Source organism: Argentina anserina, chromosome 7, assembly GCF_933775445.1.
Source record: "Argentina anserina chromosome 7, drPotAnse1.1, whole genome shotgun sequence".
Lineage (NCBI taxonomy): Eukaryota > Viridiplantae > Streptophyta > Magnoliopsida > Rosales > Rosaceae > Argentina > Argentina anserina.
In genome coordinates, this window is record NC_065878.1 from 2,699,948 (window position 1) to 2,824,963 (window position 125,016).

Genomic DNA, 125,016 nt, shown 5'->3' on the forward strand with positions numbered 1-125,016 from the left:
GGTATGTATGGCCGTTGTAGCGCCTCGCGCGAAGCTCGACTTTCCGGCGCATTCGTCCCGATACGCTGCCCTCCAAGAACGTCCGCGACCCCGCCAAGACCTGAGTGTGGCCTTTTCAACACTTGAGCATAAGTGTATGTCTGAACTCTAGCTTTCTTGGGGTTCTTCCTCTCGGAAAGATTTTTCGGCGAGCCAGGCCTCCGATGCCTTCGCGACTCCTCGCGTCTGTCAGTATTATCACAGTTTGTGGAACACTCTTTCTTGCATCGATTGCAAAGGACATAAGTTTTGGCCTCTGCGACATTCTGTTCCTTGTTCTGGATAACGCTCTTTTGTTTACCCGGGTCAGATTGCTTGGCTCTCACAACCTCCTTCGCCACGGGCACTCCTTTCGTTGTTGCCTTCCCACCCATATCAGGGTCTGATGCAAAGGACAACACTCCCTCATCTAACCACTGTTGTACCTGGTCTTTGAGCTGTATGCAAATACGAGTATCATGAGTCCAAATGTTATGAAACTTACAATACCGTTTACCTTTAACTTCTTCCATGGTCGGGAACTCAGTCCATGGTACAATGGTTATTTGACAGGGTATTATTTTAGGCCCAAACAATATGTTTTTGGTATTGGGTCTTCGAGCAACCTCAGGAGAAATCGCCTAAAAACCTCAGGCAAAAAATCAAACTTCAACTCAAAATACTGTACTCTTGATACCCAATCAGTTCCAATCCATAGCCTATAATCATGTTCGCTCCCACTAAACTCACAGGCTTCAAGCTCCCCACCACACCCATTTGTAAGCTTTGCTATTCTTGTATAAAGGAAATATTTGTTATTACAATCAAGCAAATCGTTGTTGTTATTGTCAAACCGACATAAAAATTTCATTCTTGGGACTCACCCTCGATCAATTTTGGGCGAGGTCTCTGTCACGCCCTGGTCCTAAAGGACGCCGATCCCGACGCGAGACTTAGTATTATAGTGCAAAATGTACATAAAAACAAAACAACTTCATTCTAAGCTCTTCACGCTAAACTAGTCAAATTCCTTCATGGCTCGACAAAATCTACACTTTTTACAAAATAGTGTATAAATGGATAGGTGAGTAAAACCACACGCTCAGTGAGTATGTAATATAATATGCAAGCAAACCCATGTCATTTTACTCACGCTATAAAAATAGTATATCATATACAAACAGTTCATAACAATGCGTCATATCACACAATCCATTCTTATAGGTTATCCTTCAATTTAGTGATCCTTATAGGACACCTAATGGCCTTCTTGCCATATGCATCCATATGCCACATCCTTAATTCGGCATAACCCAAACAAGAAGTTCATATATTCCATAACTAGTCAAACAATAACTCCAACAACATATTATATATAAACCCAGCACAATTCACAAATCGACATGTTCACTTGAAAATAGATAGATATTTCGCAAATAGATCCAAAACATGCTTTTCAACTATTTTAAAAAACATATAAGAATATTTGAAACACATTACGAAAACCACTCACCTTGAGAATACAAATCAACACCTAGATTGTAAACCGAATCTCCTAGAATAAGCCTTCTATAAGCCACCGTTGGATCTAGCCCAAACCACTAGGATAGAAAGAAGGTTTTGATACAGATTCGTAGCCACTCGCGGATTACGAACAAGAGTTACGGATAAAAAGTTGTGATCAGTGGAAGTTTCGTCACAAACTAATTAAATAATATAAAATAAAGAGGAAAGTGAAGAGAACAAAGAGAGAATGAAGTGCGGTTGAAATCAGCTCCCTCTCCCCTTGTCACTCAGCCATTGGTGGCTTTATTGTCAACACAACAAGCCCAAATCACATTCTTCCTCCTTATGACATGTGTCCCATGACAAGGGAGGTACAAATATGACACAAGGTAGCCAAACATAGTCACTAAGAAATGGAAGCTACCACGTCACTAAGAGATGAAATTTCGACAAAACTTCATAAATCATTAAAAATAGCTTGGGACTCCGAAACATTGACCGAAAAATACGGCGAACTCGTGAAGACCTTTACTTTCAATTTCTCAAATGAAAAATAGAATTTGACCTACTTAAAAAATCGGGATGTTATATTCTCGCTCAATTAGGACGGATTAATTTAATTTCTTAAGATCCACAAACACAAAGCACAAAACACCCCCAACATTTTGGCGACTTCGCTAAGGGCCAGGTTGTGATTAGAGTAACAACAACATGTTAATTCAAGCAGTTGGTCATGTTTCTTGACCTATAGACCAACTTGAACACGAGCCCAAGCAAAGCAAGCTTCTGTGAAAGTTCTATTGAACGAACCAGAGTCATTTGGTCCCTAGTGTTAATTAGCTGCTGGTATGGAAACAAAGGGGGCATAAGACTAAGCAAATCAATCTATCAACCAAGGAAAAAAGTTGTGCTTAAGTTGTGTAGTCGGGCTAAGAGGCTCGGTGTCAGCGACTGGGATTTTGAGAATGGAGAACAAAGAGTATGTCTTATTGAAGAATACGACTGAGAGTGGTATGGAAAAAACTTGCGTACAACCTAGTATATACGTGCGCGTCCAAATTCTCTCTCATTTGCCTGCTTTTCATAATATAAATAAAAAATTGAAACTGTCCAAAAGTTAAATAATAAATCATCTTTGCAAAAAATTGATCTAAACAAAAGTTTTTTTATAGTCGATTGCATCAAACAAATTGACAATTGATCATGAGACTACTAACTTCTATCATGACTGTTCATTTTTTTGGTGTTATCGACTGAATAAACGATTTTTGTTTAATTTTTTTTACAGAAACGATCTTTATTGATAAACTAAATTTTTGAACGCTTAAAATCATGTATTTGTATTCCCAAAGTGTGAAAAAATGAGAGAGAAGTTGGACACATACATACATACTAAGTTGTACTCAAGTTTTTTCCGAGGGGTATTATGACAGATGCAGAGCAACTCCTCCTTTGTTCATAAGCTGAGCGCATCTCTTTTTTCTTTTTGTTTTTTGGTTGCAATATGTCCAATGTTTTGGGCTTAAGACTAATAACAAATTACTCAAAAATATCAGACAACAATTTAGTTTACAAATAACTCACTACTTAATTTGATAAAGCAAATAAGGACCAAAATTTACAAATAAAGACCAAATGATGGCAAGTTGCCACATGTCATAAAATATTTTACTTTTTTACCCGTCTTTGACCCATAGTGTTTGCTACTATTAATGGAGAGGTTATCTCCTACTGTCGATTATAAAACTTGCTGCTACTGTCGACTTGGAAGACACCTGCTACTGTCGACTTGGAAGACACATGTTACTGTCGACTGAGAAATTAACTGCTACTATGGTTTTTGGTGAGCAAAATTCAAAATTTCTCAAAACATATGCAATATGATACTTAAATGAAAGCCCATGACATAAGGAACAACTTTATATATTGACACACCTCCAAATTACCGGTGGTTTGCCAACTGCTAGATCCGCCTTTGACTTCAAGCTTCAATGCTTCATCACGTAAAACTCCTTAAATACTTGACTCATAAAAAGTTACTCTGAGAACAATCTCCAGCTTAATCTATAAAAAAATAAGACTTACATTCTATTTACAGTAGTGAAGTAAAAAAGGATGATGACTAGATCCCTTGCAAGGTAATTAGGATCGAGAGCATCATTCCAGGTTGGCAGTGGCGGATCCTGGATAGTTACCTTGGGGATGCTTGAAGTTCTAATTTATAAACCGAACAAGAAGCAGATAGTGAGAATCTCGACGGTGTTTGAAAATCATGAAGTAATTTTTTTTCGAACGCTCCGTTTGGACTGAAGTTCTGATATTATATGATCTTAGTCTAATAACCTATAATTATTAAAAAATAATACTTATATCTACTAACAGTGTGACATTACATCATAGCTACCAAAATTGATAAATGCACATATATAACCAAGCAATTCGATATAATAGTAGAACACAAAAGTCACAGAACAATTCGGGAATCTATAATTCTATTCAATGAATTCATATATCAAGAAACTTGAATAAAATGAATAAAGCTTGAACCGATGGAGTGGATGGACAAAAAACGTACTTCTTCTTTGTTCTCTTCCTTGACTCTTCTAGAAAGTAACAAACAAAAATCAACTCAATCCAAACTCAAAATTAGAAGAATCAAAATAATTAAACGAAGTAAAACTAAACTCAAATTCCAATTTTATCACTTCATTCACTTGAGATTGCCAAATAGAGAAACATAAACCACAAATCCCCAATTTGATCTAGGGAGCAAGCCCAGTAGCGTTGCACATCCACACTTGAATTGTCGACAAACGACGGTGGTATTGTAGTGGAGCGTGGAGCTAAGGCCAAGACCCCAAGTAGAATTAGTTAATCTCATTTCGAGATTTGGTTTAGGAATTAGGGCTAGTTTTTGAGGTCGGGGAAGAAGACGAAGAGAAAATAGAATTTAATTAATGTATATTGTGTGCACGTGTGAAAGGATTAAGTGCAGGTGATGGAATTGAGTGTGGGTGGGTGTAAAAGATTCTTCAACTTAAAAAAAATATGTATATTACTTGCAATTTTTGTTTTGTTTTTGTGGTTAGCTTGTTATAAAGAGGATCCGCCAGTGCAGGTTGGTATTCTGATTCGTTCAGTTAGGAATGCATGCATGTCTATTGATTTGATCTTCATATGTTTACGTTATTATGCAAATGACCTGTTGTTGAATGATGGTTTCGGTACCTGCTTTACATGTATATTTAAGTCTAACATATGGAAGCAACAATTAACAATTATGGTCACATACTACCATCACGTATGGAAGTCATCGATGTCCTTTGTGTTGGTAATATGTTTATAGTAAAGTAATTAGTAACTTATTCAATCATATTCTTGACCATCCTTGATCAAAATTCCAGCTACGACATGCTCTTAAGGACGGGTCGATCCTTCATCAAGATTCTAAGTACTTGTAATACAAATGGGAGAGAAATCAAAATTCACACTTTTTATTTTAGTAAGAACTTGAACCAAAAAAGAAGTAACTACAAATTAGGTCGCCGAATGCCCAAATTTCATTCCAAGCTTCACGATAAAATACTCAAATAATAGTGTCTCTATAAATCCAATGCATTCTTACACACACTGATGACTGATCAGCAAAATAAACACAAGTTTTGTAGATGATTAATCAATACAAGCAATTATTTCGCGACTTTCACCCGCATACATATTAAATTAAGTAATTTTGATAAGATCAATACAAAATTTATATTGGATCTCGTTATATTTAACCTTGTCAAGTCAAATCACCTTTGCTCATTGGAATTGTAATTAACCAATTGCTAAAATATAGTTAGTTTGACATTGGCTTAATTTATTCCCATATTAATTATTAATTACTAGAAGGTGGAAGAAGAAAGCTAAGCAGTTGACCATTCCAGAGATTAACGTACACCTGAACAAAAGACCAAACTACACCTGGTGCAGAGTTTCGTCAGACCTAGCTACTTACGTGAAGAAACAAGTCTCTCAGAAAGTCGTGTCATGTTAGCTCAAACTGAAACGCCGGCCAGAAACAAAAGCGGTAGCTCAAATCCATATTAATTAAATTTTATTTTCCAAAACTGTCAAAGAATAAGGTGGTCACATTCAAACTCTGTAGCGGAGTTGTTATCTAAGCTTGGAGACTATAAAAGCAAAGAATATAAAGAAGAAATGGAGACTTGACACCACAACATCAGAAAATGGCGGCAACTTTGTTCCGGACGGTCGCCGTCTTATTCTTACTGTTGCAGTTTCTGACGTTGGTTGTAAGCAGTTTTCCGGCGACTATGAATCTGGAGAGAGCTTTTCCGACGAGTCATAGAGTGAAACTGAGTCATCTCAGAGCCCGAGATCGTGTCAGGCATGGTAGGATGTTGAGTGGTGTTGTTGAGTTCCCTGTAGGAGGCACCTTCAATCCATACTTAGTCGGGTATTCATTCCTTTCCTCTCCGGCCTTCTTCTTCTTCAAATTTTTGTTTCATTTTTTCTTTTTGGGTGTTTGCTTTTCTTGCAAGTGTCGCACAAAGATTATGGTTACGAATGGTTGAGCAGTCCACGTCTTTAGGAACCAATACTCGTATAATACATATAAAATAAAATATATAGATGAACTGATGAACAACTTTTTCTAATTTAAGCTTAAGTTGTTGAATTGTAGCAATTCATCAGATAAACGTGCAAAGTCAGATGCTTCTGAAATATGTTTTCTTTATCTTCTGGCCTTCTGGGTTTACATGCCCTTTCAAAGTGCCCCCTTGTGTATATATTTTTGCTTTGGAAAAATTATTGGGGTATTTCACTACACACCCAATTTTTTAAAGCTCTTTTAAAAGAAATCCACATAGTTTTTTCTTCATTATACACTGAATTATTGACATTCTCTTAAATTTAAATTACAAAATGTCACTATTAAAAACTGATTAATCAATCAACAAATTATGCTCTCATTTACTACCTTAATTATAGATTTTCATAGTCCCTTAAATAATTGAAAATTTTCTCTTACTCATCATAAATTTAGAAAATAATGGAACATTACTTAATTACATATCTAGATTTCAGAAGTTTTTCAAATTTAAATCAATTCAATATCGAAATCACTTAACGGTGACACAAACTTTCCATTTTTTTGAATAATTTAAATATTCTATTTCATAAGTAGATTTCATATGAACAACAATGCAACCTACGTTTGAGGTATATATATAAGTTTTTTCCCTATCTAGTAGGTTTTTTATTTATAATTACAACTTAATGATTAGGTATGTATCTATATAGATGTTTACATATTTTCTTGGAATTTTTATATCAACCTGTTTGTTAGGTATCTATCATTCCAAAGATCTCTTTCATATGTTGAATTTGCAATTTATACTGATATGCATGCTTCTATCTATTAGGAAACAGTAAAGAGTGAAAAAAAATGAAAGTTGAAACCTAGAACAAAGGTTTATTACCATACAAAGTTAATGTACAATGATACGAAAAGAAAATATTTGAGAAAACATATATACATACATATTGCATGGATAACGGCATACATACCTTATTGGTAAATTCTCTCATAGGATTTATAAAAGTTGGACTAGTGTTTGTGTTCTGAAACTTTGATATTAGCTATATAAAGAAGTTTTGCTCAAAGCAAATTTGAAATTAAATCTTTCAGCAATTTAATGTAATGAAAAATTATTGGAGAGTTTGAATGGACATGTAAAATGAAAATTTATAAATAGATACTAAGATTAAACAAATTAAAATGATCAAAAGGGAAAAATTGACTTATATAAAAAAATTTGCGTGTAGATTGAAAAAACATTTGGGTGTGAGTTTAATTTCAAAGGGGAACTCCAATATTGGGTTTTATCTCTAATTTTCTCAAAATTATTTATCTGGAGTCATGCTGATTAAGATGGATCATATTTTTCTGGCTGCATAAGCTGATAATAGTTGTTGCAGACTTGCAGCTAGTGGTTAATTAACAAAATGTGTTCATAATTAGTGTGACAAGTAAACACTGGCGGAATTTCATTGCAGAGGTTGATTAGTATTTGCAACTTGGTGATCTGTTTTAGTTCTGTATTGATACTGGCTAATGTCTTTGAATAATGCCATTCATTTTGTCAAATTGTTATGATTCTCATTTTCGATTTTGGCCTCCTCGTTTTCTTGGAACTCATGGTCCACGATCATACATAGGCTATACTTTACAAGCGTCAAATTGGGTACTCCTGCAACAGAATTCTATGTGCAGATTGATACTGGAAGTGATGTTTTGTGGGTTGGTTGCAGTTCCTGCTCCGGTTGCCCCAAATCCTCTGGACTAAAAGTAAACACACGTCTCTTTGTATACTAGATGACTTCCTTTTAAAAAAAAAATTTACTGGATAACTCGGATGTTAGAATTGATATTTTGTCCAGCTTTAATGTCTTATCACCTGGTTTGCATACAGATACAGCTCCAATCTTTTGATCCTCAGAGCTCATCAACTTCTTCAGTGGTCTCTTGTTCTGATAAAATGTGTACCATTGGACTTGATACACAAGATTCTACCTGTGATTCACAAAATAAGCAGTGTACTTATGCATTCCAATATGGAGATGGGAGTGGGACATCGGGTTATTATGTGTCAGACCTATTACATTTTGATACAGCATCCGGTAATCAGTCCGTGTCATCGAATTCTTCAGCTTCCGTCGTCTTTGGGTGAGACAAATGTGCTTTTCACTACTAATCTTAGAGCAACTCCAACAACAATAATAGCTCTAGAATTTAGTTGGCAGTTTTTAAGATATACTCCAGGACTACAACCCATGTAGCTAGCTTCCTAGAATATGATGCATCTCTCACTGGCGTTAAGTACGTACAATGGTGAATTAAACAACGCCTTGACTGGTGAATTATGAAACTGCAGGTGCAGCACATCAGCAAGCGGGGTGCTGCAGAAAACAGATAGAGCAGTTGATGGGATTTTTGGATTTGGGCAGCAGGAAATGTCTGTCATCTCACAGCTTTCTTCAAAGGGAATAACTCCAAAAGCATTTTCTCATTGCTTGAAAGGAGATGACACTGGCGGGGGCGTACTGGTTCTCGGTGAGATCGTTGAACCTAACATTGTTTATAGCCCACTTGTTCAAAATCAGTAAGTATAGCAAACTCCTCAAGTTTAAAGTGATCTACTACTCATCTTGCCAAAACACTATTGTTTGAATTAAATAGTGGAGCTAAATCAAATAGTCTCCTCTTCGGAAACTTACTTGCATTGCAAAATTCAGGGCTCATTATAACTTAAATCTGGAGAGCATTAGCGTTGGTGGTCAAACATTACCAATTGATCAATCAGTCTTTGAAACGTCAAGCAACAAAGGAACAATAGTGGATTCTGGAACAACTTTGGCATACCTTGCAGAAGATGCATATGATCCTTTTGTCAATGCAGTAATTTTCTGTCAAAAGTGTTAAATTTGATCATTGGAACTCTTGCATTTCTTGAGTTCTGCTTATAGTGACCATATTCTAGTACGTTAAGCTGCTATTCATTTTCGTCTCTCTGCAGATTACAAGTGCTGTTTCACAGTCTGTGACTCCTGTTACTTCCCAGGGAGAACAATGTTACATAGTCACCTCCAGGTTCAGATTATAAACATTCTTTCTCAGATTTATCCATCTTTGAGTTCAGCTTTCAACTGAACTGTATACTTCCTTTGCAGCATCACTGATGCATTTCCCCAAGTTAGTTTGAACTTCGCCGGTAACGCATCCATGATATTAAGACCTGAGGACTACCTGTTGGAGCAGAACTCTGTCGTGAGTGTCTTGATATTTTTCTTTTTACTGATAAAGACTTAGCCAGTTAGAACCTTCTATATATGTACAGTACGCTTCTATGTAATATTTTATATATCTGTTTCTTGACTCTTTTGCTTTAGTCCTAGCTCTCCTCTTGTCCTTTCTTTGGTTACTGGCTTCTATTGTAAAGTGTCTCCTCTAAATCTGTTTAATAGATCTAACTTTCTTTAAAAAAAGATTAGGACTTCTTCTGAACTTGTGCAATATATATAGTTGAATTTCCAAATCTTGGATCCTAAACTGAAAATAGATATTCTTTATTTTCATTGCATTACAGAACGGTGCTCAAGCATGGTGTATTGGCATTCAGAAAAGTGAGGGTCAAGATATAACTGTCTTGGGAGGTATGCAAAATGATCATAACTTCTGCTCTTTTAAGTATGTTGAAACACCATACAATGACAGTTGCAGCTTGATGACCAATAAACTATGAAATTGCTTATGCAGATCCTATTAATGCTTACACTTATAGTTCAGAAACAATCGAACATGCTTTCACTTTGATCATAGCCTCATATAATTAACTAAATTAAGTTTAAAAACTAACATTCCAGGTTTTTATGTGGCATCTTCATCTGCTTATATATTAATGTTATGCTAGTTTTTGTTTCTCATACTTCCATTGAGATAACATCCATCTTATCATTTCACTTCTCTACAGACCTCGTCCTAAAAGACAAGATCATTGTCTATGACTTGGCTAATCAACGTATTGGTTGGGTTCAATATGACTGTAAGTTGCGAATATTTTGCATGAATTTCAATTCATATTTCCCCCAGAATTATACATTTACAAATCCTTTTTTGATATATATATATATGGCTACTTATTTTTGAACTTCCAGTAGTCTAACTGATTGAGAATTGAGTAGGGTGAAACTTTTTGGGCTGCACAGTGCACAAATTAAATGCTAGAATGAAAAAACGCTATGTCTGGAGATATTTTTCTGATTCTATCTGTATGTATATTCATCTAAATACACAACACCCGAAACATGAAATTTACATGCTGGAACTATAGATCGTAAGAAGCAAAAATCAATTAATGATATTCTACTTGTTTCTAAACTTGCATTAGTCTAACTTGGGAATTGAGTAGCGTTAGCATTTGTGTATTTCTCAATTTAAATGCTACTGTGAAAAAAATGCTATGCCTTTTCCTGAAGCTCGCTGTCTGAATATACCTGATTGTATATATGTATATAATTTCATCAGGTTCAATGTCAGTCAGCGTCTCTTCGAATACTAGCACCGGAACTGCATCAGTAAATGGAGGGTCCATAGACGTCAACGTTAACAACAGAAGTTCATTGAGGAATGACCCTCTCAAATTGATTCCCATATGCATGATGATAGCTTTCCTTGTTCACATATCGATCAATCGTTGACATTTTGCTATTCTTGAAGCACATATAGTCATTGTACGTTCGAAATGCATGATTATACTGCAATAAGCCTCAGATCAATACTCCTTCTGCAATACTTCGATTGTATACCTTCTCCCGAGATCTCACATTAGAACATTCACTGCAGCTGGAAATCTCTAGGTGCACATGCTCACTGTGTAGCAGAATTTGTTGTTTGATCTGCCATTCAGATTAGGATTGTTATTCTTTCATCGATATCAGGTACATAGAATTACAAATTTCATTGGGTTTTTTTGTTTTTGGCACCACTGTAAATGACATTCATAATGGTATTTTACTCCATATACTGTCGATTTAAAATTATAAAAGCATATGGTACATTACAGTATACACTGGTGTTTTGAGCGACTGAAACTTCAGAAAAGTATTTTCTTTTGTTCGTTTTCCTGAGGAAAAATTGGGTTCTAGTCTTCTAGATCATTTCTTTGTTTGGGACTGATCAGTAACGCCAGTCTCATTATACACCTAAATACAAAAGATTAACATATCAAGAATAAGCCGGATCTTAGATTAAGCAGCCTCCAGGTACGTAGAAGAAGCGACATTTAATTAGTGCATATATAGATACAATAATGAAACCCAGAGAAGTCTTCAAACATGACAATATGAAGACAAGTGTGAAAGTCAGGGAGCTGAACTGCTAGCAATGAAAATCAAATTTGAAAATAACATAAGGTGACGTTATTCCTATTATCCCTACATAAACGAAACGATAGTGGCAGCTTTTGGGGTGTGGCCGCCGTAGTAAACTTACTAGTAATGCCTTGATGCAGCGTTTCTATGCAGCTTTACATTGACTCCGTCTCTAGAGAGAGAGAGCTTTTCCATCAATTCACAAAGTCCTACTGGTTCAGCTCAGAGCTTACGATCGATAAGAGTCTTTCTGGATCCTTTCTTTAATTACTTACGTACCTTTCCTGACAACACAAGGAAAGATATCCCAACTCTATCAGTTCCGAACGTTTAAGGGAATCGGAACCACACGCGTTAAGTAGGACTTGTCCCAGATCTATCTCTCTCTCTCTCTCTCTCTCTCTCTCTCTCTCTCTCTCTCTCTCTCTCTCTCTCTCTCTCTCTCTCTCTCTCTCTCTCTCTCTCTCATGGATAAATCTGAAAGATACAATTGCAGCGAGTCAAATATAACGAGGTTTTAGAGAATGAATTTTCTGATATGTTATTCATCTCACAGTGGAGGCTATATATAGAGATACAATACGTACAAACTCTAACCCTACATGTACTACACATGTACTACACATCTAGACTAGGAAAGTAATAACAATTTAATTTACATTCCTAAACTATATACATGACTCACGCTAACACTCCCCCTCAAGTTGGCGCATACACATCCACCATGCCCAACTTGTCAAGTGAGTCATAGAAGGCCTTCTTACAAACTCCTTTTGTGAGTATATCTGCAAGTTGCTCTTCTGTAGGGACAAAATGAAAGCTAATAATTTTAGCATCTAGTTTCTCCTTTATAAAGTGACGATCAACCTCCACATGCTTAGTACGATCATGTTGCACAGGATTCTGTGAGATATCAATGGCTGCCTTGTTGTCACAGTATAACTGCATGGCGCACTTGGGTTTAACCCTCAAATCTCGTAATACATTCTTCAGCCATAACAACTCACACACTCCATGAGCCATACCTCTATATTCTGCTTCAGCACTAGACCGAGCCACCACCTTTTGCTTCTTACTCTTCCAAGTAACAAGATTACCTCCCACAAAGGTAAAATATCCTGATGTAGACCTTCTATCTGTAATATTTCCAGCCCAGTCTGCATCTGTTAAACCACAAACGTCAAGAACATTGTTGTGTTTAGAAAACATTACTCCTCTCCCAAGAGCGGACTTCAAGTATCTCAGAATCCTCACAACAGCATCCATGTGATCCACACTGGGATTATGCATGAACTGGCTCACCACACTTACTGCATATGCAACATCAGGTCTGGTGTGTGTCAAATAAATCAGCCGTCCAACTAACCTCTGATAACGAGGCTTGTCAGTAGGTACCTGGTCAGGATACTCTGCTAATCGGTGATTTTGCTCAATAGGAGTGTCAATTGGAGTACAATCCAACATACCTGTCTCTGCTAATAGGTCAAGTATATACTTCCTCTGACACAGATAGATGCCTTCACTCCCCCTGGCTACCTCAATGCCCAAGAAGTACTTGAGTGCACCTAGGTCCTTCATCTCAAACTTTGTGGCTAACTGGTTTTGCAAGCTATCCATCTCAACAGTATCATTACCAGTAACAACCATATCATCAACATATATGATCAGAGCTGTTACCTTCCCTTGTTGGTGTCGGAGAAATAACGTGTGGTCTGAGTTACTCTGCTTATAACCAATCTTTCTCATGAACTGAGAAAATCTTCCAAACCAAGCACGAGGTGATTGTTTGAGACCATACAAAGATTTTCTCAATCTGCACACAAAGGTACCTGAAGGAGTAGTTTTATATCCAGGGGGAAGATCCATATACACTTCCTCCATAAGTTCTCCATGAAGAAAAGCATTCTTGACATCAAACTGTTTAAGAGGCCAGTTTAAGTTAGCAGCAAGAGAGAGCAATACCCGGATAGTATTCATCTTTGCAACTGGTGCAAATGTCTCATCATAATCAATGCCGTATGTCTGAGTGAATCCCTTAGCCACCAAGCGTGCTTTATACCGACTCACTGACCCATCTGGGTTATGCTTCACTGTAAACACCCAACGACATCCTACTGCCTTCTTTCCATGTGGTGGGGATACAAGCTCCCAAGTATTATTCTTCTGTAATGCTTCCATCTCCTCATCCATTGCTTTCATCCACTTAGGATCTCCCAACGCATCCTGCACTTTGTTAGGTACTGACACAGCAGATATTTGATTCACAAATGATTCATATGACTTAGACAACCTTAGGGTAGACACAAAATTTGCCACAGGATACTTAGCTTTGGCTTGGAGGGTAGGTTCATACTTTTTTGCTGGTTTACCCCTAGTAGACCTGTTTGGTAACACATATTGCCTACTATTAACATCACTAGTATTACCCCCAATGGAATTACTAACCTCAGATGGAAGATCTTCTATACCAGGGAGACATGAGTCAGGGGTATTAGTAACCGCAGGTGAAGCAGGAGGGGCAGGAACACTTTCAGCTTCTGGTACCTGGATCTCTGAAGCAATCACACCAGAATCATCTGGTGGTGCTTGTCTGTCATCTTCCGGTCCCTGAACCTCTGGAGTGGCTGGTGCATGTGAAACTAGTGCATCAGTAACCTCAACTGAATGACTTGTCTCCCCCTCTCCATGATACAGCTCTTCAAAATATGAATGCTCCCCCTGAAGAGCAGTATCAGAAGAGGTATAATAGCTCATGTCCTCAAAGAAAGTAACATCCATAGTGACATAATACTTCCCAGTAGGGGGGTGATAGCACTTGTATCCTTTCTGATGTCCCTCATAGCCAACAAACACACATTTCAGCGCTCGGGCATCCAACTTACTTGACCTTTGACTCTTTGGGATATGGACAAATGTAACACAACCAAATACACGAGCAGGAAGATTATAAAAGGAAGACAAAGAGACATAAGAAGCTAAGACCTCAAATGGTACTTTTCCTTGGAGGACACTAGAGGGAAGACGATTAATGAGATGGGTAGATGCGATGATAGCATCACCCCATAGATCCTTAGGACAATGGGCACTAAAGAGAATACAACGAGCCATATCAAGTAAATGTCGATTTTTCCTTTCGGATACCCCATTCTGTTCAGGTGTATAAGGACACGTTTTCTGGTGGATAATCCCATGTGTTTTGAAGAAAGACTGAAAGACACGGTTGACATACTCCCCCCCATTATCAGAGCGAAGAACTTTAATTTTGGCATTGTACTGTGTTTGAACTTCGGAAAGGAAGGCTTCAAAAGCCGGAAAAACCTCATCCTTAGTTTTAAGAAGAACAACCCAAGTAAGACGTGTACAATCATCAATAAAGGACACATAATATCGCATACCAGACACTGTGGGTTCTTTTGAAGGTCCCCAAACATCAGAATGAATTAATTCAAAAGGAACGACACTTTTATTTGAAATACTAGGCAGATAGGTTGAGCGATGACTCTTGCCAAAAACACATGTTTCACAATGTAAGACTGACTCATCCACACCAATAAACAAAGAAGGCATGGATTTTTTCATAACACTAAAAGATGGATGCCCCAAGCGTCGGTGCCATAACCAAACTTCACTTAGCCTGTCAGAAGTTGACATTAAAGCGGTTCGTGGCTGTGCTCCTGGTTTCTCCCCTGCGTATGTCTGGTCCAGACGAAACAGCCTGCCCCTCAAGTACCCCCGACCTAGTAACTCCCCAGTGAGAAGATCTTGAAAAATCATATACATGGGAAAAAAGGTCACAGAACATTTGGATTCAACATTCAACTGTGGGACAGATATCAAATGATGGGATAAAGCAGGTACATATAGCACATTTTGTAGGACAATAGTGGAAGTGACACGAACTGACCCCTTTCCTAACACAGGGAAGGCCTCACCATTAGCATTAGTAACATATGGTACTGGTGGAGATGATAACTCAGCAAAATAAGATTTGTCATAAGTCATATGATCTGAAGCACCTGAATCAATAATCCATGTATCACCACCAACAAAGTTAGAAATATTTAAGGCCATACCTATCTTACCACGACCAGCTACTGATGCTGTGGGTGTGGCGCCTTCTGCTGTGTCATGATCGTGTCCGACCACACCATAGACATCTGGTTCCTGGATCAACTGGACAGCTGCCTTTGCCTTGGGACGAAAGGTTGGCCTCTTAGGCCTTAAGATGCGGGTACAACTTCCAACAAGAGTCACGAGCATGGTCACCCTTGCAATAAGAGCAAGGACGAGACTGGTCTCCAAAGCCTGGTGGTGGCCCTTGCTTGTGGAGTGGAACTGAACTGGATTGCTGAAGGAGTGGAGCTGGTGCTTTTGCCTGAACAGTGAGACTAGAGACTTCAAGTTGTGCTTGAGTAAGGCTTTCCTGCTGAGACTCATCCTTACGAACATATGTAAAAGCTTTAGTCAAGCTAGGAGGCTCCGTCATCCTGAGTAGCTCTCCTTTGGCACTATTATGTTTTGCATCAAGACCCCTCAAAAAATGATGAACTCGCTCAAGCTCCTTTTCCTTCAAGTACCAAACAAGATCCTCCTGGTTCTTGATCTTGCAGGGACGTTTCGCATCAATTTCAGCCCAAATATTCTTCAGCTTAGTGAAATATTGCGCCACTGGCTGCCCATCCTGCTGCATTGCTGAAGCAGTGCACATCAACTCATGAACCTGTATGAAATCAGACTCATTGTTATACAAGTCTTCCAATGTGTTCCAGATTGCCTGAGCTGTGTCACATTGTTCCACCAGATCACTTATGTCTTCATTCATGGCCTTGTATAAAACTGACATCACAAGACCATCATCATCTTCCCACTTAGTGTAGGCAACAACATCACTTTCACTAGGAGCCGTAATAACCCCAGTTACATGCCCCATCTTGTGCATCCCTCGGAGATGAGCCGTCATGATTTTCTTCCATTTCCGAAAATTGGTTCCATTGAGTTTGGGCCCCCCAAAGGAACCACTTTCAGAATTCTTGACAGATACTTCAAATGTCTGAACATCATTCACCTTAGAACTCTCTGTTCCAGAACCCATTGCAACACAAATACCAAAAACAGTAGTTATGTAGCAATATAATAAAATCACAAAACCTGCGTCAGGTGTCGGAACCAAGCACGGCAGTCGTCGGTCTTGAGCACGGCGGCGTCTTCTGGGCACGACGGTGATTTCTAGGCTGGGCACGGCTGGATTTCGGTTTGGGCACGGCTGGAAACAAACCAACTCCGTGAACAGTAACCCGGGAGCGAGAAACACCGATCGGAAAAACTTCGATCAGAGAATAGAATAGAATCGTTGGGAAAACTTCAACGAAAAAGTGCAGCGGAAAAACAAAGAGACAAAGTCCTTTTGGATCTTTGCTCTGATACCAAGTCAAATATAACGAGGTTTTAGAGAATGAATTTTCTGATATGTTATTCATCTCACAGTGAGGCTATATATAGAGATACAATACGTACAAACCCTAACCCTACATGTACTACACATGTACTACACATCTAGACTAGGAAAGTAATAACAATTTAATTTACATTCCTAAACTATATACATGACTCACGCTAACACAGCGCACGGCTACAACTTCTTAGGCTTGATGAACAAGAGGAAAAAATGCTCATCAGATAGCATATGGATAAATATCAAAGTTAGGATTAGAGATTTGAGGTTTGAGGATGAAGGCTAGCTCAAACTTGACTTATCCATGCTTAAGCAGATGCTTCAAGACCATTCATGGCGGGTTCCCTTATATGACATGCTCTCCGAGATGAGTGTCCCAGCAGATATTCAATCATCTGTGGCACATGACATTTTGATTCAATTATCATTCCTCGTCATAGCACCCGAAATTGTAATTGTTGGGGCCGACAAGGGCCTGCATATGGCGGTCTCCATCGATATCTTTCATTACAATGAGCCTGAGTTTGGGGCAGTAAGCATACTGCTGATTGCCTCTTTGGAGAAGGCAAAGGTGGAAGTATCAACAATGTGTTCTATTTGTTCGGGAGGAGATGATGGTTGGTTCTGAAGCAACAGGTATGCGATGTTCACATCTTTACCATGGAGAATGCATCTTGGACTGGTTGCAGAAATTAAGGTGAATGATAGAAAGATTAACATTTGTGTTTAGTACGTGGAGATAGAACATTAGTATTTCGTTATTAAACCGGACATATACTTCTCGAAAAATCTATCATTTTCAAAATGCATGATGGAGATTATAAGAGTCTGAGATATCCATGGAAGTTTGATTCGTGCTCTTAGCACATACAAAGCTTAATTACTTGGGTTGCAATTTCATTTAACAAGGTTGTTTTGCTTCATTTCGTTGCCTACTGTTGTGCCACTTGTGCGTAAGTGCGTTTATATTTATATAGTGACCATGTCAAGAATACAGAAACTATCTCCACCATCTCTTTAAGTAGTTGACAAATATCTGCAATACCTACCTTTCTATAAGTTCATCATAGCAAGAAAAGTAATGTTATACTACATAGTGGGCAGTCCTAAAAGTGACTGTAGAGTGGTACCACGGCAAAGGGTTGCCTTGAGAAAATTTATACAAGGGAAGCTGGGTCTAAGAGTTTCTCAGGTTCCATTTGCAATGACTCCATCCGTCAAGCCTTCTATGATAAACATTCAGTTGCTACCATTTTAAATCAACGGCCAGGTTTAGTATAGTTTCTACCAGTCGTATGGCCCGTTGCTTCTCCTGCTGCTTCAATCTACTTGCAATGGATTCAGGATCTAGCCCTTGTGAAATTTGTTTTTCGCTTTGTTCAGCTCGAACCTCTTGTAGCAGCATATCAACCTCTCTTACAAAGTCTACCCTCAATAGAGCATCATCCACTTCAAGAGGTACCCGGAGAGGTCCCTCATGCTGATGGAGGAAAAGAATTTAAAAAAAATAAGCAAGTAAACATAAACAATGTCAATAACAGGGATAATAGTAATAACAATAACAGCTACAGAAATTCGTTAACAACATCAGGCATCAGCCATATGAGAATTGTAAATTGTATGTCGATGTCCATTTGCTGCCAAGCGTTACTAACAAGTATAATAACTTCAATTTTGTCTCATTCATTTTCCTTCCCTATAAAGACATGATCATGAATATGACATTTTGACCCAAAACATGAAGATAAACAAGACTCAGTCATCTGATGTTCTTCAGATCTACTTTAAACCAACAACTGCAACCCCCACCGTTTTGAAAAAGAAAAAAAGAATAACCCCAGAGTTTGTCATGATTTAATATTAAAACCCAAGGCAGAGACTCACTGCTGCAGAAAAGTAGAAATCTGAAAACATAATTATAAACCTGGAATCAACAAAATTACAGCATACCTTATCAAGGTCAAATCCATCTGGAACTAAAATGCTAAATGGATCCTCGCGTGGGAATATATCAATCATGCGCTTTTTACATTCCTTCTGCCACACCTCATCATCAAAACCATCATGCATATTTAAAAGTTCGTTGAGCAATCGCATGGCAGGTGAGGCCTCCTGTTTCAGAATCTCAGCCTAAAAAGTTGAAAATATTAGAAAAGAGTATGAAAGTTGATCAACTGATTCTGCAAGATGTTCAGGCTGCAACTAATTATAAAGCTAGTAACCACAACAGCTTTAACTTGCCCAACTGCTGGTTCTAAAATGATGAAAGCATCAAGTGCTAGGTTGGAACAAGGAAGAGAGCGACTTGTACCTCAATCCTTCTGTATAGCAAATCAAGACTTCTAATTACATCCTTTTCCTCCTGCAAGAATGTCACCAATAGCCAAAATCATTATTCTGTAGAGAAAGAGCAATAGTTAATTGACTTTTAGTATTAGATTCCTACATATCTCAAACTATAAGAAAAAGATTACTACTTTATTAACTTATAGGCCGGTTATAAAAGAAGCAATTTTTTTCAAAGCACTTTCAAGTAACTTTCTAAAGGAAAATATTGAATTTCATTATCAAATTTCTTACATTACATATTACTACTGCATATTTTAGTATCAATATCTCACTTAAAATAAGTTGTTATAACCAGTGTCTTAAGAGTTATATTAGGTACAATAGTTGGGAAATCTAATGCCATCTCACCACCAACTTACATCCCGTCGAGCGAGGTCAAGGCGATTCCATATGACCATCAACACAAGTTCAGTCAGTTCCCCTTTCTCACCAGCTTCCTCAATTTTCTGCAGGCACATATAAACATCCATGAACTGAGACTCACAAGGAACTAGAGGTGGCATGTCTTCATAAAGAATAACCCACTAGCCAATTACTGCATAATGGATATCCAATATTACCTCTTCCACTTCTTCAGCCGCTCTAATAAAGCTGGAAATCAATTTCCGAGCATTCCGAACATCTTCTTCTGGATAATCTTTCAATCTCATGCCAATCTCACGGTACTCTTCAACCTTTCTCTCCTCCTCTTCATCTTCCTCTTGACGTCTACGATGCAGCTCCTTAGTTTTCTCCCTTTGTTGCGCTTGCCATTCCTGATATTGGAAAAAAACTTCACTTCCAGCTTCCACAACTAGTATAACTTTGTATAAATGACAATTCACTTACATCATCGTAGTACTCTTTGGGAAGACCTTCTAATAGTGGCTCTTCCTTTTTCAAGCTCCTCCTTAAAACTGCCATTACAGGACCGGGAAAGCATATTTTAGGCAAAACACAAGAAGTTCAAAACCAAGTGATATGAGCACTGAAAGGTTGAAAGGTAATTGTACCTGTGCCAGGTGCATATGTGGGTCTTAAGGACGAGGGCCAAAGAGTTGGATGGGTTGCCGACGATGGCATATGTGAAAATGGAAGCAATGTGCAAGTAAGCGGGAAAAGCCTCGCTTCCATTTTTGTTGTTTTTTTTATCACTCGGGCTAAAGTTTATAAGAAGACACACAAACTTCAGCTACTTATTCACTTATTATATCTACAACAAGAAAAGAAGCATAAGTATAGTTGTTTAAACAGACTAGTTACGCATTCTCAAAGAAGGAATTGATATCTTTAGGAGAAATCTGAAGAAAAAAAAATGTAGATGAACTGAGATAAACCAATAGAGAGATGAAAGAAAAGGACACTCTTTTCCGTCAGACAAACAGTCCCTAAATCATTACAAACACACAGATCATACTTGAATCTTTCACTGATATGTACACACTTGAATCTATGAATTTACACTCAGTAGTATAAACCAAAACACAAATTCAAGCAGCTTAAATTATCAGGCATATAAATTCAGAACACATACTAAAGTAAAGAAACAACCAACAAACAAAGCAGGCATAATTCCCAACATAAGCATCAAGACAGAAACCCAAAACATGTTTGACATCGAAACAAAACTTCCAACTGAGTTGCGCTAATGGTTTCAGCACTCTTTCAAATTAAAACACAAGTCCCAGACCAAAAGCAACACTAAAGCTTCAAGCTTTTTACCATAACAAGAATAAAAACCGATACTTTTAAAGTAGACTGATAGATAGATTTACCTTCAAAGTTTCTGAGACCACTGTTGCTACTTGCTTCCGCTTCCGCTTCTGCTTCTGCTTCTGCTGTCAGTTAAAAGAGGAAAGAGAAGGATAAAACCATGAAAGGACCTTCTTGGATGTAAATATCAAACAAATGAAAGGACAATATTGGGAACTTTGGATAATTAATAATATCATTATAAAGCTCTTCCGCGCCTTCAAACTCTCTCCTTTAATCTCTTCTTCTATTATCAGCTCAGTCTCTGATCAATCTATATTGTAAGTACCTGTTTAAATTCACGTTCAGTTTTGTTATTTTGAGATTCATATTGGGTTTAAATTGGGTTTTATTTTTGGGCTTATCCGGGTTTATTAAGTTCTTCATCCTGGTGAAAAGTGGAATTACTGTTTTGATGCCTATAATACTACTGTGCTTTTACTGGGTTCCTTGTCCATTTCTCTCTATTTGGTTTTCCCTTAATGAATTCAGTTCCCTTATGTAACTGTTAAAGAAATTGAAGTAAGACTATAACTTAATTAAAGTAGGACTTTAAATGTGGCTGATTTTGGGTTTTACCTAGGTATTTTAATCTTCAAGAGGGTTAGGTTCTAAAATGTTTCAAGGTTTTTGTTTGTATTAGGGATTTCTGGGATAGGTTTCATGTAAAGTTTTGATCCTGATTCGAAAATGTTTACTATGTTGGAATTGCTATTCAAGTCTACATTTAAAAAAAAAGAAAAAAAGAAAGAGCAATGAATTTTGATTTGACTGTTTCTCTAGCGAAAGCATCGGAATCAGACATAGGTTTGATATTAGATGAAGATCGGCTATGCAATTTCTGATTGTGTATTAGCAGTTGTTTACTTTGTATATCAATTTCTTTAACAGTTCATTAACATCTTTATGTGGCGTGGTGTCAAACACAGGACGTCAAACACAGGACGCTTAATCAATGTCTAATAGAAGAGAATTCAGTTAATTGCAGACTCTGCAGTACTATGTAGAATACTGTCCCGCTTACCAAACTCGGACACTGTGTTTTCTAGATGACTACGAAGTTTGTTAGTTTCTTTCTCAATATTCATCCAAACCAGCACAAATCTTCCGTATGTGTGTGTAACATGTTTTCCATTGGATTGCTTTTATTTTGTTATGATATTGTGTGTATCTATTTTGCAGACATGTTTGAGCACAGGTGGTGGTTACCATTTCCCACCCTGTCACATACTTGATATAGGTGGTTTTAGGGTTATATTGGATTGCCCATTAGACCTTTCTGCTCTTTCAATCTTCTCACCTATTCCTTCTGCTTCAAAAGCTAGTTCCGTAGAGAAAGAGAATCCCAGATGCTCAAACCATAGTGGTTCTTTAGATTTGGAAGAACCCTTGGTTCATAAGAGACAAAAAGTCGAAAGGCCTCTTGAAGCTGATGATTTAATATATGCAGAGCCCTGGTACAAAACTGTCAGGAACTTGCACCTATGGAACAACTCCTTTATTGATGTGGTATTGATAACAAGTCCAATGGGTATGCTAGGGTTACCATTTCTTACTCAAATAAAGGGTTTCTTTGCCAAGGTATGGTGCGACATTTATAAACATTATAAGACAGTGTTGTACTCTTTATTTGGTGTTCTAGTGACCTAGTTCATAACTTCAAATCTAGCATCTTTCAAGGATTTTAATTTGATTTTCTTAATTTTTTTTTTTTTGTAAAATGCTCAGTTATATGCTATGTTGCACCGATACGTCAGTTAGAGGCTTGTCGCTGTATCCGACACGTCCCGACGCGCCGATACGACCCGATACGCCTTTTCGCCGTATGGGACACGCCACGTGGCGTATCGTAGAATGTTGACTTTTCGATACGTTGACGACACGCCACGTCATTATCTAACAATTAAAAAAAACATAAAAACCTAAAATCGAACCCAAGTCGCGTCTCGCCGTTCCTCTCCTCCCTCCTTGCGACTTGCCGACTCCTCTTCTGGTCGGCAACGGAGACGTGTCTCTGGTCGTGGTCCGTGACTCTTTTTCTGGTCACGGCGGTGGGGTAGTCACGGCAACACTGCAACAACTTCTCCCTCTCCTTGTGACTTCTCTTCTGGTCGGCACTCGGCAACGAAGCTTCTGTCTCTGGTTGGCAACGGAGCAGTGGAAGCTTCTGTCTCTGGTCGGCGACTCCTCTTCTGGTCACGGCAGCAACTTCTCCCTTTCCCTCTCCCTCTGCCAATGCCCAACAGCTCTAGCCTCTAGATCTCCCTCTTGGCCTCTCCGTAAGGTAAATAGGTAATTCAATTTTTTTTAAAGTTTAGATTAAAATTGGTTTACGTTTGATCTGGTTGATCATTGAATGGGTGTTGAACTGTTGATATGATTTTAATAGGTAGTTGGGTAGTGTTTGATAGCTCAATGTTTGATCTGAACTGAAGAAGAAAGAGGCGTCGGCGGTGGAGGAGGAGCTGAAGAAGAAGAAGAGTGGGAGGAGAGTTGGTGTTTGCTTGAAGAAGAAGAGGAAGACGACTGTGGCTTCCAAATGTGGATCGTCTTCCGATTCCAAAGGTTGATTTCTAGCTTGTGTTTTTGATCTTGATTTGACCGATGTTTAAAGTTTATAAGGAATTATGATCGATGTTCTTGTTTTATGGAATTTATTGGTTTCCGATTCGATATTGCTTTTCTGTTTGATCATCTACTAGTTGAGATTCTTGATTAGATAGTGTCAACTATGTGGATCTTGGATTTAATCATTTTAATTAGATGAATTAGTATACTCAATTGAATTTTAAACAAGTAGGGTCTTGAGGAGGAAAAGGTTTCTTTTGGAGAAGAGTTTTTTGTTGTTGTTGTTGGTAATATGTTGAAAAGAAAATACTTTGATTCACATGTCATGAGACCATGACTTACTAATCTTGGAAGAATCTTATTTAGAATATTATCATTTTGGTTAATTAGATTTCTGGGGCCAAGCTTATTACAAGGGAGTTAGATTTTCATTTGACATGATTAAATTTCCTTTTGCTGAAGGCTTTAGTGGACCCTGAAACTATAAAAAAAAATTTAAGCTATCGATGCATTTTTATGACTTTTTGATAAATTTAATTTAACTAGATTATGAAACCTCTGTAGTATGATGTTAAACTATGCACTTTGTCACTTGTATTGTTTAACTATTTGATGTTATTTTTTTAAACATTGTTATACAATTGATAGATTTTACAACTTTATAATAGTATTGTTAATTTATTTATAAATATTTTTTATTTGCCGTGTCGGAGCTGTGTCGAAATAGGAGTTTTTGAGATTTGCCGTGTCGCGCCGTGTCGTGTCGCCGTATCCATGTCCGTGTCCGTGCAACATAGGTTATATGTGACCGAAGCCACAGCGAAACTTGGACAGCTTATGATGGAGGATCTTGTTCAATGCACGTGGAAATCAGACAGCTTTTGGGTCCTCAAGATTGTCTTTTCCTCAGTGGATTAAGTGGGAAGAGCTTAAGCTTCTACCATCTTCCCATCTTCCTTAGGAGATGTAGCTTTAGGAAAATATGGAGGAGATCTGGGTAGTTGGATGCCCTTATACAGGTACTTAATGTTGCACCACATAGTTAATGCTGTTTTTTTTATGAATACTTGGTTGGGAAAACTGTTGGACATGTTTATGTCCTCACAATGATTTTCTGTTATGGAGTCGATATATATATATATGTGTGTGTGTTTTTGCTATGGTTCACGTTCCACTGGCAGTACATAATTACAATTTCCCAGCACTGAAACTTTATGGATTTTTAGCTTAGGACTCATAATCGCAATAAGTATATTCTTTCTATATAATATGCCTTGTTATTATTTTCATATCACTTCCCTATTCTGGGGCATGACCTATGTTATACTAAAAACAAGAGCAATGCTCCCTGAACTACTGACCTTTTTTTTTCTTTAAAGCATAAACAAAAAAGTTTCAGCCTTTCATAGTTTTGTGACTCTTAACGTTTTGAATTGTAACGGTTTCACCCATCCAACTCTAAAAATTTATGGTTAAACTATATAAGTTGTGTCATGCATAATGATTCTCATTTGTAGCATTGTTTTCCATCTCTTCCCTTGTTTTCCGTGTTTGCATTTCTTTCTTGTCTCTCGTCTTGAATATCTGAATATGCCCTCATAGGGCCTTCGATCCTAAAATCTAAGGTTCAAACTCCAAAATGTAACTCGGTCAATAATTCAGGTGGCTTTGGTAAAGTTTTCCATAAAACCAATATAACTTAGATAGATGTATGATATAAACACTTGGAATTTCTGCTTAAGCTTTTCACTTCAATAAATTTGTTTCATATATAATTTCTGACATTCCTAGATAGTAGACTTCTGTATTTCAAATGTTAATGAAGAGTACTTCTCAGTGCCAAGAAGTACTCTTCATTATTTCAAATGTTAATGGAGTTAAAATAATTTGGATATTAAATTATTAACACGTACCTTTTGGAGTCCTTCCAGCGCCAAATTTGTGGTATTTGTGAGAGCTGTTTGCATTTTGAAAATTGGTACCTTGGATTTGGTGGTATTTATCTGTCGTTGCCCTCGCAGAAGGCACATCCATTGCCATCTTTTTATTTCTTACATGTTTTTTTATAGATTTGAAACTTGTGTTTTCCACTTCTGAACCCTATTGGAACCTTTATCTCCTTGCTATAGGTTCCAGAAAGTTCAACCACCGCTGAACATATTGCAACCAAAAGTTCTCCTGGTAGTTCCTTTTTCCTTCTCTTGATGTGCTTTTCTTTGAATTATAAGAATCTTCTTTTTTCTTTTTAGTCAAATGATGTATACAATTTTGACAAAATAATGAGTCCTTCATTTTCTCCTCAAATAGTTCTCCAAGAATTTGAAGCTGATTATCCTTAAAATCAACTGCATCCTCAATCTTTCGGTACCGCCCTAATGAAACATTATGTAAACCAAGCAGGAAGGAGGACAAGTCAACACTGGAGATTGCAACAGACTTGACTTTCGGTTTTGATTGGAGAAACTTAAAAAAGGGGAGTATTAGTATCATAGTATGGCAAGGTTGAAGGGAGAGCTTTTCAGAGAGTATGGCAAACTACGGTTGATCTCGGGCAATGTGCAGGAGTCCTCAGAGATCAGACCAGTGGTACACTGGGGTAATCCTGATTTAGAGAGGGCTTTTGACAGTGTTGTCAAGCAGGGGCATCAAGAGTACTCTCCATAAGGCGAGTAGTGGTTCTGAATCAGAAGTTGCTGCTTATGCCGTGCTTGTAAGTGATCCTAGCCAAGCACTTATAGAAGTGAAAGAAACTAGCACAGTGATTACTGCTACTTGTGAAGGCTTAGCTTCCATTATTTTTGAAGCTATATACGAATTTCTCTTTGTTTCATACAATATCTATTAGACTACGCATAAGACCCACCTCAAATTAAGCTACTGGGTTTCCTTATGCCCTCAATCTACCCGAAAAGAAAAAGGAAAAAGCAGAAACAGTATAAAAGCAATTCAAAATTATCTACGTATGGCAAACAAGGTCACAAGCAAATCACCAGTTTAGGTACTCTAATGTAATCATGTACCATCAGCATTCTCAAATTCAACAGAGATGAAAAGGGCGCTTATGGGAAGAATTAATCAGAATCTTGCTCCCAGCAGGGTAAGTAAAAAGTCTCTGTAGTCTCCTGATGTGTCATCTTTAACATCATCTTCAAGGCTATTTTTGGACAGTGTGGAGTACTCCTCTCTGATTTTGATCATGTCAATCTCAGCTCGGCTCACAATGGCTCTATTCAAAGAATCCTCATCCGTCCCGAGCCCAACAACAGAATCCTTGATAACCTGGTAAATGTTCAAGTAACAAGGAAACTCATATCAGACCATTTGCTAAAAATGACACATAAATTCTCTACATATCTGCTACGTTATTGCTGGACCACAATATGGAATACGAAACAATATTCTTCCCTACACAGGTTTTAAACCTGATGGACAAAGGGGAAAATATGCAACAATCTAAAGGAAATTCAAAGTCTATTCGAATTGAGGTTGAATATACTGGAGAACAAAATGGCCACAGACTTGTTCCCCTACACTGCCCATTGTCTTACCACCAATAATTCTTAAAGAAACTGATCCACGTCATCCCTTTTCCCATCCTTTTCATAGAATCACTATTCATTTCCATCCAATCCAAATTCCTAATGTTAAAACATTGAAAACTGAACTGGATTATATGCATTTCACCAATGCATGGGCTAGGTTGTAAAACTAGAACTATTCCAAAGAACAATGAATCTCATTTATTCTTTACACAAAGCAAAAAAGAGCAAGCAACATTGTTCCACATTACAGCTATAGCCAATTACATTGAAAGGTTACCACAGAAAAGAAAAGGAGTGAGGGAGAAGATCAGAAATCAGTTACAGATAATTCCATTATTTTGATCAAATTAATAAGTATGATTTCAATATACACGTATATCTACATAATAAACAGGCCATTAGTCCAACCAAACCACTACCTTTTGTTTCTTGGGTCTTATAAAGGCCACTCCAGTTTCAACTTTGAAGCTATGTCAAATTAACAAAAATAAACAATATAAAATATCGGCTCATAGGGAATGATATTACCTGTGCAAAATGTTTCTCTGGTGTATCTATGCAAGTGATAACCAAGGTCAAGAGAGATTCCGAATCACCATCACCACAACTTTTAATGTCCTGTCAGCAAAACATAGGAACTCTAGTGTTTTGTTATAGTCCTTTTCCCCCATTGAAAAAAATATTAAAAAATACCAAAATAAAAATCATATAATTATGAACTATAGAATACCAGGGCCAATACCTGTTGAATGGGAGATCCATAGTTTTGCTTGTAACACTCAAAGGTTTCTCTGAGCTGAAATATATTCCTTGTGCTGAGTATGGAAACAACGTGATTGTGATCTAATTGCTTTGTCTTGATGGCTTCATGTAGCTTCAGTGCCTCTGAACTGGCAACGCCTGAATCGACTAGCTGTTTGTCATACCTGTATGAGCTCACTAAACCCACTAGAAGCTGTTGGCAACCCGCATTACGAGTCAGTACGTATAATGCAACAATATAATTGCGCAAGAGATGAGCAGTATAAATCCCCAATTATATGGTTCTAGTGAAAGACGGAAACTTATATATGGAGTTGAAAAGTGGTAATAGAAGTGCATTTGATTTATGCCAAGACCAAACTTTCCATTATTTTCCTTACCTTGAATACCTTCCAAGGATAAACACTCCCTTTAATTTCATTAATTATTGGTTAAAATACTTTTCTCTAACTAGCTCGCAAAAGAATCATGACTTTAGGAATCCCATAATGGGAGTTCCTCAGACCACAAAGAACCACTTTCATGCCATTTTTGTTAGCTCTAGTAATTACTTGGGTGTCAACTGCCAAGCAGGAACAGACACCATAGGTTTTAGCAAATGACATGGGAGTGATTCGTGCATGATTCTGAGTATATGAATCTAATATTTTCTAGCTAGTCAACATGCTTTCACCTTTCTAAGGGGGAGGGAAAGATTGGATGCAATGTCCTCCTCAAGTGAGCATTCAAAAAGTGAACCATAGACCTGCCTCACTGCCATCAAGTGGTGAGAAGATGATGCACATGCTATCTCAACTAGCACTTTCAGGTGTTCTATGCCTTTCGTCTTCTTCTTCTTCTTCAGAGCATCTCTTGCCAGTTTAGCATCCCTTTCAGGGGGATCATATGTCCACAAAATTACTGCATCCTGTTACACATCATTACTTCTGTTGTTACATATATAACATGAAATAAGTACCACTTTCATGCATATCAGTTTCCACTGGAGATAGTGAGATCTAATTGTTTTCATTTTGTAAACGTGGGAAAGTTCAAAACCTTGTTTAGCCTTTACCCAATTTCATCTTTAAAATTCTATGCATTCCATAGAAGAATGCATGTTGTCATAATATATTAAAATTTTGGACCCAAACTCATTTTAGTGAATGGATAATACCATCCACTCCTTCAGTACTTCTAGGGTTCTGAAACATTTCTTTCATTTTATAATTCAAGGCTACTGATGATAGTGATATGATCGAAGTAAACCGTGCAAGGGTCTGTAGCATTACCTGTATTATTCAAAAAAAAAATGCATCACTGGAACTAATGGAATGGGAACATGTCGATGTAGTCTATAGTTTGACTGATCGAACAACACAAAGGTGATGAAGGATAACAATAATTTAGAACTTTAACTCTGAATTTTATCTATACTGAGACTGTCAGCCATGCAATTATTTCGTGAGCAATCAACAATGCTGGTCGAACATGTGACAAAGTTCTGACCAATTTCAGCAAAGCTGTAGTAAGGTAGAGAATGAAACCTCTTGATGCTTGAATTCATTATAATATATAAGATGGAAAAAAAAAATCTCGATGCTTATGCAAGAGATTTAGCATAAGCAATTATTTCACATGATAAGATAACAACTGCACCAAAATGACATAGAAAGTTTGGAGTTCTTCATCCCCTCTTATGAATTATAAGCAATTGTGAGCGTAATGAGTTGTAGAAAATTACCCTGAAATCTCCTGAGAGTTCAGAACGGAGATCATCAATGAGGGACTTATTGTAAAGCTCTTGATAAGTGTCTATAATTTCTCTCCTTTGATTTGCATTCCTATGTCCCAGTACCCATATCACAGCTTCCTCATCCGTTCCAAATCCTACGCTCATAAGTCATAACCACAAACACTTAAATTTGAAAGAAGAAAACAGGAGGGCAGAAGCTAGCAAAATCAATAAAACACCATTGATTCATGAACATAATTTCAAGATAAAATGTCAGAATTCAGAGACAGTAAGAAAGTATCATATGTGATTCAGCCCCATCCCGTATTTTGCAATATGAAAATCAGATAAGAAATATGACGATAAGCATATATAAACCCATGCAATATGAGAAAACCAAACCAAGGCAGATTGAAATTCATAAAGACAATACTGGAACTCTTAGACCAAAACCCAGAAAGCTAAAAAATTCAATGAGTTCACCCATTAACAGACATTGCATGAAAAAACTAAAGACACAATCATTACGATCAGAAGAAGAAGGACCTGCAAAGGCTTTGTGGAGTCTCTCACAGTCTTGTTCCGGAGAAGGAACAGTCTCCGGTACTCTGAGACTGGCCATTTGGAAGGTGTTTCTCCTCTGAAAATGCAAGGGGGACAAGAATGGCGAGGGTGATGTAATCAAGAGAGTGGCAGTCAGTTTTCTCCCTCCTTAATTTTTGTCACCCTCAAACTTCGCTCCAGTCAAACTTTTGTAAATCACCATCTTTTCAAATTCACAAACTTTACCCCCTCACTTGCTCGTATTTTATTTTGTACCCCTTCTTTTCAATTTGTTTTTCTATTTCTACCTCATTGCTCAAGTCCTTGGTGTCTGCAGAAATACAAATCTGGCCTCTTATTTTATTGTGATGCCGACACACTGACCCTTTTTTGAAAGTTTGTTTGTTTTTTTTTTCCTTCTGTTACTCATAGCTGAAGACGGTACCTCATATGGCGATAGCATTTGAACTTCGTTACAATTCATGAAATTAAGCATCAGTTTTGAGCGCATTAACTTATTTGGAAATAAAGGCAAGTAATGAGAGCGGTTACAAAAGAAATGACTAGAAGAATTAAGTTTCATCATAAGCTGAAAACATTGACTACTAAAATCAAGATATGAATGACAAAGCCTCAATCTAGAGTGAAAAATATTGAGTGGGGTGGTACGTCTAACCGACTAATTAATAACATTTTTATCACCAAAATCGTCATGTCAAGCTATGCAAAAACTTTAGAACTTTTCTCTTTTTCATTATAGCTAGCATGACCCTAGATATATTTTTATACTTGAACAAATTAATAAGATTGATATGAAATGGGAAGGCAACTACGTACATGAATGACACGGGACACGGCCATGACATGCAGCCAAGCCATGCCTACCAAATCGACTAAACTAATCAAGGATCGAGTTCTCTGACAAACATATGATCGAGGCAAATCTGATTCCATCTGCCGAATTAAATAAAAAAATGTTCTAATTATTAATGTGCTCGTATGGCAGTCCCTTGATCGGCTGGTTACTTGGTGATATTTCATGCCAAGTAACCAGCCGATCAAGGGACTGCCATAATAAGTCTTAACATTACTTGGTGCAGTTTATAAGTTAAGAATATTGACATATTATATAGTTTATCGTGTGTTTGATAACATTATATCTTGCCAAATGTTTATGTCAATATTTTCCAAGTAGCAGAATCGATCTCTCATCTCTCTGTGATTCAAGAGGCACGTACACCACACCAGGGGCGGATCCTTATACATAAGAGGGGATGCTCAAGTATCCCCTAGCTATTTAGAAAACAAATTACTAGTACTAATTTCCTTCATCCACACCCACCAAATCCCCTCACCTACACCCCTCTAATCCATAGGCGTAGGGAGGGTAGGGCGAGAATGGTCAATTGACCCATCTCAATTTCTATAGCTAGGCATCCATTGGTTGATTATTATGGTAAATTACATACATATATTATATATAAGGCCAAGAAATGACTCTCCTCACTTAAAATATTGAAAATGAAAGGAAGTTAAGGTCCATTCATCTGTAAAGTGCATCGCTTGTGTAATTTTTTTACAACATGTCAGCATTTATTTAATAATCAATAACAATTTTGCCCCATAAATCCCATAATCCATATATAATTTGCTTGATTTATACACTTCATTTTTCTACACATTTTTTTTTCTTGTTTTGCATGGTCATTATTTGATATATATATTCTAGATGGTATTTCTGACTAAGCCACTGCTCCAATCTCACATACGACAATATTTTATTTCTCTTCGTCTTATTTCTCTTCGTCTTCTTTCCTCTTCTTCTTCCCCAAAATGAAAGCCCTGACCCCAAAAACTAAACCCCTAATTCCTAAATTAGAGTGATTGATAGTATTTGGACCTTAGGTTTGAGCTCTACACTCCACCAACCAGTTATGTGCGGTCTCCAGTCTCCAAGGAGCACTGGATCGAATTTGGGATTTCGCCATTTGGGATTTATGTGTTTGTTTTTCATCCACTAATTCCACTTCATTGGTTACATATGCTTGGAGCTAATCATTAATTTATTATGATTTCTTCATCTAATGAACTTAATTAATTGTTTGTTGATATATGAATTGATGGAATATAAATATAGATTTTTTAATTGTTATGTGACTTTTGTGCTGAACCATTCTATTGATCGAATTGTTTGGTTATGTATGTTTGTAGTTGTTTAATATAGGTTTGTTTTTGAATGATTATAGGTTATTAGATTAAGATCATATAATATCAGTTGCAATACATAAGCGTCAAAATAGGACCAATGCAACGTCTAGAAAAATTACTGACGATTGTATGGTCTTTCATATTGGGAAAGAATATGCTGAATCTATAGAAAATGAAGAAGTTATAAAAGAGTTTGAGGAACTATCGACTCGTAGAGTTAAATTTAGTTAGTTTAACATTTTTCCATTATATGCATTTGAGTGGTTAGACTTATTATGTTTCCCCTAATTAGGTGTATCCATTTTAGTTTTGATAAATAAATATTTCTCTGACCGTCAAGATTCTCTTTTTTTTTCGTTCTTTTTAAGTCTAGAACTTCAAGCATTCCCTAAACAACCATCTAGGATCCGCCACTGCACCACACCTCAAGATGGAAAAACAAGAGTTTAATTCAACTAGTGAGCTAAGTACTTCTTTACCAAGAAAAAATAATTTCCACATGAGGGAATGAAGCAAATAATAATTTCTTTATTCTTTTGTAAAAAAAATTATCGTTCATTCTGAATGATTGTTCTTGACGCAATAATGTGTGGATTTTTCCCTAATTTTTATCATGAAAATATACACCTTTTAGAATATAACTAACCACATGTTGCATGCATGATTATTTTAAACAGTGTAATTCTAAAGATAAAGAAAATGGGGAACGTATTATTCCCAGATTGAATAAGTTCACAGTTGTATCAAGAATCTCACCAATTCCCAAATTCACTTGAAATCCAGTGATCCAAATTCCCAAATGGTCTCTAATTACCCCACCTGCACCAATTTTGCCTGAGACTGTAGCTCTAGTGCCATCAGTGTTGAGCTTGAAAAAATTTTCAGGGGGCATTTTCCAAGATAGCATAGTATAGCTGAACATAGAACTAGAGCTAGCTCTATTTTGAGCATTTTTCCATTCAATTGCATACTCCCAGATGATCTTCTCAAAACAGATAGGCATAACAAAATTGCTCTCAAAAATTTGCTTATTTCTCCACTTCCATATGAACCAGCAAATAAAAATAAAGAGAATACACCACTGAATATTATCTCTAACCAAAGAGTGGCAGTGCAGTTGAGCATAAATCCATCCATTCCAGTCCAAGGTGAAAGAGTTCAACAAGTTACCAGGTTTTAAAAAGGATTTCCAAATCAACATAGCTCTAGGACAATCCCTTAAGAGATGAAGCAAAGTTTCATCACCAGAATGACAAATGGGACATGTTTTATCATGAGTGAAGCCCCTAGTAGCTCTCTGAACATTAGTAAGAAGCTTTTTATGCAACACAGTCCAAAAGAAAGTTTTCAATTTAGGAGGAATACTGAGAGACCAAATAGTTTTCCATTGAGGGTTCACAGGTTCAGTCAAGTCAAATAAAGAATTATAAGCAGACTTGACAGAAAAAGTACCATTAGAAGTAGAGCCCCAGATTCTAGAGTCAGGAATGGAATCATCAAACGCAGCAGGGACATTCATGATTAAACCCACAATATCAGTAGGCAAAGCAACACTAAGGAGAGAGAAGCTCCATCCCTCATCATCCCAAAAATCACTAATACAAGTATAATCATTGACAACAGCATCAGAAATAGAAAACTTTCTCAACCCTTGAGAAAAAAGCCAAAAGTCATACCAAAATTTGATGCATTTGCCATTACTAATACGCCATTTAAGATTCTTATTGATCAGAATAGCTCCAGCCATGACACTCCTCCACGAACTAGAACGGTTAGAAGGAGGTTTATAGTCACTTTCAAACAAACTACCATGAACAAGATATTTAGAAGAGAACATATTGGCCCACAGACCACTATCTTTCAAAAACAATCTCCAACCAATTTTAGCAAGTATAGCTTGATTCATTTCTGCAGTTTTTTTAATTCCTAATCCACCAAGCTGCTTGGGCCTGCAAATAGTGTCCCAATTCATCAAGTGCACTCTCCTTTTGTTTTCAATATCACCCCATATAAAATCTCTGTTCAACTTATCAATTTTTTCACAAAGACTAATAGGCAGCTTTGCAGTTTGCATTGCATAAAAAGGAATGTCAAAAGTGACCGATTGGACCAAGGTCAATCTACCTGCCATAGTAACCACTTTACTTTTCCAACTTGAAAGCCTATTTTGAACCTTATCCACAATCCCAATATAGGTGAATTTGTTGGTTCTAGAGTGAATTAAAGGCATTCCCAAGTATTTTCCAAGGTCTTCAGTAATAGGAGAACCACATGTCTTACTGATGGTATAAGCAATGTTCCTACAAGTGTTAGGAGAACAATAAATCATAGACTTTTCATAGCTTACCGTTTACCTAGAGAGAGCACATAAAGTATCCAGATATTTTTTCAAAATGAAGGCTTGGAATGGAGTGGCCTCAGCAAACAACATGAGATCATCAACAAAGAATAAGTGTGAAATCTTTGGCCCAGATTGAGAAGCAGAAACAGGTTTCCACTTATGATAATCAACTACAGACTGAATCAAATGAGATAATTTCTCCATGCAAATGACAAAAATGTAGGGTGAGAGAGGATCACCTTGTCGAATACCTCTTTGAGCTTTAAAAGATTCGGTTAATTCACCATTAAAAGAAATCTGGAAGCTAGTAGAGGTAACACATTATATAATCAGCTTGATCAAAGATTTAGGAAAGTGAGCTTCATGAAGCACCATCTCAATGAAATTCCAATTCAATCTATCATAAGCCTTCGATAGATTAACTTTCCAAGCAAAGAAACCAAGTTTACCAGAAGATTTCTTGAACTTGAAGAGAACCTCATGAGCAATCATAATATTATCTGAAATTTGTCTCCTTGGCACATAGCTGACCTGATTTGGACTGATTAAATCCTGCATAAGAGGTCTGATTCTTGCCACAATGATTTTGGAAATGATCTTGTAGACAGTAGTACATAAGCTTATTGGTCTGAAATTGACCATATGTTGAGGACCATCAGTCTTTGGGATTAGAGCAAGAATGGTGTGATTCAATCCGACAAGAATGGAACTGGACTGAAAAGTATCATTAACAATTTTGAACAATTCAGAAGAATAATTGTGCCAATGGTGTTGGTAGAAGGCAGCAGGAAAACCATCATGGCCAGGGGCTTTTAAAGCACTAATACCAAACAAAGCATTTTAAACCTCAATAAGAGTGACATGTTTAGCAGTCTGAAGCAATGACTCATTCTCAATCTCATAAAATAACCAAGGAATGGTTATTCTACTATCTTCTAAATCAGGCTGGGAGAAAAGATCACTAAAAAAGCCCACGGCAATTTTTGTCATAGAATCAGCATCAACAAACCAGTTACCATGGCAATCAAATAAGCCTTCAATTTTATTTTTTCGTCTTCTAACAAGAGTGGTTAAATGAAAATATTTGGTGTTTCGGTCACCCCCTTGAATCCAATTGTCTCTAGATTTTTGCTTCCAAAATATGCACTCTTGATCTCTGATTTTCTCATACTCATGAATAAGTTCAGCTTCAAGATTAATGAGAAAGGGATTCTCATACCTATCTCTTGCTCTTTGAATCCCACCAATTCTAGCAAGAAGCTTCTTTTTCTTCTGAAACAAGTGACCAAACACCTCCTTATTCCAATTAGAGAGAGCAGCTGCCATCTTCTTGATCTTTGAGGAAAAAGGACCCGAGAGAGAGTTCCAAGTGTTCACAACAAACTCAGCATATGAATCATGTGAAAACCACATTGCCTGAAACCTGAAAGGAACTGCATTTCTATTAATATAATTATTGGATTGCAATTGCATAAGAATAGGGCAATGATCAAATCTAGTTCTAGGGAGATGAGAAATAAAAGCCTCAGGAACAGAGCTTCTCCAAGAACAGCTACAAAGACCCCTATCAAGCCTTTCTTTAACTCTTTTATTTGACCAAGTATAGCAGGAGCCAAAAAATCCCATGTCAATCATAGCACTTCTGTTAATCCACTCTCTCATACCCCCAAATCTCCCAGAAAGAGACCCATAACTCTTCTCAGAAGTAGCAACAAGCTCATTGAAATCTCCAATAAGCATATTAGGAAGGTTGACACGTGCAAAAAGATCTTCAAAATAGGACCAAAGATTGGCTCTAATAGTGTGAGTAGGACTACCATAAACAACAGTCAATAACCAGTCAGGTTTACCAAGAAGAGAGATTTTAACAGAGATGGATTGAGAGTTATGATCGACATAATCAACCAAAACCTTATTTTTATTCCACAGAAGCCAAAGACCCCCAGAAAAACCATTAGCTTCAGCAATTTTAAAATCAGTGAAACCTAGCTGAAGAAGAGCAGTCTTAGATTTTAAAAATTGAACTCTAGGTTCACAAATGGCAAGGATATCCACAGAATTTAACTTTACTAAATATGTAACAGCAGATTTGAAAGTCTCACTTCCTGCACCTCTAGCATTCCAAAAAAGGACTTTAAACATCATAAACAAAGGAAGGAGAAGGCAAAAAGCCTAAATTAATCATCAACCATACCTTCTCCATCAAAAGAAGGCAGGTTTTTATCACAGGTCATCATGCTATTTACAATAAAGGTCTCTTCGACAAATTTTGCAGAGGAATCACAAGAAATGTGAGTAGGTTCATTCTGTAAAATAAGGGGATCAACCATCTGCTCCTTCGGCGGACGATGACCAAAAGTAGCAGAAAAACCAACCCCAAGCACATTAGTGATAGGAGCACTTTGTGCTACGTTCTTAATATGTTTTTACCTCCATTTGTACTTTGTTTAACCCTTATTGTTGTAATATCGAGTCATTGAGTCACAATAGGAGTCTTGGACGGTTATGGATGTGTATTTGTGCTTAAACGAGTTAAAAACGAAGAATTGGTCTAGAATCATAGTTTGAGTAGGAATCCTTATAGGACTAGGAAACCTAGTTGGATTAGGAGTCTTCATCTTTCTTTGTTTTAGTCGCATTGGCGATATCTTGAGAGTCCTGTTTGCATTAGGAATCCTTGTTAGACTAGGAAACGTACCATTTTGGAAAGTCCTACTTGAACTCAAACTCTTATTACGAAATTTTCATAAATGAACTTTCTTGTTCTAGTAACTTACTTATTCTAGTAAGTTTCCTTTTTGCAAATTAGAAACTTTCATAATCTAGTTGAGCTCATCTATTACATGTGTCTTTTTAAGACAACAAATGTCTAGATTAAGACATAATTTTCGAAAGAATTATCTCTTACTTATGTTTTTCTTTTCTTATTTTCAGATTTGAAGAGATAATTCAAGGAATTTAAAGAGAAGCCGTGCAAGGGAAAAGGAGTCCAATCCGTGATTAATTCTTGAGCTTGTGAAAGAAGTCTTTGCCGTGCCTAGCAATCAGCCATGAGAAGGAGAGCCCAGCCCATGCCGTGTAACCCTAGAGAAATAAGGAGATAAGAGCTTGTTCTACAAGGAAAAGAGGGGCAGCCATTCGATCCAATTAAAGAGAAAAGATCCTAGCCGTGCATACATGGATCAGCCCATTCAAAACCCTAGCAGCCCCTCCTCTCCTCCTTCCTCTATAAAAGGCATGGCCTCCCTTCATATTTGGCATCTCTATTCTCTCACAAACAAAGCCGAATTACTGCCTAAATACATCCAGAAAATTCAAGCCAAAAACCTTCATCCATAATCACCAAGCCGTGCTCATCTTCCTCCTCCACCAATTCGAATTCATCCTTGCTTCATCCTAGAAGGTTTCTAATGTGTGATTCATCCATAGCTTGTAATTTTTCTTTTTATTTTCTGAAATTTTCGAATTCATTGTATGATTACTTGGATGTTATTTTCGGTTTTATATATGAAGAGCATAAATTTAGACTTATTTGGTTTTATGTTTTGATTGTATAAACTCATGAGATTTGTATGTATGCCGTGTATAATGAATTAGGACAGTAGGTTTTTGAAATTGATTTAGGTTTTATTTCAAGTTATTCCTTGAATTTGTGCATCTAAATCAATGCTTGAGGAAGCCAAGGCCATGGTTCTCCTAAGGTTGCGATTTAATTCACCAAAGTGTTCTTTGATTGAATATGTGCTTCGTGTTTCAATTATTGATACTTGTTTAGGGTTGTGATAGTTCTAGGAATTTGCATGTTTAATCAAGATGAGTGACGCTATGCTTGCTTACATGTTTTTAATTCGACTTATTGTGCTTATGTGCTTCTTTGTTGTTTAACTAGAACGCTTCGTTATGTTGAACTCTCTTTAGCATATGTTTAAGATTGAACGCTTCGTTAATTCTAAATAACTAAGAAGTCTTAACGATTAGATGAACCGTTTCGGAATCTAATTAGAATTGGAATTGAAATGAATTTAAGAAGAATCGAAAATACTTGCTGCCTATATGTTGTTCTATGCGTGTCATACATGTTTCTTGAGTAGAATTCGTGTTTATGTGATGAATGGTTGATCAATTGTATATAAGTAATTTAGGATTTTATTTTAAGTTGTAGTTTTAGAATCCAAATCAAATCCCCCAATAACACCATCTATCACCACCACAAACCGTGTTCATCCCTTCCATCCTCCATAATCAAATTCATCATCCTTACCAAATCTTTCAAGGTTTCTAAAGTGTGATTCATCCATGGCTTGTATTTTACTCTTTGGTTTTATAAGTTTTACGATTTCTATGTATGGATTATTGAATGTATTTTTCAGTTTTATATATGAAGAACATAATTTCAGACTTGTTTGGTTTTATGTTCTGATTGTATAAACTCATGTTTATGTATGGATGCCGTGTATAATGATTAGGGACAGTAGGGTTTTTGATTTATATTTAGATTTTATTTTGATTAATTCCTTGAACTTGTGCATCTAAATCAATACTTGAGGAAGCCACAACCATGGCTCTTCTTGGGTTGCAATTTCATTCTACCAAAGTAGTATTTGATCGAGTTATGCGCTTCGTGTCTCAATTATTGCTACTTATATAGGGCTGTGATAGTTCTAGAAATTTGCATGCTTAAACATGATGAGTGACGCCATGCATGTTTATATGTCTCCTATTCGACTTGATGTGTTTATGTGCTACTTTGTGGTTAACTAATACGTTTCGTAAAGTTAGACTCTTTTTAGCATATGTTTAGGATTGAACACTTCGTTGATTCTAAATAATTATGTAGTCTTAACGATTAGATGAACCGCTTCGGGCTCTAATTAGAATTAGAATTAAGATGAACTTGGATTGATTCGAAATATACTTGCTGCCTCTTAGTTGTTTTGTGCGTGTCTTACATGTTCATGAGTAGATTTCGTGTTTGGTAATGTGATGAGTGGTAGATCAATTGTATATAAGTAATTTAGGATTTATTTTCAGTAGTAGTTTTATAATCAATCTCAAAACCCCCAATAACATGATAAGTTTTGAGTCCCATTTGATTCCCCGGACTGAACGATCTCTGCTTATTCTATACTAACGATGATGTTTTACAGGGTTATTATAGACGTTCTAACCAAAAGTCTATCAATTAGAACTCACATTATCGAAGGAAAGCTTTTTAGAAATCTGAGATTGAAGCTTGGAAGTTGAAGAGCTAACACCCTTACTCTTCTTATGATAGTGGATAGTGGCTTTAGGTCCGCTAGAGCTTGTTACCTTGGAAATATCTTTCAAGGAGTCTCTACAGTGGTGCCAGGTATGAACACAGGTTTTATATTCATAGAACTAGACAGAAAAGATGAGATTGATTCTGTTTTGGTTTGAAGGCTGCTATTAACTTGAATATCAAGAATTTGGAGATTGAGATTGATTCTGCAGTGTTGGTTCACTTGTTACAAAACTCCAACCTATCCAACCATCCTTTGGGATCTTTGTTTAAAAGTTGCAATAATCTGATGGCGTCTATGGACAATGTGAAGTTGGTGCATATTTTTAGAGAGTGTAATATGACTGTTGATGCTTTGGCCAAGTTTAGCACTAGTCATGAGATTGGTCTGGTGAAATTTGACAGTCCTCCTGTGTGTGCCTCTCAAGCATACCTTGATGATCTTGGTTCTGTCTCTAGAGCCAGGAGATATAGTGCTTGTTTTAGCACTTAATTGTCTGTTTTTGTTTTTCTGTTAGTCTTTTAGGTCACGTTTGTAACAAAAAAAGAAGTTCACAGTTGTATTACTAATCATCATGTCGACCTTGGTTTATAAATACGAAATGCTTCGCTAGAAATGAAATCAAAGCATGTGAGTGACTGAGATCTTGTTCCAGAATACAGACAACTGAGAGATGGAGCTTTTCTTTCTTGATTTCTGATCAGAATATTTTTGGTTGTTGTTGATAAAGGAGATGGTATATAATAGAAAGTCACATTGATCATCACACTATGCAATTTTAAAATACACCGGCCTCACCACATTATAATAAATTGCCCCCAAAAGCGCAAAACAATATTCCTCCTCATCGAAATCTTCATATATACGTTAAGAGTCTTAAGACTAATTTCATCATTTGATGGTCGATCTAGCTATTTGTTTCCAACAGTTAACCTGCATGTTTTCGCAATAACTAAAGATAGATAAATGACGTTATATATTACTGTATCTCCTCATACTAAAGTTTGATCTGTCAAATTAAAATTTTGTCATGTAGACACTAGAGCTTTAATATGGAACCACTAATGTTTTTTTTGTTGTTGGTTGATATCAGAGTTGGTGATCGGATGCTGCAGCATATAATGATACAACAAGTACAAAATAATTGAATCCAGCCTAGCCAGTTTGCTACCCATGCCAAGAAGATAAGGCAAACCTGTTCCAACACATCACTCGATCACTATCAATCAATCTGTATCATAATTATAATGTGATCATGATATCTGATAGATCTTCACCCACATGAAAAACGAAGATGATAATCAACTAAGAATTATTTGTATGCATTTTACCTTGAATATATGGACAGAAACACATGTTCCATACTTACTTTGTATATACATATGTTACAAGACATCGTCCTACATATCATTTCACATGCTTTGCCCGCAGCATTATGACTTTGTCCAGGAATTCACATCTCTCACTCTATATCTTCTTCTCGAGATTACTTCGAATGAATATAAATTTAAAGCAAAGAAGAATATTACTCGATCATAATTAAAATATTAAAATGGGCACATGCGATTTTCACATATATGCAAAAAGTTTGCGAAAATCATCCCTACGTACTATCTACTTTATATATACTTTGGTTTTAAAACGATCAACAATCAGTAAATTGCTAAAAATTAATGGACCCAATTCAAATACGTTATACCTCATTTTTTTGAAATACATCATACACAACTTTACAGGACCGGCCCTGTGTGCAAGGCAAAAAGAATTTAAGGTCCCAAAGTAAATGCTCGAAGAACAAAAACAACTTAATTGTTAATTGTTGAAAGTTGAAATATAGACAATTCTAAAATCTAAACAAAGACGAAGTAAATTCGTTATGCTAAGCATATAAATGACTATAAAGTCCTACATTTTTAACAAAATATGATTTTATTACATTATCTTAACTAAAATATATAAAGAAAATTACCAAAAATAAATATTGAAAATACAAAATAAAGAATTTCACAAATCTTACATTCTATGTCTTGGATTGAGAAAGAAAAAACTTGAAGTGAGAAGACTTTTATGCCTTAAGTTGATGGAAGAAAAAAAATATAATAAGAAAGAGATAGATATGATCAATGAATATTACATAATTCATGCATATTAATTTAATTTTATTTATCCTTAACTTAGAAAAAAAAAAGGCATACAAAAACAGGCCCCCAAAAAATTGGGGCTCTAATGTCCAATCTGTCTTGCCCCAGGGCCGGCAGGGCTTTACAACTATGTGTTTGAAGAGTATTGTTAATTTATTACTCATATCAGATGAGGTACGGTTACACACTTTACAATGTATATGCTTTATTTTAGTTTTGCATAGGAGTGACACTCATTATATGTAGCTTTGTTTTAAGTAATGTCTTAATGTTATGACTTTTAACTTTTATTTTTTTTTCTTTTTGAGAATAATAAGCTTTTTTATTGAAAAAAATAATATCAGGAGTTCTTTTTACACCTCCAAAAAACTATGTATACCTCTAATACTTTTTACACCTCTATTTGACTTTTCAACTATTATAAATTCTAAATATACCTCATCTTGTTTACCACAATACCCTTCATCATCTATTCAATTTATTTTTTGTAATTGGTCAATTCTCTTCGTACAATTGAATTTTGATACAAGCCTACATGTATATTGATTTGATTATGAAATACCCGATTTCAATCTATTTTTTTATTAATCACTCCCTAGTTCTATTACACAATCGCTTTTTTTGACTTCATTATATATGTCTTACTTGTAGATCTATTCATTCTCAAATACAGTTCAATTCGGTTCTTATTTATACATATCAAAATTCATCTAATATATTGATAAACATATTTTAGATGACTTGTGTAGAACTATAAGACTCATTGGTATACAATCTTAATTGTAACGTACCACTCTATGTCTCCATACTATTGTAGTGTTCATGTGAAAAAAAAAGTGATTATTAGATTCTTATGATTATACGTGTGCATATAATAATTTTGAACAATATTTTCAATCATTAATTATGAAAGTGAAAAGAAAAAGAGAGACAATCTAATGAAATATATAGTATAGAAGAACATTATTTTTATATTTATTAATTTGTCCTTATATGTCTTTTTATATAAGTTGATAAAATCAAATACAAATAGAAAAATGTTGAAGATATACGTAGCATTTTAAAGGTACAAATAGAACCTCAAATAATATAATGCATGGTAGTCAGTAGTCACTAAGAAAAACAAAATTTGGGGTGGCGAACGTTAGAATTTGCAAAAGAATCACTGCAAATTGCAATAATGTGTGGACTGGTTTGCAAGAAACGATGAAATTGAATAAATTAATTAACACAAGTCAAAATCCATAAATATTGTAATGAAATCTTTGCCGTTCTCCAGATAAGTTACTGGTTAAACTTTGGACTAGCAATATATAATCAGCATGGGGGAGAAGATCTCTCTACAATCTACACGTTGACACACAGGAAATCAAGAAACAAATCGTACAATGGCTCTCACCGATGATTTTAAGACTCTCACCAATGCTTTCTCAGGTTCCCCATTTCATATCTTCAATCTTTGTGACATGTTCTTCAATTACATTCCTTTTTTAGCTACTGCCCGGCCAGTTTGATCAATTTCTTTTCTTGGGGCAGTGAAAAAATTTCTGAAACACTTGCTTATCTGATTTGGATTTCGGTCATAATATAGTTGAGTTAATTGGTGTTGATGAATTGATGCAGGGCTTGGAGTTGATGAGAAGTCATTGATATCAATACTGGGAAACTCGCAACTTGAGGAGAGGAAATGTTTCAGGAAAGGAACTCCCCATTTGTTCAAAGAGGACGAACGCCTCTTTGAGAGGTGGAATGATGACCGTGTCAGGCTTCTCAAGCATGAATTCATGCGCTTTAAGGTGCCTTTTATCATCCCATATATGTTTCATATTCATCCATTTATCCTACTCTTCAAGACTCATTTTTACTTTGATTTTTGAATGCTTGCTCATATTGATGTTCAACTGACACCCTTATAATCTGGGATCGATGCGACATTGTCAAATCAAATGACCATCTGTCTTCAAATTACTATGTGGAGTTTGATAAACAAGGTGATGATTAATTCCATTACATATGATTTTTGTTAGAATGCTGTGGTGTTGTGGGCAATGCATCCATGGGAAAGAGATGCTCGCCTGGTGAAGGAGGCCTTGAAGAAAGGCCCTGAGGTCCATGGTGTCATTGTAGAGATTGCATGCACTAGATCCTCAGAAGAGCTATTAGGAGCTAGAAAGGCATACCATTCCCTCTTTGATCACTCCATTGAGGAGGATGTTTCCTACCACATTGATGGCCCTGAAAGCAAGGTAATGAACTATTGGAAACATACTTGATTAGGACCCATTTTGCAGTTCTGATTCGCTGTGGTAGATTATAAAATATTTAGGAATCAACTTCATCTTTCATAGAGACAAGATTTCAAAAACTCATTACTAACACTTTTGCTTCTACCATATATATGTAAAGACTTAGATGATGTAATAAGTACTAGTAGACTCATAAGCATATGTTACCCTCTACCTCCGTAGTTTCCACACCTATTACAGAAATAGCATGCTATTTCTACTCCCCCTTTCATAATTATGTTGCATTTAAAATAGTAAAATTGGATTTTTGAAGTGAAAAATGACAAACTGATTGTGAGAATAGCAATTTTCATGTTAGAAAAAAAACATTTTCCAACTGGATAGTATTGGAATTGCATTATTTGAACTCCTTGAGCAGATATCCGTGGGAATGTAAAATGAAAGCCTTGTGGCGCTTCCCTTTCCAAACTCTGCTTCATATGATATGTGACATGTAAATATGAAGAATTTTGACCAGTGTTTTCCTTTTCCTTGTGCCTTTTTTTCTTTGTTTTACAGCTCTTGGTTGCCCTTGTGAGTGCCTATAGGTATGAAGGACCAAAGGTTAACAAAGACACTGCAAAATCTGAGGCCCAAACACTTTCGCATGCCATTAAGAATGCAGACAGCTCAAACCCCATTGAAGATGATGAGGTGATTCGGATACTATCAACAAGGAGCAGGGCTCATCTCCAAGAAGTATATAAACACTACAAGGAGATTTTTGGCCACAACATTGATGAGGTATGTACGAGAACACAAGATGAGTGGCAAAACATTTCAAACTGGACTTCTAGTTTTTACAGCTGCTTGCATTTTAAAGTGAGAATCTTGAGCCTATGGGCTTTGAATTCTAATGAGTGCTTTGTACGTTTAGGATGTTGATGCTAATTTGAGGTTGAAAGAGACAATGCTATGCCTGTGTACTCCCCAGACATATTTCAGCAATGTAAGTAAGGCAAAACTTAGATGAATCTACGTAGCATAGCATATAATCCTCTCCTGGAATATTTTCATTACATGTCACATGTTGTCAGCCATTTATTAGCAAAATCATCCCCGATTTTCTAGCTGAGATACATTTTCGACTTCGCATGCATAATATCTGGCCACTATGGATGAATATCTTCAACCCGTTTCCTCAGGTGTTGGAAGTGTCATTGAGGAATGATGTGGATAAGAACACCAAGAAGGGTTTGACTAGAGTAATTGTGACCCGAGCTGACACAGATATGAACCTGATCAAAGAGCAATACCATAACCAATATGGAGTTTCTCTATCCAGCAAAATCGGAGACACAGCTAATGGGAACTATAAGGATTTCTTGCTTACCTTGGTTGCAAGGACTTAGAATTTGGGATTTGTTGGGATTATTTGAAATGGTCATTTATGCCTGCTAGCGTTCTTGGTTTTTGTTTGTTTGTTTTTTGAACTGGGATGGAACTCAAACCAGTTGGTTCCATTCATTATAATAATATCAAAACTTTGCAGGGGGACATTGAACCTACACCCCGAGCTACATCAGATGATTCTTGTTTTGTATCATTATTACTTGTTTTAGCATCAAGACAAACTTCAATAATTCAATACATAAGTGAGTGATTTTACCATTTCCGACCAATTCCTCCTATAGTGATTTGTTTCAGTGGGAGTTATATATGGTACTCTTCCTTTCATTTTGGAAGGTTTAAAGTCTAGGGCTTTTGACCAAATGAACAAAAACAGGCCAATCTGTGCCCATTTCAATTTCATGTTTCTGTTTCAATGATTGTCAAGACAATTACATTAATACCCTGCTATTTTCTTTTCAACTTCTCTCTCTCTCTCTCTCCTCCTCCTCCTCCTCCGCTGATCCTCTCGGCCTCCTCAACAACACCAATGAGATCCGCCTCCATCTCTGCCTCAATGGACGACAACGACGTTAGAGCCATTCTCTCTCACTGAGTCGCACTCCAAGGTCCGATCTCCACACTCTCTATGCTTCTTCTCCTCTCTCTTTGTTTGGATCTTCAAGCTTTTGGTGGCTTCTCTGAGAGATGGCAAATCGGCGTCACTCGGGGAGAAGCACTGATCTCTAATATGTAAATATTTGAGGATTCTGTGGCCGAGTTGTGAAACAAGAAATCGATCGGGGCATAGTGTGATCTCTCCCTTGTTTTGAATCATCTTCCTGAGCAGGATTACTCCCTTGTTTTTTACCTGCATAATGTGATCGACATCACTTGGGTACTGTTAACTAATCAGCCATAATTGTTTTCAATTATTCTAATAAGTTTTGATTAGTTAGTATGTTGCCAGCTGTTCACTATTGAGTGGTGTCCTTGTTTTTATCTCTTTCTGGTGTAATAAGTCTGAGAGAATTCCTCTAAGTACAAATACTCTCTGCTTCTTTGGTTTGTACGCTTTGCTCATTTTCGTCAATAGTGAATATCAGAAAATTGCTTCAGGTTCTCTTCTTCCTTCTCTTTCAATATTCTGTGAGATTCAGTTATGGATATGTTAGCATGGTACCAGAGCCATGGCTCTTAGCTTCTATGGCTTGAAATGACCGGTTCTTATGCTTTACTGCTTCCGCTCTACTTGTTTAGCTTTTGAATGTTGAATCTGAGAATCTAGGGTTTCGATTTGTGTGTTTCTGATGATCTAAGCTTCATCGAAGATCAGTTTTTGATTCTGAGTATAGTGATGGTTTCAGATCTGGAAAATTCATATTGAAAGTATTAAATCTCTATTTGAGCTTAATTTTTGCTTCAATAGTGTTGATCTTGTTCTTCGAAGCTTTGGTTTCATGAGATCTACTGTGCTATATTGTTGATAGCTTGAAGTATTATTGAGTCTTCATTATTCTAGAGTTGTTTCATCGTTGTGTGGAGGTGTGCTATGCTTCAGTGCTTAATAGTGTACAATATAGTGAAAACTAGTGTAGTGAAGTATTGAAAAATAGTGTGATGCAGCTGTGTGGATTTTTTGCTTTAGTGCAGTGTTATCTTGGTGCAGTGATCTATTAGTGCAGTGCAGTGATATCTAGTGCAGTAAAGTGTTGACTCAATGCATTTCAGTAGTGTTGTGGTGCCAAATCTGAGTGCAGTAAACTATTATTGAAGTAGTGTGACTCAGTGGAGTGTGAAGTAGTAGTTGAAATTTGCTTAATGAATTGGTTTTCACTTGAGAATTTCTACATACAGTGCTTGCTTGATCAGTGAATCATGTCTCCAAATCAGTCTAACTCATCATCCTCTAGTCATTCTGAGGGGAATGTTGCTCCAATTTCTCAATCTGATATCTCTGCCTTGTTGAGTATGATTACTGTGAAACTCAATGAGACAAATTTCATTAAGTGGAGCTTTCAGTTTCAGTCAGTGCTTGAAGGGAATGATCTCTTCTCCTACTTTGATGGCACATATCCTTGTCCTTCTAGGTATGTTCTTTCTGACCAAGGTGTTGTGACAAATGAGGTTACTCAAGCCTATAGGCAGTGGAAGCTTGTTGATAAGGCATTGATTAGCCTTCTAATGGCCACTTTGGATGATGATACTATGGACATCATTGTTGGTTGCAAGTCCTCAAGAGAGGCATGGACAGCTTTGCAAGAGAGATTCTCTTCTGTGTCAAGGGCATGTATTATGCAGTTGAAGACTGATCTGCAAACAATGAAGAAAGGTGCTGATACAATTGATAAGTTCCTGCAACGTGTCAAGCATGCTAGAGATCAATTGAGTGCTGTGGGAGTGACTATGTTAGATGAGGACATTGTTGTAGTGATTTTGAATGGTCTACCTGATGAATTTGCTATGATTAAAACTGTGATCAGGGCAAGAGATAATTCTATTAGTCTAAAGGATTTGAGGGCTCAATTGCTAGCTGTTGAAAGAGATAGTGACATGTTACTTTCTGCACATAACTATATGTCTGCTATGGTTGCAAGGAGTGGAAATGTCAACTATAGGGGCAACTCTAGTGCATATGGAAATGACAAGGATAAAGGCAACTGGACTAATAATAACACTAAGCAGTCTACTAATTGGAATGGGAACAAGCAACAGTCAACTCCAAAGGAGTGTCAGGAGTGTGGTAAAAGAGGACACATTGCTCATGAGTGTTATAGCAACTCTGTATGCAGCTTTTGTAACAGAAAGGGACACATTGCTAGTGTTTGTTACAACAACCCAGACTCTCCAAATTACAGACAACCTCTTTCTGAAAATAGGTCCAATATTGTTGTTGCTCCTGAGTGTCAACTTTGCTCTAAGAAAGGTCACACTGCTCTCAATTGCAATTCCAATACTAGTGCAAGCTCTTCTCTTGTGTGTCAGATTTGTGGGGTCAGAGGTCATGCTGCATTAGATTGCCAACACAGGAACAACTATGCTTATCAGGGAGCTCAGCCACCTGCTACTTTGACTGCAATGTCTGCACAAGGTGCTTCTAGTTCTCATAGCAATGATGTGTGGATTGGTGACACAGGAGCAACACACCACATGACTTCAGATATAAGGAACCTTGCTATTGCTCAGCCATATGACTCTGCTAACTCCATAACCATTGGTAATGGAGAGGGTTTAAGTATTAAAAATATTGGCACTGCTTCTCTTACTCCTGCCAATCATACTTTTAAACTCAATAATGTGCTCCATGTTCCTAGTCTTGCAGTGAACTTGTTATCTTTTCATAAGTTATGTAAAGATAATAAGTGCTTTGTTGTCATGGATGACATGACATATGTGTGCAGGACAAAATGTCAAAGGCAGTGCTGTACCAAGGAAAGAGTAATGTTGATGGTCTGTTCCTGTTTAATTCCCCAAAAATAAGGAGTGATGCTACTTCAACCCATATTGCTCTCATTGGTGCTAGAGTGAAGTCTTCCATTTGGCATCAAAGATTGGGGCATCCATCTGCTGAAGTTGTGTCTAGGATGCTTTCTTTGTCAATATAGAGTGTGATGTAGACTCTTCTAGTTCTATGTGTATTGCTTGTCTTTCTGGCAAGATGCATAGATTACCCTTTTCTAGTTCTGAGTCCAAGTGTGGTTCTCCATTTCAGAAAGTCCATTCAGATGTCTGGGGTCCTGCTCCCTGTGTGAGCATTGAAGGTTACAAGTACTATGTCACTTTCATTGATGACTGTACAAGATTTATATGGCTTTACCCACTTGTTAATAAATCAGATGTTTTTCCAACATTTGTGAAGTTTTGCAATTTTGTGCAAACTCAATTTCATCTTTCTATTCAGTGTTTGCAAACAGATGGTGGTGGTGAGTATAGAGGAACTGGTTTTGTCAACTTTTTGAACAATAATGGTATTTTACATCAGATTACTTGCCCCCACACTCCTCAGCAAAATGGTGTTGCTGAGAGGAAAAACAGACATTTAGTTGAAACATGTGTTACATTGTTGATTGCAGCTAAATTGTCTAAACCATTTTGGTTTCATGCTGTTGCTCATGCTGTTTTTTTTATTAATAGAATGCCAAGCAAAGTTCTAGCTATGCAGTCTCCCTACTATGCCTTCTTTGGTTCAGTTCCTGATATTCAGTTTCTTAAAGTGTTTGGTACTGCTTGCTATCCCTACATTAGGCCTTATGCTGAGGATAAACTTGATCCTAAATCTGTTCAATGTGTATTTCTTGGCTTTGCTCTTGGATACAAGGGAGTTTTCTGCTATAATATATCCCAAAATAAGTTGTGGATGTGCAGACATGTTGTGCATGATGAAAGTGTGTTTCATTTTCATCATCTTCCCTCACAGCCATCCCAAACTCTTAGAGTTAGACGTTTCTCTCCCTCCATCTCTACTTTCGTTCAGCCTGCTAGTGTTGATACTGTTTTGGCTGATAGGGGAGGTAATGACAGTGGTGATATTCATAATGATGATAGGGGAGTTGGTATTAGGTATGATGGTGATGTTGTGACTGATGATGGTGCATGTAGTGATAAAAATGGAGAACATGGTACTACTGAAGTCCAAGCTATTATTAATTCAGATATTGTTGAAGTGGGTGATACTACTACTGTTACAAGTACAGAAGGTGATCTTAATATTGGTGCTACTGGTGATGGTACTGTTGTTTTTGATGCAGAACATGAGCAAGTGCAAGTGGGTGTTAACTGTACTGAAAATGCTAAAAGTGATGTGGCAGGTGATGTTGGTCAGCATGGGAATAATGGTCATGGTGATATGCATAATGACATTGCTGGTATTTTGAATACTTTTAATCATGAAGTACTGAATTATGGTATGAATAATGATGATAGTCTCCCTCTGCCTCAAGAGTTGATGTTTGTTCAAGATGAAGCTCAAGCATATAATAATCATTCTATGTTGACTCGAGCTAAAAATGGAATTGTGAAGCCAAAATTGTTTGAAGATTACTGTGCGTATTCTTGTATTGCTCATCAAAAGATTTATGATGAACTTGCATTTTTCAGTGGTTTTTCTGCTCATGTAGATGTTCATGATCCAGTAGAGCCAAAATATTTTAGACAAGCTGCAGGTAAGCCTGAATGGGACAGTGCAATGAAAGAAGAAATTGATGCTCTTCAGAAGCAAGGCACCTGGAAGCTTGTTCCTTTACCTCTCAACAAGAACATTGTAGGTAGTAAATGGATTTTCAAGATCAAGAAGAATCTAGATGGTTCAATTTCCAGATATAAAGCTAGACTTGTAGCACAAGGATACAGTCAGGAGAAAGGGCTAGATTATGATGAAACATTTAGTCCAGTTGTTAGACACAGTACAGTCAGGATTATTTTGGCTCTTGCCGCAATGAATGGTTGGCAGCTCAGACAACTTGATGTCAAGAATGCTTTTTTGCATGGTGATTTAAAGGAAGAAGTTTATATGGCTCAACCTCAGGGTTTTGTTGACTCATTTTGTCCAGATTATGTTTGCTTACTCAAGAAGTCTCTCTATGGTTTGAAGCAAGCTCCAAGGGCTTGGAATGAGAAATTTACTTGTTTTCTTCCTGCCTTGGGGTTTGTGTTCTCTCACTCAGATCCAAGTTTATTCGTTAAGAAGACAGATAGAGGTATTGTTGCTCTTCTACTATATGTAGATGACATTATAATCACAGGGTCTGACAATGTTGCAGTTGAAGAAGTTATTTTAGAATTAAGCACTGTTTTTGATATGAAAGATCTTGGTTCACTTTCTTATTTCTTGGGAATCAATGTTCAGTATAAGGAAAAAGGTATTTTTCTGTCACAAGAAAAATATGTAAAAGAATTAATTGCTAGGGCTGGACTTGAGAGCTGTAAAGTATGCAAATCTCCTTGTATTCCTCATGTTCAATTACTTAAGAGTGAAGGTACTCCACTTGTTGATCCCTCACATTACAGAAGTATAGTTGGTGCCTTGCAGTATTTAACTTTTACAAGACCAGATATTGCATATGTTGTCAACACAGTTTGCCAATTCATGTCAGCTCCTACAGATATTCATTATGCTTCTGTTAAAAGAATTCTGAGATATCTACAGGGTACTTTATCTAAAGGATTGTACTACAAGTTTGGAAACAATGTGCACTACATTAATGCATTTTGTGATGCAGATTGGGCTGGTGAGGTTAATCACAGGAGGTCAACAACAGGCTTTGTTGTGTATCTTGGCTCTTGTCCAGTGTCTTGGCAATCTAAGAAACAAGGTTCAGTGTCCAGGAGCTCTACAGAAGCTGAGTATAGGGCTTTAGCCAACACTGCTGCAGAAATTTCATGGATTAGACATGTCTTGTGTGATTTGCGTATTAAAGTTCCTGCTCCTCCTCTTTTGAAATGTGACAATCTCTCTGCCCTTGCATTATGTTCTAATCCTATCTTCCACTCCAAGATCAAACATCTTGATAATGATTTCCATTTTGTGAGGGAAAGGGTTCAGAAGCATGATCTTGTCCTCCAGTATGTTCCAACTGAATATCAAACAGCAGATATCTTCACCAAAGGATTGCACAGCCCTGTCTTCTCTGCTCACTGCATCAATCTCAGCTTGGCTACCCCTGCTGCGATTGAGGGGAGGTGTTAACTAATCAGCCATAATTGTTTTCAATTATTCTAATAAGTTTTGATTAGTTAGTATGTTGCCAGCTGTTCACTATTGAGTGGTGTCCTTGTTTTTATCTCTTTCTGGTGTAATAAATCTGAGAGAATTCCTCTAAGTACAAATACTCTCTCTGCTTCTTTGGTTTGTACGCTTTGCTCATTTTCGTCAATAGTGAATATCAGAAAATTGCTTCAAGTTCTCTTCTTCCTTCTCTTTCAATATTCTGTGAGATTCAGTTATGGATATGTTAGCAGGTACTGCATAGTATTCATGCTGCAGAAGAGTCCATCCATTCTCATTTGCATTTATATAGATCATGGATTGAATATTTAGTTAGGAATTTTATTACTTCATACATAAACTTCTTTTCATAATAGGAACCATCTTAGTTGATCTCTACTGCTTAAGCTATGCGTCGGTTGCGTATATATACGTATATCTAGTCACTCGTCGTATTCACTATCGACTCTCTCTCATCCCTTTGTCTTCCTCCCTTCTCTAATCTCCTCTCTCTGGTTTTGCCCTAACAAGAATTTCAGAGCACAACAATGGAACCCACTTCTCACCTCGCGAATACTTCCTGAGATCATATCTGAATTGAACTACCGCCCCGGAATTCGGGTTCCCTGGGGCCACAAGAAGAAGAGATCTGCCCTCGCTGTACGACAACAAAAAATGAAACTCAACTCGTCATCATCGACGCTGGGATTACGGACTTTACTGTTTCTGTCTCACTCTTCCTTGGTATATAAAAAATGTTGGACTGGTGTCTGATCGAAGTGAATCTCATTTTCACTTGAATCTTGTGTTTTTGTTGTGTATATGCTGCCAACAGTTGCCTATTTAGATAACCCGTCTATGCCTTCGCTGCAAAGTCCGTAATCCCAGTAATTGGTTTTGGTAAGTTCAGTACAATCAAGTTTGGTTAAAGTCATATTCAACCATGGTTCATTGGGCATTTGATATTATCTATTACAAGCATGATGTTATCCTGGTTTGGTGCTTATAAGTCGAATTAAACTCATGTTCTTCCTTTTTTTCTCCTGTAAAAGAAAAAAGTAATTTGACTCGCACTTGTGTTCTTCCTTTCTTGTTTTTCTAATATAGCTTCTATTTTTCCTCCTCATTTTTCCCTTTTTTCCTGGTAAACTATCATGGCATCAGAGAGCCAGGTTCTTTGGTGACGTTCGGATCGGAGCCTAGCTGCTTGAGTTCATGAAGCCTATGCATCTTTCTACCTTCTTCTTCATTTCAGAGTTTGATTTCAGCTTCAATCAGATAAGTTCTTCATATTTGTAGATTTGAAATTTTGGAATTTTAATCAATGTTAGTGAATTATGATTGTGGCTTTGAAACCTTGGTTTTGTGATGTGATCATTTGAATATACTTCTTACACATTCACTAAAAGATTCATATCACAAATACTTATATATTAGAATTGTAAACCCCTGTTGTGTTGAAAGAACCTTGAGATATCAGTCTGCCTTGTGCATTCTCACATAAGATCAGTCAATTTCTTTGTTCGATTGTGTTCAGTTTATTTATTTACAAGTTTTCGTTAAAAAATCAGAAGATTGTGACTCAGAAATGACACCTTTTACTTCTAGTGCTGCATCTGCTAGTAAGTTTGCAGAGCTTGATTTTCTTCATCCAATACTATTTGTAGTTTATCAATGGTCTAATGGTGCCTATAATTATGAATATCGTTTTCACTTTTGGGCAATTATCTTATCTCTAATATTTACAAGTGGATTCCAATTTCCTTAGATGGTTCCAACTATGTCAATGGGAAGTTTATGCTAGAGATGGTGTGGCTTATGAAGTATTTCAATGGTTCATTCTCTTAGGTCTTCAGACTTTGGTGATCTTGAGCTAATTATGAAAAATGATTTCTTATTTAGTGAATAACATTCATGTCAAACAAATTCTTTGAATAGAGGATATGAATCCACTCAGCCCTTTTATTCTTTTGGCAGATGAGTTCCCAAGTATCAAGAGCTGAGCTGATGCTAAGGATAGGGTGGCTGCTATTAAGCTATTACCGCTATCTTGGACCCTTGAAGCAGTACAGATAAAAAAAAAAAAATTATGGATAGCAACAACAAGGGACTACAGACAGAATAGTCCTTCCTGATAGTTGCCATATGGCGGTGCTTCGATACAAATTTTCTTAAGTGACTATGAACTTCAATCCTAGTTATCAAAGATAGGTTAGAAGGATGATTCTGTAGGCAAGTTATTTTCTTTTGTAAGTGAGCACAATTGTTCATTTGAACACTATAGGCAAGTTAGCAATTTTATGATTCACTTTTTGATCTGAAATTTTGTGATTCTGTTGAACATTCACAGATAATTCTTAGTTTGCACTTTGCAGTTAGCAATTGTGCATGTGCCTTGTTTAATTCGCTATCCTTCAATTCATTTTCATTTTCTTTTACCTTTGTCATAGTTATAAAGGTTCTTACAGATTCTCATGTCGTGTTTTTGTTTGCATATTCTGAAATCTGAATATGCTTCAAAGGAGCATCAAGCCACTGTGTCACCTATCATGTTTTTGTTGATTTCTGCCCCTTATATATTGAATGTTATGAACCATTTTCGATATGAGTTTTTCATGAAATTACAACAATGAAGCTTGGTAAATTGCACTCTGAATTCCATTTTTAACACACATTTCATATAAACACTTCCTCTCCAGGAACATTAATACAGATGGTCGCAGAGCACCAAAGCATATTGATCGATCGAGTATAGAATATACACACATAAAACGCAAATGGATATAGCAGCTTCAAACATAGCTCAGGAGCTTGATTTAAATTTGTTCAAAGGATCTCAGTCCTCCTTTCCCAACAGAGCAAGGAGAAAGGTCTTGTAGTCCCCTGAAGTGTCTTGGGCCACAGCCTGTTCCAGAGGAACACTGTTCTTCTTGTAATAAACTTCCATGATGTCCTTCAAGTCCTTCTCTGCCCTTGTAATGATCACACGAGTGAGAGCATCCTCGTCGGTCCCTATCCCTATGATTGCTTTGCGAAGTAACTTTACACAGAATACCAAAGGTTATATATTAGTTTGAGAGGGATTTATTTCTAGAAAAGAAAGAATTACACATGAAATTTCGGTTACCTTCTCAAAGTACTTCTTGTGGTCATTGAGGCATCGAACGGCAGTATGCAATGCCTTATGGAAATCATTAGCCCCATCCTCCAAGAAACTCTAAGAGAAAAGTAAACATAAATGCACAAAAAATACTTCAGCTACTGTTAGTTACTGATCAATTTACTTTTGGGAGACATAGAAAATGTGGATTCAGAATCGAGTTTTCTGAACACTTAGATTGTAATAACCCTAGATTTTTAAAACAATATGTGAATTGATTTGAATTCTATTAAGTTTTGGAATTTCAAATAAAATGAAACTTATTGTTTACGATGCTTTGAAACGAAAAACGGAAACGCTTTCGGAACATTTATTAAGAAAAACGCGCCGTGGTTAGCCTCGGCGCGTGGGCCCCACGCGCGGCCCGCCGGAGGTGGCGCGTGTGGCACACGCGCCGCCACGTGCGGCGGTGGGAACAGATTTGACAGAAGGGTATTTTGGTAATTTACTGTGTACGGTAAATGTAAATGTAATTTTTATTTACTACGGTAAATGTAATTAAATTTTACCTTCGGTAAATGTAAATATAAATTACTTTCAGTAAATGTAAAAAAAGTAATTTGTAAAAGGTAAATAGTAAATTTTATTTACTGAGATTGTATTTACATTTAAATCGTACGTATACGTACAGAAATACGTATTAATATTTATACGTACAGAAATACGTATTAATATTTATACGTACAGAAATACATAATAATATTTATACGTACAGAAATACGTATATAATATTTATACGTACAGAAATACGTATATATTATTTATACGTACAGAAATATGTATATAGTATTTATACGTACAGAAATACGTATATAGTACTTATACGTACAGAAATACGTATTATTTGAGTATTGTACAGTAACCGTGAATAGTGAACAGTGAACAGTAACTTCGTATAAACCAAAATTGCTGAACAGTAACCGTTTATTACTGTTTTGGCATTTAAAGGTTTAACGAAACGATCATAAATTCCTTTCTTATCTTTTCAAGGTGATCTATAATCGAGGAAAGGAATTAGCATCGGGAATTGTGGATTCACGCTCAAGTCAATAAGGTGAGTAAAATCTCACTGAATTACGAATCTACCCTCGTGGTGATTCAACATTTTTGCAAGTGTGTTTATTAAATGAAATTACATCATGTATATAATTTAGTGGACTACGTATATACAGTATAATGGTAATAAATACATATATATATATAGTTCATTAAATTACATACTGTTATTAATTCATTAAAAACAGTCATTTCGGTGACAGAAAAATTGTGCATGTGTGATTTTAATGGTACGATATGATGTGAGATTATCGTACGTAATTTTTCAGGTGTTTATGAAATATGACATGTATATGATATAGTGGACTATGTATATATTGTATAAATGGTAAATAAATACGAATATATATAGTTTGCTATATAATATACTGTTATGATTTTTATTATGGATATATTGTGAAAGTTTTAAAACGTACAATATGATGAGTGATTATTGTACATGATTTTATCACGGAAAATGTGAAATATTGTGATTTGTCTTCGGACGTGATGTGTGGTACAATATGATGTGAGATTATTGTACATGTGATTTTATCACGGAAAATGTGAAATATTGTGATTTGTCTTCGGACGTGATGTGTGGTACAATATGATGTGAGATTATTGTACATGTGAGGCAAGTCGGAACCTAACCTTTGGCCGGGCGAAAGTTACGATACAGTTAGAGCTCTAGTCTGTCTGCCATAGTACTGCATGAAGGTAACGGGTGGTTATCTGCTCATGGGTACTCAACTTGTTGTGGATGTTGGGTGGCGGGTGGTTACCCAACATCAGCGGTATACTAAGTGAGGGGTAACAGATGTGTACCAGCGCTCATTAGTTACCATTTTGTGAAAGTATTAGAGTAACCAGATGGGTTGCTCGTTTTCTCATGATTTTCATTATACTGTGTTGATGTGGAGTTGTGTCTTTTATGAGACGAGAGTTATTTTAATATTTTACTCATACGAGCTGTAAAGCTTACCGGGTTTGTGTTGCAATCCCGGTGCACCAATTTCAATGGTGTAGGGGATACTAGTAGTGGTAATTGAGTGACGACTCCGAAGACTCGAAGTCGATCGCATCCAGTCGTGGTGAAGTTCCAGCGTGGATTGTGTGTGAGATTTGGTGTGATTTTATTTGTGAGGTTGTTGTGAGGATTATACAATTCCATTTGTTATATGTTGACTTATCATTTGAGTTTGTAATAATCGGCTTGACTGAGTTATATTTTAAACTCAGATGTGATCCGCTGCGACATTAAAATGATTTCGATTTCATTGAGATTATTTTGTGTTTAACGATTTTAAGATTTTGAGTTTTTAAGCTCGAAACTTTAGGGTCGTTACATAGATTCATGATGTTCTTATCTTACCTTGCTAACAGAGGTGCCATGGTCATCTCTGTATTTGTTAAATATTGCCATGAGCTGTGTCTTGCTCCTTGTACTCAGGATTCTATTAATTTCTTCATGATTAAAACACTTATCTTTGATAGCATCCTGAAGAATATTTGCTTCTGTATCTGCCAACTTTACATTGATCTCGTTACCCTCATAGCGGTAAGCAGTCACCAAAGCAACCAGAAGCTGCAACATTCATTATAGGCCATAAGCAACTATAGCAGTTCTATTGGTCTAATTTAACAGGCACTCAAAGTTGGCAACCCATTCTTGTTTGAAGGTGTAATTAAAAAGCTATAACATGTCAAATAATCCAACTGCATGTACCTTGCGGATATCACCAGTAGTATGTTGAGCTAGATCTTCTTCCAAGGAGCACTTGTAGCGAAGCTGGTAAGCTCTTCTTACAGCTAGAAGCTCTTCAGGGCACCGAATGCAAGAGATTTCGATGATGACATTGTAGTCGCACTCGGCTTTCTTGATGGCCAGATTAGCCAAAACAGCATCACGATCAGCTGGATCCAATGTCCAACGATACACTGCTCTCTATATATGTCATCCCAACATGTTCTTTAGTATCATATAATATAAACTTGTGACATAAGAATGGTGTCCTTTGCAATAATCTGATGATATGAAGTAAAATGTTGTTTAGTAATGATACCTCAAAATCGCCAGAGAGCTCAGATTCAAGGCGCTTAATAAGATCTTCTTGATAGAGTTGCTCATACACTACCCTGATTTCTTTTCTTTGAGCTGCATTTCTATGACCCAGTAAGCAGATGATGGCCTTCTCATCAGTCCCCCATCCTATTGAGTAACCAACAAAAATTAAACCCACCAAATGAACATAAATTCATGCAGATATATGAATATTATGAAAGAAGGAATCTAAACAACACCTTTGACATAATGTCATCAGATAAGTTCACAAGAATATTGTATTGTGATAGAAACTTTGAATGTATCCTCGATCATGTACTAGCACTGGAAAAATTAATTACAGTCAATTCAACTACTATGACTTTTGCTAGTTACAATAACTTGACACGCCTTTTGAAGAGCCTCGGCATCTTGGTTAGCAGAGAACTGATCTGGAATAATGAGGGATGCCATTGAAGATTACTACAGATGCTCTAGTATACAGCCTACTTTTGTTCTGAGAACAAGAATGTGAGAGACCAGTCACATATGCGGGTCTTTATATAGGACCAAATGTCGTAAAATACTCAGTATTGTATACAGTATTTGTAGGTGAAACCACCTCACGTTCAGGTTTTCAGCTTACCTCAGGCTTAATATGAACTATGAAGGCAAGAATATATATTCATTATATTGTTAATTTTTTACGTCATTCACACACAGTTGAAACTTGAAACAGTCGCACACTGATATTTTATGGAATTTTCTGTTTTTTTTTTCGAAAGAGATATTTTACGGAGTTAGGTGTACGTCCTTCTTTATTTTATTGAATTTTTGGTATATGATATTTCAATCTTGAGTAGGAAACCTATTGGGTTTTAGTCATTTTTTTCTAAAGTCTATTTTGGCATCGTGATCATTGTTAACGAGTTGGCCAGTTAGGATCGAGTCTTCTTTTTCTTAGTCATCATGATCTTTTTTTTCAAGTCTTTAAAAAATAATTAGTTTCTGGTTGTTAGTTTCTGCTTGCTGGTTCAGAATATTATAGGCTAATTCTTGTAATCTTCTTGTTGGTTTCTACTGCATATTGTCAAATTCTCTTGGGTTTTGACCTAGTAAATTATTAAAAATCTTGTTTTTTTATTACTTTGGGAGCTTAGTTTGCAGAACCATACTAATTTAAAAAATGTGCAGCATGTTGAGGCTTGAACCATAGTTACTGTCAATCCCCTCTTATTCTTTGCCAGATGAGTTCCCAAGTCTCCAGTGCTCAGCTAATTTTAGCAATGTGACTGCTATGAAGCTTAATGTCACGATCCCAAAATTTCGAGTATGAAACTCAAATTTCAAAGTCATGAAAAACTCTAAAACAATCTCAATAAAATCGAAATCATTTTAATGTCACAGCGGATCATTACTGAGTTCAAAGTACAACTCAGTCAAATTGATTATTACAAACCAAATTTATAATTCAACATTATATCAAATGGAAATGTAAAAATCCTTTCAAATCCTCACCACAAGATAGAATAAAACAACTTCAAGTCTTTAGAGTTGTCCGTCGATTTCCGCTAATCCACACCTGCGGAATTATCCCCTACACCATCGAATAGGTGCACCGGGATTGTAAACACAAACCCGGTAAGGTTTGCAGCTTATATGAGTAAAACAACAATATAACTCGCATAAAAATATATACGAAAATCCACAAACATCAATCATAAATACACTCATGAGTCATTAGACGACCCATCTGGTTGTCTAATAATGTGAAAATATATGTGCTCATGAGAAATTGGGCAACCCTTTTGTTTACCCCAAATGCATTTATAATACGGGTACTCATGAGCGTTGGTACACCTCTGTTACCCCTCATGATAGTACGCCGCCGACATTGGGCAACCACCTGCTACCCAATATCTAAAATATGGGTACTCATAAGCTGATAACTCATCTGTTACCTCTCATGCAGTACACCGGCAGACAGACTAGAGCTCTAACTGTATCGTAACTGTCGCCCAGCCAATGTTAGGTTTCGACATGCCAACACGTCCGAAGACTGGTTCGAAGATAGAAAAACACGTCCGAAGACATAACACACGTCCAAAGACATAACATACGTCCGAAGACAGAAAAACACGTCCGAAGACAGAAAACGTTTTAACAAAACTCAATGTTAAAACCACGTACAATAATCATCACATGATATTGTATAAATCAAATCGACATGCTCAAATAAATAAATATCAACGCTAAAATGAACTCATTCGCAAACGGAAATTATGACAGTATATAATATAGCAAACTATATATATGTACCTATTTTACCAATTATACACATACACAATCCACTATATCTTATACATATCATAGTTCATTCTTTTTTATTAAGCGAAATCATGAATCTCCGCAAGGGTAGATTCGACACTGTAAGTTTTTACTCACCTTATCTTGAGCGTAATTTTCATGATTCCGAATGTGAATCCTTTACTTGAAGTATCGATCACCTAGAATATATAAGAAGTGAATTTAGAATCGTTACGTAAAACCTTAAATGCCGAAACAGTAATAATGTTTTATTGTTCATCAATTTCTGGTTTTTACAAATTATTGTTCACGTAGTTATTATTCACATATTAATGTACAAATACATATTAATTACGTATTTATGTACGAGTACATACTATTTACATATTTCTGTACGAGTACATAGTATTTACGTATTTATGTACGTCCATGTACTATTCAATCGTATATACTGACTCAGTAAATAATAATTACCGATTTTGTAACGACCCCAAAATTACAAGCTTAAAAACTCAAAATTTCAAAGTCGTTAAACACTAAACAATTTTAATGAAATCGAAATCATTTAAAATGCCACAGCGGATCATCTCTGAGTTCAAAATACAACTCAGTCAAACCGATTATTACAAACCAAAAGATAATTCAACATATAACAAATGGAATTGTATAATCCTCACAACAACCTCACAAGATAGTCACACAAAATCCTCACACAAGCTGGAGATAAATAACTTCAAGTCCTCTGAGCGGTCCGTCAATTCCCGCTAATCCACACCTGCGGAGTTATCCACTACACCATCGAATTGGTGCACCGGGATTGTAAACACAAACCCGGTAAGCTTTACAGCTCGTATGAGTAAAATGAAAATATAACTCGCATATCAATATATACGAAAATCCACAAATCAAACAAATATAAATGCACTCATGAGTCAATGGACGGCCCATCTGGTTGTCCCAAAGAAATATGAAAAGAAGCGCTCATGAGAAATTAAGTAACCCTTCTGGTTACCTAAATGCATTTATAATACGAGTACTAAAGAACGCTGGTACACATCTGTTACCCCTCTCGTAGTACACCGCCGATATTGGGCAACCACCCGCTACCCAATATCAAAAAATATGAGTACTCATGAGCAGATAACCACCTGTTACCTCAGATGCAGGACTCCGGCAGACATACTAGAGCTCTAACTGTATCGTAACTTTCGCCCGGCCAAAGGCTAGGTTCCGACTTGCCAAACACGTACAATAATCTCACATCATATTGTACAAAATCAAGTCCGAAGACAAATCAACATTTTAACAATCTCCATGTTAAAATCACGTACAATAATCTCACATCATATTGTACAAATCAAAATCACATGCTCGATATATAAATCTTGTCATCAAAATGACATAATCACGATAAAGTCATAGCAGTATATTATATAGCAAACTATATATATATATATGTACATATTTACCATTTATACAATATATATATAATCCACTATATCATATACATGTCTTATTCCATAAACACGTCCGAAGACAAAAACTCATTTGAAGACAAAACTCGTCCGAAGACAAAACTCATTCGAAAACAAAACTCGTCCGAAGACAAAACGTTTTAACAAACTCCATGTTAAAATCACGTACAATAATCACACCTCATATTGTACAAATTAAATCACATGCTCGTCATTCTCGTCATCGAAATGACAAATTCCAATGAATTCATAACAGTATATAATATAGCAAACTATATATATATGTACTTATTACCATTTATACAATATATATGTAATCCACTATATCGTATACATGTCGTATTTCAATATTTAAAACTCTTGCAAAAATCTTGAAATCACCGCAAGGGTAGATTCGTAAATATGTGAGATTTTACTCACCTTCTTTCCAGCGTGCAACTTCCACGACCCTAAAAGTAATTTCTTCACTCGTTTCGTCAGTCACCTAATAGCGCGATAAATTCTTAGAAAATGATACTTAAAATATCAGGTGACGATTTCAGCACAGCTAAATGTTGTTCATAAAACATTGTTCATGTTTACTAATCAATGTTTTTACTAAACCACTGTTCACAGTACTATTTTTGCAAAACATTGTTTACAGTTACTGTTTTACCATACACTGTTCACATTTACTGTTACATATCACTATTCACATGCATTATTCATGCGGCGTCACTGTTCACAGTTACTGTTACAGACCACTATTCACAATACTATTCAAGCGGAGTTACTGTTCACTGACCGCCACCAATCATCACCAAATTTCACCACCACAACCTAAACAACATTTCCAACAACTTTCTAGTTGACACCAAGGTCTAAATCCTAGCCTAAACAGTCCAAACAACGAAGAACATAAATTCGGCACTATTCAGAAACCCTAGAAAATTGAAATTTTGATTCGGGTACTTACACTTCGATTTGGCTCGATTCCTTTTGTGGGAATGTTGCTGGGACTGAGACAAGCAAAACCCCCCAAGAATCTCGAGCTATGGTGGCCGGAGGAGGCGGCGCCGACACAGCAGCAACTTCCGGCGATTACTGCACCGTGTGTGGTTGTCACCAGAGTGCAAGGCGTAGCCCAAAAGATGGAGTTCGTCGAGCCCGTCATTTTGATAGGTGGCACGACACGAGGCGACGTCGGATGGTGGAGAAATCAGCCGGAGAAGATTTTTGGGTCAGGTGAACAGTACTCGAGCTGATTTTTGGAAAAAAAAAACTGATTTTCTGATTTTTAATCTCCTCTCCTTCCTTTTAAACTATTTCCAAAATCGGAAACCAAACTTTTGTTACTAACAACTTCCACATACGACATCCGATTAAAGCGTGCTGAGCGTCTACGAATTCGTATTGATGAACTCTACGACTTTCATTAATGAAGTTTCCTGAAAAGAGTGACGGATTAAAAGTCAACTCTTGGGTCAAATAAACTTAATCAAATAACACACCTTTGGCTCTCGAAACCAATTTCTATTTCGAACGACAAAATAAAAGGCGTAAAATGTGAATTAAATCAAATTACCATTACCTTAATTTCTGATAAATTAAAAGAAATGGTATTGAAAATTTGGGTTATTACAGATTTACCCTTCAGAAATTATTTTTATAATTAATGTAAGTAATTTACATTTACATTTATTGTACGTAAAATAAATTCACATTTATTGTATGTAAATTACTTTTTACATTCACCGTACATAAAAATAAGTGTACAAAAATTATTGTTTCAAAAACACTATTCACGCGCCACTCATGTGACAACACGTGGGGCCCACGCGCCGACTCTAAAACCGGCGCGTATCTCGCCACCGCCGCCCCCAAACCCCTCCATTTTCCCTCTTCTTCTCCTGCACGGCCTCCTGCCGCCTCCTACCCTCCTCACGCACCCACACGCGTCGCCTAAGGCGGCGGTATCCTCCCCTCCTCCGATCCACCACCAAATCGATCCAATCAACCCAAAATCACACCAACAAACATCACAACAATTCAAATCGACCAACGCTTACCTAATTCAAGTCGTGGAACCGCCAGAAGGGCTTGAGTTGCCGGCAGAGTCGAGTTTGAGCAACGGCGAGCTCGAGACACGATTCCGACTGTCGATCTCGTCGCAGGTGGCACCGGGGTGAGGAGAGGTGCTGGCGAGCTGGTCTCCGAGCCCTAGTCTCGCCGTGAACGACGCAGACGGCGGAGAGGATCGCAGGAACCACAGGAGGTCGGGGTGGCTTCTTGGCGGCGAGGAACGTCGCGCCTTGTTCAGGGGAGGGAGGAGTCGAGTCGGGGAGGGTCTAGGCGTCGGCGGTGAGGGCCATGTCGCCCGGAGCGGGGAGATCGGTGGCGGCGCTGAGGGGGATCGATCGGGGAGAGAGAGAGAAAAGAGAGAAGGAGGGAGGCGGATGAAGTGAGAGAGAAAGGGTTTCCGAAAATGGAAACTCTACTCCTAAAAAATTTCCTTTTATACTCACTTCCAAAATCGGAAACTAACTTCCGTCGTTAGTAACTTTCACGTACGACGTCCGATTAAAACGCGTGACATGTCCACGAACTCGTAACGACGAGCTCTACAACTTTCGTGAAGGAAGCTTTCATGAACGAACGACGGAGTAAAAGTCGATTCTCACGTCGCGGAAACGTAACGTTTTTCTAATTAAAAGTTCCGATAACGTTTCCGTTTCCAATTTACAACGTCAAAAAGCGAAACAAACGCGTTTTATTAATCGAACAAAGTTTACAACAATTCTACCAATTCAAATAATCGATCCCGAAAAATCGGGTCATTACACTTAACCTCCATCTTGGTTCTTGGATTCATGGATATCCAAGAGTTCAGTGTTATTCCCATAAAAAAATAAATTAAAGAAACAAGAAACCTGAACTACAAGGAGCTACACTACTACAGAAAAGAATGATACTCCCAGGTAGTCACCATTTGCAGTCGAAAATTATAATTAACTTACTGAGCTGAAACCTATGTTGCATTGTGCATACACTCAGATAACTGTTAAAATTTAACATTCCCTTGTTGTGCATAACTGTGCATTCAAATGACTATTTTTGCTAGGAAGCCTTCATTTACATTGTGCGAGTATGAGATAGTCTTTGGCATCATTGTTGGAAAAATAACAGTAGTGATGGTAGGTGAAATGCACATTAAATTCCTTAATTAGAAACTCTTCATATAAATATTTTTGCCAAGTTCAGAAATAGATAAAGATAGATAGTCACACCGCAAGAAAATCAATGACACCAACAGAAATGACCGACACACATACTTCATAGCTGCAGTAGCTAGATTATTCTAAATGGCTCACAAAAGGAACTCAGTCTTTCTTTCCCAACAGAGTAAGGAGGAACGCCTTGTAGTCCCCTGAAGTGTCTTTGGCCACAGCCTGTTCAAGCGGAACACTATTTTTCTTGTAGTAAACCTCCTTAATGTCCCTCAAGTCCTTCTCTGCCCTTGTAACAATCACACGAGTGAGCGCATCCTCATCGGTGCCAACCCTTTTGATTGAATTGCGAAGTACCTTCAATCACCGGTGAATATGTATAAGTTTCAGAATAATATATCAGCTGCAAATCAGAGAATGACAAAGGAAATTTTGGCTACCTTCTCAAAGTACTTCTTGGGGTCATTCAGGCATCGAATGACAGTATGCAATGACTTCTGGAAATCATTAGCTGCTTCATCCAGCAAATTCTGAGAAAAGAGATAAAATACTAATCAGTTGAAAAACTGAAGTGCTGTTAAACAGATATTAATTACTTTTAAGGTATTGACACTGTAAATTCGCAATTTGGTGTTTTAAGCCGTAAATCTTTGTGCTGTTCTTACCTTGCTGATAGAAATGCCTTGATCATCTCTGTATTTGTTGAATGTGGCCATGAGCTGTGTCTTGCTTCTTGTACTCAGGATTCTGATAATTTCTTCATGGTTGAAAGCCTTTTCTTTGATAGCATCATGAAGAATATCAGCTTCAGAATTTGCCAACTTTGCATTGATCTCATGACCGTCATAACGGTAAGCAGTCACCAAAGCAAGTAAAAGCTGCAACATTCACCATAAGCCAAAAGTACCATTAACAATTATTATTGTCTAGTTTAAATATCCTAGCCACAAGTTTTCTATTTAGATAGGATCTTTATTGGCCAATTATTCCTTATTTAAAGATGCAGTAAAATCAAATCAAGCAGCATAATGTGTCATATGGCTAAAGCATGTACCTTGCGGATATCACCGGTGGTATGTTGAGCTAGATCTTCTTCCAGAGAGTGCTTGTAGCGAAGCTGGTAAGCTCTTCTTACAGCTAGAAGCTCTTCCGGAGAATGAATGCAGGAAATTTCGATGATGGCATTGTAGTCAGTGGGTTTCTTGATGGCCACATTAGCCAAAACTGCATCACGATCTGCTGGATCCAATATCCAACGGTACATCGCTTTCTATACATGCATATAATCCCAAAATAATGAAAAATATGAACATAAGCTTCTTTACTCAATTAAATTGCCATAGAAAAGGATCGGGATATCTTTTCTTTTAACTCAAAAAACGAAAACTAAACGAAATGGGTGAATGCAACTGATAATCTGTCGTAAAATGTTACAGTCAAACATAGCTTTTAACATTGTCAAAATATGATCTGATAGTCAGAAAACTGATACATAGGTTAGACCAATTAAACATAAATTTCATCCAAATCATTATCACATTAAAACAAAATTATCTGTTTGCTGCTAGATCATTTAAAAAATATAGTTTCTAGATATTCTCTTTTCCACCGGTTCCTCTTTTTCTGTATTAAAAGGACAAAACCGTTCGGAGATTTCTACGTCTTTTGGATACACTAAGATACAAACCTTAATATAAATTTTTAGTGATATCCTTACCTCAAAATCACCAGAGAGCTCAGACTCGAGGCGCTTGAGAAGATCTTCTTGATAGAGTTGTTCATAAGCTGCTCTGATCTCTTTTCTTTGACCTGCATTTCTATGACCCAGGATTGAGATGATAGCCTTCTCATTAGTCCCCCATCCTACATGTTAATACAGTTACCAACAAAAACAAATCAGTTAAAAAAAACAGAAACAAATCAGTCGACATGATTTTAAAGTATAAAACGTACAAGATCTATTGCAGATGCACATATATGAACTATGAAAGAAATTATCTTTGTAAACACCTTTCACAGAATTTCGAAGAGCTTCTGCATCTTCATTGGCACAAAAATTTGGAGGAGTAACAAGGGTTGCCATTCTTGAAGTTTTTGTTTATCTCTCTCTCCGACAAACACCAAGAAGGTTATATATGTTGGAGTCTTTCACTAGTGTGTTCTGGCTCTTACAATGCCCAAATTTATAGCAAATGCCATTAAGGAGCCCAAATGGGTGCTTTATTCTCTTTGAGCCTTTTGATTTGTTTTAAATTTTGAATTAAATTTGTGCAATTTCTTCTTTCTTCCCCAAATGGGATTGTGTTAGGTGTGTTTTGGTTGGCTTTGTAAAAGAATGAGACAAATGACATATCATGTACACACAATAGGGTCTTCTTGAAATGGCTCTTGAAACGCTTAGATTCTTTCTCAACTCTATCAAATTTTCCTTACGCGTACTACAATTCCTCTCTACACACAAAAATGCTGATCCTGTTAGTTCCATATGTGCAAGGAAATTAATTAATGTACCATATCATGATGAATAATACACCTATAGCCAACTCATAATGACCGTATCAAGAATGTTGACATATATTGAGTTTCGGAATCATTTACCTTAGGCTTTCAAATTCATTTTCTAAATATAAATGATCATATATATATATAGTATCACATTGCCATCATATTTGCCACAAAGTTCACATATATTTTACTGCACATCACAATTTGTTCACATACCTTTACATGCCTTGTAGAGAGCCTCTGCATCTTCGTTAGCAGAAAATTGATCTGGAGTAATGAGGGAAGCCATTGAAGATTGTTGTAGAAGCTCTAGTAACTAGTAGTTCTGTTTTTCAGAACAATAATGTGAGAGACCAGTCCATGTATGTGAGCGTTTATATACGACTCAAATTCTTGTAATACTCAACATTGTAACTCACGGCCGGCCACCTCACAATTGACAAAACCCATTTGTTTGGTTTTCAGCTTAACTGATCAAGCTACATGTGAAAGAAAGAATATATATCTTGCTTTGTTCATCTAATTTATGCACCCTTAGTCGTACCGATTGTTAAAACAAACTAGGAAAAACTAAATAAAACATGAATGGTGCTGCTGATCTGTGGCTTCTTTAATTTGCTTTATATCTTGGTTAATTAAATGATATTCTTAATTGGGTTCATCTCTTTAACGTATGATGGTTGACACATGGTTCTTATTGCTTTTTCTCTCCATCTCGATCGAGAAGAAGAGAAAAAGCGTGATGAAATTTTCTTAATTTTTTGTTTGATTTCATTCCAATATGGATTCAGCCTTCTTATAACTTGGACAATATTCGAAACCAGCTAGTACAGGACTAACAGGAAATTAAGTGCATCAAACCTCTCTTGAGTCTGTTCTGGCATGGGATTTATTCAGCTAGGGTACCTTCTAATCGCCAGGCAATCGATGACTCGATACTGCAGCATTAATCTAAAACTTGGACATTAAAAACTGCAAATTTTGAAGGATAGAGCTCGATCATTATCAATATATATATATATATATGTTCCGGGAGAATTACTATTCTACCTTTGTGTGTGTCTTAGCCTAATAGGTTTCCTGTTAGGAGATAGATTAGCATCTCCGTAATAGATTAGGACTCTGAATCCTACGGGATTGTGGTTTTGTAATGCCTATATATAGGCCCCCATATCATTCAATAATACACAATTATTTCATCTTGAAACAATATAGTAATTAATGAACTTGAGCAGAAATTTCGAATCCTCTACTAGAAAGTAGAATGTTTACTTTTGGAAAGAAAAAAAAAAGAGTATTACCCTTAACATCAACTGTGAAGTTCGAATTAGCAGGAGCAGGCACTCTAACTACCGGCCGGTTCTATATATTGCTCTTAATGTTCGCCTGTAAGCCTTCAGTGTATGCTTGTTATTTACTCTTTGGGAACATCCATTCTTCTTTCTAATTTTTACATGGAGATGGTTGTAATCACACACATGTAACACTAATCGGATGCACGTCGAATTTGTATTTATGTGAATGTTTTATTTTAGGTAATAGATAATAGTCCGATCCTTGAAAGGAAAAAAAAAGGGAATGAAATACAATCAAATGCATATTAACAAAGAATCAAGCTAGTGATCGATCATAAGTCGGAATAATACTTATCAAACGCAAGATCACTTTAAGTGAAACAAATCCTCAATAGTAATCTTGTCAACTCAACAGAAAATTGCGAGGACTTTGAGAAGGATACTTGCAGGTCTATTTCCTCCTGAGAAATACTATTTTTTATAAAACTACTTCTGATGTTGCCTTCACTAGGGGTTACAGGATCTTATATCAGTCTTGTCACATTTAACTTTCAGAAGGAGATTACATGGTGTCCTGAAATGCTTGCTTGAAGAAAACTTGATTGGTCTTCGATCAACTGCGATGAAGTAAAAGTCCAGGTTCAGTTTATTGATCAGCTCCACTTCTCCAATATATATAGACGTTTAGAATAGCATCCCAAAACTTCGAATAAGAAAAGGATTATATATCATCATCATTTAACGGTTGCCAAGCTTATTAGGATATCTAATCTTCATCCCCTTCTCTATTCCCTAGTTCGAATGGGTAACCAATGCTCTTGCTATTTTACGCGTATTTATTCAGAATATGAATCTAATATTGTCAAACATTTGCTGAAATATTGTGTTATATTTTTCAAACTTACACTACAAATTTTTTTTGCACTAGGGACGTATCTTTTTCGTGGGCATTGGCCAATTACCCACGAATTTCTGTGCAGAAACGGGTTACCCACGCTGCAGCGACATTAATTGAGATCGTCCCCTTTACTCCTGTGGCCATTGCGCGTTTATATCACAATTGCTCTACATTGGTGGGTTAGGAGCCCACCCATTCAAAACTCCAAGGTCTCCCACGAATACAATCTATCGTGCTTTGAGTCAATTGGTTAAAGATATAAAGTTTGAATACAGATTACATTAATAACCATATAGCTATCATCACCGTACATTTCGGAGCCGAATTAATTCATTTTTGATTTGTAATTATTTATTTTATTTATTAGCTCACTTTTGATTTCTTTTTATGGATAATTATAACCAATTATGAATTGAGAAAATATAAACAAATTTTATAGAACAGGTAATAACCATGAATCATTGATAAAAATTCAATGTCTACAATTTCAAGCACATTTCCTTTGAGACAATTGCATAAAACATAATCAGCTTTCTTCTTGTATGGAAAGATGCCTAATTAACCACCTAGTCTCTCAAGCTCTCAAGTCTCAACATCTTCGCAACTGCCCTCAACTTCTATGCGGCAACATGTGTACCTGTAATATGTATCACTTTACAAATATAATAATTTTCTACATATAGACCCAGAAAAATTCAATTAACATCAAAATTGAATCATGAGAAAGTCCAATGGAATGACAATATGACATGAAGTAATTGAGGTTGTTGGTTACTCTGGTTCCATTGGAATTCAAAACACATCTGCAAAGAATTATTACATGTACACAGTATGTATCCTAGATTCCTAGTGTACAAGTATTACACCAATCAAATAATTTCTAAGATATGAATCCCTGATGTATGCTTAACTGTAAGGGCATCCAAACATTTCCCCAACTTTTTCATTCATTTTTAGTCCTAACTTCTTCCAAATGAATGCAAACATAAGGTACTACCAGACCTTTTATAGGGATAGAGAGATTGACAACAAATATGAGAGTTAAAACGAGAATTACCAATAGTAAAGCAGCTAAGCATCTTTTCCAAAGATAATGATAGATCCACATAGCTGTCGTAGGTTTTGAGATCGACTTTCCTCAGGTATGGTGCACCATCCATGCTAACCTTGACATAAAGACACCCTGCTCCCATGTTGCCTTCTACATCATCATTCTTTTTGTAGGAATGGATGCCATTGAATTCTTCCGGAATGAATGGATTGGTGGCCATCCAACAAGCTGAGCCCTAACACACATGACATAAGATTAGAAATTGCTATCAATTTCTCAGTAAAGTCACTATTGCTACAGCCCTACAATCTATGACTAATCCATACAAGCTTACAATTTCATTCTAAAAATCTAGAGTCAGCTTTACACATGCTAAAGTCATACTGGTGTGCAAGTGCAACAGATCTGGAAACATGCATGCAAGGAGAAGGGATTTACAATTTAAAGGTGGTATCCTGACATAAATAACCCAATAATTTCAAACATGGAAAATAAGTGAATTTGGAAGGAAATATATGTAAAATTGTAAATTGAATTTCATAACAACCAATCTGTCAAAAAAGATAGAGCATCCAAAGCCATAAATTTTTGTTCATTCAACAACCCAATTATTAGATGAAAGGCTTCTTTAGATAACAATAAATGACAACCTACTCTGAGATAACATGAACAAAAATAGAAAACACATCAAGAATTCAGTGTCAAAGACCTCAGAAACAGAAGCAACACCCAAAAGACATTAAATCATGTAGAGAGAGAAGAATCTGGTGTTAACAAGAAAGTAGTTAGGAGGTGAGGGAAATAATTTGGACTGTTTAATTCTTGTCATCTTGGTTAATTTATAGCAATGTGGTTTGCTAGAATTGAAATGCTAATAAAGCTAACTTATGTGGATCTTTAACCTCTTCAAGCTTTCTAATATTACACTATAGCTTACAAATTTTCCATAGTTTAAACAGTCATCAAAGAGTTATGGGTTCACCGCTTGGGCTCTAAATCTTGAGTTGATAATCCTCTTCATGATGGTATGTTCTTTGATTCCATGATCTAGATTACACTCACATTTGTTTTTTGTTTCTTTTTGTGTTGTGGCTTCTCTTGAAATTTGCAATTTTCGACTTGCACAGATTTGCATTTGGTTTTCTATTCCAGGGTGCAACAACTCCGTTGAGTAATATCACAATTCATCTAGTATATCAATGTAGACTTCTCCAGCTGCATCGTTTACAAATATCTTGTTTTAGCCTCTTATGATTTATGAAGCTACAATTTCCATTTTTATCAAATCTCAATACTACGAATATAGATTACTGAGTTAGTTATCCATTTCTTGAATATAAGCATTATCCCTTCACGCTTATATCCTCAGCTTTCCAAGCTTGGTAAATGGATCCGTAACAATGTGATTATCATTTTAAGTCACTGTAATATAAATTTGTAGACTAATTTAAATGTGCTTGATAATGTTGACTTGTATATCTTTTCAGATATTGATTTTATTTTTAATTTTCACAGATCTACATAGTCAGGACTTGCACTCTAACCTAGTTTTAGTTTAAGTTTTACTTTATTCAAGAATTTGAAAAAGAAAAGAAAGCTATGTAATTGACATGAAAAATTATATGAGCTGTTCCATGCCTATTGTGATTTTTGTTGTCAAAAACATTATGTTTTATTGGACAAGGGGCTCAAGCGGTTCTTCTGTGTATAACTATTTTCATACGGAGATTTTCTTTAAATTTGGGGAGAGCTCTATTGTTGAAACCAATAGTCCTGACCTACAATGTGTTCTTTGTATTGAACTGTGTGCAAGACTGTTTCTGAGCGTAAATGTTTTTGAATTCTGATGTATTTAAACTTTCAGTTATTGGTACATTCCTTGGACCCATTATTGCTTGAGAGGGAAAGTAAGGATGAAATGGAAGTTTTATCTTATGAAATGAGGATATAATTGTGCTTGATTCTTGATTTGTTTATGTTTTATAATGACTTGCGATTGTGTTATCTGATTTTCGAAAACCATTTTTTGTTGCCTATCTTTATTATTCCAAATTAATTAGATGGAAGTATTACCAGAACACACAAAGAGTTGGGGTTCTTTTGTTGAATTCATGATGTCATGTTATTCGTTTATTTTCAACTTTTAACTAATTTTCTGTTTTGTTCTCCAAATTACAAACTATCTATACTTGCCTGCATCAACATATAATGCTCATCAGTTGGATATCTTGTCAATGCAACTCAACTAAGAACTCTTTGCAATGAGCTTTCTTTGGGTTAGATTTTTTTGTTTTGTGACAAATGGCCAACTCTTTTATATCTCACATGCCTTTTTTTTTTCAGATACCAAAATATGGAATTTTTTAGAACATTCATTCACTAACTGGGCTTACACAAATGTCTCAATGGGGTATAGAGGAACCTCTGAGAGTTTCTTTCGGCTTCAACTATGTTGCATGATGAAGCACTTTGATCATCCCTTGTGTTGACGCATTAGCAGAAACCATTAACATGATATAAACATCAAAAATGTGTTGTCTAACAAAACAAAATATGAATTATGGATAATAAAAGCTTGCTTAATTAATAGCAAAATAAAATGGTGATCACCTTCTTGTTTTGTAATCTGTCAAACTCAAATATCAAGTGACAAATCCATCGGATGCCATAAGCCAATTCATCACCCCTTTCTAGCTAGGACCATCACAACTGGGCTAAACAATAGTGGAGCACCATCAGACAAGAAAAGGATCGCATAAGCTAGTGCCGGTTTTTTAGGGGCATCTTCGTAATCTAAGTTTGTTGTTCTTATCAGTTGAGTCCTTTTGGCCGTGTAAGTACTGAACTCATGTATGAGGAAATTGCTCAATTACAAAACAATAACAATTAGCTCGACATATAAAACCAAATTTAAATACAATAATACATGTATTTATACGTTTTTTTTCAGTGTCATCTTACATGCTTAAAGTATCAGTATTTTAACGTGTTGGCGATATAAATACCGTCAACTCTCATTAAGTAAAATCTAACAAATTTACTAACATGACCCAATATCAAAACTATGTGCAGTTCTTTCTTTTCGTTTAGTATTAATTTATGCATCAAAACCCGGATGTGGCCGCACTTGGTACTAGACCTGGCATTAGGGCGGGTTATTCCGGGTTCGCGGGCCTAACGGGTTTAACCCGTTACAACCCGTTAAGCTTAGCGGGTTATAATGGGCTCAACCCGTTGAGTTTGCGGGTTGCCCGTTGGAACCCGTTAAGCCCGTTAAGGTCTTTTTTTACAATATTATTTTATTATAATTTCTCTGTTTTTTTTTCAATTCTGTAAATTTGTTTTTTTCTCATTTAGGTTTTCTTTTTTAAACAAGTACCTTAAACTCTATTATTATTTGCTTTCTAAAAAAAAAAACTCATATTCTTTGGTCTTATTTTTGACAAAAGCAATAAGAATTTGTTAAATTTAATTAAAAAGTGCAAAGATCTTCAACTTGTTTGGCTTTGTTGCTCCATTGTTAAGTCCAACACATTTTCAGTGAGTTCATCTGCATCAACTTGGTCTTCATCTAAAATAAATATAAAAAAAGAAAGAAAAAATTAATTAATATAAATAAGTATTAACATAGAAATTAAGACATGCTAGAAAGTGATAGAGAATTTACTTTTCTTACCAAACAACCAATCTCTAGTACATAGCAAGGCTTGGACGGTTTCAGGCAATAATGAGCTACGATATTGATCCAGTACTCTACCGGCAATACTGAATGCAGATTCAGATGCAACAGTAGACACATGAATCGTGTGTACATCACTAGCTAAGCGGGAAAGTATGGGATACCGAAATTGCTCCATCCTCCACCAAGAAAGAACATCTAACTCCATTCTTCTATCCAACCTTTCATCATCAACATACTTGTCAAGTTCAGTTTTCATACTCGAACTTGACCGGTTCTTGTAAGAGGCATCAAAATCCTTCACAATATAAACCAAACATGCAAATTAGTCATAATGTATCAATACAAGAAAATTCATAATGTCCAAGACTATTAATTGTGTTTTCCTGCAAAATATTCTCTTCATCTTCAGTTTGAGAGCAACTCTCACTCCTTAAAGTATCATCAGGATTAGACCACCTCTCCATGTATACATCAAATAAGGAAACTAATGTGTCCTTGAATTCCTTGAATTCCTCAAACTCTTCGCCATAAAGCTTCTTGTAGGCCCATTGTACAAAATCCAATTTATACCGAGGATCTAGCACAATTGCAATACCAAGGATCAAGCCGTAATCTGACCAATATTTTTCAAACTTTAAATTCATCTCAGCTCCCATTCGCCTCATGAAATCATCTCTGTGTTTCATTGCTAGTTGGATGTTATGTTGGATGACAAACACTTTGGGAAAAAACAAGTTTGATGTAGGATACTTGGTTCCCGAAAACAAGCAAGTGACCTCATAAAAATATCCAAGAAACTTAGAAATTGTCTGTATTCTGTCCCATTCATCAGGAGATGGACAACACTTGAAATCAGAATCAATTAATGCAAAGTTGATCAAAGCACGACGGTAATGAATTGCACTATCCAACATAATATAAGTCGAGTTCCACCTCGTAGGGAGATCTTGTCTCAATGCTCTTTTACTCCCCCTCATTCCTACTTGTGCAATACATTCTATAAAATCTATGCTTCCTTGCCATTGAACCTTTTATGTACTTGAGACAATCTCGCACTTTCACAATTGAATCATCAATTGCTTTCAATCCATCTTGAACAATTAAGTTCAAGATATGAGCAAACATCTAACATGGAAAAATTTCCCATTTAGCAAAAGTAGCCCCCTAAAGTTCAACTGAGTTCTCAACTTCTCAACAAAAGAATCATTTGCAGATGCATTATCTAATGTAATTGAGAACAAATTCTTATCAATTTCCCATTCACATATCAATGAATTGATTTTTTCAGCCAAAGCACTACCATTATGAGGTGGAGGCATGTAAGAAAAACTAAGAATCCTCTTGTGCAATTTCCATTCAGTATCTAGAAAATGTGCTGTGAGTGTCAAATACCCATCAGTTGTTTGAGAACTCCATAAATCAGAAGTCAAACAAATCCTCCCTCTAGTACAACTCAACATATTCTGAACCTTAGACTTCTCACTTTCATAAAGTTTCGAAACATGGGCCTTAACAGTATTTCTACAAGGCAACCTAAGTGAAGGACACACATAATCAAAGACAGCCCTAATTCCTTCATACTCCACAAAACTAAATGGCAAATCATGCTTAATAATGGCCTCAATCAACAATTCTGTAAACTTTTCAGGGTGAAACTTTGAAGAACGTGTAGCAGAGCGAGGAGAAGCCACATTACCTGAAGTGTAACAAATGTCATGATGACGTAACATACTAGTAGTCCCCATAAGAGGATCACACTAATAGTCGACTCCACACTTATTGCACACTGCACGTTGTTCTCCATCCACACCCACATCCAATCTTGTGAAGGATAGCCAACAACGAGATTTTCTCTTTCGCTCTTTTCTTGAACTTGAACTAGATACTTGTGCACTTCCAACAATATCTTCTTCTTGTTCCCGGTCATTATTCATCTACAAAACAAATCAGCAATAAAATAAATATAACTAGAACATCACATAAGGAGAATTAACCTAAACAGTAATATTATGAGTAATTTCTTGAACATATCATAATGCAGACCCAGCTTTCCTACCTGCCTTTAACTGTGTTTTTTTTGTGTGTGTGTAAATCTCAGTGGCCTGCGAAGTGGTTGTTTTGGTATTGCCAACATTTTATTGGTTAGTCATTCACCGAGTCTATAAGTTCCTTTAGAATATGATTGTTAGATATAAACATGATGCTATTTGTTAAGAATCTACAGGTGAACATGAATTGCTTAGTCTTTATTTTTATTCAACATGAATCTGTTTAATCTGTTTTGATGTATCTAACTTTTTCTACCTGATCAATATAACAATAACAAATCAACAGAAATGATATTTGATCTATCTTGAAACATATTTACATTCATATCAAGAGAACCCCATAAACTTCAAATCACGATATTAAACTCGTAATGAACCGACTATCTAAAACACCCAAAAGAATATACACATTACATGAATGAGATTAAAAGCAGTGAATCGAAGACTGATCAGTCACAGAAATTTGGAGGTAGTTCACCATATAAACCATTTAGAGAAGCTGAGAACCTATAAAAGCTCTTGACTAACCCAAGACCGTGCGGAATTTTGCTAGTGAAACTATTGTTATCTATTTGAACTTGCTCCAATTGACCAGCGCTCGACACTGAGTCAGGTATTTCTCCAGAAAATCCATTATTTTCAGCTCTTAGGAGCTTGATTTTGGGTAGTGACCATAACTCAACTGGGAATTCACCAGAAAACAAATTGTTCTGAACTTCAAAAATCTCAAGAGTTAAGCATTCACTAATAGAACTAGGTACAGAACCATTGAACTCATTGGTATGAAGGATGAGGTTTATAAGGCCTTTCCCACTACATATACCATTTGGGAATGACCCAGAAAGCCTATTAGCTGAAACATCAAAAGAAACCAAGTTCTTAAGAGAAGTCCCTAGTGTCTGAGGAATCCTACCAGTTAAGTTGTTCAGGGAAAGGTCTAAAACAGTCAAAGATTGCATACCCACCAAAGAATCAGGACTTTCACCATGGAAACTTGAGCTTTGCAAGAATAACTTCTCAAGCTTAACAAGCTTCCCAATATTAGCTGGAATCTCACTCAGCAAGTATGAATTCTGAGACATATCAAGCACAACTAACTCACTCAAATTTCCAAATATAGAAGGCACATTACCTGATATCAAGTTGCTTCCCAAGTTGAGAACTTGGAGATTGCTGAGTGAGGCTAAGCCTTCTGGGATGTTTCCCTCAACATGGTTTTTGCTCAAGTCGAGAACTCTCAAGGAACCAAACTGGGATATCTGACTTGGGATAGATCCCCAGATGAGATTGTTGCTGAGATTCAAAGTCTCCAGAGAAGTGCACTGCGAGAGATGGAGAGGAATGGGCTGGTTGAAGAGATTCTGACCAAGGTTCAGCAGGGACATATTGAGAAGCTCGCACACTAAAGATGAGATTTCACCAGAAAGGTTGAAGCTTTGGAGGTTTATAGAGGTTACAGAGAGTGCTGAAGATATGGTGGTGCAAGTAATGCCAGGTCTCTGTAGAGAACTTCAAAGAGGAGAACTTCAAACATGAAGAGAAGTCTCTGTAGAGTGTAGAGCGGCTGCTAATGAAATGATAGGTTATACTTGGGTTTTATTTTTTTAACGGGTTGACGGGTTCCATTGGGCTGTCCGTTTCCGCCCGTTGGTTAGCGGGTTATTAACGGGTTGTTAGCCCGTCAACCGAGAAAGCTTATCGGGCGGGTTTGGACGGGTTTTTAATGGGCGGGTATTGGGCGGTTAACGGTTTCACGGGCTGAAATGCCAGGTCTACTTGGTACTAATTAGAAGTTGATAATTATTAGTATTTCCCACTAATCCAAGATAACACCAGAAAAGGACGTTTAAAGCAAGCTTCACCACGCACCTCATCCTCCAACCTCAGTCCTCACCGTCCAAATGAAACCCAAATGCAAATGAAATTCAAATCCCCGGAGGCTTCCGCCCAATCACGTCGCACCATTAGATCGGCTGCTTTCCTAACCACGACTTTAGATACGCTCACACGTGTCGCCCATATCCACCAATATTTCCAATTGAACGTGACGTCAGCCCCACGGGTGGGTCCCCCAATACTCTCCTCCGCAAACCCAACCTCTCTGTTTTCTCTCTCTCACACTGAAAAACTCTGAGCACTTTCTCTCTCTTCTTTCTGTCTCTCCGAGTGAGCGACTCGTATTCTGACTGCGGCGTCGGCTTACCCGCCGGTGGAAGCTTGATGTGGAGTTTGTTGGGGGATTCCGGCGATGTGTGGACCAAGCTCTGCGCGCTTATTTGAATTCGTCTTTGGTTTTGAGATTTTCTGGTGTGGAATCTTTAGAGATGTTTGATTGGAACGACCAGGAGGTATGCTTCTTCTTCTTTCTCTCTGTTTTTTTTTTCTTCTTTTCATATTAAATTGATTTATTTGTTTGGCTTCTGTGAGTGAAATGATGAACACTTGTTGTATGAGCTGAAGATATGAATCTAGCCTGTGGATGATATGATTTATTATTGTTTGTTTTTTAATTACTATTTTTAATGAATTTGTATGCTTCTTGTTGATGAATTGGACCTATAAAACGCATTTCAGTTGGTAATATTTAGCGGCATGATTCGTAACAAGTCCAAGCTCCCAGATGCTTTGGATGGTTAAAGATTGCAACTGTCTAATCTTGATCTAAAGAGGCAACAAGCAAGTATAGGTCTCTATGTCTCTTACTACAAGCCTGCAGCCCTTGTGTGATGAATAGGTGCATTCACATATATGGATCCTCATTGATTACAATTTTGGGTCCCATCACTTGAACCTTTGGCTTTCTCATTAATTTTTCTCGTGAAAGTAAACATCTTCATTATTTTTTACACATACCTAATATATGCATGTATTTTACGCCTTTGGTTCTTTCAAATAATTTTATGTTTGATACTTGTTTCCCATTCAGAATTAAATACTAGAGCCTACCAAATTGAATTGAAGTCAGTTAGTTATAGGCTGGAGATGGCCTTGCTCTTGATTTTTTGTTGATTGGCTGCAGCTTACTCTCCAACCAACCAAACCCACATTCCTTTACTTCCAAAATCCAAATACACTGTCAATCTTCATCTGGAAGTATCCAGATCTATGTTAATCAACTCCCTTGTTAATGAAATGGACAAAATTGTCAGCCCAAACCAAGCTAATCAATAGCCTAGCAGAGATTTTGGTAAAACAATTTGTTTATTCTAGTTATTTGTAGCGCTACAATCGTTGAACTCCGATGGGCTGTGTGAGATATGAGGATTTAAGACAATAACAAAATATACAACTGGAAAGATTCGGTATAAAAATTCATGATTTTCTACCCTGCCCTGCCCTTACTTGAACTCCATTGTTTTGGTTATTTCTTTTTAATACATTTTCCATGTGCATATTATTTTACACTTGTGAGTTATCAGTTCAAACTTTTAGTTTTTTTTTTTAGTCCAAAATTCTTCAAAAAAAAAATTTAAAATGTTACAAGAGGTTTTAGGATCCTCAATGTTCTTTTTCTCGTGGTGGCTACATGGAGTAAAAATTCAATATTTCAATGGGAAACTTGCGTTCATCAAATCCAAGTTAACAATGAAATTTTGGGTTTTTATGCTAGTCTGGAAAATGGCCAAGTGTTAGAAGCAGAGTCTTGGGGTCTTTTCTTTGGCCAAGTTACAGATGGCTGCCACCAGAATCAGGAACGGAATTGTGATTGAATGCGATTCTAGTGATGCTTGTGCAGAGATGTGTTGATGACCATCATCCTTTCACATAAGTAATTATCAGCTGATGGTTACATAATTTATTTCCAGGAAGCTACCATGTGTCACATCTATAGGAACTCAAACATCGGTTGCTGATGGTTTATCTAAACTTAAATTGGGCCATGAGTTTGGATTGACTACTTGGAGTAACTTCCGCGAATTATGGGAGCAGTTTTACATAATTTGTGTACATCCTTTGGGAGTAGGCTGTTTATAAGACCCTTTTAGGCTGGGCTGCTGTGCCTTTTCCTTTCTTCTTGTTTTTATTTGTTCCTCAGCATTTTAGGTCTCATTTAGGGAGATTAATTATTGGCATTGAACCAGATAGAAATTAAATATTAAGGTTACCTAACACTAAATTTCCTCCTGTTTGTTATTACCTTATTCCATGGGCCTTTGAGAATAGATCATCTCTCTCGCACATTCTACTGTATTTGGGTATCTCACTAGATACAGTTATGCTACTCGTAAAATGCAGCTTGATTAGTTGGACTCCCAATCTTCATCAGGATCTCTGTAACTTAATGTGAAACAACCACAACATAAACTTAGGTCCGTGGGATAAGAAGTCACAATCAAATCATTCCGTTATAACCTTTAATTTTTATCTTGTCATTTGTCCTTATGCAACTTCTGATTTTCTCTATTCTGGAGTCTTAGCAATAGAAAAGTTACCTATGTAGTTTTACTCTGAATGCTTTTTTCAATGACCTTTTATCAACTGATCTAGGACAATTCTTTGAATATATTTATCATTATGTCCCATAGTAATGATCGATAATGTTTTGTCCTTACAGCTTGCAAATATAATATGGGGCGAGGCATGCGAGAGTGATGACCATATTGTGCCTTATCCTGAGGCAACTGATGAATACCTAGACAAAAAGGTAAATAACCAAGAATCTGATACCATCAAGTCTACTGAGCATAAGGCGCTTGGGTCCAAAGTTGATTTGCATGGGACAGAGCTGGAAACCAGTTCCAACTTCAAGACCAGTGAAGGAATTTCTACTTCTGGATTTGGAACAGACTCATGGCCTGACTTATCCTTATCTAGTTTGGATAAAAGTGAACAACATTGCATGGGTACGGAAACCCCTGAAACATAACTGTAGATAATAATTTTAATTAGTCAAGAGTGGTAACAAATGCACCCCTCATATGATATGGAGTTTGATTAGTCAAGAGTGGTCAAAAATCACCCCTCGTATGAAATAGAGTTTATTCTGTATTAGATGGTAGATAGAGCACATATACGCAGACACACAAACTCAACTGAGAGAAATAATATTTACAGACAAACTCACTGAGGGAAATGGTGGCCTCGTGCAATTAGCCTGTACCAGCCTTTTAGTCTATTATTTCTTGTTCTTTGTTTTACCTTTTTACCCTTTTCCTGTAGGATATCATTTTCTTCTCAAAAGTAGAATCCGATTCTTGGCGTGATAGATGTGAAATTAATTTACTGATGAATTCTTTATGATCTTTTGTATTTGATTGGAGATTGACTTTTACATCTCACCTCCATATTCTTACCTGTCATCAATTGTATTTTGGTGTACTATTTTTTTCAAAAAAAAAAAAAAAAAGATCCTGGAGACAGGGACATGAACAGTTTTGTAAGGTTGTCATTTTATTATGTTCTTTCAACTCCTGCAATTAAAAAGATTGGGCTTTGTATGATAAAAATACACTTGTTTTCATTAAAAAGAATTTTTTCTGTCTACTATTGAATGGCAAGGAAGTGAAATAACAGTAATTTGGCTTTGTGATTAGCTGATGACCGAAATTGTGCCTGCAATTTTAGAAACACACCCATGCATTTTGTAGGCTATGCGATGAACATGTATTATTGACCATTTGTTAATATTTTTATGCACCTGACTTTTTGACAGCCGAGGCAAATCAACTTGACAAAGGTGCTGAACTTTTTCAAAATACCGATGAAGCTAAAGAACAATTTGTTGATTATGGGTGGGCTAATATAGGAAGCTTCGATGATCTTGATCAAATTTTCAGGTAATTTACAATAACGGTTATTGACATCTGATAGAGGGTCATATCATTCTTTTTCAAGATAGTATGATCTGGGGGCAGTATCCTAATTAAAGACAAGTTTCCTAACAATCATTTCCACACAAGTTTCTGATTTAAGTAATATGATGTGTGATCTATTATACTCTGAAGTAAGCTTTTGGTATATGGACAGAAGATGGTCTCCTGCTGTAATAAATGTAGCAAGTGCTAAATTATTTCTGAAATTTAAGACCACAAAGAATATAATTTTTTTTATCTGGCTATGGTATCTGTTTCCATAGCTTCCATAGCTATTTAGCTTTCCATCTTTCAGGAGTATACAGTTGTACTATTTTTGACCCCCCCCCCCCCCCCCAAAAAAAAAAAAACCCCACTTTTAATGTACAAGTTGCCCCTTAGTTTGCTTCCCTTGAAAAAAAGAAGAAAAAAATTTTACAATTGTATATGACCCCTCTCACATTTGATGATTTTACAGCAATGATGGATTCAGCCAGGGAAGTCTTGGTAATGTGGATGAGCTTTGGTCATCCAGGGATGCAACTAATAGTCCAATCAAAGCATTTCCTGTGACTTCAGACTCCCCAAGTTCTGGGTCAGGAGCATTAAGGAATGTGTCAGAGCGTTCAGAAATTAAAATAGAATATGTGCAGCAAGAGGAACAGGCAGTTTCCACTGGCTATGGGAAGACAGTTTATCCTGCAGATGGTCTGCGGAATACGCCTGTAACTCTTGATCATGTAGGATATGCTGTGGGAAAAAGTAAGCCCACAGAAAAGGACCTGGTATGATGAATAAATCAACATTGAACATTATCTGTTGGAAGCATGTTGCTGTTTTCACATAATTAAGTGAGTCAAGGAACTCATATTTTCTATTCGATGTTCACAGACAGGGTCTGACAACAGCACTGTAACAAATTTTTACCAAGCTGCTGTAAATTCTTCTTCCTCAACTGAAATTCCTGACAAGGTAATGTTGTCTTCTTCATCTCCATCTCTTTGTCTCAATATGTGGTTGAATGTTGGTGCAAACACTAATGTTGTTGAAATAAAACAATCATGCGGGTTAGATTTTTGTATGAAGTAACGATTAGGGTGTGAGGTGGTAGAAATAGATTCTTATTGAAAGATTTTAACATGTTTTGTAGTAGAGGTATGCTGAAAGAGGGAGGAGGAATTCTTCTGAAAAAAAAAAAGAAAGAGGGTGGAGGAATAGTAAATCTGTAAATGTGAAGTATATCTGGCTGCTTAGGTCCTACTGCAAAGATCATATTAAATGAAAACATATGGTCATTATTAGTTTCAAGTATTTGATGTTTTGATGTGTATCAGTCCTTTGTAATGTTTCCTTTATACACCCAGGTTCTTCTGCTCACTGTATACAAGAGATTTTGCTAGTACTCATTAATACATATTGTTTGGTTAAGTGTCCCTTTTGGTTTAAACCAATTAATAGTTGGAATGAAAAGTACTATGAGATTACTCATAGGTGTGAAGAGTATCATAGGTACATTATAAAATGTAGTAAAGTCAGCAACCGTAATATGTGCAGGTCATATGTGAAGGGAATTTGTCTTTTGTTATCATGGTATATCAGGCATTCCGGCTGTTCCAGATTTTTCCTTAGAAATCTGGGTATGGTGGTGATTGGAGCATGATGAGTCTTGGAATTATTGTTCGTGAGTACTTAATTATATTTGATTCCATGTTGTGGCATCATAGAGGGTTTTTGAATGCGTTCATGTCTGATGGAGAGCTAAAATGTTGGCCCCTTAAATGGTGTGACAATCACACTAGGAAACAGTGAACTTTTGATATCTGATTCCTGATTATAAGTGAAATGAGAAATAGGCCCCTTCGGAAGTCAAGGTTAGTTTTCTGTTAGACTAGCCCATGTCACAAACCTTTTTTCGTTGGCATGAAGGATATCAAGGTTTGAGGGTTCACTGGCTCTATTTTTCTTACAGTTCAATATTGCGGTAATCCAATAGTATCTTCATTGTGGTTAGAAAGAAGATTTTTAGGTTAGTTGAAGGCACTTCAACAACGTATGTAGATAAATCAGATGGAGTACATCCTGAAGTAGAGATTTTGCAAGTTATTGAAATTTTCAATGGTTAAGATGCCATTTGTCAACTGTATGCCCAGTATCACAATTATTATGAGGAGCAGCATTTGATGTTCTTGATGGCATTTTGGAATAGGTTTTGCAGAGACCTTCTATCTTGACATACTTTGTTTTCGGGTTTTTTTTTATTTGGACCAAAGTTGCTGAAGGTTGTAGGGATTATCAATTTGTTTATGAATCAAATTTCAACCATTGAACAGTAATCACTGTTTAAGTAGGATGTTTTATTGGTCAACTGATTAATAATAAACTTTCTTCTCTTTCTAAAAAAAAACTTTCTTCTCAGAGAAAGAATTTGGCTTTCTCACGCTTCCAATAACTGAGTAACAAATCTAAAACTGAAACGTACAGTGGATTTTGTGAAAGGTACTGATGAAATAAAGCAGGTTGTCGTACTACTGAAAGGGGCGTTGTACGACACATTCTTAGAAGCCCTTCCTACTTTATTACGTGTAGGTTTATACTAGTACAGAATGCATACGTAAATGTGAAAACATGTGTCTGAAGGTGAAAGCTGTGTGGGCAGCAAACTATGAAGTCAGTCTAAAATGAAGGTTCTTACCTTTTTGATTATTTCTATCAGTATGAACTTATGTTTCCTTTGTTCTCTAATGGTGTAACTTTATGGTATGTGCTTCATTTTAGTAGTTATATTGAGTCAAGGGAATCCTATCATACGATGATTCTAATGACTTTATCTCATTAGGAGTTGTGTTGAAGGTAGCATTTGAATAAAAAAAACCTTGTCTTTATTTTAATTATATTTGTGTAAGCAAGGGTAGTGTTTGAGTACGATAAAAAGTTGATATCGAGAATGAAGAAGAGGTGGAAGATTTCATGTGGGGTTTTGGTGGGGCATCATTGTCTTCTGACTCTAAGACCACGGCTCTCTTTGTACATTTGGATATTCATCTTTACTTGGATGTCTTTATATTGGCTTTTATGTTCGTTTTTGGTATGTGCTCTTTGAGTCTCTTTACTTGTTTTTCATGAATGCTATTCGGTCTCCTTATTAAAATAGTAATCAATGTTTAGTTTTCTTCTTCATGTGCTAGTGCAGACAATCAGAACTGTTAAAGTCATCTCTACAGCTTCATGGGAATATCATGTCAAATTCTCCCCAAAATTCTTAGTTTTGTTATATCGCATGCTAGATTGAGTTACATTGTTTTTCCTTCATACGAGCAGGTATCCAGGCAGAAGAAGTTTTTGAGGTCTCGTAAAAAGCTGGAGGACAAAAATGAGGGGAATTCATTGCAAGATCTTTATAGTAGTAATTGGTCTTCAACAAGAAACCCTTCCGGACATTATGATAACCAGTTGCCAAGCCTTATGGTTCAATCATCTCCCACATCAATTCTTGGTCACAAGAGACAACTTCAAGGATCTGAGTCTTTTCCATACCAGCCTGTGTCAAATCAATATGTGTCTCCGACTATGTATGGGACTGTCACTAATGCACGCCAGGCTATGCCAGTGCTTTCTCACATTCATCCTGGGCAGATTAAGCATCAAATTTTTCTTTCTGGTTCTGACGTTTCTCCAAGTAGTGCTATAACCACGTCAGCAGATACTTGTGCCACACTTCCGACCATGACTGCTCAGGAAAAAATCGAAAAGTTAAGAAGGCGGCAGCAAATGCAGGCATTGCTTGCTATTAAGCAACAACAGCAACAATTTAACCATCAAGTCCCATGCACCAATCAGACTGCCACACAAATTTGTCCCCAAGAAAATCAAATTCAGCACTCTGATAGAGCTGATCTGGAAGTTGAAGATTTAAGCACTCTTCCTTCTGTGGACCCAAATTCACCCATAGAACAAGATGATTCATATACAGTTTCTGCAGCCGTTGAATACTCAGCAGAGGACACAATACTCAACCGGCTTCAAGATATTATAGCAAAGGTATACTCTGCTTGAGAGTGAATTGTTTTGTACATGCGATACTAGATCTACTTACAATGCCAAAGTAATGTTTTACTGCAGTTGGACATCAACACAAGACTTTGTATACGGGATAGCTTGTTGCGGTTAGCTCAAAGTGCAGTGCAAAGGCATCATACAAGTGATACTATCAGTTCCAACAGTAAAAACAAGGAGGAGCCTGAAACAGTTGCAAAGGAGAAAATCAGTGGTTGTAACAGGTTTATAAGTTATCCCAGTCCTCTTATATATGCTTTATTTCCATTGGGTCAGAGGTGGTTATTCCTTTTATACTTATTTTCCCATTGTATACTCACTTTGAACAAGATTTAGGCTTTGTAAAAGTATTTAAAAAAAAAAGCAAAAAAAAAAAAAAACAATGGGGGAAGTTCTCGTACTAGGTCTTGTTTCTAGATATTCTTTTGGCATGGCAGAGCAATAAATCTGTTAAAAGTTTGTTGGGATTTTTAGTGTTAGGTGTGCTATACATTCCTCCATTTTATCTATATATTTGATGAGATATGTTATACATCGCTCTTGGTAGCTGAAATGATGAAGACTAGCGGTTTAGAGGAATTAATGTGAGATTATGTTCGGGTGCACAAAAGGATCCTTTAGTAGGTCAGGATCTTGTGCAGAAACTCGAGTAGAAGGTGGTTCAGCTCTTGAAAATCATGTCAAATGGAAGAAGGGGTTCTCAGACTGTCAGTCGTGAAGTGATTGTAAAGCTTCCCACTAGAGAAAACTTCTATATGCAGTTTAATTATAAGGAGTGATTATGAAGCCATTAATCCCCTTATGGAGCAAATTGCTACCAGTTAGAAGCTTGAGATGCAAATTTTAAGAAAAAGAATTACTGAATCAGAAAGCTTAAATTATGTTTGATATAACCTTGTAGTTTTGTTGTAATTGTTTTGCATTGAAAAATATTTTTTTTAATCTTTTTATTTCTTATATATTACAGTCCGTCTCTGCTGCAGACGTCCACACCGTATGGATTCGGCGATTCTGGCGACGTGCAACGACGGCCCGGATGGTGTCGGCTGTGCACCCCCCTTGTGGTGCTCCTGTCTGTGTCTGCCGGAGCTGCAGTGGCGGCCCACGCCGGCCGGAATCTCAAAATTTTAAGTTATGTGCACCGTGCGGAAATTTCGAGATTCTGGCCGGCGTGGGTTGCCGCTACAGCTCCGGCCGACATAGACATGAGTGCTGGGAGGGGGGAGCACGGCTGGCACCATTTGCGCCGTCATTGTGCTTCACCGGTCGCCGGAATCGCTGAATTTCTATATATATATATATTTTTCAATTTAGCTATGCATTTACTGCAACTTTTAGTTTTAGATACTTATGTACTCATCAGGGTTTTACTGGTTTCCTGATAGGTATATATTCCTTTTTTATTATTCTGGGATGACCTATCTAATTGTAGTAAGCTTTGGTCATTCTGACTAGCAAAGAGGGAGATTATATTCCATTTGATTTCCAGATTATTCTACAAAACGTTAGTGAGTGATTTTTTATTCGACGTTGCAGGTACACTAGCATGCCAGATGTAGAGACTGAGACTAATCCTATAGATCGAATTGTGGCTCATTTGCTCTTTCATCGGCCTTTGGATCTATCAGGAAAACATTCTGGTGCACCAGAATCACCTGCGTCTAGCAAGATGCCATGTGAGCGTAAAACAGCAGGCTTAGTGAGTTTGTCAAACAGAGTATTGCCCGACAGTGTGAAGAACAAAACCTACTCTCATCAAGAATCTGGAAACCATTGCCCAGATCCTGATCCCCGGTCTGCGGATCAGAAATTTCCTTGCATGAACAAGTCAGAAAACCTATCGAACACTGGGCCAGCCGATGGTGGAGGTGACACTATGGAGGTCGAAGCCTCTAATTGAAAATGATTATGCATGGCAGAATTCTACAAGGGTAATTCCTTCCTTTATCTCCCCATGTCTGTTAAAAATTCATTCAATGTGTTTCATGTACATGGCTATACGGATCTACTGCAATGTCATAATTTTATTGTCATTGTCAGCCAACTATGATCTTCAGTTTAGAGTGGTCATGGAGCTCAAACAACAGATTACTGAGGAGGAGTATCCTATACAATAAAGCTGCACTGAAAATCAATTGGATACTTTCCATGTTTAAAAAGTATGTTCAGTTTCAATATGGTTAGTTATCTATGGCAGATTGATATTGGTCTGTATCCTTAATGATATTGAAGCCAATACCAGCTATGTGTAAGACTCGAGTGTAGTAGCATCATGACATGTCTAGCTAGTATGGGCGGATTGGTGCTTGCCAAATCTGCTGTTTTGCTAGTGTTTGTATAGTCACAAGTTCTACTTGTTGCAAGGGATAACCGGCAATGATTTTAGATGCATGTAGAAACTTGCGTACTTGTAAGCAACTGTACTGGTTTCTTTCTTTAAGAGCTGTTACGTACCATTTATTGCACCATTGCACTAGTTTGCCCTAGTTTGGCAACCGCTCATCTCTCAAGGTTCGAAACGATCTCTTCAGACGGAAGCGTGTCAAAGCAATAGGCCAATAACTTGTGCATGAAATAGCATCTCCTGTCAAAAGCATAGAGAAAAGCCTCACCAAACCAAATCTCCAGCAATTTTTCACGTCTTATATGGCACATTATTTCATTGAAGGACTTGAAAGCCACTTGGAAACTTCAGGTGAGGAAGCGCCATATCCTTTTTAAGAGATATCACATTGCTGAAATCCATGGGATTATCAAACTAGGGTTTCGCTTCTTAAGTTGCCCGGCAGCTCTAGGCTGTTATTCAGTTAATTGTGCCCCAATATACCTTCAGGCTCTTTTATACTATTGTCTCAAAATGATCAGACATAGAAAAAAGATGGTAGTCATGATTATAGTCAATGGCCACTGGTAGATTAGTAGAGCAAGGCAAACTACATATATTCCTAATCAGTGTTGCAACACTAGCATCATATATTGCATCAAATTACTTGACTTCGTATCCCGCGTTCATGTCATCTGGTAGCATGAAGTTGAAACAAAAGTCATGAGATTATATAATAATAGCATTATAATTCATCATATTTTTCTCGCAAATGGGTCAACGCATAGTCACGTACCATTATGTAGAGGCTCTACCCTTCTCTATTATCCCTTACAACATGTCATTCAAGACTCAAAAGCAAGACCCACAAAGTGTAAGTGCTACAAATAGCAATATGATCTTCAAACTTGTTAACTGAAACCACAAACTACAGCTCCCTTAAATCAAAACCTGTTGTTGTATCTGTTGAAAACCCTATCTAAGATGTTAACCTCTTTCTTGTAAGCCATCACTCCATAGAGTGGCACACATTGTATCTTTTAGGAGGATCAGACAATGCAACGGTAGGTTCTGAGGGCACCAACAGCTCCACCACGGTAAGTAATCTTTACCACCTGTCCTTTCTCCAAGCCATAGTAGCGTGCAAATGCATCAGTTTCCAGCATGAGAGGGAGCTGCAAAAGAAAAAATAAGAATCAATTGGTTCAGTAATTTATTCAACCATATTAGAATTGTAGCACGTATACATGGGATATATATATATAGACCAAATTAATCACTCTTCAATTTTTGCATGTGAAACATACAAAAATCAAAGACATGGCACTCTAGAACATGATATAGCATTTGATTTAACAGCACAGCTGCCTATTAACAGGCCTTGCATTAAGATTACTGCAATAACCTTGTGTTCACCACAGCATCAGATTTCACAGTTATACAAAATTATGGCTTCCAATTCTTCAGGCTCCTTTAGAATAGTTAACCAAATGCAATCAGAAACATGACAACAAAATCTTTATGGCCTTCAAGTTATGTGAGAGTTCTAGCTATGATGAGACTATACTGCTTCATTTTCGCCCCTTCTCTAAAGATTAAAATGAAACGAATGCCAGTTATTATATACATTTCTGGAATAAAAGGGGATGCTAATCAAGTGACACAATTAACCAAAAATAAATAAAAAATCAAGTGACACTGCTTTCAGATCTGTTCACTTTTAACACAACACTTGTCCTCATAGAAGCTTCATTACCCTTTATTCTACAATATGACACTGAGAAGCCAAATGATTCGGCAAAATTAAGTTTCTACGAATCCATGGAAAATGAAGACAAGCGAATTAACTGTTTACTCGCAAACGTCACTAATCCATGTAACCGTTTTCAGGGTTAGTTGCTTTAAGCTTGGATGCACTTCCAAAAGAGACTTTCCATGCTACAAACTTAGTATGTAAGGAAAATGAAACCATTTATTAAAAACAAAAAACAAAAAAGAAAGAAAGAGAAAACTGAAACCATTTGATTGAATTCTATACTCCTAACCAATAGAGTAAAACACTCCTAAGGAAACAACAGATTATAATGCTTAGAAGTTTAAAAGCTGAAATCATCAGGAAAATCTAACCCTGCTGTGTTTTCAAGTAGCGACTGTCCTCTCCTATGACGTGGAATTCTAGATTCTAGCTACCTTTTAGGTGCGGTAATGATTTCCACTGCCCATTGCATATAATTTCTATGGGTTCACAATTTCTTGCCAAGCATGCATTAGTGTCCAAGAGACCTCCATTTTCAATCAAGACAAATGCAACCATTTAGAATTTTCCTTGTAACAGAGGAATGATATTATCAGTTACCTTCTTGTCTTCCAACTTGTACTTGCTGAGCAGATTTTTCTTTTCTTGAGCAGTAAGTATCTCATACTTGGGATGTAAAACATGCTTTGTAACATTGACCAGCAGTTCAGAAATCTGAAGCAAAATCATGTGTTGTGGTAAATGGAAACTGTTCAGCTAAACAAATGAAAAGAAAGAAAGTAGAGGAAAGAAAGCATAGGAGGATCAGACAACAAGATAGAATAATTAATTATAAGGCAACTTACATGGAAAGTTTCAACTTTGTAAGGATAGGTTTCCAATTCCTTTCGAGCAAAGCAGTTAATTTTAGTTTGCAGCACAAGCATGAGAGAGCTTATATCTTTGTTCATCAGGTTAGCATAAATAGCACGAGCACTCGCTTTTCTGATTTCTTCAGTCCCACAGAAGATGACCACAATCTGCCCAAAAAGAAACAACGAGCTTCAACGCCTCACCACCAAAACAAGCCCTGCCCCCCATGTAGTTTGAAAATTGCATTCATCTCCTTTTCCAATACCTAAACTTTTCTCAGATTTATGACTAAACATGAAGATTACAGCAGCTCCTAATGTTATTCTCAAATTTCATTGAAAAGAAGATATCATACAAAACTAATTAAGGCTCTGCACATCTGTAAACAAAGAGAGAGAGAGAGAGAGAAGATGAGACCTTGTTCTTGGAATTGGAGCGGAGAGAGGCGCAGATGGAGAGGCGTTCGGGGTCAGGGTTCTGACCGAACGCGTCCTGGAACTCACTGAGTGAGCGAGTCAGCTCGGACTCGGGGACGCTGTAGCCACGGTCGCTGAGCATCTCCAACACCGTACGGCGAGACATGTAGTACCTGTAGCTCTCCAGGCTCCCTCCGATGACGTGGCTAGTAACACACCCCGGCCGGCCTCCTGAAACGGCGTCGTTTGAAGCTACGGCGGCCATCGTTGTCTCTTCTCTTCTCTCTCTCTCTCTCTCTCTCTCTCTCTCTCTCTCTCTCTTTCTCAGTGTGGTCGCTGTGGGGTTTATGGGTGTCAAGAGTGAAGAGTGAGAGTGAGCGTGAGAGAGAGTGTGACAAATAATGCGGATTGACATAAGACTTCTACTCGCCTCGAATAGGTTCTAATTTTGTTACTCGCTCCTATGTGTCCTCCTTTCTCAGAGTTTTTTATATATATTTTTTTCGAAAAAGACACAAAAAAACTATACAAAATTATGTAACGTGCCACATAATCATCCTACACCTTATATTTTCCAACTTATATTCTTATCAACTATTTTATTTTTATTAAAATTAAAGAAAAAATCTACATTTAATAGAAAAGTTGTTGCTGACGATCAATTAAGAGGATTTTCTGGGTTTGTTAATCATAGTGACCGGGAAGCAATTGTCCATTTGTTCTACTTTGGCTTTCTGAGCATGCTATATCGATATTATTCAAAAGAACTACATCATAGATATCATGATCCATCATGTACAATTAAACCTCTTATGTTCAACATCACATCCTATAATACATAATATTTGATGATCATCCGATTTCTATGGTAGAATCAAACTATTAATGGGCATGAGGGTGGTCAAAAAAGGTAGTCGGCAAATTTGCTTTCCTGAATTTCTTTTCTTTCCAATTGTAAAATCTTTTTTAAATAATCGGAGACGTCACATTTATTAACGTATGAAGAATATTACATTATCAGCATGACCCACGAAGAGATTTCCTGCTACGTCAATAATGAGCAGTGAAAGACAAACTTAAACAAAAAACCAAGCTTCATCTAAAATAATACAACCTTATGAATAATAGTTCACAAGTAACAAAAGAAAAAAAAATGTTTGACACTATCAAGAGGACTCGAAACTAAGTCAAAGCTCCATATTGATTTATTCAAAGCAAAAATAGAAGTGAACTAAATTACCCAGACCCTAAGGCCCAAGCAATAAACAATCCTAAGACTAGGCCCAAAAGCCCAGACCCAAACCCATGTCATGAACATCAATAGACAATCAATCTCCCGTCAACCTGCTCCATCTCTGGCGACCAATGTGCTCCCACCCACCATGCATGCTACGATGATCACCAACTGACTAAAGTAGAAGGTGAGAAACAACAACTCTTTCGAACTCGCCGCTTTAAAACCCAAGCCTCTGCCTCAAACTCCAAATGGAAAAGAGACTGATCTACTTCGGCTTCGAGAACTTGATGCTGCTAGGAAGCACCACCGCAGCAGTTGCGTCTAATCTGATCCACCACAACAGATGCCACATGGGAGTGAGAAGCACCAAGCCCCTTCACAATGCCGGGCCAGAACGCCTTTCAGGCAAACGGGATCGAAGATCATCACCACTATGTCTCAAAACCTAGAGAACTAGGTATTGTTTTCCGCTCCCGCAAACTCGGAGCTCTCTAATTACTGGTGACAAAAACCTACTTGGTTGAAGGAGATATTGCAAATATTTATCTGGTAATAGATATTATTATGTATAGGATAGAATTATGTTCTTGTGAAACAAATTGCTCGTTCAACCCTTTTTTGGTAAAGCTCATTTTTTCAGAACAGTTGTGTGCATTTTGAATTTTAGTTCACTTTTTATAAGACGAATGCTTAAATTTTACTTCCACTTTTCATGAAACCTGAACTTTAACAACTATTCTCTATACAGTTCCCCCATTACACCAGAACTAATCACGCACCCGCACACCAAAATACCATTTTCAGTGCTCTCGGATTCATCTATAGATGGTATGCAGTTTGGTTATAAGTTATGACGTATAATCAATCCATGATTTTCATATCCCCTTTTCTGAGTGACAATGATGTACGTGCAGAACATAGAGGCCCAATCTTGAAACAAATCGTTTTGCACGTCTAGGTGTTAATCATGTAGAAAATTCTGGTACTTCAAGGAGCATGAGAAATTATTTGATAATAAGGTAAGTGGTAAGAAACTGACTGTTGCACTTTGAATTGATTGATTGCATATACAGATTACAATGGTATATATAGACTAATTCACACTAATTACTAATCACTCCACTATTTCTTCATTCACCTACTACCCTCCACTCACACTCCCCCTCAAGTTGACGCATACATATCAACCATGTCCAACTTGCCAAGTGAGTCATAAAAAGCTTTCTTAGATACTCATTTTGTGAGCATATCGGCAAGTTGTTCTTCTGTAGGAACAAAAGAAAAACTGATGATCTTCGCGTCTAGCTTCTCCTTTATAAAGTGACGATCAACCTCCACATGTTTTGTACGATCATGTTGTACATGATTTTGTGAAATATCAATAGCTGCCTTGTTGTCACAGTACAGCTGCATAACACATTTAGGTTTAATACCCAAATCTTGTAGCAAGTTTCTAAGCCATAACAATTCGCATACTCCTTGAGCCATACCTCTGTACTCTGCTTCAGCACTAGATCGAGCTACCACCTTTTGTTTCTTACTCTTCCATGTAACAAGATTACCCCTAACAAAGGTAAAGTACCCTGATGTGGATCTCCGATATGTAATATTTCCAGCCCAGTCTGCATCTGTGAAGCCACAAATTTCAAGGATTTGTGATTAGAGAATATTACTCCTCTCCCCAGAGCTGACTTCAAGTACCTCAAGATCCTTATAACAGCATCCATGTGGTCCTCGCTGAGATTATGCATGAACTGACTTACTACACTTACTGCATACGCAACATCTGGTCTGGTATGTGATAGATAAATCAGACGTCCAACTAGCCTCTGATAACGAGGTTTGTCAGTAGGGACTTGATCTGGATACTCTGCTAACCGATGGTTCTGCTCGATAGGAGTATCAATGGGAGTGCAGTCCAACATACCTGTCTCTGTTAGTAGATCAAGGATGTACTTCCTCTGACACAGATATATACCATCACTACCCCGGGCTACTTCAATGGCTAAGAAGTACTTGAGTGTACCTAGGTTCTTCATCTCAAACTCTGTGGCAAGCTGTTTCTCTAATCTATCCACCTCAACATTATCATTCCCAGTAACTACCATATCATCAATATATATAATTAGGGCTGTTACCTTCCCTTGTTGATGTTTGAGAAATAACGTGTGGTCTGAATTACTCTGTTTGTAGCCAATCTTCCTCATGAATTGTGAGAATCTTCCAAACCAAGCACGAGGTGACAGTTTAAGACTTATACAAAGACTTTCTCAATCTGCATACGGAGTTACTTGGAGAAGCGGCCACATATCCAGGTGGAAGATCCATGTATACTTCCTCCGTTAGTTCTCCATGAAGGAATGCATTCTTAACATCAAACTGCCTAAGTAGCCAGTTCAAGTTAGCAGCGACAGAAAGCAATACCCGGATAGTGTTTATCTTTGCAACAGGTGCAAATGTCTCATCATAGTCTATGCCATATGTCTGGGTGAACCCCTTCGCTACTAACCATGCTTTATACTGGCTTACTGATCCATCTGGATTATGCTTCACTGTAAACATCCAACGACATCCTACAGTCTTCTTGCCATATGGTGGAGGTACAAGCTCCCAAGTATTGTTCTTTTGTAATGCTTCCATCTCTTCCTCCATTGCTTTCCTCCATTTTGGATCTCCCAATGCATCCTGCACTTTGTTAGGTACTGATACAGTAGATATTTGATTCACAAATGACTCATATGACTTAGATAATCTTTTGGTAGATATAAAATTCGCTACCGGATACTTGGCTTTAGTCTGAAGGGTAGGTTCATATCTTTTTGTTGGTTGACCCCGAGTAGACCTATTTGGCAAAACATATTGTCTACTATTAGCTCTAATAGAATGACTAACCTCAGGTGAGTGATCTTCTGTACCAGGAGAGCATTGGTCAGGGGTATAAATAGTTGTACGGGAGTCATGAGGGGCAGTTGTGTTGTCAGCTTCTGGTGCCTAAATCTCTTGAGTGACGACCTCAGGTGGTGCATGTGTGGCTTTGGTAATCTCAACGGAACCTATTACCATATCAACTGACTCACTTGTCACCCCCTCTCCATGATACAACTCTTCAAAATATGAATTCTCCCCCTGAAGTGCAGTATCAGAAGAGGGAATATAACTCATGTCCTAAAAAAAGGTAACATCCATAGTGACATAGTACTTCTGAGTAGGGGGATGATAGCACCGGTACCTTTTCTGATGTCCTCCGTACCCAACAAACACACATTTCACCGCCCGAGCATCCAACTTAGAATGTTGATGTGGTGGAAGATGAACAAAAGCAACACAACCGGAAACACGGGCAGGAAGATTATGAAAAGAGGGTAATGAGAAATGAGATGCAAGCACCTCATAGGGAACTTTCCCTTGAAGGACACGAGAGGGAAGGCGATTAATAAGGTGGGCGGAAGTAATGACAGCATCACCCCAAAGGTATTTAGGCATGTGGGCACTAAAAAGAATACACCGAGCCATGTCAAGTAAATGACGATTTTTTCTTTCAGAAACCCCATTTTGCTCAGGTGTGTAAGGACACGTTGTTTGATGAATAATCCCGTGTGTGTTAAAAAACTCCTGAAAGTGATGATTCACATATTCCCCCCATTATCAGAATATAGAACTCGAATGGTGGCATTATATTGTGTTTGGACAGAGGTATGAAAGACACGAAAAGCTGGAAAAACCTCATCTTTATTTTTAAGAAGAACAATCCATGAAAGACGTGTGCAATCATCAATAAATGACACAAAAAATCGCATGTCGGACACAGTAGACTCTTTAGAGGGTCCCCAAACATCAGAATGAATTAGTTTAAAAGGAAGAAAACTTTTAGTAGAAGTACTAGGGGAATAAGTAGATCGATGACTCTTGCCCAAAACACAGGTCTCACAACATAAAGAAGACTCGTCCACACTAATAAACAAAGTAGGCATAGATTTTTTCATAACACTAAAAGATGGATGCCCTAAGCGATGATGCTATAACCAAACTTCACTTAGCTTGTCAGATCCAGATGAAACAACCGGCCCCTCAGATACCCCCGACCAATTACCCGTCCGGTGAGAAGATCCTAAAAGATCACATACATAGGAAAAAATGTTACAGAGCACTGAGCGTCAGCGTTCAATTGGGGAACAGAGATCAAATGATGAGATAAAGCAGGTACATAGAGTACGTTGTGAAGCTCTATGGTGGGAGTAATACGAACGGATCCGAACCCTAACACGGGGAATGCCTCACCATTAGCATTAGTAACAGAGGGTACGGCTGGAGGGGACAATATGGTAAAGTAAGATTTATCATAAGTCATATGATCAGATGCACCAGAATCAATAATCCAAGTATCAAAACTAACAGAGTGAGAAATATTGAAGGCCATACCAATTTGACTACGGCCAACGATGGAAGCTGTAGGTGCTCCACCAGCAGTATGATGATCATGCCCAACCACACCATAGATATCGGGTTCCGGAACTAAGTGAAGAGTTGCACTTGACTGGGGATGATGATTAGGCCTCTTGGGCCTAAGATGCGGATATAATTTCCAACAGGTCGCACGAGCATGGTTAGTATCATGGCAATAAGAGCAAGGAGGACGAGGCTGATTCCCGAAACCTAGTGGTGGTCCTTGTCGATGAAGAGGAGCGGAAGTTGCATGCGGAAGGGGTGGTGCCGGAGAGCGAGGATGAATAGTAAGGCTGGAAATGACAGCCGGTGCCGGAAGAATACTCTCCTGCTGAGACTCATCCTTTCGGATATAGGTGAAAGCGGCGAGTAGGCTAGGTGGTTCGGTCATTCGGAGCAATTCGCCTTTCGCACTGCTATGCTTGGCATCAAGACCTTTCAGGAAATGGTGAACTCGTTCAAGCTCCTTCTCCTTGTGGTACCAAACAATATCCTCTTGATTTTTTATCATGCAAGGACGTTTCACATCAATCTCAGCCCAAATATTTTTTAGCTTGGTCAAATAATGCGCCACCGGTTGCCCATCCTGGTGTATGGCCAAAGATGTGCACATTAACTCATGAACCTGTATGAAATCAGAGTCATTAGTATATAAGCCAGTTAGTGTCTCCCATATTGCCTGCGCAGTAGCACATGCCTCCACCAGATCAACTATCTCATCATTCATAGCTTTTCACAAGATGGACATGACAAGACCATTGTCGTCGTCCCATTTGTTGTAGGCAACAATATCCTCAGGACTAGGAGCCTTAGTGACACCGGTGACATGTCCCATCTTGTGCATGCCTCGAAGATGAGCAGCCATGAGTCGTCTCCATTTACGAAAATTGGTTCCGTTGAGTTTGGTGCCCCCAAATGAACCACTGTCAGAACTTTTGACAGATACTTCGAAGGTCGGAACTTCAGGGAGCTGAGAACCCTCAGTTTCATGTCCAGAACCCATCGAAAAAGACACAATGTAGTTAGACAGCAAAAAAAACACAAAAATGAGAACAATATGTCACCGGTGCACGTGCACTGACGATGAATATGCACCGACAGAATCTGGTCGAACTGGGCTGGGTCGGGTCAGACCGGGTCGGATCGAGAGCGGGCCGGGTCGGGTCGGATCGAGAGTAGATAAATGTAAGGGTGTTTCGCACTTTCGCCGAAACTTCGTGAAAAAGAGGAGAGAGCGGAGGGACAGCGGCGGATTGTCTCGTCGATGGAGCAGACCACCGGAGGAGAGAGAGCACCGAGGAGAGGCAGATCCGAGAAGAGAGGGACCACCGGAGGAGGGTGTCTCGGAGGGACAGCGGCGGAGGGGTGTGGGTCGATGAGGAGCAGCGGCGGAGCCGGAAGAACGGAGCGACTTCGGAGGGACAGCAGGCGATTATCTCCGGAGAAGATCGACGGCGATGTCGAGCGGCGAGTTCGAGTGCGGAGCGGCCAAGCAGAAGCAGCGGAGAGACGCCGGAGGTCGACCTGCCGGAAAAAGGAAAAGGAAAGAACAGAGCAGGAGGCTCTGATACCAAGTGGTAAGATATCGATTGTTGCTCTTTGAATTGATTGATTGCATATACAGATTACAATGCTATATATATACTAATTCACATTAATCACTAATCACTCCACTACTCGTGATTCCCTCCACTATTTCTTCATTCACCTACTACCCTCCACTCACAAGGTAGAGTATTCAACCTTTGAATCTTCTTTTTCAAGGCTTGATTCGGATATATAAACCCTAGTGGTCTGCCATTTGTATTCGTTTATCAGGTGCGCTAGCTAGCTAGCATCGAGTGTGCCTAGCTAGACTCCAAGGGATGGCCGGGATCCAAAGTCTTATAAGCGCTTACTTACATTATTTCTGTGTAAAAGATCAGACTTTCTCCCAAGGAAAAAAAATTGATGTCTGAGATCCAACCATAAAACTTTTCAGTTTTTCTTAATTTTGTGGCTTCTTTGAGTAAATTTTTCAACCGAAAAATAGTTGTAGGTGAAAGGAAGTTGGATGATGTCAAATAGTACGTTTCTTCATAAGTCATAACCCGCAGTGGTGGATCTAAGATTGAAATGACACTAGGGCTAACTTTATGTGAAGCGTAAAAGAACTTGTATTTGCGCGAAGGGCAAAATTTATTTTTCTCCTTATATTAGGTATGTCGATATTTGTCATCAGAATGAAGCTGTTTCAAATTAATCTCTACACACCTCTGTTTTATCTTTCATTATGTATCTATCTCGCCTGATGTTAATTAATAAACTTCACTACTTTGATTCTAATTTCCAAATAGGCAAATAAAATACTCAACAAGGTGACGGGTAATGGCGAGTGGTGAGTGGTGACATGCAGGCTTGAACGAGAACTCGAGAAGATGATTAGAAGAAGAGGCTAATAGAAGTAGACGAGAAAGTCTTCAGAGATTGAAAGAAAAAGACGCGAAAGTGTGAGCGACAGGGAGAGACCCGTACTGATATTTTACTTTTTTTTAATAGAGGGTTGGGTTTTTTTTTCTGGGCTTCATTTTCACCTGGGCTCCAGCCCAGTCAAGCCAGGACTGGATCCGCCCCTGATAACCCGCATATAGCTCATCAATGTGCTGAATCATTCCTGGTACTACAATAAAACATCCATTTTTCAAAATCCAGATCAACAACTCTAATTGCAAGTCAATTCAGTGAATGATTATCCAGAAAAGCAATTTGGTCAACACCCCTTTCATTTTTTTTCTTTTTAATAAATTCAAATAAGGGCAAGAGCTGTGCGCCTGTGTATAACCCTTATTTGCTTCAGCCAAAAAAACAAATCCAGAAAAGCACATACATACGTAGATCCTTTCATGCTTGCACCCTAAGAAGTGGTGAAGCAAGCTAGGAAAAATAGTATAAGACACAAGAACAATGAAGTTGAACTAGCCGAATCATATGATCATATCGACACAATAATTCTCTTCTGATTGCACAAATTTATTATGCTCAGTGTTTTCAAAGGCGACGCCGAGGCGTTGCCGGTGTGCGCCTTCAGGGTCGGTGAAGTGGAAGGGGTTTGGAGATGAAGAAGTCAGCTGGGAGAATGTCGAAGCACTAAAGAAGTTCAAGTGGAAGATTGAAGACTTCAAGTCCAAGGCCGTCGTTGAGAGCGCCGACAGCTCTAGTGGAGGAGGATGTTAGGGGCAAACACTTGTAAGGCCGCAAGCAACCTTGTCCAAGGTCATGAGTCATGTCTATGGCCAGTCGCTTGCATGCTAGTGGAAGTATTATAATTTATAATTTCTGTAATTTATTTTCTTTAGAAGGTTCATGGTGGGAATGTTCCATGTTTCCCCCTGCCAAGTCTAGTTTTGCAAAATATGCTATTATAGGGAGGGGTTTCTAGTCGGCGAAAGTTGGACTACGGAACTAGTATAGGTAAGCACATGTACTTTTGCCTCTCTTACCATCAATAAAAAGAGGAATTATTCAATCATTTGTGCCTCGTGAGATCATTTCTTGTTGCCTACTCGATAATTCACTTGTTCATGAGATTGTCCCTTACAACTATATAATGTGTTCTCGTTTGTTTCTAGCATTATATTAATATCGTGTGGTTTCATTGTCCATTGCAAGGTACTCATTTGGCTAACTTGCTTTTCATTCAACGATTAGCAAGTGCCGCACGGTCCTAATTATTCAACCAACTGTCACATGCCGACTTTGCAAAGCACAAGTAGGACCGTGTGGCACTTGCTAATCGTTGAATGAGAAGCAAGTTAGCCAAATGAGTACCTTGCAAGGGACAATGAAACCACGCGATATTAATATAGTGCTAGCAGCAAGCGAGAACACATTATATAGTTGTAAGGCACAATCTCATGAACAAGTGAATTATCGAGTAGGCAACAAGAAATGATCTCACGAGGCACAGATGATTGAATAATTCCTCTTTTTATTAATTGTAAGATGGTAAGGGAGGCAAAAGTACATGTGCTTACCTATACTATTTCCGTAGTCCAACTGTCGCCGACTAGGAACCTCTCCTTATAATAGCATATTTTGCAAAACTAGACTTGACAAGGGGAAACATGGAACCTTCTAAAGAAAATAAATTACAATACTGTCACTAGCATGCAAGCAACCGGCTATAGGCATGACTCATGACCTTGGACAAGGTTGCTTGCGGCCTTACAAGTGTTTGCCCTTAGAGCGACGAAGAAAAGCCCCGCAGGTTCAAACCCAGGCGAGGCGATGGAAAGGCGACCACCAGAGTGACGGAGCGAAGGAAATGCAGAGGCGGGGGAAGAAGACGCCCCCACACTTGAACTTTGCTAGTCCCTTAGCAAATAATAGAAAAGGGAAACAAAAACATAAAACAAAAATCAAAACAACTAAACTAATGACTCAACTACAATGCCTTCAACATTTTGTCTCAACGATCTTCAAACTCATAGCATCAAGAATAACACTTAATCAAAATAGATAGAATGAATTTAATGGTTAATAAACATGTGATCTCGCAGAACAAGTAAGACATGGCAGAAACATAGGTGATATTAAGCTCAACATGTTCAAAACAAGTTCAAATTCAACTCACAAGGGATATGCACTCCAAATATTTTCTCTCAAGAACATGGCATATGCTTAAAAGCTTTTCACACATAAGAGTTATAAACACATAGTGAATTCGAAAACCTCATGAAAGATACCAATCATATGCACAAATGAACCCTAACCATATGCTTACTTATGAAACAAACTCCACATATCAAGAGCTACTCATTTTAAGAATCATGCGGATCTTTATATAAGGTAGGCTTAGGCTCGTTAAGGATATCATTTTTCAGGTAAAAGGAATCACAAAGGTCATCCTCAAGACTTAGCAGAGCAATAATCATCCACCTTATGTCGCCATACTCCATAAAACAAGAGCCAATTTTATCATGTTGGCTCATTCTTCACTCTAAACATTGTGAAAACGAACAAAGGCTAAAGTACAACATTATTGAGCCTTCAACAAATACATCACAACTCCAAATTCACATCAAACATAGCTATGCCGTAACTTCTTACTTCTCTTTCTTTCTCTATCTTTTTTTTTTCTTCTAACCGTGTATATATCTTTTTCTTTTCTTTTTCTCACACGGCATCTTTCATTTTTTTCTTTTCACCATTTTCATACGGCACAAATAAATACATAGCATAACCCCACACTTGAATCGAATCATCACTCCATATTAACATCAAATATTAGCTCTGCCAAGCCTCGAGAACAAGGTAGAGATATAACTATACTAAGCAAGGATATTATCATGTTGGTGATGAATAAAAGGTTTAACGTAGGCTCAAATGGGTTAATACTAAGGTGTCCCAAGCAGGGTACAAATAAGGCATACAGCTTTTTGGTTTAAGTGGTGGAATCCTAAAAAGATCCAACAATCATTTTCAAAATCAGAGTATATTATGACATAAAGCTTCGAAAGTTTCACAAAGTAAGTTCTAGCATTCTCTAGTTCATTGCAATTCTATGGCATATGAATTGATCAAAATAGATGTAATGAGGTTATATAGCCAAGAAACGATAGATTAAACTCTCCAAACAAAGGCACATATATGGCTCGAAACTCACATAGGTTACATGAATTCAAACAAGTAAGGAACATGTTCATTTTGTACCTAAGTTTCAAAATCCTCATCTACTACATGTTCGTACAAAATCTACACATTGATTAACCATCAAATTGCTATTAAGTTCAATTTCCAATCTTGTGATCATCTTTCAACCAATCATTCAAAGATCAACTCATCCTAGACAGTTAAAGGCATACCTAAGACTCAAAACAAAACAAAAAATACAAATAAAATTTTATTTTTTTGATTTTATGACTCTAACATGTAAACCTTCCCCCACACTCGAATCATGCATTGTCCTCAATGAATGTCAAAAAATAAATAATGCAATGAAAGACTCATAGTGGAAAGAAACAACTACAAAAATAAAAACATGGGAAAAAGATGAGAAAATCTCCCCCATGTCGCGGTCCAACAGCTTGCATTCCATGCTTCATAACGTTTGAAAGTAATCTTCAATCAGTAAGACAACAGTGGGAATTGAAAGCTGATATTTCTAGCTTTCCAAGCATATAAAGTACGTTCGCTAACTCCAAATGAGGAGAAAGTTATCCCCCTGCAAATTTGTCACGTAAAACAGGTTCATAGAATCAAAAACTGGAATAACCTTTACCTCTTTGTACCTGATTTTCGTTGACTTAAACAGCCGGAATGAAAAAGTGTCATGAATGAAAGTTTCAGATAACACAACAAACTTTCAATCCATGTATGGTACGACTGCCCAGTTTGGCCGGAAGTACTCCCTGTTTTGCAGTTTCCGGACTACAACTGCACGAGTTCTGAATTTCTGACACGACCTTCCTGCCTTCAAATTGCAACTGGGAATGATGTAGACCTCTAAATCCAGTTCTGTAAAAAGATACAGAAACTAGACTCAAATACCTTTGTTTCCAAATAAAGCACATATTCAAACTCTCTTTGAGCTGGGAGATACAGTCTGCCGAAGTCGACGAACTGTTTCTACCAGATTCTGTTGAACGGAAATGTTTTGCTCCTCTTCACGTTTTATCAAAGACTAACCTACACACGCACAAAACAAATCAAAAAGAATAAAAATAATAACCAAATAAAGAGTAAAGAGTAAAAACTCAAAATTGGGTTGCCTCCCAATAAGCGCTTAAATTTAAAGTCTAATAGCTTAGACTGAGTTTTCATTTCAATCATTTTATAGGTGACACATTATGGGGTTTCTCCTCCGCCATTTTTTTTGTCCAACTTTGTAGTATATTCTCGAGCTCATTGCTGGTCACTCCAATATAAATCTGTAAAATCTCAATTAAAATCATTAGTGTAAATGGGAACCTACCAAACATAACATAGGACACTTGGTCCTTAAGAGACTATGTTCCTCTAGCCATATGATATTCGGTGGAATTTAAAATGCAACATGAATGAGATGCAAAATGAATGCAATTAGAATTAGATCATTAAGATGCAATGCAAAGGTTAGAGAAAACAGTTAGGAAGTTATTGATATACAAGTCACAAACATGTCAAAAGTCATTCAAATATAATAAGCACATGTTAAGGGGAAAAAGAAACAAAAACAAGCTTAACAACCAATCCAACATAATGTCAAATCTTATGTTTAAGTTCGTTTTAATTTCTCAACTCAAGAACCTAATAAAGTATCCACAATTACAATTACTATATGTTACAACAAAATAAGATAAGGTCTCACAAGTTAGTTATTTAAGTTTATAAAGTTCATACAATTCACAAGTTTTTTTTTTTCAATTTCATGCTTTAACATTCTTAAGTTGTTATTCAAACAATTAAATCATCGATTGATTCTAAGTTGTAAATCAAGGTGGACGTGCGGCCTAAGTATGGATGCCTAGACACAAGTTTGGATCATTGTTTCAGATGGCCGGATAGCTAATTCAGAGATAGTGAACATGATAGGACTCATTTGTTGAACTATGGAGGGCAAGCCCCCTATCGACTCCATCACCGAGATGTATGTCAGTCAATAGTTCTCTGAGATCCAATTTTGGTCCCATGCACCAGAGTAATGAAAGAGCGTGCCCCTTACTCAGCTAGAAACAAACTTGGGTGTTAGACAAATCTCCAAGTGTTAATAAAAGCCGCCCTCAACCTCATGCAAAAACTTTGGAAGAAAACATGAGGGGTTAAGGCTAATATCAACAAAATGGACTTTACCTATTCCGTTCGATTTACAACCTACAACAATCATAAAAAATAACAACCTAAGATAAAATTACTATATATTAGAACAAACTAAGAAAAACATATACAAATTTGCAATATGAACAGTGAATTCGAAATTAAAAGATTGGGATCCATAATGATGGATTCCAGGCAACGGCGCCATTTGATCGGTTCGATTACTCGAGATCAATATTAACCCTGTAAGTATCGTTAGTAGTATAAAGCAAGAGGGTATCGTTCACAAACCGGGGATCCAACCAGGGTAAAGAATCACAAACATTTAACAACGAATTCATAAGAGTATGAGGATTTTGTGATCAAACATAAAATAAACCTAAACTAATATATACATGTGATCAACCAACCAACACATAAGCAATTACCAAACAAATAACATAAGAACAAAGGTAACGAAATCTAATCTCAATTAAGTTCATGCCGTAAGGTTCATTATACATCCTAGAATCGGTTATGCAGTTAAGTTCCTCCCAAGGTTCCTAACTCAATGACACTTTAACACATTCGAACTCAGTCCCAACCTCATTCGAAATCTAACATACTTATCCTACCATGCAACTTCAAAGCCACGCATATTGAATTCATTAAGCATGTCACCTACTTAACCAACAATCATGCAATTCCAAAAATCACATAGAAAAGATAAACATATTCAAATGCACAAGTCTAACCGAACCTAGGCAATAATCGGTGAAGGTAACAAAGAACAAACAATTAATCAACTCCCAAGTATCAAAATCGTTTATAACTTTGGATCATTACACATGCGACGTCAACTTCCGGGTATCAAACACACACGTAAGTAAGAACACACCGAAAATCATTTAAATAAATAAACAGAAACTCATGGCATAAAACCTAAAATCATTGAATTAAAATCGAAAACCTTAATTCATCATGTCATTCAAAAGTTACAAATATCTCATAGACAAGAATAAAAATAACTTTAACAAAACCTAAACATAAATCATCTAAGAACAAGAACATAAAAACCCGAAAACTAAACATGAAGATCATAGAGTTACACTTTATAATTCTCCTCCCAAGGTTCCTTACAGATGTAGCAAGAGATCTTCAAGAGTATGGTATCCTAGGCTCTCAAGCTTTGGACAGAAAATATGGTGAAGGGTGGTGAATTCGGATTCTATGATGCTTGGTGAATGAAAGTGTTTGGGCAGAGCTTTGGCAAGACTTGTGAGCAAGGTTTATGATCATTTTATGTGCAAATGAGGTGCTATATATAGAGGAAGAAACCCAAGGGAGGATGGCCACAAAGTTGAAACCAAATTGGTTGAGGCTTCCTAGATTCGGCAGATCTGACCTTTGTCCCTTGTTGTGGCCATAACGTTCTCTAGAAAATAGATATTGAGATGATTCCAACCGGCAATTTCAACTAGACTTCCGTGGCTTTTCATCCATAAATCATGTATTTTCTCAATCATTGTGAGCTGTCCAGGGGAGCTCGTCAAAGTTGGATGATCTGCAGTGCCAGAATTCTGATTTCTATAAGGATTGCATATCTTTTGCATTAATTGCATATCTTCTTCCTCCTTTAATGCTGATTTCTTTTGCACAAATTTCTTCCTTTGAATTAGGGAGGCAGCAAAAGTCTTAATTGTTGCAGCCATGTTTGATTTTTCTTACCTCTCCTCATTAAATTTGCTGCATGCCTTCTTTGACTTTCTTGCCTCTTCTCATTTAATTTGCTGCATGCCTTCTTTGACATTCTTTGGTGCAGGGATTTATGGACATTCTGATACATATTTGTGCTCTATATGCAGGAGGAACAAAGTCCCAAGTTTCCCTCATAGCCCTTGGATCAAAAGCAATTCAATGGCTGAGATAATTCCGCTGAGTTCACTGGACCTCCGAGTAATGATTTGGTCATATCTCCCTGTAGGAATAAGATATTGATTTGATTCCAAATCCTACAGAAACTAGACTCAAAATCCTTTTTATCCATATAAGGTACGTCTTCTAACGCAATCGGAGATATCCAGGGGAGCCCGTCGAAGTTGGACTACGAATCTTGACAGCATTTTCATTCTTGCATTGATTGGGCTTTTAAGTGCAAATCTTCTCTTTCCTTGTGGAACTAGGATTGCTTTCCTTCTCCAACATGGATTTGTATTTCCTAATAAGAATAAGTATGTTAGAAAAAAAGAAATATGAAAGGATGAATCCTACTCGAACAAGGAATCATATCTCAACAAGGATTATTAACACTTAGCACGATTTCATCATCAATTCACTCATAATTGATATAAGCTCTACCTAGACACTTATTCTTACAAAAGAAACTAAAACATACTAAATAAGAGGTAACAAAGAGTAAGAATATGGCATAATCACATTAAGAACGTCACACTTTGTGCTCCTATCAAAAAGACGCTGAAATTATTATTTTTCTTTTCTGGGGGCCAAAACGACGTCGTTTTGGCATTTGTTTTAATTAAAACGATGCGTTTTAAATTGTTAACAACGACACAGCCCCCTCCCCTCATCAATTATTCATTCAACCTAGCTAATCATCCTCTCTCTGCCTCCCTGATTCTCTCTACCTCCATGCCTCTCTCTTCCTCCATTGAAGACCAAAATCTTTGCTGCCTATAATTTGCCTATTTGAAACTTGAAGGTTTACTTTGCTTTCAGGTAGTCAACTTTGATCATCTTTTATAATTTATTTAATTTTTGTATATATTTGTTTGCTTTTAGTTTTGTACATAGCAAAAAATTGATTAATAGTTTCTGGACATTTGTTGTATGTGTTTGTTGGTGTTGGTGAATATTAGTTATGAGTGAAAAAGGGGAAGATGGAAAAGACAAAGCATGGAAATTTACAAAAAAGATGGAAGGGGAGAAATATTTTAGATGTGTTTTCTGTAATTAAGTATGCAGTGGCATTATTTCTAGACTTAAGCATCATTTAGCAGTTATTTCGGGTGCTATGAAAGCTTGTAATAAAGTCCCTTCTGATGTGAAGAAAGAGTATCAATTAGCTATAAAGGACTTTAAGGATTTGAAATTTAAGAGATGTGCTATGCTCCGTGAGATTGGGGAAGGAATTGGTGATGGAAGTGATAGTATAGAATGTCCATTAGAAGAATGTGGGAGTAGTGCTGTTCAACCAAAAGTCAAAGGACCACTTGATAGTTTTGTGTCTTTTCAACCTAGGCAAACCTTATTGAATGAAGCTTACAAAAAAGAGTTAAGAAAAGAAGTTTGTCGGATAGTTGGGCGTTTTATGTTTTCTAGAGGGAATTGCCAAGTATAGTGTAGGGTTCAACCCTCCTTCTATGCATGAACTAAGGACTTCGATTCTTAGGGAAGAAGTTGAAGTCATTGATAAGTATTTGTTAGAGCATAAGAGAGCTTGGGAGAAGTATGGGTGTTCTATCATGTTAGACGGTTGGACCGATAGAAATGGTATAGTACTTCTTAATTTTCTTGTGAATAATCTGGTGGGTACTTTCTTTTTGAAGTCTATTGATGCATCCGGTAGTATAAATAATGGTAGTTTAATGTCAAAGTATTTGGATAAAGTGGTTAGAGAAGTTGAGGAAGAGAATGTAGTACAAATAATCACCGATAATGTATCAAATTATAAAAAAAATGTGGGCCTTAGACTTATGCAAAGGAGGTTGAAGTTGGGGTGGACTCCGTGTGCGGCACATTGTATTGATCTTATACTTGAAGATATTATCAAGCTAACCATCTTTGAGAAGACCATTGCAAGTGCTAAGAAAGTGGTGAAGTTTCTCTATAGTCACACATGGGTCCTTTCTCTCATGAGGGAATTCACAAACAATAATGAGATCATTCGTCCAGCGGTAACTCGCTTTGCAACTTCCTTTCTCACCCTTCAAAATATCTATAATAAAAAACAATCTCTTCAAATGATGTTTAACAACATGACATGGATTGATGGTCCTTTTGTAAAAAGTCATAAATGCATAGGGACTCGTGCACTTGTTCTATTTGAAAAGAACTTTTGGAGTGATGTTACATTTTGTGTGAAGGGTGTGATGCCATTAGTGTGTGTTTTGAGGGAGGTTGATCGGAGGGAAGACCTGATATGGGCTACATATATGAATTGATGGATGCCGCCAAGGAGAAGATTGCATTTGGATTGAAGAAGAACCCTAGACATTATCAACCAATTTGGAACAAAATTGATGCAAGGTGGACTCCTCAACTACATCAACCTTTGCATGCTGCTGGATATTTTCTAAACCCTCAACTACATTATGAAGATTACTTCTCAATTGTTTTAGAAGTCAAGAAAGGATTGCATGAATGCATGGATATGATGATGTCATTTGAGGATCGGATAAGGGTTGATATCCAATTGGAGATGTTTGATAAATGCATTGGAGAGTTTGGAAGTAAGATAGCAATACATTCCAGGAAGCTAAGAAGTCCAGGTAATGTCTCATATATTATTCTTTATAATACAATTGTCTATATTCTATTATTTACAACTTATAGTAATTTATATTTTCAGCGAGTTGGTGGAAGCGTTTTGGAGAGGAAACACCTGAGTTGAAAAAGTTTGCTATCCGTGTACTTAGCCTAACATGTAGTGCCTCTGAATGCGAGAGGAATTGGAGTACCTTTGAGTCGGTAAGGAATTGCTTAATCATTACCAATTTATATAATCAGTAGCATGTTTATGTCATCTAAATTTATTCTTATGTTTAATTTAGATTCACACTAAGAAAAGGAATCGACTTGAGCACAAAAGATTAAATACATTGGTTTATGTCAAGTAGAACTCTTTACTAAGGGAAAGTAACAGTAGAAGAAGAGTGAAGAAGCTTGATCCCATTTTAAGTTCTCTATGAGTTCATCCACATCATCCTCAATTTGAGATTCACTAGTCACCTCTCTACTCTCTCTTTACTTTTATGTTCATAAACATGTTGAAGCTTGTGTACTTGGTTATGAGTGAGTAGTTAATTTGTTGGGGGTAGAGTGAAAGCCTAGCCAATCTTGTATGACATTGATATAAATATTTTGTTTGATGCACTTTTCATTAGCACTCTAATATGTTAGTTCAAAAGTTGAACATTCATGGTTAAACTTAATCAATTTGTGTATGATTGTTTTCCATGACATGATGAATGATTAAGGCTTGATTAACATTAGTCGTTAGAAGCATGATAGCATATCATATGTGTATATTAGAGTTGTGAACTACAATCACTTAGAGATAAACATGGTTAGTTTGCATGATTTCTTCATCTCTAAACTTTATGCACTTAGGGTAATGCATTTGATACTTAACCAAATTCATATGAATGACTTGAGTAGTTAAGTACTACACCCGAGAGGGGTTGCTTGATACCAACAAAGGAGATTGACCCTTGTCATACCTGAGATGGATACAAGGAGAGAAATTAGCTAGTTAGAGTGGCATTATTCAATTTAGCAGCATCATTGTTCACAAAAGAAGCTAGAGGTCGAAACCTTAAGTCCCAACTCTCATCTATTTCATCACATCTAGTTTAGCATAGCCTAGTTTACATTGTAAGTGGTCATTTAGTTTTTAAAAGTAACTCCACATTTGAAACAAATTTAAATCACTACACCATCTTGCATATATCCACCATGAATTTGGGTTCACTTGTGAGCCTTGATTTGTGACTTGTACATTTGCATATTCTTCTAGTATCCCTTAGGTTCTCCTAGCTAGAGAGGGTTTTTCCAATATCTTGGGTACGACATCCCCTACTCACAATCCCACTACACTATAACTTGACCTTTATACTCGAGGGTGACCTTTAAGTCGACAACAACATAGGATCTCAGTGCTAGACTCGTGGGTTAACTAGTAGACGGAGCATCCATGAATCTATAGAGTAACCTAGGATCCCAGTGTTAGGCCCGGTGATGGCTAGAGCAGCTCGGGCATCAATGGATTTGGTGAATTACCTAGGATCCCCGTTGGTGAAAACCGCGGGCATTAAATCCCTTGGTGTATACGTTGTTGTAAGAAACTCATGGAGATTAAACAGTGTAAGTGAACCGCTCACGGAGAGAGTACTCATCAAGAGAGAGCAAGGAAATAGTCATGTAAAGATACCAGTAAAGGCAATTTAGATAAAATAAGCATGAAAAGTAGTCATAAGGCGGACACATAGAGGCAATATGCAAGTAAATCAACATAGGTGTGTGGTCATATGGTGTTCCCTTTTAGGTGTTAGCCATGTTGCAGTGAGACGTTATCGCGAGGCGTTACCGTTTGGCTTGACATATGTGACTGTGTAAGTGTAACACGAATGCTTATGAATAATAACATAAAATCATTATGTATAGCAGACATAAGGAGTATGTACTGAGATATGTGTCACGCCCCTAAATTCGAGACCACTATTATATGGAAATATGGTTCCCGAATTAGAGGTGTGACCTTAAAACCTATAAAATTTCCTCAATAAAACTGATAGAAATATATGTCTGATAATACTTTTATTACGAAACAGAATCAGAGTTATTTTACAATACAACGGATTTAGAAAATACTGAAATTTAGCAAAGATACATGAATCTCGCATTTATTGTCTTGAAATAATAATTGAAGAAAAACCATCATTTTATTTAGTAGATTCATCTCGTTCCCCAAGCATCTACTCATTACCTGAAAATAAGATTGTGTAGCATAATGAGTAACACAGACCCAGTAAGTACATAATACATTCTTATAATAATTTGGTAATGAGAAATTCAAACATGAACAACCAAGTAAAATGTACTAAGAACCAGATGTATTTGGTCACATGAATTCTTACTTATGCATATAGATATACATATCAGCATTAATATGTTCAATCAATTGTGTGAATTTCAATTGTGTGATTTTTCAAGAATATTGGTAATTAATCACAAAGTTACATGTTAGGGTTCACGTTTACCCAAAACACGAATAAGCCTTAGCATACCAGGCCAACACCAAAATATGTATACACAAGGTCAATTCTCCTATGAGTATAATAGTGCACTATCTGTAGGGACTAGGGCCCAAGGCTAACTCACAAAGCATAAAATAATTTTACTAGCAATTCACTTAAGCACGGGGTAGTACTAATCACCCGCTTAAGCACGGGGTAGTACTAATCACCCGGCTTCACATCTCCAACTCAATAACGTCAATAGAATATCACAAAGTTTAGTAATTAAGACAATATTTAAATACTAAAAATATATATAACCTTACATCAAGATATAAATACTTATCAATAACTCAATGTATGCATGAAATAAATAAATTAATAAACTTGAAAGTAAATGTGCAAATAAAGTAAATGTACTTTAAATTAAAATTAATTAGATAATATTAGTTAGTAGTCAAATGATTAGTAGTCATTTCTCCCATAATAAGGAAAGTCTTTGTCCAAAGTAGCAATTGTCATTCAAATAATAGTGTCAAAGTCCGTCAACTTTCCGTATCAATAACTCAATCAATAAACGTCCAAATTAGGCAAGTGAGGAGTCTATGTTCAAGGATTTTTCGTAAGGAATACAATATAATAAGTCATACAATCCAGTTCAAATTCATTGAGTCCAAAAGAGTTCAAACACAATAACAGTGCAGAAACCGATCATCAAGTTATCATCTTAGATGTCTACACATTCTACTTGTAACAACATTTTATCATTTCTTCTTAAACTTCCAGATTAACAGTAGAGATCTTATACTTTAATTTGATATAAATTTTGTGGAAAATGGTTAAGAAATGAGTGAGATATAAGTTTTTAAAGTTGTGAGTGCTACAAAAGATTTTCAGTGAGTTTATTAATTCTAACTTTGATTAGCCATAACTTCTCTATTTCTAAACATTTTTGAGTGATTCAAAAGCCTAAATTAAAGCATTTTTTATGAGTAATTTAATGATATTGTTACTTTGGACAAACTCATATGGTATAAAATATGAAAATATATCTCTTACCAAAACATGGTCTTTTCCATTTTATCCTTAGCTATGCACTTTGATAAATCTAAAGAGGCAAAAGATTAGAAGGATGTAGATGTACTTACCTTGAAGTTTCAATGGTGGAAGTAAGGTTTTGATGTGGATCCAAAGTTGGATTACTTTAGTAAAGAAGGAACTTGTTCAAGAGAGAAAGAGTGAAGACTAGAATTTTAACTTGAGAAACATCGGATGATTGAGCTTCTATCAATTAAGGGAACTCTAGACTTGCATGATTTCTGATTTTGAAGTGTGAAGAGAACTTGAGACAGCTCACAACTATAAATAGGACAAGAAAAAACACAAAAGTTCAATTCTCACATACCATTCTCAATAATTAATATTGAGTGATGGCCTAGCTAGTTAGTGTGGTTGTTGGCAAAGAAAAACAAATAGTGTGATGGGGTAAAACATAAAAATAAATCAGGTAGGTTTAAAACATATTGACATAAGGATTATATATATATGTAGATATTACAAACACATTTATATGTGTTATTCTAAAAACTAAAGAAATTTAGTATATTCATTTCATAAGGTTTTCAATATATTTGCACTATCTAACACTAATATAATGCATAAAAGATAATACTATTAGTATTAGTCTTAAACTCAATTACAAAATATCGAGTATACGCAAGAATATGAGCTAACGTATTCAAATCAAGGTCTAATACTTACAAAAAGAAATTTTCTATTTTTGAAAGTATGAACCTTAGCATCATTGGTTTCTAAACAAAAATATTAGAAGAAAAATTGAATTAATTCTAAGTTAACATAACCTTAGAGTACTAAATAGTAAATACTAAATTTCAGGGTATTACAATATGTCATATGAAATAAGAATAGGGGTAGCTATGAGGTGCAGCCTTTTAGGCGTAGCCATTTAGGTGTTAGCTCGGAGGCGTTACCGTATGGCGTGATCGTGAGGCGTTACCATAGCATGTGTACATATAGCAAATATGTCCAAGAATGATGTAGCATATACGGCGTAAGGAAATATGTTATGGAAAGCGTTATGGCAATAATGTAATTAAGATTCAAGAGTGTAAAGGAAAACGTACCGGACACCCTTGAAGATGACATAGATAATATACAAAGAATGAAGTTAATGTATGAGTCTCCATGTCGGCCATTGAGCCCCAACAAAGCTCGTTGCTCATATAAGAAAATATCCCGGTGGTAATTGTACCTCACGGGGAAAATATTTTGGTGCCCAAGAAGTCATAAGCCCAAGAAATAGTAGAGAGCCAAATAATTGAGGCAGTGGTGCCATGGTGATGAAATCATAAACCCGGCGAATAAGAGAGAATCATATATATATGCTTGGGTTTTGGGTGATTCGCACTAACTCTTTCTTGCAAAATATTGACATTAAAGCCACAAATGCATGTATTTCATAATGTGTCAAGTCCCGTATCTAATACCGATTCAGGCTACTAGACCAATTATCCTTACGGTGTATTGATTATGCTGGTAAAGACCACAACCAACTCTCTAATATGGGAATTACGCTGACTAATGTCGCAACATCCAAAATTAGAGGCCTAGAGTGCAAGATAATAGAGACCCAATCAAGCTTAGTTGTAATTAAGCTAGCTAATGGTTACCATGCTTAAATCCAAGATGCCACAAGACTAACAAGTAGTCAACTCATTAATCTGTCATCAAAATTGCCCACAATATAATCTTATAGGGTGACTAAGCCTAGACACATGCTTCTAAGGACCAATACATTCGGATTTTAAGCATACACAATGGAAATTTGCAATTATATCATTTAAAGCATCAACATTTATACAAGATTTGAGTTAGAGTTTCACAATCCTAACTCCCAAAATAAAACTACTCAATACCCATTGATAAATACATCATCAAATACATAGGAAATTAAAATAAGGTTTAGAGGGGAGAGAGAGACATAAGATAGACTCAATTATTGATATACGTAAATATGAACCCACTTGAAATTAAGCACTCCTCTTTACCAAATTGGAAATCCTTGTGGTGGTGAATTCTTAATGGTTGTGGGTGTGAGCTCCTTGAAATCTTGCTTAAGAGGTAGTGAGAATTTAATGGAGAGAGTGTGGAGAAATGGAATGGAAATGATGGAGTAGTAATGGGGGAGCAAATTGCTCCCCACCCTTAATCCTTCATCCCCACCCATATATATGAAAGACACATGACATTTTAACCTAACCACTCAAACCATGGTTAACTCAATAATAATTAAATATATATTACTTTTTCTCCTCATTTTCTTTAACAACCAAATAATAAATCATAGTATATTTTTCCCCACAAATGGGTAAATTCATACGTTGAAGGATATGAACAAGCTTTGTTAATGGATTTCTTAAACAAGGTATTTTAGTTGTGTGGATTCTAGCCCGGGGGAGGAGGGGGTGGAACCTTGAGCCTACGGGAAGCATTCCGCCACTAATCACCTGAAAATCATGAACAAGAGGCGTTATAGGGTGAAGACCGGGCAGATTGGCCTTCAACGCTCCGATGCCTAATTCCGGAACATGATAATGTGTAGGTACGAATTGAGTGGAGTGAGGAGGCTTACCTTGTGGAGAGTTGATAACACTTATTTATAGGTAAAAGGGTATTTGATACTGAAGTTACCAAACTACCCTCTAGTGGAGAATGTAGGGCAAACACACAAGTAATGGACTTTTGGGCCTAGTTAGGGCTCCAAAGTGGCGATTTAGGGCTACGACGATCATGACTTAGGCGAATAATCATGATGATTAGGTCTTTTCACGGCTATGTAATTGATAAATACATCACCAAATATATAGGAAATTAAAATAAAGTTTAGAGGAGAGATGAACACAAGATAAGCTCACAAATTGCTATAAGCAAATATGAACCCACTTGAAATTAAGCCATCCTCTTTACCAAATTGGAAATCTTTGTGGTGGTGAATACTTAATGGCTGTGGGTATGAACTCCTTGTAATCTTGCTTAAGAGGTGGTGAGAATTTAATGGAGAGAGTGGAGAAATTGAATGGAAATGTGGAGTGAGAAAAACAGGAGAGGCGGCGGTGGTGTTGTTAGAGAGAATAGAGAGATGAGAGTTTGATTAATAAAAAAGGGAGAGGGCTCCGGTGTGGGCTGGTGTAGGGAAAGAGAGAAGTCTACCACATGTCAGTGCATGATTGGAGAAAAGGAGATAAGATGAGGGCAGAGGAGAGGCACGGGATCAGCTGATAATTGAGTATTGAGGTCATGATGAAGTTAGCAACATAATTTAATTTTTTTTCATTTCTAATTTCTCTTATCATTTTTTTTCATTTCCGCTTCTTCATTTTTCATTTGGCAAGTGATTTCATGGGCATTCCACGCACTTGTCGACATTGACCAAGATTGACCCTGCCCTCCCGATTTCGTCTTTTTCTCAAAAACTAATTTTCTTCGATTCCACTTAGTTTTCACAATTTCCGCTTATTTCCTACAAATAAGAAAATATGGATTAATTACATAATATTAACATGAGGATTAACATATTTTCAATGTTTTAAGACATGATTACATGCATAAAAATGCAAGTAATCTCTGTGGTCGAGGGAGCTTTTTACTGGGAGATGGAAATCTGGGCTGGGAGAACGAGCCGGGTAGGGGTTCCATCTGGGGCGAGGCACGGCTGGGGAGTCGTGGCCGGGGCAAGGTGCAGCCGGGTCAAGGCGCAGCTGGGACAAGGCGATGTCAGGGCACGGCGTGGCCAGGCACAAGGATTGCAATTGTGTGATGAACTTCGGCCGACAAGGTCAAATCTTTCTTTGTCCTTAATTTCTTTCCTTTCAATTTGAAGAACCCAACAGCTTATCTCTCGCAACTTGGATGTTTTGGGTTGTGATTTTCTGAGATTGATGTTGGGGGTTGACGGGGAGTAGCCAAGCCAAGCGTGTTGTTGTAATTTTGATGTGTTAATGTGACGGATAGAAATAGCGCCATGCATAGAGGTGAGGAACAACAACCCTCCAAACTCGTTGCAAGTCGTGGGTGTCGATGATGAAGAAAGCTTGGGTGCCCAAATTATATTTTGCCGAGAAAAATAAGCATGGGTGGAGGAACAACGATGGAGTGATTGCCAGAAACTCGTTGTCATAAACTTCACAAGTGCCCTAAATCCAATTTGTTCCTCAAAAACTTTTCTTTACCAACCCAGAATATCAGTTTTCATGTTAAAGCAGAGATGGGAGAATCACACGAGCGAAGACAAGGAGCTTTGGGTACCCAGAGAAAATCTAGGTGCGGCTATGTCGGTGCCTGGACTACTTTCCAGCGCCAGAGGACGACGCATAGGTCATGGTTGAAGACTCATGGTCGTAGGTGCGATACACTCTGGCGCTTATAGACGAGTGATGGAGGAGGGAGAAGATTTCATATATGTTCTCTCTTCGAAAACTCTTTAAATCAAAGAACCCAGAAGTGTAAAATGGCTTGATTTCCATTTGTAGGAGAAAAATCAACATAATGCAATATTGTGATACACACAGAGGGTGAATCCCAGAAAAAGACAAGACGTTGGGTGCAAAAGAAAAGTTGCTCGTGGAGAGCTATAGGCTTCGACCCACTTAGGACCCTCCTTCTAACGCCAAATGTTACGTCGGAATTCCAGTGGGAAATTATGGAAAACTAATGAAGCACAACGTCACCTGCAAACCACAAGCACATAGCATTACGGGGTGAAGACCGAGCTGACTGGCCTTCAACGCTTTGATGCCTAAGTCAGCTATAAAGATAGACATGTATAGAATTAAGTAGGGTCAGAGGTGAGAGTGGAGGCTTAGGAGGATAACCTTTTGGTGGAGAGTATATGCCTATTTATAAAGGTAAATAGTGTGTGATCATAGAAATTACCGAACTGCCTTTGTGGGGCTAACGATGAATGTAATGGGCTTTTAGGCCAATTTGACCCTAAAATGACGAGTAATCACGATGTTTAACCCTCTAAAGGGTATGGTGTTAACAACAACCACAGAGGTTGACTAAGAAAGTGTAGTTGGTGTATCTTCAATTCTTTATAGCATAACCATGCATCAAATATAACTGGATAGAATCACCGGTCATGCATTCATATAAATTGAGCACATATGCCAAACAACAACTCCTCACCTCATTGTTGCCGTCTTGTTCAGTTCCATGTTTTCTCTTTGATAAAGATCATGAACGTACGAGGAAAGCCATGCATATTACACCCACCATGTTGGTCCTGCAACATATGAAGCCAAGTATCACCTCTTCCACCACGTGGGTTGCTACAAACACGAGAAAAATTTAAATTTCTATCTGCTTATGCTTTATAGCGCCCATTTAATATGCATCATGGCAAGCTGTGACTTCATCATTTTCCTGCATAGTTGCTTTGATTGCAGACCATTCGCCGGTCCTTTTGTAGAGATGCTGAAAATTCAAAACCACATGGATTGGCTTTTATGAATGAAAACCACTCGCTGGTATTTGATGAGATAGATTGCAGAGAACCATTCACAACCACAAATATTGGCTTTTAGTTAACTGCTCGTTGGTGCATGAAAAGCTGAAAAATATTTTAAAGCCACAGGGATTGGCTCTTTGGAGGTCCTCAAGGGATTTTGGAGGCACCTTGAGGAGATTTGGGGTACCTTGAGGGAAACTTGAAGCAAACTCGAGGGGAACTCGGTTGATGGCGAATGATATTATAGTATAGCCCCCCCCCCCCCCCCCCCCCCCCAGTGAACCAATATGAGCCTAAGAATGATGATCAAGCCTCTGCTCTTCTACTTCGTTGCAACACGCGAACAACATGTACCATATAAGAGGACCGAACAAATATTACTTCAAGCGAGTGAAACTCTAGAAAGCTGCAGCCTCTTCGCATTTTGAATGACTCCATGGTTCAACAACTTGTTGTTGACACTACTCTGTTTGAATTTATGGCTGCATGCTTGACTAAGAAATTTTTGAAATTGCCTACCCATATAGCACCCCAGTTTTGATACTTGAAATATGGGCGAATGAAGGTAACAAAACTTTGCTGTTAATTACCCTAGTGAACTCTTCCAGTTGGCATGAAAGCCCCCCTGCATGATAAGAGGTCATTCGCCATAGATATTGGCGAATATGTTGCTTTGCGGTGTCAACTCTTCCACATTGAGAAAAGTATGAACCATTCCCCTTGTAGACATGTATAATAAGCTTGGAGCATGAAAACCTGATGCATATACATCGCTGGAAGCTCAGAAACTCACATAAGCACACATGAGGCAGAACCCGGCAGGATCTGACCTTTCTCCCTTCAAACTGCCATAACTCTCTCCAGGAATGTCGGAATCACGAACCGTAATGTTTGCCCGAAAGTAGACATCCGGGGCGTTCTCTGCATATAAGGGTCACTCGCTAGTTCCTCCTAGATTGATACAGAATAGTCGGCGAAGTTGGCTGTCCGTAGGGACTGTTTCTGCTCGCTGTATCGCAAACCTGGCTTTAAATGTCGGCAGCTCCACTGTGTAGAATGGCTCCTAAGGAAAACAATGAATGCCTTCCTGAATGTAGACCTCAAGGACAGGGATAGGTCTTAAAAGCTTAGACCTGAGGGATAGATCTTAAAAGCTTAGGTCTCAGGAATAGGCCGAGAAGCTTAGGCCTCAGGGATAGACCGAGATCCTCAATTCCAGCTTTGCCTCGCCCGCTTTGACAACGTCTGTCAACTTCTTGAAGGCATTTTGAATCGCTTCTGGTGTCTCAATTACTCCGAACCTAAGTAACACTTGCACCACTGTTAATCCTATGCAAGTCGTTGTATTATGTGGAATACAGGGCAAATGCTCTGGTTTCTTGCAAGAGGGATACTGTTTGGAGTACAACTCCTGACTTGTAATCTTGACTTGTGTCCTATTGGGCGTGCCAAATATTCGGCTTGAAATTTTACTTTGTCCCTTTGGGAGTACAATCGGCACGCTGCAGCGAATCCTTTCGGTTCGCTTTGTTCTTGAATGTGTATGCTTTTGGTGTGCCAGTACCTATGAGTCAGGTACAACTTGATTCTGCTTGCTGGTGTGTGCTCGTACTTCCTTCTTCTCAAATGATTGAGTGTTGATCCTGACTAAACCTACAACTGTGTTTGAATAAGACCTCCACCATATGACTACTAGGATTTTTCTACACCTCCTTGTAGGATGACCGGTTCTTACTTAAACCGCTTGGGAAATAAGAAGAGCTAAATATCAAAATTGCGAGGACATTTGTACTGATAGTTGCTGGCTATACAGACTTTTGGTTTTTGCTACAAGCTAAGATAGCGCCTCGATGGACTTGACGCTTGCCAAAGTAAGTCGGACTTATGCTACATGCAGCGAAGGTACATATGGTAGAGATGTTATGTGGGGAGGCTTTAGTGCTCTGTTGGGAGGCTTTGGTTTTGCAGTTGTACAAAAGTTTGGTTGAATTGTGTGTCTGATTTTGTGCTAAATACCTCTTTATATAGAGAACACAATTTGTTCTTTCTTTCAGATCAAGTCATCAGAGTCCCTTAGTCAATCAGGAAAACAATTCATTTCTCAACTTAGATTTAGATTCTCCAATATCCCCAAAACCTATTTCAAAAAGGATAGAATATCTTCTCTGCTATAAGTCTCCCCAAATAACCAGTCCAACGGCCAAAAACTCTAAACAATTACCAAGGAATTATTTAGGCTCTGGAATAATATCTTTAACCACAAATATCGGTTAAGTATATAAAGAAACCTCTAAATAGATTTTGATAAGATTACGTCGTAGGAATAAAGCCACAGATATTGGCTTCATAACTCATATTTGCTTAAAATTAATATTTTGGCTCAAACACATACCTCAATCTGACCAGTTAACAATTCAAATGAATTGAGTATGTTACCGAATACTTATAGGTTGTCATGTTACATGCTTTTCTACTGGAGAGGATGTCAGTTAATCACTTGATCTTTTATCTCCCTTCTACATGTCAGTGCCTTTACATGCCCCTAAGTCCTGATGGCCTGAAATTTAGATTTTATGACTTCGATCAATCCACTGTTTTGTACATGCTGCACTTTATTTCCTATTAGATCCCAAAATCACAGTTTAAGGATACTCGTATAACAAAGTATATATTGAAATAGAACAAGTAACGAGGACATAAATTTTCAGCTTTTGGCTCTCTACTTGATAGAAAATCAGACTAACAGCCAAGTGTGGAAGTAAGGAGAGGGCTGGTAGGGCTATAGCCCATCTGAAATTTGGGCTAAAATATCCCCAAGTAGTATATAATCTTCTATACCAGGCCCAAATAAAAAAAAAGTAATTAGCCAAAAATGAAACATAGTCAACCAGAGAGCCTAGTCCTTAGTGAGTCGACTTCCTCTCTTCTAGTCTTCTTCTCTCTTCTTCACTTCTTCCTAATCTGACTCCAAGACTGGCACTTGGCCGACCTGAAGGAGCTCCTCAATCATCACATCCTTGGGTCCTTAACTCCTCACCTGATTTAGCTTACTGATCCAAATCGCCATAGCTTTAAATTTCATTAATTCTTGTTGAGATTGATAAGTTTGGCTTACAATTAATCATGGATTTGGTGATTACATCCTTAAATTCAGCTATTAGAGATTTGGATTGGCAATTATTGAAGTTGTGCACTTGTGCTATTACTGGATTCACTGTTATTCGGCTATTACGACAGATTCAAAGCTATGGCGATATCACACTATCACGTATGTCTTGTTACTTTTTTACTGGTTCCAAATTCAGTATTGTTTATGTTTTAGTCTTTTAGAAATAGAAATATAGAATGGTAAATAGCAAATAGCAAATAGGAATAAATATGTTTATCATTAATTAAGAATTTGAGATGTTGTGCATAACTACGTACTGCATATAATTCTAATATTGATACATTCATACATATATTATTATAGGTCTTGTCTTATTGAGCATAATGACGGATAACAAAGAGCCAAAACGGCTGAAAAATTTTCTTTCATGGTTTGAGATTAGAAGTGAGGTTGGGAGTAGAAATGAGAATGTTAGTTCAGTGAATAATATTCATTTAGAATCTTCTCCATTTGTTCCATTAGAAGAGGGTCATAGTAATAGAATTGAGGAGCAAAATAATATTAACCTCACTTCTCTTCAATGTGATCCGGTATTAAGACAACCAATTGGCCAATATTCTTTCAAATTCTGTGATTAAATTTTTATGCATGTGAAAAGTAGCTCTACCCATCTTGAATTCATCGTTCTGCTCGCCCTGCTAACAGCCATAGTAACTCAAATCTCAAAGTACCAAACTCAAAAATCCCTTCTTCCAAAACACCTAACCTACCAGGAAAAGCAGTCCACATCATATCCCCAACGATATCTTTCATTCATATTCAATTACTAGAAGTTGGTGAGGAAATATCCTCGTAAATGTTTCTACACCAACAGTTAGCGCCGTCCGTGGGGAAGATCAAAAAGCCCTGAAATTGTCGAGGAGCCATGGGAGCAGGCATCAAAGCGGGGTTGAGAGAAATTCCTCAATGACTGATGAGCCGAAATTTTATTTTCCGTTTCTTGTTTGTTGATTATTATTTGACCTAATAACATGTTTGATTAGCACTACTTGTGAGTATATAGGAACGTTGCCAAAAAAAAACCCTAACGCAGTCATCAAGAAGGTGGGGACGCGGTCAAGGCACCGATCGATGAACGACGCAAGCAGTAATCCTACCTCATCTCCTTAATGACATAGCGCGCGGGCCGAGCAAAGGGGTCGTAATTGAAGAGGAATGAGAAACCAATCATGGACGCATTATATTTATCAAAGCTGGAATGGGAGCAGAACGATAAGAGATTGGATGAAGCCGACGATGTTCTGGTCTAGTGGTCAGGGTGGAAAGCGAACGAACATGCCGTTATTGCCAGTTGAGGATCGGTTATTGAGTCAAAGAATCATCGTTTTGCCCGAACGAAATCGACCTGAGCACAGAATAACTCACGCTATTGGTAATCTAGTTATTGGCTGAATTAATAAGGGTAAATTCCTCCTATAGTACCTGATGTTTTGCTACTTGGACAATTTGGTACCTGATGTATGAAAACGGACAATTTAGTACCTAAAATTTTCAAATTAAGGCCATTTTGGTACTTATGTCAATTTTGACCATATTTTCAGGGTTATTTTACTTCATTTTTCATAATACCTCCAAATTGCCTCTAAATTATCATTAAAAATTTGATAACTCATCCACTTAGTATCTGTGAGATTTACGTATATAATTTTTCATAATTTAGCTATCAATCTAAATTAATTTTAATTATAAGTAATTTAAAAATATATATTTTAATAAAAAGTTACAATTGCATAAAGGCAATTTATTTCATTTGCAGAAAATAATTAGGATATAATAAGCATATTAAGATAAAAATGTATTTTTGATATATGCGAAGTAGATACTAAGTAGAGTATATATGTCAATTTAATTATCTCCAAAGAGAGGCAATCATAGGAAGAAATGAAGAAAAATGTGAATTTAATGAGTTTAGGGCTAGAATGACGAAAATAACCCTAAAAATATGATCAAAATTAATAGAGGTACCAAAATGGCTTACAAATGAGAACTTCATGTACTAAATTGTCCGTTTTTATACATCAGGTATCAAATTGTCCAAGTAGCCATACTTTAGGTACCATAGGAGGAATTAACCCAATTAATAAACGAAGGTATGGTTTTGCTAATTTAGTAACCAAGGTAAGGGTTGCTGCGCATGAAATCATTAGATTGGTGTGTTCATATTATTGGTTCAGTGAGTATTTTCATATATTTGATAGGGCTAATGCCTGAAAATTTATAATCATTACTAAGTTTGAGCTGTATTGTCGGATTCAGAAGGTTAGCCCTTTCATAATTTGGTTTCATACATATACCTAATAATGGACTGAAGTCATGTATTCAAGCTTTCGAAATTTCTTTGTAATGTTTGTGACCTTATATTCAATTTGAATCGATCTAGCTTAGTGTTAATTGCATGATAAGAGTTGATTACCTGACCTTTGTTTTATGTTACTACTGTTGAATGATATTTCGATCTTATGTTTCTTAGTGTTCAAAGCATCTGTGTGTGTTAGATTTGCATATAGGGCCAGATCTTATAAATTATTAATTATAGGGCTTATAAAAAAAGTCACATTCCATACATGAAATTAGAAAAAAAGTCAGGTAAGATTTCAAAATTAGAAAAAAGTCATATTCTTA

General features: G+C 37.1%; 12 protein-coding genes, 1 long non-coding RNA gene and 1 pseudogene across 17 annotated transcripts; 6 read left to right on the forward strand and 8 right to left on the reverse strand.

Moving 5' to 3' along the window:
• Positions 1-5,680: 5,680 nt before the first annotated feature.
• LOC126801801 (aspartic proteinase 36-like) lies at positions 5,681-11,138 on the forward strand. Its single transcript, XM_050529262.1, has 10 exons — positions 5,681-5,986; positions 7,753-7,882; positions 8,007-8,260; positions 8,469-8,696; positions 8,830-8,992; positions 9,111-9,184; positions 9,265-9,361; positions 9,681-9,747; positions 10,065-10,136; positions 10,619-11,138. The coding sequence occupies exons 1-10, from the start codon at positions 5,757-5,759 to the stop codon at positions 10,789-10,791; spliced, it is 1,488 nt and encodes a 495-aa protein (XP_050385219.1). The 5' UTR covers positions 5,681-5,756; the 3' UTR covers positions 10,792-11,138.
• A 6,767-nt stretch (positions 11,139-17,905) lies between these two features.
• LOC126801810 (protein PALE CRESS, chloroplastic-like) lies at positions 17,906-21,082 on the reverse strand. Its single transcript, XM_050529273.1, has 8 exons — positions 21,019-21,082; positions 20,257-20,456; positions 20,093-20,160; positions 19,825-20,019; positions 19,624-19,710; positions 19,227-19,277; positions 18,866-19,045; positions 17,906-18,395 (listed from the first exon to the last, which is right to left on the reverse strand). Exons 2-8 carry the CDS (start codon positions 20,375-20,377, stop codon positions 18,162-18,164), a joined length of 936 nt encoding a protein of 311 aa, XP_050385230.1. The 5' UTR covers positions 20,378-20,456; positions 21,019-21,082; the 3' UTR covers positions 17,906-18,161.
• A 152-nt stretch (positions 21,083-21,234) lies between these two features.
• On the forward strand, positions 21,235-26,411 carry LOC126801816 (uncharacterized; annotated as a pseudogene).
• Positions 26,412-26,492: 81 nt separating this feature from the next.
• Positions 26,493-30,282, reverse strand: LOC126801806 (annexin D3). The gene is made up of 6 exons (XM_050529268.1): positions 30,128-30,282; positions 29,591-29,736; positions 28,541-28,774; positions 27,848-28,060; positions 27,634-27,723; positions 26,493-26,842 (listed from the first exon to the last, which is right to left on the reverse strand). Exons 1-6 carry the CDS (start codon positions 30,201-30,203, stop codon positions 26,639-26,641), a joined length of 963 nt encoding a protein of 320 aa, XP_050385225.1. The 5' UTR covers positions 30,204-30,282; the 3' UTR covers positions 26,493-26,638.
• A 2,714-nt stretch (positions 30,283-32,996) lies between these two features.
• Positions 32,997-37,003, reverse strand: LOC126802738 (uncharacterized). Its single transcript, XM_050530421.1, has 5 exons — positions 36,868-37,003; positions 35,520-36,778; positions 35,046-35,387; positions 34,687-34,850; positions 32,997-34,632 (listed from the first exon to the last, which is right to left on the reverse strand). Exons 1-5 carry the CDS (start codon positions 37,001-37,003, stop codon positions 32,997-32,999), a joined length of 3,537 nt encoding a protein of 1,178 aa, XP_050386378.1.
• A 6,369-nt stretch (positions 37,004-43,372) lies between these two features.
• LOC126801808 (annexin D4) lies at positions 43,373-45,871 on the forward strand. The gene is made up of 6 exons (XM_050529270.1): positions 43,373-43,509; positions 43,699-43,871; positions 44,103-44,321; positions 44,880-45,104; positions 45,238-45,309; positions 45,506-45,871. Exons 1-6 carry the CDS (start codon positions 43,464-43,466, stop codon positions 45,710-45,712), a joined length of 942 nt encoding a protein of 313 aa, XP_050385227.1. The 5' UTR covers positions 43,373-43,463; the 3' UTR covers positions 45,713-45,871.
• A 364-nt stretch (positions 45,872-46,235) lies between these two features.
• LOC126801821 (uncharacterized) lies at positions 46,236-54,766 on the forward strand. 2 transcript variants are annotated; one of them, XR_007672882.1, is made up of 3 exons: positions 46,236-46,587; positions 52,647-53,292; positions 53,557-54,766. It is a non-coding gene; the product is annotated as an uncharacterized LOC126801821 (long non-coding RNA). The 2 variants fall into 2 exon arrangements; XR_007672881.1 differs by having other exon boundaries at positions 52,647-54,766.
• Positions 54,767-55,028: 262 nt separating this feature from the next.
• On the reverse strand, positions 55,029-59,209 carry LOC126801807 (annexin-like protein RJ4). Its single transcript, XM_050529269.1, has 6 exons — positions 59,033-59,209; positions 58,654-58,799; positions 58,317-58,535; positions 57,963-58,175; positions 55,520-55,609; positions 55,029-55,432 (listed from the first exon to the last, which is right to left on the reverse strand). Exons 1-6 carry the CDS (start codon positions 59,103-59,105, stop codon positions 55,229-55,231), a joined length of 945 nt encoding a protein of 314 aa, XP_050385226.1. The 5' UTR covers positions 59,106-59,209; the 3' UTR covers positions 55,029-55,228.
• A 6,378-nt stretch (positions 59,210-65,587) lies between these two features.
• On the reverse strand, positions 65,588-68,475 carry LOC126801809 (annexin-like protein RJ4). Of its 2 annotated transcripts, none has more exons than XM_050529272.1 (6): positions 68,341-68,475; positions 67,337-67,482; positions 66,674-66,889; positions 66,285-66,497; positions 66,060-66,149; positions 65,588-65,976 (listed from the first exon to the last, which is right to left on the reverse strand). In XM_050529272.1, exons 1-6 carry the CDS (start codon positions 68,411-68,413, stop codon positions 65,773-65,775), a joined length of 942 nt encoding a protein of 313 aa, XP_050385229.1. In that variant the 5' UTR covers positions 68,414-68,475; the 3' UTR covers positions 65,588-65,772. The 2 variants fall into 2 exon arrangements, with proteins under 2 accessions (XP_050385229.1, XP_050385228.1); XM_050529271.1 differs by lacking the exon at positions 68,341-68,475 and adding an exon at positions 67,630-67,759.
• Positions 68,476-75,376: 6,901 nt separating this feature from the next.
• Positions 75,377-76,034, reverse strand: LOC126802741 (zinc finger BED domain-containing protein RICESLEEPER 2-like). Its single transcript, XM_050530424.1, has one exon. It carries the CDS (start codon positions 76,025-76,027, stop codon positions 75,377-75,379), a length of 651 nt encoding a protein of 216 aa, XP_050386381.1. The 5' UTR covers positions 76,028-76,034.
• A 771-nt stretch (positions 76,035-76,805) lies between these two features.
• On the reverse strand, positions 76,806-78,621 carry LOC126801818 (probably inactive leucine-rich repeat receptor-like protein kinase At5g06940). 2 transcript variants are annotated; one of them, XM_050529282.1, is made up of 3 exons: positions 78,231-78,621; positions 78,064-78,143; positions 76,806-76,984 (listed from the first exon to the last, which is right to left on the reverse strand). In XM_050529282.1, exons 1-3 carry the CDS (start codon positions 78,481-78,483, stop codon positions 76,808-76,810), a joined length of 510 nt encoding a protein of 169 aa, XP_050385239.1. In that variant the 5' UTR covers positions 78,484-78,621; the 3' UTR covers positions 76,806-76,807. The 2 variants fall into 2 exon arrangements, with proteins under 2 accessions (XP_050385239.1, XP_050385238.1); XM_050529281.1 differs by having other exon boundaries at positions 78,064-78,621.
• A 658-nt stretch (positions 78,622-79,279) lies between these two features.
• Positions 79,280-89,411, forward strand: LOC126801798 (protein LNK2). Its single transcript, XM_050529260.1, has 9 exons — positions 79,280-79,446; positions 81,654-81,942; positions 82,752-82,875; positions 83,369-83,675; positions 83,782-83,862; positions 86,209-86,928; positions 87,010-87,167; positions 88,480-88,874; positions 88,984-89,411. Exons 1-8 carry the CDS (start codon positions 79,423-79,425, stop codon positions 88,841-88,843), a joined length of 2,067 nt encoding a protein of 688 aa, XP_050385217.1. The 5' UTR covers positions 79,280-79,422; the 3' UTR covers positions 88,844-88,874; positions 88,984-89,411.
• A 123-nt stretch (positions 89,412-89,534) lies between these two features.
• LOC126801815 (DNA-directed RNA polymerase V subunit 5C) lies at positions 89,535-92,603 on the reverse strand. Of its 2 annotated transcripts, XR_007672877.1 has the most exons (5): positions 92,292-92,603; positions 91,868-92,041; positions 91,623-91,736; positions 90,063-90,441; positions 89,535-89,961 (listed from the first exon to the last, which is right to left on the reverse strand). XR_007672877.1 is itself a non-coding variant. In XM_050529280.1 (4 exons), the coding sequence occupies exons 1-4, from the start codon at positions 92,553-92,555 to the stop codon at positions 90,316-90,318; spliced, it is 678 nt and encodes a 225-aa protein (XP_050385237.1). In that variant the 5' UTR covers positions 92,556-92,603; the 3' UTR covers positions 89,996-90,315. The 2 variants fall into 2 exon arrangements, 1 of the variants encoding a protein (XP_050385237.1); XM_050529280.1 differs by lacking the exon at positions 89,535-89,961 and having other exon boundaries at positions 89,996-90,441.
• Positions 92,604-109,881: 17,278 nt separating this feature from the next.
• On the forward strand, positions 109,882-110,578 carry LOC126802746 (uncharacterized). The gene is made up of 3 exons (XM_050530428.1): positions 109,882-110,230; positions 110,311-110,429; positions 110,513-110,578. Exons 1-3 carry the CDS (start codon positions 109,882-109,884, stop codon positions 110,576-110,578), a joined length of 534 nt encoding a protein of 177 aa, XP_050386385.1.
• Positions 110,579-125,016: the final 14,438 nt, after the last annotated feature.

What these genes read in the sequence shown, in the direction of transcription:
- LOC126801806 (XM_050529268.1), bottom strand. Translation starts at nt 30,203, where the DNA reads ATGGCCAGTCTCAGAGTACCGGAGACTGTTCCTTCTCCGGAACAAGAC. An exon ending in ACTCCACAAAGCCTTTGCAG is followed by an intron (nt 29,737 to 30,127) that starts GTCCTTCTTCTT and finishes TTATGAGCGTAG; the next exon opens with GATTTGGAACGGATGAGGAA. An exon ending in TTTCCCTCCCCCTTAGAAAG is followed by an intron (nt 28,061 to 28,540) that starts GTGAAAGCATGT and finishes GGTTGCCAACAG; the next exon opens with CTTCTAGTGGGTTTAGTGAG.
- LOC126801808 (XM_050529270.1), top strand. Translation starts at nt 43,464, where the DNA reads ATGGCTCTCACCGATGATTTTAAGACTCTCACCAATGCTTTCTCAG. An exon ending in ATGAATTCATGCGCTTTAAG is followed by an intron (nt 43,872 to 44,102) that starts GTGCCTTTTATC and finishes GATTTTTGTTAG; the next exon opens with AATGCTGTGGTGTTGTGGGC. An exon ending in TTGATGGCCCTGAAAGCAAG is followed by an intron (nt 44,322 to 44,879) that starts GTAATGAACTAT and finishes TTTGTTTTACAG; the next exon opens with CTCTTGGTTGCCCTTGTGAG.
- LOC126801807 (XM_050529269.1), bottom strand. Translation starts at nt 59,105, where the DNA reads ATGGCATCCCTCATTATTCCAGATCAGTTCTCTGCTAACCAAGATGCC. An exon ending in AGCTCTCTGGCGATTTTGAG is followed by an intron (nt 58,536 to 58,653) that starts GTATCATTACTA and finishes TGACATATATAG; the next exon opens with AGAGCAGTGTATCGTTGGAC. An exon ending in CTACTGGTGATATCCGCAAG is followed by an intron (nt 58,176 to 58,316) that starts GTACATGCAGTT and finishes TGAATGTTGCAG; the next exon opens with CTTCTGGTTGCTTTGGTGAC.
- LOC126801798 (XM_050529260.1), top strand. Translation starts at nt 79,423, where the DNA reads ATGTTTGATTGGAACGACCAGGAG. An exon ending in CAACTGAAATTCCTGACAAG is followed by an intron (nt 83,863 to 86,208) that starts GTAATGTTGTCT and finishes TCATACGAGCAG; the next exon opens with GTATCCAGGCAGAAGAAGTT. An exon ending in TTCAAGATATTATAGCAAAG is followed by an intron (nt 86,929 to 87,009) that starts GTATACTCTGCT and finishes GTTTTACTGCAG; the next exon opens with TTGGACATCAACACAAGACT.
- LOC126802738 (XM_050530421.1), bottom strand. Translation starts at nt 37,003, where the DNA reads ATGGTTGATCCCCTTATTTTACAGAATGAACCTACTCACATTTCTTGT. An exon ending in GCCTTCTTTTGATGGAGAAG is followed by an intron (nt 36,779 to 36,867) that starts GTATGGTTGATG and finishes CTAGAGGTGCAG; the next exon opens with GAAGTGAGACTTTCAAATCT. An exon ending in ACTTTATGTGCTCTCTCTAG is followed by an intron (nt 34,633 to 34,686) that starts GTAAACGGTAAG and finishes TAACACTTGTAG; the next exon opens with GAACATTGCTTATACCATCA.
- LOC126801810 (XM_050529273.1), bottom strand. Translation starts at nt 20,377, where the DNA reads ATGGAAGCGAGGCTTTTCCCGCTTACTTGCACATTGCTTCCATTTTCA. An exon ending in TGCTATACAGAAGGATTGAG is followed by an intron (nt 19,046 to 19,226) that starts GTACAAGTCGCT and finishes TCAACTTTTTAG; the next exon opens with GCTGAGATTCTGAAACAGGA. An exon ending in ATGGATTTGACCTTGATAAG is followed by an intron (nt 18,396 to 18,865) that starts GTATGCTGTAAT and finishes TTCCTCCATCAG; the next exon opens with CATGAGGGACCTCTCCGGGT.
- LOC126802741 (XM_050530424.1), bottom strand. Translation starts at nt 76,027, where the DNA reads ATGAGGGGGAGTAAAAGAGCATTGAGACAAGATCTCCCTACGAGGTGG.
- LOC126801818 (XM_050529281.1), bottom strand. Translation starts at nt 78,483, where the DNA reads ATGTCCCTGCTGAACCTTGGTCAGAATCTCTTCAACCAGCCCATTCCT. An exon ending in GTGAAAGTCCTGATTCTTTG is followed by an intron (nt 76,985 to 78,063) that starts GTGGGTATGCAA and finishes TTTGTTTTGTAG; the next exon opens with ATGAATAATGACCGGGAACA.
- LOC126801801 (XM_050529262.1), top strand. Translation starts at nt 5,757, where the DNA reads ATGGCGGCAACTTTGTTCCGGACGGTCGCCGTCTTATTCTTACTGTTG. An exon ending in CCAAATCCTCTGGACTAAAA is followed by an intron (nt 7,883 to 8,006) that starts GTAAACACACGT and finishes GTTTGCATACAG; the next exon opens with ATACAGCTCCAATCTTTTGA. An exon ending in AGATATAACTGTCTTGGGAG is followed by an intron (nt 9,748 to 10,064) that starts GTATGCAAAATG and finishes ACTTCTCTACAG; the next exon opens with ACCTCGTCCTAAAAGACAAG.
- LOC126802746 (XM_050530428.1), top strand. Translation starts at nt 109,882, where the DNA reads ATGGGCTACATATATGAATTGATGGATGCCGCCAAGGAGAAGATTGCA. An exon ending in CAGGAAGCTAAGAAGTCCAG is followed by an intron (nt 110,231 to 110,310) that starts GTAATGTCTCAT and finishes TTATATTTTCAG; the next exon opens with CGAGTTGGTGGAAGCGTTTT. An exon ending in ATTGGAGTACCTTTGAGTCG is followed by an intron (nt 110,430 to 110,512) that starts GTAAGGAATTGC and finishes TGTTTAATTTAG; the next exon opens with ATTCACACTAAGAAAAGGAA.
- LOC126801809 (XM_050529272.1), bottom strand. Translation starts at nt 68,413, where the DNA reads ATGGCTTCCCTCATTACTCCAGATCAATTTTCTGCTAACGAAGATGCA. An exon ending in TCTCTACAAGGCATGTAAAG is followed by an intron (nt 67,483 to 68,340) that starts GTATGTGAACAA and finishes ATTAACATGTAG; the next exon opens with GATGGGGGACTAATGAGAAG. An exon ending in CCACCGGTGATATCCGCAAG is followed by an intron (nt 66,498 to 66,673) that starts GTACATGCTTTA and finishes TGAATGTTGCAG; the next exon opens with CTTTTACTTGCTTTGGTGAC.
- LOC126801815 (XM_050529280.1), bottom strand. Translation starts at nt 92,555, where the DNA reads ATGGCCGCCGTAGCTTCAAACGACGCCGTTTCAGGAGGCCGGCCGGGG. An exon ending in GCTCCAATTCCAAGAACAAG is followed by an intron (nt 92,042 to 92,291) that starts GTCTCATCTTCT and finishes CTTTTTGGGCAG; the next exon opens with ATTGTGGTCATCTTCTGTGG. An exon ending in ACAAAGTTGAAACTTTCCAT is followed by an intron (nt 91,737 to 91,867) that starts GTAAGTTGCCTT and finishes ATTTTGCTTCAG; the next exon opens with ATTTCTGAACTGCTGGTCAA.